The following is a 137,698-nucleotide window of genomic DNA, read 5'->3' on the forward strand; positions in this document are numbered from 1 at the left end:
CTCTAATGAATATTGAAACCAGCCCATGAAAGTAATTAAAAAGCTAGTTTCTTCCTGCACCTCCATGACTTCTTCACCCACCCCTATAAATTTAAAATTCCAAAAGTACCCTTTAATGAAAAGTTAAAAACAAAAGGAACAATGTTTTAAGGTTGGTTGGTGAGTAAAGAAGGTGTGTGGGTTGAAGGTGGTGGTGGCGGCAGTGGTTGCTATAATGGTGGTGTTGACGGTGGTTGGCGATTGTTGGCGGCGGTTCATGGTGGTAGTGCCATTTTTAGGTGAGTTTTTTTACGTCCTTACCATGTTTGTATTTGTGGAATTTTTGGGTTTTAGATTGGGTAATCCGACACATCAACGAATTAACTAATCCATAAGTTTCAAAATTCAGTAATTATGTTTCAGATTATGTAACACAAAACTTAGGCAATCCGTAAAACATACAGATTAGATAAGCCATAAAGTTAATCTGAATCCAAGACTAAGTTTCATGTTATACAATCCAGAACATAACTATTGAATTTTTAAACTTACGCATTAGATAATCAAAAAATTTACCGAATTTGGAAATGAAGCGAAACTAATGATGACATGTTTTTGGAATGCGCAATCCGGATGATATTTTTTTATTTATCAAATGACTTATGCATTACCCAATCCATAAGGTATTTTTGAGTTATCAAGTGACTTATGGATTACCCAATCCAGAAGCTAGTTTTGAGTTAACAAAAGACTTATGAATTATCCAATTCAGAAGCAATTTTTTAGTTATAAAATGATTTATGGATACCCAATCTCGAAGCTATTTTTGAATTATCATATGAATGCAATTTTTAGTTTGCATACTTGTGTGAATTTCAATGAAAAATATAATAAAATTGAAATTTATATTTTATTAATGAAGGTGAAAGTATGAACATGGAGGTTGAATATTTACAAAAAGATTCCATAAAGTAGAAATGATGTTCGGTATGGAAGACTTAATGAATTATGTGCATGAACATGAACTGGATGAAGGGGACTATGGTACCCATTTTGTAACAGATGAGGTGAATAACATTTCATTTCATTCATGTTTAGTGCATTATAATATGAAGAAGTAATTTTGTAATATTATTGAAATAACTTTGTAAAGGTGTTTCCTAAGCGAGAAGACTTACTTGAATGGGTCCGTAGGGTTGGTTATGTGATTGTCATTATTAGGTTTGAAAGAACAAATGGAAAACAAGGGAGCAAGATATATGTCTTGTTAGGTTGTGAAAAACTGTGGGGGCGGGGGGGGGGGGGGGGGGGGGAACAAGGTTGATGTGGAGGTTACTGTAACTAGTACTCGAAAATATCATTGTCCCTTTAAATTGTGAGGTAAACCTATTGGAAAGGGTTAATTTTGGGTACTTAAGGTAATATGTGGTACTCATAATCATGAATTGTATGATACATTAGCTGGTAATCCATATGGGAGCAAATTAAAAATGATTGAATATTTCATCCTTGTTGATATTACTAAAAGCATGGTTAAACCGGGTAACATACTATGTACTTTGAAGGAGGATAACGAGGATAATATGACAACAATAAAACAAATATACAATGCAAGATACTCGTACAAGAGATCAGTCAGAGGACCAAGAACTGAATTACAATAGTGAATGATGTTGCTAAACCGTGACAACTATCTTCATTGGAGTACGTGTCATGAGTCTACAAATGTTGTTAGTGATATTTTTTGGACTTATCCTGATGCTGTGAAACTTTTGAATGCATTTAACATTGTATTCTTGATGGATACAACTTAAAAAATGAACAAATACTGATTGCCTTTGCTTGAGATTGTTGGTGTGACTTGTGTAGGTTTGTCCTTCTCTGTTGGTTTTGCATTATTATCTAGCGAGAAATAAAAGAACTTCATATGGTTACTACAAAAATTTAGAGGGTCATTGTTGACATCACATGTGGGGCCTGAAGTCATTGTTTGTGATAGAGATCTTGCTCAGATGAATGTCATCAATATTGTGTTTCCTAAAGCAACAAATCTTCAAAATGTGTAAGCAAAATGTAAAATGTGTTAGAATGTATGGCTTTAAACTAGAGAGGGGGTGAATCGTTTAAAGAGGGTTTTCGCAAACTTTTAAGCCAAAACTGAAATTACTTCGAGAAACAATTGATAAGGACATCAGTTTGCCAAAACACAAAGCAAAAACAATAGCACCAGAAAAACAATCGGTTGTTTCCTCGAATCAATCGGTTGTTTTGGTTTTGACAGCTCAACCATTTGAAAAACAGTTTTCAACCTTTTCTAAAAACACCTAAGTATAAAACAATCGGTTGTTTCGACAAAACAACAAGTTGTTTTTCACTTAGCTTGAAAAACACTTTTCTTTTAAAAGGATTGAGAGTGCTTATGCTCTGGATTCAATCAAGAGTGGATTACATATTAAATTTACCCCAGATCCTATCTAAAAGGACAACTCAGCAACAACAAGCACAACCAACCTTCATCATCCTTCAAAGGGTTTGGATTCTTCAAAGCTTGAACACCACTTGGTTCAACAATCTCCCCCTATTTGATGAAGACAAATCCCTGGTGCTTGTGTTTGATCTGATTGAATCTGAAGCAGTACCTGCAAAAATCACATATATACAGTCCAATGCTTCTTACAGCAGGAGGTTATATTTTCGCACATTGAAAGCATATTTCCTGATAAACAATCAGTTGTTTACTCGAAACAATCGGTTGTTTCTATCAGTAGCAGCAAAAAACAGTTTTATATCATAGATTTTAACATATTTAACCAGTTTCAGATAAGGATACACAAGAACCAATTAATTCTCCCCCTATTTGTCTTCACAAATAGACTTTAACATGTATCAAAACAATTTTAAAAGAGATTATTAAGATCAAGGATACCTAACTCATTTCTTAGAAAGAAGAACCTCTCTTTTGGTAGTGGTTTAGTGAAGATATCAGCTAACTGCAGTTTGGTCTCCACAAACTTCACTTCACAGTTCCCATTGCTTACATGATCCTTGATGAAATGATGCCTTATCTCAATATGTTTGGTCCTTGAGTGCTGAATCTGATATTTGGTAAGATTGATGACACTTGTGTTATCACACATCAAATGGACTTTTCTGATTTGTAATCCAAAGTCTGCTAGTTGTTGTTTGATCCACAGAATCTGTGCACAATAGCTCCCAGCAGCTATATACTCAGCCTCAATAGTAGAGAGAGCAACACATGCTTGCTTCTTGCTATGCCATGAGATTAGGCTTGAGCCAAGAAGGTGACAAGTACCACTTGTGCTCTTCCTATCTAGCTTGCAACCTGCAAAGTCAAAATCTGAATAACCAATTAAATGAATTGGAGAGTGAGAAGGATACCATAACCCAACAGTTGATGTTCCTTTGAGATATTTCAGAATTCTTTTTGTAGCTTTGAAGTGTGACTCTTTAGGATTTGCTTGATATCTTGCACAAAGACACACCACAAACATGATGTCCGGCCTACTAGCTGTTAGATATAGAAAAGAGCCAATCAATCCTCTGTATTTGGTTTGATCTACACCTTTTCCAGCAACATCAACATCCATGTAGCAGCTTGATGGCATTGGAGTGCTTGCTTCTTTGCAATTCTCCATTTCAAATTTCTTAAGAATCTCCTTGCAATACTTTGATTGACATAGAAAGATCCCATCCTTTGTTTGCTTAACCTGCAATCCAAGAAAGAAAGACAGTTCTCCCATCATAGACATTTCAAACTCACCTTTCATTGCAGCCACAAATTCTTCACACAAACTATCTTGTGTAGCACCAAAGATGATGTCATCAACATAGATTTGCACAAGAATTATTTCTGAATTTGACTTTTTGATGAATTGAGTCTTGTTTACCATTCCCCTTTCATAACCATGAGATAACAGAAAGTTTCTAAGCCTCTCATACCACTGCCTTGGAGCTTGCTTCAGTCCATACAAAGCTTTCTTCAACTTGAAGACATGGTTGGGATATTGATGATCTTCAAAGCCCGATGGTTGATCCACATACACTTCCTCATTGATGTAGCCATTCAAGAAGGCACTCTTGACATCCATTTGGAAGAGTTTGAAACCACTCATACAAGCAAAAGCCAACAGCAGCCTCACAGCCTCCAACCTTGCAACAGGGGCAAAAGTTTCACCATAATCTATGCCCTCCTCTTGATTGTAGCCTTTGGCAACTAGCCTTGCTTTGTTCCTTGTGATCACACCATCTTCATCCAACTTGTTTCTGAACACCCACTTTGAACCTATAATGTTCATCTCAGCTGTTCTAGGGACAAGAAACCATACCTCATTCCTTTCAAACTGATTCAACTCTTCATGCATAGCTTCAACCCACTTTTCATCCTTGAGAGCTTCATCAATTGACTTCGGTTCAATTTGTGAGATGAAAGTTGTGTGCCTGCAGAAGTTTGAGATGGAGCTACGTGTGGAGACATCTTCCTTTATCTGCCCTATGATGTTTTCCACTGACAGATCTCTAGGAATCCTCCACTCTTTGGGCAGCTCACTCAGTTGTAGAATTTCAATCGGTTGTTTCTGCGAATCAACCGGTTGTTTTTCTACACAGTTTCCAGCTTCTCCAAACTGATGCTCTGTTCATCTTCTTCAGCACCGGTCTTCGGGATTTGGATGTTTCTGCGATCTACCTCATCAAAGACAATGTGAACTAACTCTTCTACAGTCATCAACATCTTGTTGTAGATTCTGTATGCATGACTTGTGAGAGAATACCCTATGAAGATGCCAAGATCAGCTTTCTCATCAAACTTCCCCAAGCTTTCCTTTCCATTGTTGAGAACGAAACAGCTGCAGCCAAAGACTCTGAGATGATTGATGTTAGGCTTCCTTCCATTGAAGAGTTCATACCGAGTCTTCTTCAGAATAGGCCTAATAAGCACTCTATTCATCACATAACAAGAAGTGCTCACTACATCAGCCCAAAAGTACTTAGGAAGAGATGATTCACTAAGCATTGTCCTTGCTAGCTCTTCAAGAGACCTGTTCTTCCTCTCTACCACACCATTCTGTTGTGGAGTTCTTGGAGCAGAGAAATTGTGCAGAGTCCCCATCTTTTCACAGAACTTGTTGAACTTCTCATTTTGGAATTCTCCTCCATGATCACTTCTAATATAGCCTATGTTGCTGTTATTTGTATTTTGCAACCTTCTTGCTAACTTCTTGAATGCAGAAAAAGCATCACTCTTTGATTCCAAGAAGAGAGTCCAAGTGAACCTAGAAAAGTCATTAACAATAACAAGAGCATAGTAATTTCCACCAAGACTCATAGTTCTTGAGGGTCCAAAGAGGTCCATGTGAAGTAGCTCAAGAGGTTTTAAAGAAGAAACAACATTTTTTTATTTTAAAAGAGCTTTTCACTTGTTTCCCTTTTTGGCAAGCTTCACAAATGTGATCCCTCTCAAAATTGAGCTTTGGTAGCCCAATCACAAGATCCCTTGAAATTAACTTGTTCAAGTGATTCATGTGAATATGAGCAATTCTTCTATGCCAAAGTCAAGATTCATCTTGCTTGGATAAAAGACAACCAATTGGGCATGGTGAAGAGATATCTAGAAGATAAACATTATTGATTCTCTTACCTACCAACATTACCTCTTCGGTGTTGGGTAGACAGATTTCACATGTGTTTGTCTTGAATATCACTTGATATCCCTTGTCACACAGTTGTCTAATGCTCAGCAGATTGTGCTTTAGCCCTTCTACATAGAGCATATCGTGGATGACCAAGATGTCTTTATCTCCTATGGATCCTCTCCCAAGAATCCTTCCCTTGTTGTTGTCCCCATAGGTGACATGCCCTTCTTGCTTAAAGGAGATACTCAGGAACGTTGATTTGTCCCCTATCATATGCTTGGCACATCCACTGTCCAAGTACCATTGTTGCTTGCTCTCCTCCAAGTTTTCCTACAAAGAAGATTTTCAAGTACAAAGATTTGGTCCCCTTATGAAGGTGGGTCCATTTGGTTTACATTCATCAATTGAACCTAATTGAACCTTTACTGCACTTAGGAATCCACTTCATAAAGCCCCTAGGAACAACATATTTTCTGATTTTACAGAACCTCACAGAATGGCCTCTTTTCATGCAGTAGAAGCATGTAACAATCGGTTGTTTCGATGGTCCAATCGGTTGTTTTTCTGGCATTTTCGAAAATGATTTTGAAAATCTATCTTGTTTGTTTTGTGGGTTAAAACCCAATCCAGCTTTTCCAAAAACACAGTTTTGAGATGGCAATACATTCTCAAAGTTGGATTGACCTTTAGAAAGCGTATCCACAATTTTAACAAGATAGTGGACATTCTTTTCAAGATTTTCGCAATTTTCACAAACAAGAGTATCACACTTGCAAGAGGACTTTTTGTAAACAATTTCAAGGTTTTCAAAATCTGTTTTTGAATTTTCTAATTCCTCTTCCAGTGTTTTGACTCTGTTTTCAATCCAGCTATTCATCCCCTTTAACCAATTGTTCAAGAGAGCCAATCGGTTGGCTTCTTCATGCGTTTCTTGAAAGGCTTGAAGCAATTGACCATAATTTTCAGAATTTGAGGAGTTAGATGAACTTACACTACTTGTGCCATCTTCCTTTCTGGCCATGAAGCAGAGGTTAAGGCTTTTCTTGTTTTGCCTTCTTTTCCTTCTTGCTTGACTCTTTGACCTTGCCTCCTTTGGTTCATTGTTTCCATGAGCAGCCTTGAGTGTGTCCCACATCTCTTTAGCAGTTTTGCATTTTGATACCCTGAAAAACTCATTAGTATCTAGTGCAGAAGCTATTATGTTTTGAGCAGTACAATCAAGCCTGGCCATTTTACATTCATCATTGGTCCATTGAGACCAAGGTTTTGCAATTAAAGAACCATTCTTCTTAAACTTTGGAATGTAAGGACCATTCTCAATTGAATCCCAAATTCCTTGATCAATAGATTCCACAAAGATTTTCATTCTGGCCTCCCAATACTTGTAATTCAATCCACACAATAAAGGTGGTTTGTAGATTGAAGCACCTTCCTCAAAAGATTGTTTTCCAGCCATAGAAAAAAGATTTTTGGATCAACTTGAATAATTTTCAAGAACCAAGCTCTTGATGCCAATTGTTAGAATGTATGGCTTTAAACTAGAGAGGGGGTGAATGGTTTAAAGAGGGTTTTCCCAAACTTTTAAGCCAAGAATGAAATTACTTCGAGAAACAATTGATAAGGAAATCAGTTTGCCAAAACACAAAGCAAAAACAATAGCACCAGAAAAACAATCGGTTGTTTCCTCGAATCAATCGGTTGTTTTGGTTTTGACAGCTCAACCATTTGAAAAACAGTTTTCAACCTTTTCTAAAAACACCTAAGTAGACAATTGGTTGTTTCGACAAAACAATAGGTTGTTTTTCACTTAGCTTGAAAAACACTTTTCTTTTAAAAGGATTGAGAGTACTTATGCTTTGGATTCAATCAAGAGTGGATTACATATTAAATCTACCCCAGATCTTATCTAAAAGGACAGCTCAGCAACAACAAGCACAACCAACCTTCATCATCCTTCAAAGGGTTTGGATTCTTCAAAGCTTGAACACCACTTGCTTCAACAAAATGTTGGTAGATTCTGTCGAGGCTTGGCAAGTTGTGATGAATTCGGGGAGGACTATCATTGATTGAACAAAGTTTGCTAAATTTGATGGGTTTGTTAAACATTTTGAAACTATTTGTTCACCGTGGCCATTATTTATTGAATAAATGAAGAACACATGGATTATTCGTACAAAGAAAAGTTTGTGAAGTATTGGACAAAATCGTTAATGCATTTGGGAAATAAAACATCAAACAGACATGTTTGTAAATATTGGGATGCAGTTTATATCAAAAGATGTTTTTACTTTGTTTAGAACGTGTAGAACGTCTAATTGTTTTATGTTTTATACTTATATAGGGTTGAATTAGCTCATTGGTCTTTGGAACGAGGAATACAAAATAGCTTGGGAGACTTGTGCTCGTTTTGGGATGCTATATAGTGCGTTATTCTACTTCAACATAACGAAATCAAGGTATCCTTTTAGACGAGTCTCCATGTTATAGGACACACATTTAATGTGAACTTGTATAAAAGGTTGATTAGCTTTGTATGTAAACATACTTTGACTAACATTATTGAAGAGTTTGATTAGGTCAATCTTGTGGGTTTTGATACTAAACATTGTGGATGTGTGCTTAGATGGACTCATTGGTTACCATGTCTTTGTCATTCTATCCCGGTTAAATCAGGTTGATATTTGTGACAAAGTGACAATTAAGAATAAGTTACATGAAATTTCCTACCCGAGCATTACAAAAATATGTGCACTACTAAATGCAGACAAAAGAATCCCAAAAAAGTCAAGCAAACAAATTTCAGAGATCCATAATGTTGGGTCTATTAGTGTCTAAGTTCAAGAGGGGGTGGGGGGAGGGGTGGAGAATGAATTGAGCTTATCAAAATTTTCGCAAACAAAACTGTTTTTCCAGTAATCCTGACAAAAAAAAATGATTTAAAAAAAAAGATTTATTTTCTTATTACTCTATCAAAACTAGAGACTTAACCATATTAGTTTTAAATCCAGTTAGTGATTTTTCCAGAATAGTGCAGACACGTTAACAACAACAAGATTAAGAAAGATATTACAACAAGAAATCCAACTTTGAATCTTTAACAACCAATCTCGAAAAGAATATGAATCTTAAACAAATTTATTTTAAAGATTTTATTACTCTCTATAAACAGCCAACACACAGATTCAGGTATCCACAAGAAATCAAGAACTTTTTCAAATACTTGAATAATAGTAGATGACAGCCTAGAAAGAACAAATTCAATTTCAATCAACAAATTTATTTTATTATCAAATATGCATAATTGAGTGCAGGGATTGAGAAGAATAAGGCAGACACAGTTTATACTGGTTCACTCATTAAGAGCTAGATTTAGTCTCAAGGTGGATTCCACTAAATCAACAAACAACACACTTACAAAATCTTGTGGTTCTTGAACCCTTCAAGAACAAGACTCACAATGTTGAAAACCCCTATTTCAGCAGCACAAACACTTTAAGAAACCTTATCAAGAAGTGCTAATACAATCCCATTTACACAAGAAAGAATAAGGAAAGAAAGCACCTGAAAAGAAGATGCAAGAAACCTAAAACAACAACACTTTTCTGCAACACAGTGATAAGTGCCAATGTGTAGTATTTATAGTTGAGAAAATTGAACACTTTGGAACTTAATAGTTGCTTAATGCCAGAAAATTACCCTAATCTGAGAATTATTGAATCCGATTATATATTTTGAACCAAGAAACAAATGAAGAACTTTAATCTTAGTGTAAATTGAAGATGAATATGAAGCATTGAAAGAAAGAAAGCAAAAAATTATTTGGATCATAAGAAGATTTAGCTCAAGCTAGAAGATTTAGATCAAGCTAAAATTATCCAGATTTGATTAATGGTGCAGTACTAATCTAGCTCAGGCTAGAATTGCTAGCTCAAGCTAAAAAAGCACCGAAAGATCTAACTTAAGCTAAATTGGCTTGCTTGACCTAAATTTCATTATATAATTTTTGAAACACAACTAAAACAGAAGCGGTGGAAAAAAGAAGTGATTTTTAGAGAGAAGTTAGTGAGAGAAAGAGAAGAAAACCTCTGTTCTTAGGAGAAAAACTTGCTCAGATCAACCCTTCTTATGCAATCCAGATCAAGAATGAAGATAGGAAGAGTTGTCATGAATGGTTAAGTGCTTTCTAACTTGGGATTGAATATAATCTACTTTGATCAAATGTATTCTTGGTGTTATATATATATATAATATTTTCTTTTCTACTTGTTCTTGCCATGCTTATTGCTTGATTCTATGAAGTCTTGATTTTGATCCTTAAATTTAACTGAAAAGTACTTTTAAGGGTCTGAAATAGACGAAAATACTTGATAACTTATAATGCTAGGAATAGATTTCAAGTTATTAATTACATTATAATTATGTTCATAAAGCTGGATTATTTGTGAAATATACGAGGAATCTGTATTTAAGAAATTATCTCATGAATTTTATCTATGAGGAATCAAGGTGAATGACTTTAAATTAAGCATAAAGAATAAGTAGTTTTGAGTATTATATATTGTATTATTCCAAAATACAGATGATTGAGATAGACGCAATTCAATCCCAAGTATCTTTATTTATATTTGATAAGTTAGTTTTGTTACGTCTTGAATCAAATCTTAAACCTTTGAGTTACTTATTGTGAAATCTTTAATTTGGTTATGAAAAAGTTCTCAACATTATTTTGTATACTTAATGAGTTTTATAACAAAACATCTTAATTAGAATTGTTCCTTGTGGGTTCGACATTCATACTTTAAAGAGTACTATATTACAGTTGATTCGGTACACTTGCCGAGATAAGTCAACAAGTTTTTGGCGCCGTTGCCGGGGATCGAACCAGGGTCGTCCGCGTGACAGGCGAAAATACTTACCACAACAGTGACAGAACCTCAAACTCTGACCAAGGCACAAAATGAACAAGCACACTTGAAATTCTTAAGAGAACCTTTCAAGAAAACATTCAAAGATTTTATCTCTCATTGAAAACTCTTTGATCTATGTTCAAAAACGTGATAGCTTAGTTACTTTTCATGTGAGACGTGCCTCTCTTTATATAAAAAATAGTTTATAACAGTTTTTCAAAAAATAATTAAAAGTTGTTATAAAAAGAACAAGTTGAAATTAAAATAAATGGATTAGTTTTTTGAAAAAGAAAAAAGATGATTTCCAATCCAGTTCCAACTCAACTTAACAGTAATAAAAAGGCTGAAACAAACTTTTTGGTGCCAAAATAGAATTTCGAAAAAAGCTTCAATAAAAGAGCACCATACAGAAAGAATTTATTGTTTTATAAAACAACAAATTTATATTTGTGCAGAAAACTGATTTTGCAAAAACTTTAGCTAGATTCTTGAGAAACCTTCTAAAGAACTTCTTGTGCTTGAGCTCACTACCTTGGTTAGGGATATGTGGTAGATCATAATGCAAAAGGCTACCTTAACCAATATCTAACCTATATGACCACTAATTACAATATTATAAACATTCAAAGCTATTTTCTACATCAAACACTCACTAGGACATGTTGTGAAGAAACTTATTCTATCTTCAACAATCTCCCCCTGTTTGATGGAGACAAATCCTCATAGCTTCATTGCTTTGAAGGAAGGCCATGGTCAAAGAAAACAAACACCTGCACTTTGATTCCAAAATGTACCAAAATCTTTTAAGAGAGAAACTTGAGCTTTCCCCCCCCCCCCCCCCCCCCCCCCCCCCCCCCCCCCCCCCCCTTTGTATTCAGCAAAAAGGATTGGAGAATAGAATAAGAGAAAAACAAACAGCCATACATAACAGTACAAAATAGATCCTTAAAGTGCTATTACAGTCCAGAAATTTAAAGACAACCATTGCAGGAAATTTAAAAACAAATTGTTCAACTGGACATATAATATGAAGGTTTTGGAGAAGGATCACTTGTGCTTGTAGTAAAGTTCTCCTAGTTGTTCCCGAACTCCTTCAATTTGATAATCTAGGTGTTGAAACCTAGCTTGAGTCATTTCAAAATAGGTATTTTGATATGCAACTAGAGCATAGTAGGTTGTAGCAGCAACATCTTCTTGCACAAATGGTTGTGTTGGTGAATCCACCTTGTGGGATGACGAGTTATACATCTCATAGCAAGATGCTTCAGCAGCTTGAACATTTTCATCTTCCATGTGATGGACAACCTCATCCTTATCTACGTGATCATGGATGCTCCATGTTCCATTTGTGGAATAACATTTTTCCTGAACACCCAAGTGTTGTCCTCCTTGTGAAACCATCTTGATGAGAATGGATTTATCTATCTCACTTGCTGCCTTGATAATTTCATTCCTCTCATTTGTGGTGTCAACCTCAAAATAATCAATCAATTTTGAGACAAAAATAGCATATGGAAATTTATAGTCAATGAGCCTTTTATATTTTAGCATGTGCTCCACCAATACTCACCCAATTAACTTTGATTCGGTTCATTATGCAATAAAGCAAAATAAGATCTTCTTCATAGAGACAACATGGTTACTACCTCGTGGGGTGAGTTGCCATGAAATGACATATGCCAGGATTCTTGGAGCAAGATTCAGATTACCTGCATGGAATCTATTGATTGGTTGGGCTGGATCTCTCACACAACTTCTATAAAACTGTATTTTGTTAAATTCTTGGATCCCAGTAGTGTTGCTTTTGCCTACTTTTAGTCTAGAATACTTGATCCCAGCAACATTATTCCGAACTTCATATGTGATTTTCAACTGTACTCCTTTAACATATGAGACAAGGCTTTTTCGCTCTAGGGTAAGGTTGGTGTAGAAAACCTTTACCAAGTCTGGATACACATTTTTAGTCATCTCCAAGAAGATCTTCCGTCTTTGGTGTTTGAGAACCGATCTTGGTTATGCTAAGTTCTCATTTTTCGGCAAGGAAAATTCCAACACCTTAGGCACATTGATTTGGTTCCTGCTCATCTTGTGTATGTAGGAAGTCATAGCCTCAACATCTCCAGCAAACCAGTTTTCCAGAATTCCTTGGCTGCTGCTATGTTGCTCTCGGGATTTCTTTCTCTGGTGAGAGGAAAATGCCATTTCTGAACTTGTTTGCACCTATTAATAAGAAGGAATTCCAGCTAGAGGAAGTGTTAGTGCAAAAATGATAATGACAGAAGGCAAAGCTAATAGAGAAGAAATGTTAACCTGGACAGCTTGAGACAAAGAGTGAAAATGTGAAAAACAACAATTCCAAACACAAGCTTATATAAAAAGAAAAGGTTCAGAATAAAATCATGCAACATATGTGTGTGTACATATTTGATTCCTAATCAATAGCAGTATCCATTTTTGGGTATAGCAGGAATATTTTGGGAATTAAATTTTCAGTTTTGTTTTGATTCAGAACCCAATCAATACATTTTATGACCCAACGATTGCACCAATTCAGTTAGGATTTCCTAGACAAAATGGTCAGAAAATTGCTGGTCAATAACCACCATAATGAACCAATCAATGATCAAAGGAAAATAATTTATTTCTCTTTCCTAGTCATAATCGTGATCCTGAATAAAAAAAAACATGTTAAAAGGAATAACAACAAATTGAAATCTTTACTGCAGAGAACAATTTATGCTAATAATTCCCAATTCATTTAGCAGAAAATTAAATCTTTCTTTAGCAATGGATTTAGTAAACAAATAAGCCAATTGTAATTTAGTACCAATAAATTTGATTTCACAAGATCCATTAGCTATATGTTCTCTTAGAAAGTGATGTCTAATTTCAATATGTTTGGTTCTTGAATGAATAATAAGATTCTTGGTCAGATTAATGGCACTGATGTTATCACTGGGGATAGGTATTTATTCAGAATGATACCAAAATCATTAGCTTTTGTCTTAGCCATAAGGTTTGAGCACAACAACTTCCAACTGCTATATACTCCGCTTTTGCAATAGAAAGGGCAACACTTGCTCGTTTCTTGCAATGCCAAGAGATTAAGCTTGATCCAAGCATATGGCAAGTTTCACTTGTGCTTTTCCTATCAATTTCTCAACCTGCAAAGTCAGAATTTGAAAAACTAGTTAAGTTTAGAGATACATTACATGGATACCATAGGCCAACTTCTTTGGTTCCTTGTAAGTATTTCTTAATCCTTTTAGCAACATTAAGGTGTGATTCCTTTGAAGCAGATTTGAACCTAACACACATACATACAACAAACATTATATAAGGTCTACTAGCTATTAAGTACAATAAAGAACCTATTAGACCTCTATATCTGGTTTGATTAACTGGTTTTCCAACAGGGTCTTGGTCAAGGTGACAACTTGTAGAAATTGGTGTGTTGATTGCCTTGCATTGGTCCATCTCAAACTTTCTCAGCAAGTCCTTGCATTACTTAGCTTGATTTATGAAAATTCCATCCTTAAGTTGTTTAACTTGCAATCCAAGAAAGTAGTTCAATTCTCCTATCAAGGACATTCGAATTCACTTTTCATGATATCCACAAATGTTTCACATAGATTCTCATTTGTGACCCAAAGATAATGTCATCCATATAAACCTGAACAAGTATTATGTCTCCCCTTTTCTTCTTTATGAACAAGGTTTTATCAGAAGTACCTCGATCATAACCCTGTGATAGCAAAAAGTCACTTAGCCTTTCATACCATTGTTTAGGGGCCTGTTTGAGTCCATAGAGCGCTTTCTTGAGCTTGAACAAGCATTCAGGATATTTGCAATCCTCAAATTTTGGAGGCTTTGAAACAAACACTTCTTCATTGATATATGCATTTAAGAATGCACTTTTCACATTCCTTTGGAATAACTTGAACCCTTTTATGCAAGAAAATACTAAGAGAAGTATGTCTGCTTCAAGTCGTGCTACTGGTGCATATGTTTCATCGTATTCAATTCCCTCTTCTTCGTTGTATCCCTTGGCTACCAGTCTTTTCTTGTTTCTTGTAATAACTCCATGTTCATCCATTTTATTTATGTACACCCATTTTGTTCCTATGATGTTCATATAAGATGTTCTTGGAATTAGAGACCATACTTCATTGCGTGCAGACTGATTTAGCTCTTCCTGCATAGCTACTATACAATTGCTGTCATGTAGAGCTTCCTCCAGATTTTTAGGCTCCACTTGTGAAACGAAGGCCATTTTTTCACAGAGATTATTCAAAGACTTCCTAGTTGAGACCCTTTTTTTTCAATATTGCCAATTACATTCTCAAGTGTTAGGTCTTTAGTGTTGAAGATGAGAAGCTTTAATGTGCCAAATCCAAGTGAAGCCTGAAGCTGTGTGATGTGTACAAGAAGGGTGAGTAGGCTTTGTGGGATTCAAAGTTACCTTGTGTGTGGTGTTTGTATAATCTGTGATTGGTTGCATAGTGAAAACTCAGTGGTTTGACTGAGGACTGGATGTAGCTTTGTGATAGGGTGAATGAGTATAATCTTTGTGTGTAATTCTCTCTATCCCTTCTCTTAATATATGTTTGTATTTTCTGTTGTCATAAACAACCGGTTAAACTGCTATTTTAACCGATTATAATTCTACTTCAGTTTATGTTTGGTAGTTTGATTAGTTTTTTGAATTGCTTTTCTGGGTTGATTGAAAAAGTTTTATTCTAAGCCAAGTATTTACGAAAACAGTTTGAAAACAATTCACCCCCCTCTTGTTGTAGCCATCAAATCTAACATTTAGGAGTTTTCCACTTGGTAAATCTGCATTCATAACAGGTTCTTTGACAGCACATGTACCAGTTGTATCAAGATCAATAAATTGATTCTTTAGAAGTATGATTCCTAAATCATCTACTCCAAGTTCATCCATAACGGGTTTAGGAAGATAGTTATCAGATTTATCAAACACCACATGCATAGATTCTTCTATAGTAAGAAATCTTTTGTTATACACCCTGTAAGCATGTCCATTAATAGTATAACCAATATGTATTCCATCATCAGATTTAGGATCAACCTTGCCTAGATTATCTTTCCCATTATTCAGAATAAAACATTTTCAACCAAAGACCCTAGCTAATACTAGGCTTTCTACCTCTATAGAGTTCATAGGGAGTTTTATTAAGAATAGATCTAATTAAAGTCCTGTTAAGCACATAAGAAGTTGTATATACTGCATCAGCCCATAAGTACTTAGGTAGGCTAGATTCATTTAACATGGTCCTAGCTAGCTCCTCAAGTGATATATTTTTCCTTTCAACCACACCATTATGTTAGGTAGTCTTAAGGATTGAATAACTATGTATGATACCATGTTTTTCACAAAACCTATCAAACTTAGCATTTTGAAATTCTCCCCCATGACCACTGCGAATTTCTTTTATGCTATTTCCATTTTCATTGTGCAAAACCTTAACCAGTTTCTTAAAAGCTTTGTATGCATCATTTTTAGAAACAAGAAAGAGATTCCATGTATATCTTGAGAAATCATCAACAATTACCAAGGCATAAAAATTTCCAGCTAAACCAGTAGTCCTAAAGAGTCCAAACAGATCCATATGCAAAACATCCAAAGGCTTATTTGTAGAAATCATATCTTTTGTTTTAAAAGAGGTTCTTGTTTGTTTATCCTTTACACATGTATCACACAATCTGTTATCTTGAAATTTTATATTTGGTAAACTAGAAACAAGATCCTTAGATTTCAATTTGTTCAAATGATTTGGGTGGATATGAGGTAACCTTTTGTGCCACAGCCAAGACTCATCACTTTTTGATAAGAGACATTCATTTTCAGAGTAATTGCTCATGATATCTAAGAGATAGATGTTATTTACCCTTTTACCTGTGAACAACACCTTACCAGAGGTTTCATTTGAAATTGTACATGTGTTGGCTTCAAAATTAACCTTGTAGCCCTTGTCACATAGTTGGCTAATACTTAGAAGACTATGCTTTAGTCCTTCCACATATAAGACATTATCAATTGTGGTTGAATTTTCAGTTCCAACATTTCCCCTTCCAAGAATCCTTCCACGGTTATTGTGTCCATATGTGACATGTCCCCCTGCTTTAAGTTTCAGACTTGTGAACTGATTCAAATTACCAGTCATATGCTTTGAACACATATGGTACCTCTTTTAGTCTAGGCTCCAACAGGATTAATACCTTTCCTTAGGAAGCCATTTTTCCAAACCTTTAAGAACAAGGTATTTTCTAACTTTACATGTTCTGGTGGTGTGTCCAGATTTCATACAATAAAAACAAGAGAAGCAAGACATTGTTTTGAAACTGTTAACAGAATAAAAAAATTGTTTTTAAAGGAACAAAAAAACTTGACGGCTTTTTAACATTGTTCTTTCTTACTGGATTATATCCTAGCCCATTTTTGTTAAAAGCAACATTCTGAGATCCTAAAACAGTCTCAAGATTTTCTCTTCCTTTAGTGAAAATTGATAATGTTTTCAGCAAGTATTTAACCTTGTTTTCCAGTTTTTTACATTTATCATAGTTTTTTATAGCTGCATGCAAACAAGTCAATTCAAGACTTACCAATTATGTTTTTGCTTGATGCAATTCTTTCTCAAAAGCCTTAACCTTAGGTTCAAGTATATTATTTGCACTTCTCAATTTATTGCAAATAACAACAATTTGTTTGCTTCATCATGTGTTTCTTTAAAAGCAATTAGTAACTGGTCATAGCTTTTAGAATCAGTAGAGTAATCACTTACCGAATCATAGCTTGATCCTTCGTTATTCACCATGAAGCACAACTTTGATGCCTCACTTAGTTGATGAATCACTTCATGAGGATACTTCATTACCCTCCCAGGAGATGTATGCTCTTCTTCCTTTACCTCTTTCACCATTTTTGTTGGCTGATTTTTCTTTACTTTGATTGTTTTAACAATCAACTTTTATGTGACCTAGTTTACCACAATCAAAGCAAGTAAAATTAGAAGAATTTGATTCATTGGGTTTAGGGTACCTCTTTCTTTGTTGAGTTTTGTGTCGGTTTTTCCTTTTTAGGAATCTACTGAATTTCCTGATGAGCAGACTCAAGGTCTCATCATGTTCAGGGTTCTCCTCTTCCTCACTTGTAGCATGTTGTATACTGGTCTTCAAAGCAATTCCATTGGTTCTTTTCTCCATTGTTTCATGTTCTTTTAATCTTTTGAGTTCTAGCTCATGCTCCATCAATTTCCCAAACAATGCAACAGTGGATATCTTGGATAAATCTCTGGTTTCAGAGATTGTTGTTACCTTAGGTTGCCAGCTTCTGTCAAGACATTTCAACACCTTTTGTGTTGAGATCTTCCTTGTCAAAAATATTACCAAGTCCAGTGAGGTGATTTACAATATGTGTAAACCGTTTTTGCACATTTGCAATGCTTTCTTTTGTTTGCATCTTGAAAAGTTCATATTCTTGAATGAGTGAGTGCTTTCTTGCTCTTTTCACATAATTAGTGCCCTCATGTGTTACTTCAAGTATTTCCCACATTTCTTTAACTGAATTGCATAAGGGCAGAGGTTATTATATTCTTGGCTAGAGAGTCATATTGAGCCTTCTTCCTTTCACTTTCACTCAATTCAGACCAAGACTTTTTCACTATTTCCTCTTTAACAACCTGAATAGGCACAAAAGGTCCATTCACCACTGCATCCCAAATTTCCATGTCAATAGATTCCATAAAAAAATTCATCCTAATTTTTTAGAATGCATAATTCAATCCACCAAACATAAGAGGTCTATTGATAGACGCATGCACCCTCAGCAAAAGACATTTTAAACTCAGACATAATGCAAAAAACTTGAGTAAAATACAAGTTCTAGCTCTTGATACCAATTGTTGAGTCTATTAGTGTCTAAGTTCAAGAGGGGAGCGGGTGAATTGAGCTTATAAAAATTTTCGCAAAAAGAATTGTTTTTCCAGTAATCTTGAGAAAAAAAAAGATTGACTTTAAAAAGAACATATTTCTTTTTTGATTACTTTATCAAAACCAGAGACTTCACCAGATTAGTTTTAAATTCAGTGAGTGATTTTCCAGAATAGTGCAGACCTTAACAACAACAAGATTAAGAAAGATATTACAACAAGTAATCCAACTTTGAATCTTTAACAACCAATCTTGAAAAGAATATGAATCTTAAACAAAGTTATTTTAAATATTTTATTACTCTCTTTAAACAGCCAACACACAGATTCAGGTATCCATAAGCAATCAAGAACTTTTTCAGAATCTTGAAAAACAATATATGACAGCCCAGAAAGAACAAATTCAATTTCAAATCAACAAATTATTTTATTGTTGATTATCAAATATACAGAATTGAGTCCAGGGATTAAGAAGAATAAGACACACACAATTTATACTGGTTCACTCATCAAGAGCTACATCTAGTCTCACCTCACACCAAGGTGGATTCAACTAAATCAACAAATAACACACTTACAAAATCTTGTGGTTCTTGAATCCTTCAAGAACAAGACTCACAATGTTGAAAAACAATATTTCAGCAGCACAAACACTTAAAGAAACCCTATCAAGAAGTGCTTATACAATCACGTTTACACAAGAAAGAATAAGGAAATAAAGCACCTGAAAAGAAGATGCAAGAAACCTAAAATAGCAACACTTTTCTGCAGCACAGTAGTGTCAGAACCTCAAACCTTTACCAAGGCACACAATGAACAAGTGCACTTGAAATTCTTAAGAGAACCTTTCAAGAAAATATTCAAATCTTCTATCTCTCACTGAAAACTCATTTATTTGTGTTCAAAAACGTGACAGCTCAGTTGCTTTTCATGTGAGATGTGCCTTTCTTTATATAGAAAACAGTTTATAACAGTTTTTCAAAAAATAGTTAAAAGTTGTTATAAAAACAACAGGTTGAATCAATTTCATCTGAAATGTCACCCTTATATTTTGGATGTAATAGATGTGAAAGTCGATGGACTTTGTGGGTTTTATGCTACTACTTTATTACACCACTCATCAAAATGGATTTATTAAAAGAAATATCTTAGTGGTGTGAAGATTACACGATATTGTTAGGTGGTCATGAACATGTAAAATATATCAAAGGGTTCCTACTGGTGGATGGGTTGTAAGTCGTAAGTGAATAGTCATAACCGTCATGTGCATTGAATAATTCAATGTGTATGCTATATAATTAACATTATTGTATTTTGTAGACTAGTGTCGAGAAATGGATGACAATACTGGATATGTGGTACTTAATAACAAGTAGGTACAATGTTATCTTAGTCTGCTTGTCGTTGAAACAAAACATTATCATTTTCCAATTGCGTACTGAACCTCCTACCGATGTTAGTTTACATCGATTAATATGTAGTCATGTGTATGATTCACACTTTGTGCATGTATGATAATTACTCAACACATAACAGATTTCGTTGTTTGCTAATTTCCATTTGTGGTGAAGGTAAATATGCATGATGATTGTCCCATACTTACAACTCACATTTTGTGGTGTACACCTTTTTACTCAGAGGCAAGGTTATGGTCATCATATTACATTAGTCAAATGCAATCTTTTACCTAGGTAATCAGTATTAATACGACATAAGTGCATCTTGGAGACAATTGATGTAAACATATTTTATTACTTAATTTGTGATTCATAATTTCTTCCTGTCTCTATGAGATAAAAACAAAATATCAAATACTATAACATTAATTAATTAAACCAAATCGTACAAATACAAAGTTATCATTACTACAATCATGTAATAAAAAAAACATCAATGACGTCCACGGACTAAACGTGATCGTCTAGTGTACATCACCCTGCCATTTGGGACGCTCTAGGCTAACTACAACGTTGCCTCCATACTCTTGTATGCCTTTAGTGACTAGAAAAAATCTATCATGTGTTGGAGGATAGTGATAATGCGCCTAAATATACACTACACCAATTTCAAATAAATTAAAGTTATCAAAAATTAAAATTAATATATTATTTAATCACATATAACAATAAAAAATCTTATCGGATGTGCACGCTCCTTATGAGACGAGGGACTTGATTGATCAACATCTGGACAACAAAGGCGACAATGTTGTACAACATTGCACCGATCTCCAAGCTCACGTCTACCAATGTATGAGTGTGACACCGTCCTAAACCAAGACATGTACTAAGTAACACATGCATATGGACTAGAAGCAATTGTTAAACTTGTCACCAAGTGGTTAGCAAACTGTAACAACCTTTGGTTAATGACATGTACACCAGGACCCTCACTTGGCATCAGTAGTGGTGGAATGCTCTGCTCGTAGCAAAATTGGCATAACACACGCTCAAACATATGTCTCTAGGATAAGTTGCCCAATCGCAGGTGGTCCGATAATAAATAGATGGTCTCAAATAGCCTGTTCAATCTATAGTCCTCATACGAAGTCCAAGTGACGTCATCATGTGCTAGTCATCTAACTGCACCTGCAAATCACCAACATCATAAATTTAATAGGCAAAGATGTATCTTGTTACTCATTGGTGTAACTCGTCATATGAGGGATTAATATCACTCCTTCCCCTGCCTGAAAAGTTCTCATAAATCCATGCTTGGGTAATTCGATCATATTAATTATAAAATATTTAATATGACGTTATGGAATGTAATATGTAATTGCTAATTATTTGTATGGTTTCATACTTGAACGAATGTTGCATAATTGTCTAACTGCTTCAAGTTGAAGTAACATGCATCCTCCAACTACTTATATAGATGTGTTAGTGATGATGCCCTCACCCCTCACGCGTATCCACCGCATATACGTAGATTCTTGAACAACAGTAAATACAAAACAGATACAAAAGAGACACTTTTATATGCAAATATGGTGCATCTAACCAGATACAAAAGTAAGCCCTAGAAGCACACTCCCAAGCCTCATGAGTGCAACACTCCTCATATATATCTCGGAGTCAGCTCAATCGTACGTGGGCACCTCGACACTTCCTCATCTCAGCCTTCCCACGACCCTCCTCCACCCTTAGTAACTTAGCTAAAACTGTCGCAACTCCATTGTACTCTAAGGGCACATATGTAGGGAATTGACCCAAAATGGGAAGGTGTAAAAGAGATGACACATCATCAAGTGTCTTTGTCATCTCACCTATGGGAAGGTGGAAGGAGTTCGTCTCCCCATGCCACCACTCAACAAATTCTGAAATCAGCCCCTTGTCCCTTACCTCATAACATATGTTGCACAAACTACACAATCCAAAATTATGTACAAGAAGCTCAATATCAACATGAGGCATCCCAAATTTACGTAATTTTATACCGTGGAATACCAATTTAAGTTATCCCCAATCCTAATACATATATTTGTATATATTCAATATAACTAAATAAATTTAAACAGCAATTAACCAAGACAGTTTAATTGAAGACTTTTTTGTTCTTACCTCACCCTCCAACAGCCTAACAACAATATGGTCAACAAAATTTATCAGCAACGATAGGTCAGAAGGTCCTCCAAGAAACCCTCCCGCATGCTCCACTGGTTTATCCTGAGCATCAAGAATCCTTGTTGTAACTCATCATGAACATGAGCACCAACACCAATCCTTTCCTCAACATCACCCTGATCTCTTCTATAGACTGATATCCTCATTCTTGTGTGATCATGTCCCTGAGATCCAAAGCCTCTTGTTTTACATATTTGTCCACAACAGCATGCAAATTTCAATTATTTACAAAAGCAAGTATAACATAAATATTAAAAAAAATACTACCGGATTACGTAAACCAAATTAAATTTTAAAATAACATTATCGGATTACATAATCCAGAACATTGCACCGGATCCGGGCCTACTTACTGAATTACATAATGCACAACATTGCAATCTAAAAAATCATATTCTGGATTACGTAATTTAGAAGATTTTTCCATATCAAAAATATTTTTGGATTAGGTAATCCCGTACATTTTTTCCAAATATCATTTGTTCTGGATTACATAATCCCAAACATTGCATCAAAAAAAGGTATTTTGGATTACATAATCTAGAAGATAATTTTAGATAAAAACTAGCTTCTAGATTAGATAATCCGCTCCATTTTTTTCAAATACATATATTTTGGATTACGTAATCCAGTTCCAATATGCTCCTATTTTATACTTACAGTTTACATAATCTGGGAATTTTGAATGGCAAACGAAAACTAACTATATACCAAACGTTGTAATAAAACACTCCAAAAAATGCAAATACTCACCTTTACAACCAGAAAACGGTATGAGTGTATAACATAGAGAGAGAGTTGTTGATCAAGGATGATCTTAAAGCTCTGATGTCTCCAAATCCATGGTGTTTGATGGAAGGTTGGAGTTGCTGTGTGTGTGGGTTGGTGTTGGGTAGAATATTATGTAATCCACTCTTTGTTTGAATCTAAAATAGTTTGGAATCAAAACCTTTTAGAAAAAGATTGTTTTATAAAGAAGTGGAAAAACAACCTGTTGTTTTGTCGTTTCAATCGGTTGTTTATCACTTTGAGGTTTATGAAAAGGGTTTGAAAATGTTTGACTTGGTTGACTTTGCTATCAAGCCAATTCAATTGGTTGTTTCGAGGATTCAACCGATTGTTTGTTGAAAATCCATAACAAAATTTCTGTTATGTTTGCAAATCAGCTTTAAATGTTTTCTAACTGAATAGGCTCATGCTTTAAATGTTTTAACAAACTTTTGAAGTATTTAAAGAGGTTGATATACTCTCTTAATTTTTTAGATAATAGTTTTGAGACATTTGTGAAAGTGTGAAAACAGATTTGAGTTTTCAAGATTTGCATTCAAACTTTTACGTTTTCTCAAAGAAGTGGAATAGGATTGTTGTAATCTTTTGATTTGATCTTCATCAAGTGTAATCCTTTCTGAATCTATTGTATTTTTGAATACTGGTGTGTACGTGCAGAATCAGAGGTTGTTCTTATTTCTGTAGTGATTGTATGCTAAAGGAAGTGCGTGTCTTGAGGTGTTCAAGATCATTTCTTTGGTGGTGTGTTTGTAATCTGGATTTTGATTGCATAGTAGATACCTAGTGGTTTCTGGGGACTGGATGTAGCTCTTGGGATAAAAGTGAACCAGTATAAATTGCTTGTGTGTTTTTCTCTTACCCTTAACTCATTTAATTTTTTTTTTAAGTTGTTTTCAATTCAGCTGATATAAACAATCGGTTGAATTGCAAAAACAATCGGTTGATTTTCTGTTAATCAACTTAAACAGTTATAATTGATTGGTTTCTGGATTTCTATATCTGTGATTCTGCTTTGAACTTCATTATACCTTCAACGTTTGCAAAAATCTTTCATAAACAATTCACCTCCCTCTTGTTTAAGGCCATATATTCTAACAATTGGCATCAAGAGCTTGGTACTTGAAAAATATTCAAGTTTGATCCTAAAAATCTTTTTCTTATGGCCAAAAAATTACCCTTTGGGGAGGGTGCATCAATAAACAGACCACCTTTGTTCTGTGGTTTGAATTACCAATTTTGGAAGGCACGTATGAAGATCTTTGTTGAATCTCTTGATAAAGGAATATGGGATGCAATTGAAAATGGACCTTTTTTTCCTAAGCTTAAAATGGATGGTGTTTCTATTCAAAAGCCTTGGTCCCAATGGACTGATGCAAAAAACAAAAGAGCAAAGTTTGATTGCATTGGAAAAAATATTATCACCTCTGCCTTAAATTCTAATGAGTTTTTCAGGGTCTCGAAATGTGGATTTGCTAAGGAGATGTGGGATACACTTGAAGTAATTCATGAGGGAACCAATGAAATAAAGAGAGCAATGAGAAGAAGTCAAGCAAAAAAGAAAAGAAAGCAAAATAAAAAAGAAGTCAATATGTGTTTGATGGCCAAGGAAGAAGATGATGCAAGTAGTGTAAGTTCTTGTACTTCTTTAAATGCTGAAAATTATAGTCAACTTCTTCAAGCTTTTAAAGAAACACATGAGGAAGTTAATCGTTTGGCACTCTTAAACAACCGATTGAAATGGTTCAATAACTAGCTTGAAAACAGAGTCAAGGCACTAGAAGAAGAGTTGGAGAATTCAAAAACTGATTTTGAAAATCTTGAAATGCTTTACAAGAACTCTTCTTGCAAGTGTGACTCACTTGTTTGTGAAAATTGTGTATCTCTTGAAAAGAAAGTTCATTATCTTGTGAAAATTGTGGATAGGCTTTCAAAGGGTAAATCCAACTTTGAGACTGTCTTGGCATCTCAAAATTGTGTTTTTGGAAAAGCAGGTTTAGGTTTTAATCCACAAAGTAAGAAAAATGACTTTCCAATGCCTTTTTCAAAATTGCCAGAAAAACAACCGATTAAAAAATCGAAACAACCGGTTGTTACATGTTTTTACTGCATGAAAAGAGGCCACTCTGTTAGATTCTGCAATATTAAGAAATATTATGTTCCTAAAGGTGTTATGAGATGGATTCCCAAAAATTTTGAGGTTCCTCATGGTAAAGTTAATGTCAAAGGACCCACATTCATAAGGGGACCAAATCTTGTTTCTTGAATTTCTCTTTTGTAGGTGAGCTTGATGGAAAACATGAAGATGTGGTACCTGGACAGTGGTTGTTCCAAACACATGACTGGAGATAAATCTAAGTTTATGAACATCAATTTCAAGGAAGAGGGACATGTGACTTATGGAGACAACAATAAAGGAAAGATTCTTGGAAGAGACACCATTGGAGACAAGAACAACTTCTTGGTTCATGATGTTCTTTATGTGGAAGGTCTCAAGCACAGTCTTCTTAGCATTAGCCAGCTATGTGACAAGGGTTATCAAGTAACCTTCAAGCCAAACTCTTGTGAGATATGCCTACCCAATTCAAAGGAAGTAGTGTTGATTGGTAAAAGGATCAACAATGTTTACCTTTTAGATATCTCTTCTCCTACATCTATTGGTTGTCTTCTTTCCAAACATGATGAGTCATGGCTGTGACATAGAAGAATAGCTCATATTCACATGCATCATTTGAATAAATTGATATCTAAAAATCTTGTAATAGGATTACCCAAACTCAAGTTTGAGAAAGATCACTTATGTGAAGCATGCCAAAAGGGGAAACAAAGCAAGCATTCTTTCAAATTGAAAAATATTGTTTCCACTTCAAAACCCCTTGAGTTGCTGCACATGGATCTATTTGGTCATTCAAGAACCATGAGTCTTGGTGGAAACTACTACGCACTTTTTGTTGTTGATGACTTTTCTAGGTATACATGGACGTTGTCCTTGGAGACAAAGAGTGAGGCATTCTCTGCATTCAAGAAGCTTGCCAAAAGATTGCAAAACTCTTGCTGCAGCAACATCATTGCAATTAGAAGTGATCATGAAGAGGAGTTCCAAAATGAAAAATTCAGCACCTATTGTGAAAAGCTGGAAATTTTTCACAACTTTTTTGCACCAAGAACTCCTCAACAGAATGGAGTAGTGGAGAGGAAGAACAGGTCTCTTGAAGAACTAGCAAGAATCATGCTAAGTGAATCTTCCTTACCAAGTATTTTTGGGCTGATGCTGTGAGCACTTCTTGCTATGTGATGAATAGAGTGCTTAAAAGGCCAATCTTGAAGAAAACTCCATATCAACTTTTCAATGGAAGGAAGCCAAACATTAGTCACCAAAAAGTGTTTGGAAGTAGATGTTTTATTCTGAATAATGGGAAAGAAAATCTGGGGAAGTTTGATGAAAAAGCTGACAATGGCATCTTCATTGGTTATTCTTCAACTAGTCATGCCTATAGAGTCTACAACAAGAGACTCATGACTGTGGAGGAGTTTTTCCATGTGGTGTTCAATGAAATCATTCATAGTGATCAGGGTTCTACAAAGGATTATGGAGAAGAAGATGAGCAGAACATCATCTTGCAGAAGTTGGAATCCTGCCCAGAAAAACAACCGATTGATTATGTGAAACAACCAATTGAAATTCTGCAACAAGAAGAGTTGCCAAAGGAATGGAGAATTCCAAGGGATCTTTCAGTGGAGAACATCATTGGCCAAATCCAGAAGGGTGTTTCTACACGTAGTGTTGTCTCTAACTACTGCAAGCATATGGCTTTTGTCTCACAAGTTGAACCTAAGTCAATTGAGGAAGCTCTCAAGGATGATAAATGGGTTGTTGCCATGCATGAGGAATTGCATCAATTGGATGAACATCATTGGATGCAAATAGGTTTTCAGAAATAAGCTGGATGAATATGGGGTAATTACAAGGAGCAAGGCAAGGCTTGTGGCTAAAGGTTATAATAAAGAAGAAAGTATAGATTATGGTGAAACCTTTGCTTCAGTTGCAAGATTAGAAGTTGTAAGGTTGTTGTTGGCCTTTTCTTGTATGAGTGGATTCAAATTGTTTCAAATGGATGTTAAAAGTGTTTTCCTCAATGGAATCATCAATGAGGAAGTCTATGTTGAACAACCACCAGGCTTTGAAGATCATCAACATCCTAACCATGTATACAAGCTGAAAAAGGCCTTGTATGGGCTTAAGCAAGCTCCAAGGCAGTGGTATGAGAGAATTAGTAACTTTCTTTTATCCAATAGCTATGAGAGAGAGATGATTGACAAGACTCTCTTTATCAAGAAGTCAAATTCTGAAATTATCTTGGTCCAAATCAATGTTGATGACATCATTTTTTGTGCTACCAAAGATAGTTTATGTGAAGAATTTGTGGTTGTCATGCAAGGTGAGTTTGAAATGTTTATGATGGAGGAGCTTTCATTCTTTCTTGGACTGCAGGTCAAGAAATCCAAAGATGGAATTTTCCTATGTCAATCAAAGTATTGCAAATAAAATTTTTAAGAAGTTTGAAATGGAAAGTTGCAAAGAAGCTAACACACCTATGCCATCAAGTTGTTATATGGATGCTGATGTGGCTGGAAAAGAGGTAGATCAAACCAAATATAGAGGATTGATTGGTTCCTTACTATATCTCACAGCAAGTAGACCGGATATCATGTTTGCTGTGTGTCTTTGTGCAAGATTCCAAGCAAATCCAAAGCAATCTCATCTCTAGGCTGCAAAACAAATTCTCAAATATCTCAAAGGAACAACCAATGTTGGTTTATGGTATCCTTCTCACTCTCCTATACATTTAATTGGATATTATGATTCTGATTTTGCAGGGTGTAAACTGGACCGGAAAAGCACAAGTGACACTTGTCATCTTCTTGGATCAAGTCTTATTTCTTGGCATAGCAAGAAACAAGCTTGTGTGGCTCTTTCCACTACAGAGGCTGAATACATTGTTGTTGGAAGTTGTTGTGCACAATATTTGTGGCTCAAAGAACAACTAGAAGATTTTGGTTTAAAGATTAACAAGGTGCCTTTGCTTTGTGACAACACAAGTGCTATAAATCTCACCAAAAATCAAATTCAGCACTAAAGAACAAAGCACATTGAGATCCGTCATCACTTTATAAGGGATCATGTGAACAATGGAGATTGTGAGATGAAATTCATTGCGACAAGATTGCAGCTTGCTGATATATTTACAAAGCCTTTGCCAAAGGACAGGTTTTTCTTTTTAAGAAATGAGTTAGGTATTCTTGATTCACAAACTCTTTCTTAATTATATTTTTATCCCTTTCTTCATTCTATTTGTGAAGACAAATAGGGGGAGAAAGTGTTGGTTTATGTGTTGTGTATGCTGCTACTACAAACTTTGATTTGAAGTTGATAATTTTGCTGCACTGTTGCTGCTACACTCACTATTTTTGGCACTTTTTGGACTGGTTTTTTTGTTGTTTTGATTGTTCATAAAACTAGTGTGTGTGCCTTCATAACCTGCTACTATATATGGTATGTGTTTGCATAGTTTCTGTTTTGCAGGTGCAGGTTCAGAATCAAACAAATCAACACAAGAAACCAGGGATTTGTCTTCATCAAATATGGGGAGATTGTTGATCAAGGATGATTTTGAAGTTTTGATGTCTCCAAATCCATGGTGTTTGATGGAAAGCTGGAGTTGTTGTGTGGGTGGGTGGGTTTTGGGTAGAATATTGTGTAATTCACTCTTTGTTTGAATCTAAAACAGTTTGGAATCAAAACCTTTTTTGAAAAAGATTGTTTTATAAAGAAGTGGAAAAACAACCTGTTGTTTTGTTGTTTTAATCGGTTGTTTATCACTTTGAGGTTTTTGAAAAGGGTTTGAAACTGTTTGACTTGGTTGACTTTGTTGTCAATCCAATTCAATCAGTTGTTTCGAGGATTCAACCGATTGTTTGTTGAAAATCCATAACAAAATTTCTGTTATGTTTGCAAATCAACTTTAAATGTTTTCTAACTGAATAGGCTCCTGTTTTAAATGTTTTAACAAACTTTTGGAGTATTTAAAGAGGTTGATATACTCTCTAAATTTTTTAGATAACAGTTTTGAGACATTTGTGAAAGTGTGAAAACAGATTTGAGTTTTCAAGATTTGCATTCAAGCTTTTAGGTTTTCTGAAAGAAGTGGAATATGATTGTTGTAATCTTTTGATTTGATCTTTATCAGGTGTAATCCTTTCTGAATCTATTTTATTTCTGAATACTGGTGTATAAGTGCAGAATTAGAGGTTGTTCTTATTTCTGTAGTGATTGTGTGCCAAAGGAAGTGTGTGTTTTGAGGTGTTCAAGGTCACTTCTTTGGTGGTGTGTTTGTATTCTGGATTTTGATTGCATAGTAAACACCTAGTGGTTTCTGGGGACTGGATGTAGCTTTTGGGATAAGAGTGAACCAGTATAAATTTCTTGTGTGCTTTTCTCTTACCCTTAACTCATTTAATTTCTGTTTTTAAGTTGTTTTCAATTCAGCTGATATAAACAATCGGTTGAATCTTATAAACAATCGGTTGAATCTTAAAAACAATCGGTTGATTTCTTGTTAATAACTTAAACAGTTTTAATTTATTACTTTCTGGATTTCTATATCTGTGATTCTGCTTTGAAATTCATTATACCTTCAAAGTTTGAAATTCATTAAAACAGTTTTTTAAATTATTTACTGAAGGGCATAAAAATAAAATTTGTCTTTAGTATGGAGGTGCCTGAAGAAGTCATGAGAGTGCAAGAAGAAGCTGCCTTAAAAAATAAAATGGGCGATGAAAGCCTATGTTGGACTTTATATTGTCATTGGGACTGCCTCTTCTTGCACCTCCATATGTTCTTTTGTCACCCTCATACAAAAAGTGGAAATATCTTCTTATCCTTCTTGTGTCACCCCATAGATTTATAAAATCTATAAACAATTTAAAAAAAATTATTTATATTCTGGATTACATAATCTGGAAGCTAATATCGGATTCGAAGATAACTTACGAATTACATAATCTGAAATATATTTTTAAAAAATGGTATTCCGGATTACATAATTTGGAAATAGCTTCTAAATTATGTAATCCAGAATATATTTTAGAAAAATGGTATTCCATATTATATAATCTGGAAGTCTTTTGGATTTTATTGTAGCTTCCGGATTATGTAATCCAAAATATATCCAGATTACATAATCTAGAAGCTACTCTCAAATCCAAAAAACACTTCAGGATTATATAATCCATAAACTAATCACGCATCTGAAAAAAGTTTTTGGATTACATAATTTGGAAGCTAATCCAATATTAGAAAAGACTTTCAGATTATCTAATTCAGAAACTAATTACGCATATGAAAAAAGGCTTCCATATTACATAATCTAGAAGCTAATTACGAAATTGAAAAAAGACTTCTAGATTACGTAATTTAGAATATTACAGAAGGACATTTTTGGAATTAAAAAAAATTATGGATATGAGAAAAGAATATATGGAGGTGCAGGAAGAAGCATTTTGTCATTGGTGCAATCATCATTGGGCTATCTTATTGTTAGGTTTATTAGAAGCTCTCACTAAAGGGAGTTTCTTCTTGCACCCGCACAATTTCTAAAATTCCAAAACTAGCCTTGATCTTTTATTTGAAAAAGGCACCGGATGAGTTGGTTTGACATTATTCTTCTTCACTCATTTGAGATGTTGTTGGAGGATCATTTTAGTTGTGCAGAGTGAGTTGCGTTGTTGAAGTATTGTTTGGTTTTTAGAAGTAAGAATTAAGTCTTTTTTTAAGAGCATGGGTGGTTATGGAGTTTTTGTGGTTACTGGAAATCGAGATTTGGGATTGTGCTATGGATTAATCAATCTGGAAGTGAAAATATGATTTCAGATTCGTTATTCCTTAAGTAAAACATTTTGTTTTTCGGGTGAGGGGTGTTCCGAAAGCAAATTTGTAATGAATTGTTGATTTGATAATTGCTGAATTCAGAAGCCCAATTTCTGTTATGGATTTTTGAATCCAAAATTTTCTCTTTTTTGTGTGTGAATCGGGCCACTACTAGAAGTTCTACACATTATTAGTTTTTTTCTGACTTAAAAGATAAATGTATACCATTTTTGGTACTAGAATGATTTTATTTCGTTGTAGATTTTTGTTTGTGGGCATGCCCATGGATTCATTGAAATTCTTCTTGAATGCTTCCTACTAGCTGCTACATATTTTTGTTGTAATGTTGTTTCTTTCATTGCTTTCTTCTTTAGATTAAAGAGAAAAAAGGTTGCTCTGAGCATATAGAACTTTACCTACAGGTGATTTTGTTAGGGTCACTCTGCCCTTTTTCAAAAGGTCCATCTGTGTATTCTTTCACACTTTTTTCTAAATGTGGTAGGCCAAGTATATATATATATATATATATATATATATATATATATATATATATATATATATATATATATATATATATTCTGAAATTTGGATGAATATTATGTATCCGTCGATCGAAAATCTTACCGTACTTTCTAATTCAAAAGATTTATGGATATTCCAATCCAGGATTCAGTATTCTAGAATGCTGAGAAGAAAGTGTGGATTCTCTATTTAGTAAACTAATTGAACTGCATTATCTGGAACCACCGATCAAGTTTTCGTGATACCACCACCAACAAAAACAAATTTTTGTGCCCAAAAGATGGGGCAGCACTGCCGAATGGAATTTGTCTACGTACAGTGTGGATGTTACGTGTATTTTAGGATTTTTAGAAAATCTTAAAGATAAATTAGTGTTTTGCATTAACATTGTGAGAATGTAAGATGAAAAACGTAGCAAGAGACTGCCATCACTAAATTACTTACTTAATGAGACCTAATATACAATTTCATTTAATAATATTTTAAAAAACAACATTAAAACAAATGTATGACTGTTACTTTCGTGTAAGTTATATTTTTTAAAACTAATTAATTCTATATTAATTTAAATTACCTTTAATTATTTTAATCCATAGCTAATAAATGTTACTTTCACTGCAGTAGACTTTCAGGTCAACTCTACTCACACGACCAAATCAAGTCAAGTGTCTGCGTTTTCTACGCTCTGGAACGCATTTAACGTAGCTAAGCGTAATAAGCGAGCTAACTTTCCAGGAAATAATGTGTCACTTTCACTGTCACTCATTGCGCTCATCAACTTTCCAAGTCATATCAGCAGCAGATAGAGTTATAAAAAATGCAAATTTCGTGGTGCTTTCCTCACCCTTGAAATGGTCAACTTCTCTCTCCTCAAGTATCATCACTGCCTAATGCCAATGAAAAGAAATCAGTAACAATCAAATTTGCTTCTCACTTCTGAGTTCTATCTAACGGTAGTTTGGAACTTCAGTGAGTATAAGAGGTATGCATTTCACCACTCTCCTTTTTTCTTATTGTTGCTGCTACTAATCAATATTGTGTTTTTAGCCATATATGGTTATAACTCCTTCCTTTCAAACATGTGTCTTTTATTCCTTGAAACGTTGCATAAATATAACTTCCTGTCAATAGAAAGAGTTCAGTTTATACAGTTTGAGTAAAGAATTCAGTATATATAGACTTTTCAGCATGGCTGGGCTGGAGCTCGTTCCCATAGGTACAATTTTGACAGTGGTAACTACACAAGTCTTGAGAACTGCTCAAGCAGCATCTGATGTTCTTATTGGTAAAGAAAGTTTCAAGGCCCTTTCAAAACATCTATTTGATATTGAGCCAGTGCTAAAGGAATTGCAGCTTCAAGAATTGAATGACTCTCAAGCCGCAAGGGTTGCTCTGGAGTCTCTTGAGAAAGATGTTAAGAAGGCAAATAGTTTGGTGGAAAAGTATGGGAACCGTGGCCGTTTTTACTTACTGATTAAGTGTCGAACCATTGTTGAGGAGGTTGAACAAGTCACAAGGGATATTGGGAAGTCTCTGGATGCATTGTCCATTGCAAATACTGAAGTCCTATCAAGAATTGCTGATCAGGTCAATAGATTGCAAAATGAGATGCAAAGGGTGGAGTTTGAGGCTTCCCAGTCCCAGATTCAAATTGTTGACAAGTTGAACCAGGGGCTTAGAGAACAGAAACTAGATCAGGCTTTTGCAAATGACATGTTAGAGGAGATAGCAAGGGCAGTTGGTGTGCCAGTGGAACCCTCGGAGATAAGCAAAGAGTTGGCTAGCATTAGGAAGGAAAAAGAAGAAGCTTCTTTAAGGAAAGAAAGAGCTGAATGTGTTCTTTTGGATCAGATCATTCAGTTACTCTCTCGAGCTGATGCAGCAAGAGTTTATGAAGAAGTAGAGAGGCAATACTTTGAAAGGGTTAAGGTGATAGAGAGATATGATTCAAGGGAAAAATATATCCCCCCACTCAATTCTTTCCATTGTTCTATAACTGGAGCTGTTATGGAAGATCCTGTCAGCCTTTGCACTGGTACTACATGTGAGAGACATGCTATTGAAGCTTGGCTTTACGATGGCAACAAGAAAGACCCAGAAACTAAAGAGGTTCTTGAAGATACTACCTTGAGGTCTAACATTCCTCTAAGACTATCTATCGAAGAGTGGAGAGAACTTAATTATTGTCTGATAATAAGGTCTATCAGGGAAAATTTATTATCATGTTCTGACCTGCAAGAATCCCTGACCCAAATGCAGACTCTTGTAAGAAAGAATTCTATTAACAAGGATTGGATTTCTATAGGAGACCTTACTGATATTGTTATATCTATCCTTGGGAGCTCTGATGACAAAGAAGTGAAGAGGAAGATTTTGATAACTTTGAAGGATGCTGTAGAGGGGAATACAAGAAACAAGGTAAGCAAACTGTTTCTTTCTCTTGCTTCAGTCAAGCCACACACTTCCTTGAGGATTTGCAATTTATGATTTAGAGGGACGAATGGGAGAAGCATAGGTACGACAAATGTGAGAAAATATTTTCTTGATTGTATTTTTTTGAACATGATGTTCTTAAAAGGTAATATGCTGCTCATGTTCATTTCATATCATGTTTTATGTTGAAGTTTCTCTGAATTCTTTTCTGAGTAGAAAGTGGACCAATTTTACCATTGAGATAGTCTGAATTCCTTTTAATTGCTACACACACATCGCGCATACAATCTAAAAATCAATTTAAATTTAACACTTTCATTACATTTTATAGGAGAAAGTGGTTGAATCTGAAGGATGGGATCACGTTCTTTCCTGCTTAGGGAATGACTCTAACATTTCCAAGGCAGCAATTGATCTGCTATATGAATTGCTTCAAGAACAGTCTGATTGGAATCAATATCTCTGTAAAAAGCTTTCTAAAAATCACACTGCGGTTTGGTCCCTTGTTGCCCTTCTAAAGAATCCTGCCAGCCATTCTTCCGAAGTAGCAGAAAAGATTTTGAGGAAGCTTTTTGAACTAAACGAGGAAACAATTACTATTGCTGCTAATTTTGGCTGGTATAAACCACTTGTTGACCGCATGATTGAAGGTAAGAAAATTGAATTTTCAATTGCGCGTAGAATTAGCCCTTCCATCTGTTGTGGAAGTAGAGAAAGATGTCATGTCATCTAGCTAGCTAAGGAAATACAGAATTATCCTACGTTGTTAACTAGTATGCTTTAAGTTCTTTTGTTGAAAAAATGAAATGGATGATTATAATAACTTCCATGAAATAGTTTGTATATATCATTGATTTTTAGGAAACGGTTTTAGAATCTCTTCCTATTCCATGTTCTCTCTGGATGACACTTCTCAAATTTTGTGAAAAACTCTCAGTAAAAGCATACCTTCTTGTCCTTTTCATGCCTATGAAAATTTTGAAGTACTGCATGTATCCTCCATGACAAAATTGACTTGCTCAACACATGGTAAATGTAATATACTTTCTTAAATTTAAGGTGCGTAATAACTCCACTATTTTGTTGTGGACACAGTTAAATCAGGATAATCTTTTTTCTTTATTTTGTATCCTATATATATTTGTTGCTGGTACCTTTAAAGCAGTTAGTCCTCCTGACTGATTTACAATCCTTTTGACAGAAAGAGCACTTGTATAGTAACTAGTAAGTTGATCATAATGAGTTATTTGTTCTTTTTTATCTTCTCAGAACCAGATTCAAGAATATCAATGACAAAAGCCATTGTTAATTTGGAGTTGAATCATTCAAACTTGAAACTCCTTGGCAACGAAGGAGTTATACCTCCTTTGCTAGAAATGCTGTCGGGAAAAACTGAATCAAAAGACTTGTCATTGTTAGCCCTGATTAAATTAGCAGGATCTCATGCTAATAAAGGAATTATTGCTGCATCTGGAGGAGTTCCTCTTATTCTAGATTTAATGTTCTCTCCTCGGACACGGGCATTCATTATCATTAAATGCTCTGAAATCATTGAGAAGCTTTCTTCAGATGGTGATGGAATTGATTTCTTTGTTGATGGAGAGGGGAAACAACTTGAGTTAGATTCCATAATCACCAATGTGCTAGCTTTGCAGCAGAGTTCCAGCTTAGGTCCCAACATCCGAAAGCCTGCATTGCGTGCACTTCTTGGCATTTGCAAGTTTGAGACAGGTTTGGTTAAGAAAGCAATTCTTGCAGCCAATGGTGTATCTCTAATTCTTCCACTTCTTGATGATCCCGACTCAGAAATCAGAGAGACTTCCATAATTCTACTCTTTCTTTTCTCTCAACACGAGCCAGAAGGAGTAGTTGAATACCTCTTCAGGCCTAGAAGGCTTGAAGCCTTGATTGGATTTCTTGAGAATGAGGAGAATGATAATGTGCAGATGGCTGCTGCTGGTTTACTTGCTAACCTGCCAAAATCAGAACGAGAACTAACTATGAAGTTGATTGAGCTGGGTGGACTTGATGCAATCATAAGCATTTTGAAAACTGGCAAAATGGAAGCAAAAGAAAATGCTCTCAGTGCACTCTTCAGGTTCACAGACCCTACAAATATTGAGTCACAGCGAGATTTGGTTAAACGCGGAATATATCCTTTGCTTGTAGATTTTCTCAACACTGGTTCAGTCACAGCAAAGGCAAGAGCAGCAGCTTTCATTGGTGATCTTTCCATGAGCACTCCAAAGCTCACAGTTATTCCCAAGCCAACTGGGTGCTGGCTTTGCAGATCATCACGTGTCCCTTTGTGTCCAGCACATGGGAGTGTATGCAGTGTGAACAACACATTTTGTGTTTTGGAAGCTAAGGCTTTACCTGGCTTGATAAAGCTGTTACATGGGGAGGTTCATGCAACTGCTTATGAAGCAATACAGACACTTTCCACATTGGTTTTGGAAGACTTTCCTCAAAGGGGAGCTCGTGTCTTGCATGAGAATAATGCAATAAGATCCTTATTGGACATTTTGAACTGGGGAACTGAATCTCTCAAGGCAGAAGCTCTAGGACTGTTAGAGAAGTTGTTTGTGTCAAAGGAAATGGTAGAATACTATGGAACAACAGCAAGATCACGTCTAATTGGTTTGACTGGCATGAATATATATGGAGATAATCACCTCAGGAGAAAGGCTGCCAAAGTGCTATCATTGCTTGAACGCTATTCAAAGTCATCATCTTCTGCGATCTCCGGAATTCTGGACTGAAATTCTAGTCCTTTAGTAGTAATCTGTGCTTCAACTCTCTTCTAATTATTTTTCTTAATCTATTGGGTACTTGTAAATTATCCTACTTGGATCCATGTGCCCACTTTTTCTTGGATATTGCCCTTGACCCAATGGCTAATTCTTCAATACGAAGCTCCTCTTTCAACTTCAAATAAATTCCCACCATTTTCATCTACCTCTTTGTCTTCTCACTGTAGTGTTTTATTTTTTTAGTAAACAGAGTAAAGTTCGCATTTTCATGGATTTGGATATCAGCTAATCCTTTGTTTCTTTTTGTAAGCAATGATTGTGTTGTAAGCTCTTAAGCTATCCTCTAATATAAATGTTATATAATCAATAACTTTATCGAATTTTATAGTGATAATAAAATTCACGTAGATTAATAATGTATTATTACAAGGTTTTTGCATAAGAATTGCTTAAAAATGCAATGTACATGCATGTCAAAGTGATCATTGACCAGGTTGAAGCTCTTAACAACGTGAAGTCCAGATCCATGACCAGATGGAAGTCCTAACCCCCTGCCTCAAGCTTAACTAAGTCTCACTTGACCACTAAGGCATAATAGTTATGTTTGTAATGTTAGGATTATATTTTTCCTTTATATACTTCCAAGTGCAAGAAAACTAAATTAAATAATTTGGATATTAATGGAATAGAAAGAATGTTTAACTATCATGTGAGGTGAAAAAACTTTTGTGCTAGGTTCTTCTTTTAACTTAAGATTTTATATTTCAGCATACTTTATTTCTTTTGCTTTTCTAAGTTTTTCTCATTTTTTTCCTTTTTCTTTCTTTCCTTTTTTTTTAATCCATGGTTTATGCACATGAGAAGTTTAAGATAAAATGAAGTACACTACACACTTAAGACTTGTAATGATAGTTAAAAACAAGAAAAATGTTATAGGCTCAAAGAGACTAACGAATGGATTATCAAGAAAGTAAAATAATATGACTAAATGGTTTAATTTTATCAAAGAATATTTCAATCATATAAATTTATGCATGTAAATGAAGTTGCAAAACAAAGAATCAAACTAAGTTATGGATTATAAGAAAATATGAGCGAAAACACACTAAAAAGAATATAAAACAATATGCTAGAAGGTCAATCATTAAGACTCAAAATCTCACCAGGGATAGTTTTATCAGAAAATATTCACCCAAAATTTTTCAAAACTAGCTTACTCAACAATTTACTAAGAGATATAAACTCCTACCTTTTGACAATGCTCACATGTTGAAGAGATCTTCCAAGCATCTTTGAAAATTGTGGACCAATAAAAACCATAATCTAGTACCTTCCTTCCTGTTCTTCATTCTCCAAGATGTCTTTCAGTAGGTGAGGCATGACAAAAGTGAAGGACAGATTGCATCATACTCTAAAAATACACCTGCAAATAATTTGGTCACTATAAAATGCCATAGATAAGGGTCATCCCAAACATAGTACATGACATCACTTTTAAGCTTGTTTCTTTGAGCTTTAATATCTAATTTTGGAAAAACATAAGTAACAAAATAGTTAATAATATCAACAAACCAAGGGATGATGAAAGAAGAACTAGACGGTCCATCAGACTATCCATTAGACGGATTACCTAAATCGTCTATTGGGTCATCAGACTCAGCTAAAGTGAAAAGATGCTCATTTGGGAAATCATACTGAATAGGAAATGCATCTTTCTACTTCTCAATGTTGTTTAGATGTTTACTACAATATTACATGCATCTTGGAATAACAACATCCATCGAATCAATCTAGGTTTTGAATTTGAATACTTTAGAGTAGCATGGTCACTAAAAACACTACCTTAAAACCTAAAAGATATTATCTGAACTTTCTAAGGAAAAGACAATGGCTAACAGTTCTTTCTTAGTGGTAGTATAATTAACCTAAGTTGCATCTAAATTTCTAAAAGCACAATGGATCACATGAAATTGACCATTAACCCTCTACAATAACACAACCCCCAAAGCATAATTTGATGCATCATATATTAGCTCAAATGGGAACTTCCAATAAAGTGGTTGAATGATATGAGTAATTGTGATAACTTTCTTGACATGGTCAAATGCTTCTCTACACTATTCTCCAAATTCAAATGGAACATCCTTCCATAACAGGTTAGACACTGGAAGAGAAATCCTATTGAAATTTTGAATGAACCTTCTATAGAACCCTTCATGGTCAAGAAAAGATTTGATCTCTTTCATACAAACAAGGGATAAAGTAATTGTGATATAAAATCTAACCTAGCAAGATCTACCTCTATACCCCTTCTACATATGATATGGCCTAAGATGGTTCCTCGTTCTACCATAAAATGAAACTTTTCAAAATTTAGAACAAGATTAGTTTCAACACATCTTTCCAAATTAGCTAAGCATATCTCAAAAGAGGAACCGTAAACACTAAAATCATCTATAAAGATCTCTAGGCAATGTTCAAGTACATATGAAAAATACTCATCACACATCTCTGGTAGGTGTTAGGTGCATTGCATAGAAAGACATCCACTTGTAGGCAAAAAGTTCCAAAAAGGAAAGTAAATGTGCTTTTATGCTGGTCTTCAGGTGCAATACAAATTTGGAAATAAAAATAAAAATAATCCAAAACAATAGTGAGACTTATCAGCTAGACGCTCAAATATCTTATCGATAAAAAATAGAGGGAAGTGACATTTCTCGTTGCTTGATTTAGTCTTTTATAGTCAATGTAGACTCTTCAGTTGTTCTACACTTTATAAGATGAGTTCATCCCTCTCATTCTTCATGACAATAATCCCAGATTTCTACGCTACCACATGAATATGACTTAGCGAAGTATTGTGTGATATAGGATAGATGATACCATCCTATAATATGTTGATGACTTCCTTTTTCACCATATTCATAATCTGAGGATTAAGTCTCCTTTGTGGCTACCTTACTGGTTTTGTTCCCTTTTCCAACAAAATCCTATGCATACACATGGATGGACTAATACTTGGAATATCTACAAACGTGCAGCAAATTGCCTTCTTGTGTTCTTTGATGACTTGTAGTACCTATTATTCATGATCAGTAGGGAGAACAATAGAGATTATTAGTGGACATTTCTACTCTTCCTCTAAATAAATACTTAATGTGAGAAGGAAGTGACTTCAACTTTAAGGATGGTGGGTAAGCTATAGACGGTAAAAGTCTAGTGGTGAGAGACACATTAACAACTTGTTCAGTCATTGGTTTAGATTTATGGTTACTATTTGAGCTTGTGCATTCTAACTCAATCTGACTCCGCTAAGACATTGGTAACAGAGTTTGTACAACAAATATCTTTAGACAATAGAAAATCATCTATGTCAGTGTACCAGTAACATCAAAATAAGGAAACCACACATAAAACTTAAGTAAGCCTCACTTAAGCACTGGGACATAACAATTATGCTTGTAATGCTAGAAATATATTTTTCTTTTATATACTTCCAATTGTAAAAAAGTAAATTGTATAAATAATTTGTGAATGAATGAAATAAACATATATAATATTTAACTAGCTTTTGAGGTGAAAAAACTTCTCTACTATTATTCTTTTCTGGACCAATATTTGATCTTCACTACAAGAAAATAATGAAATAGAAACCAAATTTAGAGACAAAAAATAGTTAGTTGTTATAGTGACTAAATTAGAGACCATTTAAGAAACTAAAAAAAAATTAGTTTCTAAATTAGTTTTTATTATTGTTAAATAGTTTTTAAATTGGTATCTAATTAGCTACCAAGGTTTTTGTTACCAAATTTATAATCTAAATAATTGGTAGTTAAAACATTAGTAGTTAATTAGATACCAATTTAGAAATTATTTAACAATAATAGAAACTAATTTAGAAAACAAAAAAATTTCTACTCTAAAATTTTCTCTAATTTAGTCACTATAACAATTAATTATTTTTTGTCTCTAAAATTGGTTTCTATTTCATGATTTTCTTGTAATATTTGGTAATATTTATATGGAAATCATCAAAACTTATTAAACCTAATTGTTTGGGTCACCTACTTTTGTTTTGTCGTTTTTCTGTATATTGCGGTTCTACAATTTTTCAATTCTGCACATTAAGGTTTATCACTGTTATCATCATTGTACAAAATTCATATTTGGTACATGACTTACATTCACACGTTAGTTAGACCGAAATGAATTGAGGTTAAGAAGAGTGTGATGAGAAAGTGAATAAGGAAAGCTTTGAAAGAGTAATATTAAATCTCCAAACTTGAAAAGTGTAGCTCATTAATGTTGCATCATGTGTTGAAATTGTCAGTCCCTATAAAATCATGCTAGATGCCAGTTATGAATACGTGTATGACAACTAGCTTGTTTATCCCGTTATTATCATTTTTATTAGCATGGGACCATGCCCCTACTTACTTGCATACATAGCCCGTGGGAAAAGGGAGGGTGCTATTACACTTCATTATCCAAATCTCACGAAAGGCTAGAGAAGCAAGAGGCACTCATAGAACTCAAAATTTATTAAATTTCTCATTTTCATTTGATGTGCGTAGACTCAAAGGCACAAAAGTAGTGAAAATTGAAAAATGTCTGAAAGTACTTTGACTTGGTAAAGCTAACATGAAACAGTAACTTGGACTTGGTACAAAACACCAACAAACACTTTTCTGGATGCAATATGAAAGATCAAAGTGACAGACCAAAAATAAATTTTGTGAGCAAGACAGCTATCACTTGATAGACTGTGATGGACTCATTATACATTTCACATTGATAATGGGGTGGCCGGGTCTCTACCAACACCAACGCGTTGAGCTTTACATTGCAAATTTAATGAACTTAGGTAAGACATAAATTTTTCACTTTCAATTTATTAATGGAGATATCCTTTTGGAGCCTTTTGTCTTTTAGTTTCTGGTAAGTAGTATTAGTAGTTTATATATGCAGCCCATATAGCTCTACATTAAACTTCCCAATTTGACGTGTTTAAATGGAGATGAAATCATTAATGTATGTAAAAAATAAAGCTCGGAATTGTTTACTTTCACTACAATAAATCACTTTTTCTCTAAAATTAATTTTTGTACGTGCTATCTGAGGTAAGACGCCCAGAGAAAAATAATATAACAACATGTGATCTTGTAAGAATCCATGTATTCTTGTTTTACTTTAAATGAGTATTAGTAGTCATGTGCTTTTTAAACAATTTATTTTTATAAATTTTATCTTAATGAATAAATCTTATAAAAAATCTATATTTTATATAAAAAATATTTTAACTTTTACAACAAGAAAATCATTAAATAGAAACTAATTTTAAAGACAAAAAAATAATTAGTTACTATATCTACTAAAGTAGATACCATTTTAGAAACTAAAAAAAATTGATTTCTAAATTAGTTTCTATAATTGTTAAATAGTTTCTAAATTAGTATCTAATTAGCGACCAAATTTATAATCTAAATAATTGGTATTAAAATCTTGGTAGGTAATATTAGTCTCTAAAATGGTCTCTAATTTTGTTAATATTGCAACTAATTATTTTCTTGTAGTGTTTTTACAACTTATAAGATATTAAAAACAATATCATTCAAATGAAAATTGGTGGTATTGATGTTATTGTATGGGTCGGGAAGTGTTATTCTCGTCCTCATTGGTACTCTAAGTCAATAACATATTTAGACTTCGGTCAAGGAGGTTGTATACCTGTAAAAGATATTATTATGTCTAAGTTTGATCTCGATATATGGTAGGTGAGAGTAACAAATAATGTTCAATACGTAGCTTTGTCTTGGTTGATGTGTATATTTATAGGATCGTAGTGAGTCTCCAATGTTGGGCCTGAGTTAGGATGAGTTATCGGGTTAACATCAAAACTAAGGTAACATTCCTTACTATAATTATGCTAATCATTTGTAAAGGATTGTTCATTGGATTTTTGAGAACTATGTTGACCACGTCATTCGAGAAATATCCGGTTAATTGTCTTACTAAGAGGTATCGGTATAGGTACAATTAAAATACATTTTTTATTAATAAAACTTAAAGATATAATATTCAATTCTAAATTTTAAGAGTTACATTTGATTTTTTGAATAAAATATTCTTACCTATTTAAATATTAAATTGACCTTTCTTAATGTATATTAATTAAATTTAAAGATGCTTTATCGTCTTGAGTGAAATTTAACAGTAGTATGTGAAGAATAAAATACGAAAAGAAATTTATTAAATAAAAATTGAAATAAAAAATAATTAGATATATAGTGATTAAATTAGATACTATTTTATATACTAAAAAATTTTAGTATTTAAAGTAATTTCTATTATTAATAAAAATTTTAAATTAATTTTTAAATTGATATCTAATTAGCTACTAAAATTTTAGTTACCAATTAATTAATTTAGATTCTAAAGTTGGTAGCTATAATTAGATACTAATTTAGAAATTAGTTTATAATTTTTTTATTAATAATAAAAACTACATCAATAATTTTTTAGTTTATAAAATAATATATAATTTAATTAATATAGTAATTATTATTTTTTCTAAAATTAATTTTTATTAATTGATTTTTTTTTAGTAAAAATATAGAAAGAGAATTAATATTTTTTTGCATAGGCTATATGTAAGTTGGTGTGGAATTTGTTGTGTTGGTAATAATATTAAGTGTAGTATAGTTAAAATTAGGTGTCAATATTTAGGCAAAAGTAATTTGGATACTTGAAGGATAGCATAATCCCTAAAATAGTTGCCTCCAAATAAAACAACGTTGTCAATATTTAGAAGCCTAAAAACCAGGAAAGCCTTCCGGAACAATGGTGCCTCAATCAGTATTATTTAGAAGAAATAACAACAGCTTAAGCACGCGATCGACTTATTGTAGCAAAACCCTAAATTGAATTTAGATGAACGATTTACTTTCAACAGTTATAAGAAATTATGAAAATTACATGCCAGACACTAGAACAGGATAACCAAATCCATAAATAAACAAAAGAACAATAAATCAAAGCATAATTGCACATAACCATGAATTAATTGAGATAAAGTTGTAATAAATATTTATAAAGAAATTTTTGTTATTGAATATATTTTTTTTCGCTGAATAGAGAAAATCTAGGTAGTATTCTAGACAGATTGTAAATTCTTTGAAACTAAAAATTTGTTATAAAGTAAGATTTGTTTTCTTTTACATTATTCATCTTTTGTGTGGATTGTATTACCTAACAGAGTTAATTTCGTGACATGTGTCAGTTGCTAGCATGTTCTTAAACTGACATGTAGTAACATATGGGTAGGTAGAGACTCTTTTGAAAAGTAAATTTGGAATTTGAATTACTATTTAGTAAATTGATTTCCTTTTTTTAAAGTAGGTTTTCTCTATTATTCATTCATCGTGAAGACCTTTTTCTCCTTCATACTCTTATATTTTTCCTTCATTGTTGTTGTTGGTGTTCTTCATTGTTATTTGCTTTATTGTTGGATTTGGAGATGATGGGAGGTAGTGACTCGCGTATTGCAAGGCTAAGTGGTCATTTTGTTATTGTGATAAAAAACTACCTTGTTGATGTCAAAGACAAACCCAAGGTGTTCGTGCTTTCTTTTATAAAAAAAATCATTATTGTACCAAACAAAGGGATACAAAGTGCATATCTATTAGTTTTCTTTAGTTTGATTATTGTAACAACACACATAAATAACACGTGTATTTTAATTTTGGTTGTTGGATGATGAGAGGAATTGTGAATACTTTGCTTGAAAAGCAAATTAAATGCATACAAGACATGATTATGGAGGGGATTGTGGAAACTTATGTGTTTGTAAACTTAGATAATGTGAAATTAGGATGTGTTAAGGTGTTTATGATGTATATGTTGTTGTTGGTGAATAGTTCTTTTTTTACTTTCAATGGATTAAAGTTGTGGATTAAAGTTGTTAGGTTTAAGTGAAGGTTGTATCAATTTTTTATTTTTATTGTTAATGGATTAAATATATGTTTAAATTTTAATTTTTTATTGTCAATAGATTAAAGATATGTTTAAATTTTATTTTCTTATTGAGTTTGATTAAACATATTAAAGATTTCATTTGACAAATCCAAAAAATTAAATAAGTGAAGTTTCATCTGAAAAACAAACACAAGTCCTTTTTATCATTCGTACACGACACATGAATTCAAGGATTCATATGAAGACATATTATAACAAATTTCACAAAAAAGAACGAACTTAGAATTTCATCTAATAGACTCTAGAGAAATTGCAGCGTAAGACAAACAAAATTGAAGAAAATATTATTGTATAACGAAGACATACGATCTGCATTATAAGGATACTAGCATAAAAGACAGGTAAAAGTCATTGCCTGAACTTAAGTTTTTCTATCTAATTATCATAATATAATAAAATATGTAATGTTTTAACTCATTATCTAAGAAAGAATTTAGTATCATCAGAAAAATCGATGAATGATTAGTAATTCAAAATCTTCTTATGAGATTCATTTACTAGGATAAGAACAAAATTTATTATTCATGATATGACGAATTTAATGCAAGGATAATCTTAATTTCTTCTACTTATTAAAAACATTTTATGTATAATTTACTAAATTATCTTTTTACTGTTCATATGGAACATTTATCTTTTATGAACTAAGCATTGAAGTTTTAGTTCAATTGGGACCAAAATACAACAATTAGAATTCAAATTGAGAGAAGTGTTGATATAAACCAAGACAACAACAAGATGACCAAGGATGCACACTTTGAAAGGTCATCCCAACATTCAAGTGAAGACCTCACCAGAGGGTGAAATGGACAAAGACCAGAGCATCTCAAGTTCTTCATGTTGGTCTTCTTAAGAATAAAACAAGTTGTAAATAATTTGGGCTCACTTTAGGGGTCCAAATAGAAAATATAGGCTAGAATAAAGTACCTTTAGCATAATAGGGGGTGTGAGTAGCATTTTAACTTGTTCCTAGCCCTTTTGGGAGGCATTTTGACCTAGTTTCTAGAAGGACAAGCCTAGGATGCGGGTTTGACTTAGTCAAACCCTAAGGCTGCCCATTTTTTCCCTTTTCCCATCCTACCCCTTTAGCTTGTTCTCCTAGGCTCCTTCACCTATAAATAGGAGGCCTACCTAGTGTATTTTTCAAGTTGAAATTAATAGAAGAAGAGTTACTTTGTATAAATTGTGTGAGGTGTTAGTGAGGTTTGAATTCCTCTTAGCATTTAGGTCTTATCTTATGAGTATTGAGAGCTCTTTAGTGGCGGCTATCTTCACTTATCTTGGAGGCCAATCACACTCCAAGTGTGTGTTCCACTTCTCAAATCCATCACTTAAGCTTTCTCCTTCCTTCATCTATTCTTCCATTGTCATTTGATTTTTACTCTTTGTATCATGTTCTTGCTTGGTTTTCCTTGTTTCCATTCGACAATTCTATTTTGATTTCTTTTTCTTGTTCTTTAATTCCGCACCTTCTAGCATCATTTTCACCTTATAATTGTCTTTTCCTTTTGCCTTTGTGAAATGAACCTTCACATCTACTTAACCACTTGGTTAAGTTAATGTCCAGTGGGGATTTTCCTAAGGTCTTCACTCTTAAATTCCTAAAATTTCAATCTAAGTAAAGTGTCACACCAAAAAATAAAAAATCCTAAAATCAACTCACATCAAGTGTAATCATTACAAGTTAAATTATAAATAAGAGCATTATCATAAGATGGGTACACACATTATTACAAGAGAAACAATGAGACCAGAAGAGAGAAAAACAACATTAGATCAATACATCAATATTTAAAAGCAATAGTAAGAGTATGTGACAATTATTATATGTAAACTATTATATTATTCTTGTCAAAAGAGGTGTCTCTAACCTCATTGTTCTATTTGTCCTTATCTCCATTGCTCTTTGATTGGTGTATAAATTGACTCGGGTAAGGAACTTTATGTTTTTCCTTACGTCTGGTATCAAGTCAGGAGTTCCTAATTTTATTATTTTGTTTGACTGATATTCCCTTGGCTTAAAAAGGGTATTCTCAGTTTACCTTACATATGAAGTCTCACTATTTAGAGGGAGTGAGAATTTAAATTATATGTAGTTAAATATTGGACATTGAGGATTTAAATGAATGGAATTTGACAAGCTCATTTATGCTAACTAGTCATTACATGGATGATTTAAATTGTTTCACGTGAATCAAATAACGAGTTAGATTGTATGTTTTACTTCATCGTTGACTCTATTTTGAGAAAAAGTGAAAATTAAATTATATCTAGCTGAAAGTTGGGCCTTAGGGATTTAAATAAGTGGGATTTGATAAGTTCATTTATCTTGACTAGTCATTACAAAAATAATTTTAATTAATACATGTGAATCAAATAGTGAGTCTGAACAATTATATCATATGTACTTATATTAGTAAGTCTGATCAATTGTATAATTTGTACCTTTACCAATAAGTCTGACTACTTGCATCAGTGAGTGTGAGTAATCACATCATTTGTGCTTAAGTCTGATTAATCACATCATTTGTGCTTGAGTTTGAGTAATGCATCATATGTGCTTGAGTCTAACTAAACGCAGCATATTTACTTGTACCAGTGAATCTGACTAATCACATCATTTGTGCTTGATTTAGTGAGTCTAACTAATTGTATTGATTGTACGATATACATATTTGCATAATTTGTTATAAAATTTATTATCTGATAATTGTTCTCACTTTTTATGTTTTTCATGTGTATTTTTTTTCTTTTACAAAATGATAAAGGATTTAAACATACACATATAGTACCTCCATATGTTGCACAATTCTCTATGACAATAAATACTACATTCCCATGACTATAGTGAAATGTGGACGTAAAAGGATCATCTTTATTAATTTTACTAGATGGAACGATGAACATCCATATTACTGAACCTATTAAAATTATTTTTACTATTCCAACAACTATGACGCATGTGAATCCATTTTACACCATGGCACTGGATTAAGTTTTATATAAAAAAAAAAGGTGATAAGTGTCATAATTCAGTAATATATCATACAAAAGGATAGACACTTATGGACTTTAATTGATAAAATAATTATAATTCAACCTCTAATTTAGAAATTTTAACCTTTTTACATATTTTTGGATTATGAGATGAATAAGAAGGATTTATTCCCAATTTTGTGTTATTTTCATAAATTTAAGGAGAGATGAAGCATATAAATATATTACGAATAAAAATGTCACTTAGCTTAAGCCCAGTTAGGTTAAATAGAAGGCATGAGGCATAATCCTAGACATCATTGTGATCATTGAGAGAATAAAAAGAGATAAAAAAAAACCTTAAAGGAGGCACTTGTCAAGGAGAAACATTCTAGATCTTCTTTTCTTGCTTTCCATGCTTGTAATGGCCAACATGAGTGACTAATTCTTCCCTTTGGGATTAGGAGTAATATGTGTTCAAATTCTTATATATTGAGGTGATATTTATCTATAATATTTCAGTTCTTGATTGATGATTGGTATTATCAGTTTATTCTCAAAGCTTGACTTATTCATGATTTTGATCCTTAGATCTGACTGAAAAGTATTTATAAGAATCTGACCTAAATGATAATGCTTAATGTATTTGAATGCTAGGAATAGATTTGAAATGTTAATTTTTTTATAACATTTGATCGTGATGAAGAATTTTTATAAATATGCGAAAAATCAATATTTAGGAGACTCTCTTAATAATTGTGTATGTGAGTAATCGATATGAATGATTTTCATATGTGCATCAATATCAACCAAGACTGAATATTATTTTGTAAAAATACAGATGGGTGAGAATGATGAATCTCAATCCCAATTTTTCCTATTGAATCACACATATCTTTTACTTTGCTTTATTTACATTCTTGCAATTCATCATTTACAACAATCTTTCCAACAAACTTTTATATATAGTTTTATATTTAGTGAATATTATACTTAAGAATTTAACTATTTCTTGTGGGTTCGATATCCGTCCTTAGGAACAAATTATTACTTCTGACATGATACACTTATCACAAAATAGTCACCAATATGACATTTTTAAGACGAGGAATTTTGAAGATGAATATATATATATATATATGTGTGTGTGTGTGTGTGTGTGCGTGTGTGCGTGTGTGTGTTTGTGTGTGTGCGTGTATGTGTGTGTGTTGTGTGTATGAATGTTGTATGTGAAATTATAAATTTGCAGCTATTGTTAAATGATAGAAGAAAGGGATGATGTGTAATCAGTGACCAATTTTTATCATCTAATGAATGAAGTTTATCTATTAGGAAATGTGAATTATTGAATCATGAAATTATATCTTGGATATATATGTGAAAGGACCAGAAAGAACTGTTAGTGTGACATGCCTATAGGTAACAGTATAGATTAAATTCATATCCATATCCTTATTTTCAAAATTATAATTAGTGTGAAGTTGGATATATGAATGATGACTTTTCAATTAATGTCTGAGATGAGAAGATTAAGAAAATATGATGTAACATAAATGATTAAAGAAATTGTTTCAGGAAGAATTTTTCAACAAATTTATATCTATCATCTAATAAACAAAACTAAAACAAAGTCATCTATGAGATTATTAAGCTCATAATTACTTTACATATGAGGAGAGAACCTTATGTTTGACGTGAACAAGTTTGATGAATAAATTTAACTTTCATTTTAATGTTCTACCCTTATTTCCTGATGAGAATATAATCGTGATATATTTTTTTGTAGACAATAATATCCCTAAGACGAATAAGCTTTCAAGTGTTTCAATAAAATGAAAAATTTGTGTCTGATGATTAATTGACAAATCTGAATATTTAATATACGAGCTACAATACGAAACAAATTATGTGGGTCGACCTGTCAGCCTGCTAAAAAAGGCACGGGCGAACTAAGTAGTTTAACCTACTAGTCCACTTAGAGTCGCCCTATATAACCTGCATCCCATGTGAGCCAATGTCAAAGTAGGGCATGTTAACTCACATAACCCGCAACAAAAAAATTCACTATATTTCAATGTTATATATAGATTTTTAATAGTTTGGACAATAAGTTTTTTTTTGTTTTCTTGTTCATAACATAGTTATTTCATATAAATGTTAATCTTATGTTTATTTAGCTTGTTTTAATTTTATTGTCAATGTTAGACTCATGGGGTGCAACAATGATGTGAAACATTAAAACAAAATTATTGTTGCAACATTTACGTGTATTTTTTTTTTTTAAGATTTTGATTGTGCAAGCTAGCCCACTTCCACATGGACCAAAAAAACTAACCCGCAATTCTTATGCAAGTCGACCTTTTTTGCAGGTCAAAATGGGTTGGGACAACCTGCATACATACATACATATATATATATATGGGATGGTGACACTTGTTATTTTTTCTTAGGGATGGTAATGCAAACTAGCCCATGTAGGTCGACCCACCAACCCACCATAAAAAGCATGGGGTGGACTAAGTATTGTAATCTGTTGGTCAGCTTAGGCCCACTCTGCATCGTCTGCATCCCACACGACCAATGCTAAGGCGGGGTAGATTAGCCCGCATAACCAGTAACAAAAAATCCACTATATTTCAATGTTGTTGAAATAAAACAACAACAACAACAATGATACTTTTGAAGTCAAGACAATATGATAAATAATCACTATATATTTTTAGTAGCTTAGAAAATAATTTCCTTTTATGCTTCCTTGTTTATGAACGATTTAACTTTGACATATTTATTTGATGTAGATGTTAATCTTATGTTTGTTTAACTTGTTTAAATTTTATTGTCAATGTTAAATCAATGTTGTGCAATTGTAAAGACCTGGAAAATTGTTTAAGAATATAAGTGGTATAATTGAAATGGAGCATGAGTATTTTAATATTAAAGTGAAAAACTTATAAATAGAAAAGTTTAGTTATTCAATGTTCATTTCAAAAAGAACCACCATCTCTCTAAAACTGTTTTCCCTTTTCTTTCTATGACTTTTCTCTAAGTTTCTGAACAAACCATTAATTTTTTTAAAGATCAGAACTTGTCATAAGATTCCTAATAAAGCATAAAGTAAAGTTACCTAATAAGAATTTCCATTAGAGTAAGTTCCTTTTCACCCATTTTTCTATTGAGTCAGTTTTGATAATTTTTGCATGATTAAGGAGGAGGTTGTTTGCATGTGTAGTTTCTGGACCTAGGACGAGTCTTTGTTAGTCTAGGAGCGTAGGGGTATACTCAAATTGTTAATCAAGACTTTATGTGTATAGGCTTAGCTTGGGAGCTTTGTGAACTTGGAGCTTTTGTCTTATGTTTAGCAACTTAAATAGGTAATGGGAGCTAGTTTAATTTTAATTAGTACCTTAGGTTAGATGATTTAGATGTGAATGTGATGTGGTTACACTGTTTTTGAAATTTCTGCATGAATTGATGTATTGGTTGATTTTAATTGAAACGAGATTACATTGAGTTGATGTAGTAGTTAATTTATGATTTAAATGAATTCACCTTGAATTGATGTATTGGTTTATTTGCAATGAAAATCCTAGTTTATTTTTTAAGGTTTTACAATGGGTGTGCATGTATTAGTCTAGTTGTTTGAATACTATATTTAGGACAAATTGTAGTTAGTTTGAGTTAAAGTATTTAATGTTATGAAGAAAAGTGAAGGGAAAACTCATCTTGAACCAATATAAAACTATGTATAAATTTTGTAACTTTTTATGAATTATGCAAACTCATTGGGTGAGCTTAGTGAAATTCAATTTATTAAAATCCCAAGAGCTTTGGTCGTTGGATGAGCCAAGTGTGTGTGACGATTGGAGGCCACCTTTAGACTCCTAATAGTGAGTAGAGAAAAACCGCCCGATCAAAATTTTGATTAGAGTAAGTTCATTTTTACTCCTATTTTCTTGAAGTCAATTTTGAGTTTTGTGGTTTTCCTATATATACGTGTTTGCATGTGGTAGTTATAACTTCAAAATTAGTCTCTCTTAGTTTATTGTCCTAGTGATATGCTTGGATCATTCATAAGAACTATGTGATGCATGTTAAGTTATCCCTGTGTTTTCTTTAGGAGTTGAAGCTTTTTGTGAGTATAACTATTTATAATTAGTTAAGAAAAGCTAATTTTACTTTTCAATACAACTCTAGGTTACAAGATTTGAATGTGTAGGTGACGTGATCACAAGTTTCAAATTTTCTTGTAGGGTTTATTTGTTGGGTTGGGCTCACTTTCTATATGGAGGCCCAGTCCAATATTAACCTTTAGGGTTTTTTCAAACAGAGGATAGCCATCAGCAGAAACAGACAATGAGAGAAAAGAGAGAGAAAAGATCAAAGAGAGAGAAAGTTTCGCTTAGCAACTTCCGGCAGCCATCGACGCTTTGTTCACTGTTGAATCGGGCTGAAATTTTGTTAGCAGGTTCATACTTTGTGTGACTTTAATCTGACTGTTCGGATCTTGCAGAAGTTGTTTGAGCATAGAGAAATTCTTCTCACACTACAACAGCGTTTTCAGCGTTTCTTTTGAGGACGGGAATTTTCGGATTGTTGCTTCTGTTTCGTCCATCGTTGGATCAAGCAGAAATTTTGTCAACAGGTTCATACCTCGTGGTTCTTCAGTTGGACCGTTCAGATTGTTCAAAAGTCACTGGAACAGTGACATATAGGCCGCGTACGGTAACTGCAGTTTGTGAATTTGTCAGGTTCCTTGTTCTCTGTTTCATCTCTGTTGTATTGCTATTTTGCTGGTTATTGAGCACAATTTGTGCTGTGATTTGAGACTCTCTTGTAACCATAATTTTGATCATAGTGGAACCTTGATTGACCGGCTTGTGCCCGTGGTTTTTACTTCTCACATTGAGAAGGTTTTCCACGTTAAAAATTTTGTGTCTTCTTGAAGTGTGTTTTTGTGTTGCTGCCATTATTTGTTGGTGAAATTGTTATCCGCTGCTTATTGCTCTTGTTGAGATATTATTGTTATTGTGTTGAATTTCCCATAATTTTTGTTGAGTAAATTAGAGTGCTTTGATTGAAATTGAATGTGAAAGTATAGAGAATGATAGACCTTGGAGATTTGGTAAATTAAATGTTCATTGTGATGTGAAGAAATTCTTGAATGTGCTTGAATTATAATATGAATCATTGAAGTGTAAACATTGATGAATGTTGATTGTTGGAATTTGAATGAGATGAATTTGGTTTAGAAATCATGATTATATATAGACATATATGTTAACACAGGAGTTTAGTGAGAGTACAAGTCAAATTTTGAACAAATATTGAATCTTATGTTTGGTAAAAATACAGTTTTGAGTAATGAGTTTGAGTGAAACCAGGAAATTGGATAAGTTAAAAGGAAAAAATTATCTTGCTCTTAGGTTCATTTTCATTCAATCGGTGATACTCTCGCTCAAACAAAAATAGAGTAAAAAATTGATTTGCTATTGAGTCTATTTTTAAAAAAAATGAATAGTTTATATAATTTTAAGTTTTTTTTCTTCTCATGTTTTTTCTACTTATTTCTAACTAATATAAAATTTCAATTCATAATTATTTCAAATACACACATAGATAAATGTAACATCTATACTAATATAACATTTAAACTTATATAAACTCAAACTAGTATTACAGTTGTTTGTGTAACTATGCAGGAGGGGAAACATGTATTAATGTTGAAGGAGTTCTTTTAAAAGAAAAATTATCATAGTGCGTTGTAAACTGAAGTCTCATATTAAATAAAATGATTAAAATAAATAATATATAAGAAAAAAAAAACCGTGAATCTGTATAAGTTCTTTTATATGATTAATAGAGCATAACATTATTATATATTTATATCTGTGCGAGTAAACAACGATTTTGTCAAAATAGTTCTACTACATCGTATATAGAATGATAAACTTGGTCAAAAGTAGTCATGAAATACTGTACATGAACGTGAAAAAACTACCAAATTAAAATTGATGCAAGTGAAAGGATTGTTGCAGTGAAGATGAAAAGGTGAGGAGTGGAAGAAGTGAAAGGGTGGCATTGATTGGGAGGGAAAAGAGAAACATTGAAGTTTGGAAAATGTTAATAAATGGATATAGCATTAAATAGTAGTAGTTTGGAAGTTAAAAAAATGGAGCATATGATATGATATGATAGAATTAGAGAAATGGTTGGTAGGTTGTTTCGTGTGAGGCATAATTCGTGTCTACCATTGCCAACTTCCAAAATAATCTTATGCCCAAAATTACCCGTTTGCTTGTACAATTTTAAAATGAAAGGAGAATGCGGTTCTCATAGCGCAACATGGCAATGCAATTCGGAAGCAATGGTCAAAGTGGGGGGTGTTTGGTTTGGTGGGAAGTTGGACAATTTAATTTCAAAGAGGAATAGTTAGTTATGGGTTTTCTTGTTGGTTGGATGAAGAAGCTGTACAAAAGGAGTGCCGTTAACTTTGACACGTATTCCACGGATACTTCCAAACACGGTAGAGCGTAAGCGGTGACTTTTAAGTTTCGGTCAACTCGTTAAGAGGCTGAGTCGGCTTTCATTATTTCTTCTAGTTTTCAATGTAGTGTGTGCGCCGCTTCCTCACGCATTCATACTTATCACAATTTGCTCCATCATTTACTTTCTCATTGAATTACTTCAGGAAATACAAAAATAAAAACTAAAAAAAAATAGAAAAAAAAGTTAATTTGATTGATATTTCTTCTAACCTCAAATATATTGAAATAACTACTTTATAAAAATAATTATAAAGTAGTATATTTATAAAATGATTAAATTATACTTACTATTATAAATTAATTTTTATTAAATACCAAATTTTAATTTATTTAAATAGTTACTAATAATATTATAATTAATAATATAATATATTATTATTAAAATATACTATTATTTTTATTTTTATTAATATTATTATAACTTTTTAGCATTTTCTATTTTAATTAATATTTTATAATTATTTTTATGGTACATGGCACAATCATAATCGATAATGTTATATTATGTTTTATAAAGTAAATATGTATTTTGTTCTCCATAAATTGTATTCCAAATTCAAAATTAAAATCACAATAATTCAAAAAATAAGAAGGTTTTGTTTGCATATTTTCTTGCAATGTTTAGAGAAATTCATCTTGATATCAAACACATTCTTAGCACAACCAAAGATATATTGAGAAGGAGTTCATTGATTAACCAAAGTTAAGTGGAAATAATTGAACAAGCTAGTTGCCAATAGAAGGAAAAAATGTATGTCTTGTGATAGTATTGTGATGGTTGTTGCTATTAAACCTGCTGGAGGCACACAAGTGGCTATGTTGCATCTCTTGTGAAAGCAAAGTAAGGATATAAGAGTAGACACAAGATTTTAGTGAGTTTTTCTCTCATGTTATCTCACAAATGTGATTGTGGATGGACAAGAAGATGAGTGCCTCCTAATTCGTGGTCACAAAAGAGTTGGCGACCGAACCACGTTAAATCCTGTGTTATTTATTTTCTACAGTTGATTCGTGATTATGTGTCTTGCTTCCGCGTGCGTTTTTTCCATCAAGTGGTATCAGAGCTTGGTTCGTTTACACACTAGAGATCCGATCAGCAGAAATTAATCAACGAGACGTGAAAATTGTGGCTGCAGCGGCGTCCCAATGCTAGGGTTTCACAGGGGTTGTAGTAGCGTCCCAAATCTAGGGTTTCATAGAGGTGGAAACAACGTCTCAAAGCTAGGGTTTCGCAGGAGCGACAGCGGCATCCAAAAGCTAGGGTTTCGCAGGGGCTGCAGTAGCGTCCCAAAGCTAGGGTTTCGTAGGTGCTGCAACGACATCCCAAAGTTAGGGTTTCACGGTGGCCCAGGATTCGCGACAGCCCAGACCTGCGACTCGTGGCAAGTACGCACAGTAGGGGGTGCAACGTGCAATGGTGTGGGTCGCGACAGGAGTGATGGCGGCTCGCGACGTTGTGCAAGTGGCTTGCTCGTAGTAGGGTTGTGTCTAGGCAGTGCGAAGGAGTGCGCCAGTGTGGCGGCGGATCACGTTTCGCGGCGAACAGTGCAAGTGTTTGCGGTGAGCGAGACGACACAAAGGTGCAGTGTGATGGTAGTGACGGAAGATGCAGGGTGGCACGTGCATTTTTCTGCTAATGCAACAGTGAAGGTGCGGTGCTAGGCGCGCGGTGTGGCTGTTTTTCGCTACGGCACGAAGTTAAGACAGCTCATTTACTGAGCACATCAATAAAATGAATTCGATCTTAGCAAGACTTATGTCAATGGGCATTATGTTCGATGATGAAGTTCAAGCTTTACTACTGCTATTGTATTTGCCTGACAGTTGGTCTGGAACGGTTACAACAGTTACTAGTTCAGCGGGATCAAATGGATTCACTTTTGAGAAGATTCGTGATCTTGTTCTTGGCGAGGATGTCCGAAAAAGGAGTTCTGGGGAATTATCTAGTGAATCGCTATATGTCATCAGAGATAATGGGAGCAAGAACAAAAGAATGAGTCAGTCAAAGACTCAGGATTGCTCAAGTATAACATGTTGGAACTGCAAGGATGTGGGGCATTTCAGGAATCAATGTCCAAATGATAAATAAGTCAACATTGCAGAAGACTTCGCGGACGAGGACCTTTTAGTCTGTTGCGCGGATAGCAGTGTGGATTCCTGGGTCATGGATTCTGAATCATTGCAGAATCTAGTTATTAGAGACTTTGGAGAGATAAGACTAGCAGACAACAGAATTCTTGATGTTACAGGCATGGGTGACATAGTGTTGAAGACGCCAATTGGTTTTTGGACTTTGAAGGATATCAGAGTTGTTCCAAGCTTGAGGAAAAGTTTGATTTCTGTTAGGCAGTTAGACGAATAGGGACATGAAGTGAAGTTCGGAAATCAGCAGTGGAAGGTCATAAAGGGAAATCTTGTCATGGCCTGCGGAAGAAAGAGAGGTTCGTTGTATATGGTCGAATTACCGTCTGAGGGAGTGACCATCCCAGTTCAGAAGATAAAAAAAAGTCTGGTTCACAGAATCTTGTGGGCAAAATAGGGTTGTCTTTACAAGAGAGAAACTCAGAGTCACAGGTCAGATTCAGGATGAACGAGCGAGCATGGAAAGGTTCAGGTAGACTAGTCAGAGGTACTTGTGGCAGTGGGAGCACGGGTTGTGCTTCAGCTGAGGTTCCTAGACGACAGTGGGTTAGGAGAACCAGTATTCCAGCAGTTGAAACTTCTCTAGAAAATTTCTTGTTGAATATAGAGAGTGTTTGTTCTTAGGTTGTTCCAGGATCCAGCAGTTCCTGTAAGTGGGAGTTGGTAGGAACAGAGAACGGGTCAGTGACTGACATGTTGAAACTCAGGGGAGTTTTAACGAAGTCTTCAAAATGATTAAGAAGGCTGGTGGTAACTAGAGGTGGAACATTGAGTTTCATCGACAAATTACAGAAGTACATGTACACAGTTGAAGCGCATGTGAACATTTTTCCGTGACTTCAAGTGGGAGATTGTTGGGTATGAAGTCAAGACCAATTGGGTTGGGCTGACTAGACACCATGTTTAGTGAGTGGGCTTAATCATTGTACACAGTTGAAGCGCAGGTGAACATTGTTCCGTGGCTTCAAGTGGGAGATTGGGTATGAAGTCAAGATCAATTGGGTTGGGCTGACTATGCACCATGTTTAGTGAGTGGGCTTAATTATTGTGTCCCTTTTATAATCTCTATTTAAAGAGATCATTGTACTTGTAATTGGTGTGCAACAGGACAGAATGAAAACCTAATAGTTGTCTGTGTGGATGTAGGTTGCAGTTGGCGACCGAACCACATTAAATCTTGTGTTGTTTATTTTCTATAGTTAATTCATGATTATGTGTGTTGTTTCCGCGTGCGTTTTTTCTATCAAGAGTGGTATCCATGTCTTTCATTTTTTCTCTTACTCAACCAGAAACAAAATATTAGGATGATAAAGTAAGTTGAACTAAATCCAATTGTCAACCCACCAAAATTTGACAGATTGGGTTGATATTTTTAACCCACTAATTCATAGGCTTTTCTCAATTTCTCATGTTAGGTCATTCTTATTTTTAAATTTCTAAATCATTAAAACATCCTATTCTAAATAATTTTATTCAGGTATTGTCCATAACTAAATAATTTCTCTCTGTTTCTAAATTTACTCTCAGTAATGGTGTGTATTTTGAATTCTATCCACACTATTATAATGTTAAAATACATGATACCGAGGAAATAATATTTTAAGTGTTAGGAATCCAAGTGTAAGTATAAGTTCCACATCAAATATAAATTAAAAAATTGAACAACATATAAGGAAGAAGACCTAGAAACTCATTGCTTTAAGGTTTTGAATTAGAGGTGTTGTCAATCCTTTATACAGGTTTGATTCACATTTAGAAGGGACTCACACTTGAGGGGAAGATGGTTAGTGAATTCACCTTGAAAGACCCAACAAAGTTTCTACAAAAACTTTATTGTTTCTTCTACAATTTTTCGTTGATGTCTTTTCTAAATACTCTTGTATATTTCTCCAACATAATAAATGTCAAGCCTTTGATGATTTCATAATCAAAAGAACACTTACATTTTACCAAATATTTCATTGACCATGGTATACAACATAGGTTGTTTTCTCCTCACATATAAACACAATGGAAGACCTCAAAGAAAGCATAAACATATAACTAAATTTGATCTCACATATAACTTTTGTTGAATTTGACTTATTTTACGAAATGAAGGAATATGTTATTCCTTTCATTTCTCCTTTTAATTTGCATTGTAAGAAAATAATTAAATATCAACTAATTTATAGACAAAAATAATTAGTTAGAATCTTGGTAGTTAATGTCAATTTAGAAACTACTTTATAAATTTTTATTAATAATAGAAATTATTTTAATACTAATTGTGTTTTAGTTTATAAAATAGTATCTACTTTGTCTTGATTCTTATATTCGTAAACTTCAAGCGATGAATCTTCCTGAACGTATATCCTTTTGGACACAAAGGTAGCGTATTCTTTTCCACTTCCAAGTCAATCAATTTATAATTTATTTTGCAAAATGTGTTTGTTTTCCATGTTGTTTGTCATCAATTTTTTAGTGCGTTATGAATTTGATTCATCATGGGATATGCTTTTGCAATCTTCTTCTTCTCCAACACTTCTTGAGTTAATCAAAATCATTCCAACCTCCTAAACCTTACATCATTACACTAATGAGAGTGACATGCACTACAAAAAAAAAAACTAATTTTAGAGACCAAGATAATTAGTTACTATTTGACTAAATTAATGACAACTTTATAAATTATAAAAATAATTGGTATCTAAAGTAGTTTTTATTACTTATAAAAATCTATAAAATAGTTTCTAAATTAGTATTTAACCATTAGTTACCAAGATTTTAGCTACTTATTATTTAATATTCTAAATTAGTCTCTATTAATCTTTTAGAGACTAATTTAGAATCTAAAATATTAGTTGCTAAAACCTAAGTAACTAATTTAGATACCAATTTAGAAATCATTTTATAATATTTTATTGATAATAGAAACCACGTTAGATACAAATAATTTTTTAGTCTCTAAAACAATATCTAATTTAGTCAATATATTGGCTAATTATTTTTGTCTCTAAATTTAATTATTATTTAATAATTTTTTCTTATGTTGGTTAAAAATTCTTGTGACTTCTAATTTCGTTCACATACATCTTTTGATGATTTTTGGATTATAAAATATTTAAAAAAAAATCAAAAGAATATCCTATGATTTAAGAGTTCACAAAATTTAAAAGTTTCCATGTATCTTACCTTACTTTCCATGCTTTCTTTTTCTTTTCATTGTTGGGTTATTAATTGTGGTCATATTAATAATTTTTTTTTTTGGATATAACTAATAATTTCTCGTTTAATATAGATTAGTTTAATTTTTTTACTGTAAGTGATGTAAAATTATTAGGCTGATACGACATTTAAAATTTAATGTGATAAATATAAGATTGATAGGGAATGAATGATTTTAAAAGGAAAATTTCAAAATGAACTTTAAGATATTTTTAAAAGCTAAAAATAAGTTTAATTAAGATTTTTTTATCATTCGTTGATTAACATATTTATTTTAGGGCGAAACTTCCATACAGATTTATCGGTATCATTTTAAATTAGAATTAGAGTTTTATGATGATGAAGTGTACGATAAATTATTCTATTAAATTAGATTATCCCGTAAAAATCTAGTTCTAGCAAAAAATAATTAAAAACATCAATAATACATGTTTTGCTTATATTTAAATGGTCACCAGTCACTTCTTAATCATAACTGATTTGGTATCTTTAAATTGGTCTCACATGTTACTGTTTTTGTTTATAAGGATTATAGCTAATTAATTACTGTTTTCAATCAATACACTTTCACTGTATTAATTTGACTGCGCCTAATATTATATCCTTAAGAAAAACTTGTTAATACGTTTATAACAAATATTATATATAATTATTAATATCAAATATGTAATATTTAATATATTAGAAGGCAAGTATTAGTAAAAACAATTAGAATTATTTTTTTATATACATGTTTATAACAACTCATCATTTTGAAATGGTTATACAGAGAAATGGTTATACATGTCTTTGCTATTTTAATATTTCAAAAAATACTTTTAGTCATATAATACTATTAAAAAAAATTATTAAATGAAAATCAATTTTAAAGACTAAATTAGAAACTATTTTAAAAACTAAAGAAATTATTAATTTTTATTATTAAAAAATAATTTTTAAATTATATCTATTATTGGTTACTAAAATTTTAACTACTAATTATTTAAATTCTAAATTTAATAAAAAAATCTTACGTAACTAATTATATATTAATTTAAAAATTATTTATTAATAATAAAAATTAATTTAAAAACCAATAATATTTTTAGTCTTTAAAATAATATCTAATTTAGTAAATATAACAACTAATTATTTATTATATTTAAAATTGTTTATATTTAATCGAGATCTTAATTTATTTGTATGAGATTTATTATCTTACAACTTTTAAAAGATATACTTATAATTTTTGTTTTAAAGCAAAAACAAATATAAAATCCAAGTTTTAATAGTTTTTATTTACATTTTTTAACTTGTTGAGAAAAAATAGTTTTAGAAAAAAAATACTTTTTTTTCATTCACATGATACATTTATCTTATATAAAATTCAAAATTTAAATTTTAGGCCAATAGAAACTTGTATCAAAATTAGCTGTCCAGTATACATATTACCCCGAATTCATATTTGCTAATTCTCAACCATATCATCTTATAAAACCAAACAAAAGTTTATATGATAAAACGTGAAAGTAGTAGACCAACCTAAAGACAGAATACTATTACTTCTCATACAAAATGAATATATGCAAGTTTATATTTATGACATTATAATAATTTTTTTAGTAATATAAAATTAAATATGATATAACTAAAATTTACATATAACTATCAATAAACCATCTTCGCATAAATTAGGCGACCTTGAATTATATTTAATTTATGGATTAAATTTTTTTTTTACTATAACTTAAAATTGATTTTCATTTTTTATTCAAAATTTAGACTATTCAAGTGTTTGAAGTATAAAAATGATAAATGAGTCCTTCTATATATAAAATTGATTTAATTTAATTTTTTTTATTAACTTCTAATTAATCCCTTAATTTGGTATGATACAGCTTAATGTTATCTTTCATTATTATTACATATTAGCACTTTCAGTTTCCATCATAGAGTTGAAATAATAGCATTAGTACCGAGACATAATATGAATGTTTTCAACTATATACATTGCCAAATTGCCAAATTATGCCAGTATTCCATTAAAGCATGAGGTTGTGTTATGCTAAGATTAATGTTTTGAACCTAAACATAATTGAAGAGGAAATTGAGTTTCAAAATACAGTTAGTCGATCTGATTGATTATGAGACCTAAGAGAAGAAAACAGACACATGTTAGTTAGCCTATCACTTAATATATGTGTAAAAAAGTATAGCCATTGCCATTATAGTAGTTTCATATCACAATGAAGGCTTGAAAATAACAATGAAGCTCACACTGCATCCAGAAGCTAAGATATGTGAGATTATTAATGGTACAGATAAGAGATGATATTGCCATACCTCTTCAATGATTTTATAGCATTTTAATGACAAACACAAACCACACTTATGATTATACTAGTAAGAAGCAATTCTCCTGGAGTTGAATAATCAAATAAATTAAATACACTGCTTGGTAGGGATTCAACTAGTTTCTCTCCAAAATGTGCATTTCCAAATTTAGTTGCCTTTAAATATAGATTAATAAAATTAATTTAGTATCACCTAATCTCCTTTTGTTTTGTTTTTTCAATAATACTTTTTTGTGTAATGATTATTATTGAATCTTGATGTGTTTTAGTTCAGATGTCAATTTCCTTAATCATATTTAATATGAAATTTTATATAAAAATAAATAAATAAAACAAAGTCATATTTAAATGAAGTTCTATATAAAAAAAAGATAAATAAAAACAACTTTTTGGCACTATTTTATACTATAATCTTCAAGTTTTTTTTCTCACTACATTACATATATTAGTTTTTTCATTGTAAATATAAAAACTGTAGTTTATATATTCAACTATATTTGTTTATTTTAAAATTTGCTATAATTTAATTTACATATTAAATTTTATATATATATAATAACCCCCGGCTAATATATATATATATATATATATATATATATAATAATAATAATAATAATAATAATAATAATAATAAACAGCTAAAAAACGTGAAACTCCTACTTTTCTCAACCTTTTAAATTTATTGTATTTTGTATCTCCTCTTCTTTAAGAATGATTTTCGTTTTAAATTAATCATAATAGGCATATTAGTAACATCCACATTTAATATTAGGAACATGCTCCTTTGAAATTTATAACTAAAATTTACTAGAAACACACAAAATGTCTTATATGATAATGAGTTTCATTAATGATTTTATAGTTTCTTGTCACTTTTAACTAAAAGAAAAGTGTTAGAAACATACTATCTAACACACTTGCCTAACCGTTCAAATTTATTAAAAACTATAAAATTCAGAGAGAATCATAAAATAAAAAGGAAATTAACTCACAGCTAATATTTTATTACTAATAATATATTTTGAAAATTTTATGTCTAACCTTTCTCTTTGAATTAATACTTTTTTTATCGGCTCTTTCAATGAATACTCTTCCTAAATTTAACAATAAATAAATAATTTCACATTAATTAGTTAATATATAATTTAAATTTACAAATTTCAGATAAAAGAAATATTTTTTTTGTTCTAAAATACTATTGATTGCAACTAGATATCGTGAATGGAAAATACTATTAAAGGAAGGGTATTTTAATAATAAAATTATTAAATAAGATGAAATTAATAAAACTTTCTTGTTATGATACGACACAAACACGGACCACTACAAGAAAATCATGAAATAGAAACTAATTTTTAGTGAAAAATAATAATTAGTTGCTATAGTGACTAAATTAGAGACCATTACCAATTATTTAGTTTCTAAACTTTGGTTGCTAATTAGATACCAATTTAGAAATCATTTAACAATAATAGAAACTGATTTAGAAACCACTTTTTTTTTAGTTTCTAAAATGGTCTCTAATTTAGTTACTATAACAACTAATTTTTTTTTGTTTCTAAAATTGGTCTATTTCATGTTTTTCTTGTAGTGGACACGGAGATGCGTAAAATCTCTAAAATGTAGTACACGAAAACACGGATCTATATTATATAATTATAAATTATATAAATTGACAATAAATATTTATGTGCACAAGTATGTTTCAAATTATTTTTTGGAGCAAAAAGATGTTTTTCATGACTGGTTCACAAAGATTTTTTTTTCTTATTTTTATAATCATAATAACAATTTATACAATAAAGTTTGAATTTTTAGAAAAATAATGTATTTTTTCTTTTTAAAATTGTGTTAGAACTGTATTAGAATTGTCAGAAATCTAACAAATACTTTTTGAATTGGATAAACTCTAAACCCTAAATCCTAAACCCTAAACCCTAAACTCTAAACCCTAAACCATAAACTTCACGAATACGTGTCCTACATGTGTCATACGAGTGTCAGTGTCCGATACTCGTATCGGACATCGACACACCATTTAAAAGGAGTGTCCGAGCTTCATAGCTTTCTCGTGTAACTCCTATCAATTTCTTTCACCAATATTTGAGTACAAATATAATAATAGATTAGTGTATTTGAAAATATTTTACTAACTTTCTTCGTATTGTTTTCTCTTCGAATAAAAATTACTAATATATACATAATTTTTTTTGCAACCATCTTCATTTGTTGAACAGATTCATGAAGTTCATTCCCTGATATATATGAAGATTGGACGTTGTTAAATGTGTTCATGTGCAGAAGTTATCCAGCGGTATACATGTGTATTATATTATTTTTGTTTAGCTAGGAGTTAATTATTTTTATTACATATATTTTTGTGGTATAAGAGTGTTGATTGTAGTTCGCTAAGACAAATCTTATACATTTGTATACGTTGATCGCAACTTTCCATAATAATTTATTTCGACTCATTCATTATAGAGAACTTATTTTCTTTTCTATTTTTGCATTTTTTTCATTTTTCATATTTGTGGTCATCAATAAATTCATAGAAAAGTTTCACTTATAATATATGCAAAAAAAAAATCATTAAATAATAAATTGTTATATTGATTAAATTTTTTATCGGTAAAAAAATAATAAATTAAAATAAACATTGAACACTTAAGAAGTGTTTCAACTCTTATAAAAAAAGTAGTTAGACTATCTAGACCCAAGTCATAATTCTCTGATAAAACCAAAACAATAATATATTACGTTTAACCAAAAACTGAACCTCATAGATGGTATACACCCTCCACACACAAAACACATCCTCTACCCTTTGTACATCTTGATGTTGAAACCATTCCAAACATAAATAAAAGCAAAACGTTCATTGAAATGCCTCATGGCAGCCCCATTATACAAGTGAAGGACATGTTTTGCACTAGTGATTCTAAGACATGTTATGTTCCAAGGTTGTTCAATTCCTTAGTAGCAACCTCTAAGAAAGCTTTTCTATAGTGGCAACCTTGTCTCTATGTAGTCTCTCAGCTGCATAATCCACTCCCATTAACCTTCATGCAACTATGATGTAGTTATTGTTGGGAAAAAATGTGGCTTCCTTCACTGCATAAACCAAATACTTTGGTTATCCCGATGTACCTTAAGCCTCCTTTCTTGTTTGTAGGTCATGCATCTATCAATCATAACTTGCATAATCAAAACAGATACACCACCTTCCCCACCCATCATGATAGAACATATAATTATAGCAATAGCAAGATAAAAACAAGAACCTAATTGAGAGTTTTTAAACACAAGATTAAGTTAAGAGACCAATCAGAGAAAGAAAAAGAGAATGCTAGATACTATTTTTTATAACCTAAGAAACTATTGGTATCTAAAATAGTTTCTATTATTAATAAAAAATTATAAATTAGTTTCTAAATTGATATCTAACATTAGTTATCAAGATTTTACCTACTAATTATTTTAGATTCTAAATTAGTTTTTATAGTAACTTTAATTTTGCATGAATGCATTTGTTGTGCATGTGAAAATTGAATAGGAGAATGCATTGTTATGGCCAATGTTAAGCAAAATTCACATAAGGTGGTGGTTATTGTTTGTATGAAAATTATTAGCTTTGTGAAATAAGTTGGTGAATCGAAGTTTAGTTTAACATGACAAAAGTGATTTAGGGTTGCATTTTTTTAGGAAGACATAATGAATTATGGTTAAAGGAGAAAATTTATTATGTGTTGAGGCATAATCAATTATACTCTCAGCTATAATTCATTATGTCTTTCTTGAAAAATTATATATTGAAACACTTTTGATTTTATGAAGATCGAAAACTATAATGTTTTCTTTCTTGCAATTTTATTTGTAATATGCATGTGTGTAGAATAAATTAAAATTTGAGTAAAATTATCACAACTTTTACACAATGTTTATAGGAAAGGAACACTTAACACATAGGAAAGGAACACTTAACACATTGAGTAAAATTATCACAATTCTTATGAGTTGCATCAAACAACATGTTACATGTGAAATGAAGATAAAATTATCATGACAACAACATGAACTAATGAGAAAACCCCAAAAGTGAAGATGAAGATTTTGGAATTCAAGGTCATCAACTTCATCTCCCCAATATTTAAACCAAATATGAAGTGATGTACAAGGACTACAACAAGGTAAGCAAATAATCCAATTAAGTTTGAATATCATATCCCATAATCTTAATGGTGATCTCGAATATGTCTTTTTGAGAATTGATACAATCCAATTATTTATGAATAATATTGGAGTAGTCTACCTTCTTTTATTTATGTGTGTTATTGTTTTTTTTTATAATTTTATGTACTTTGTTTTTATGCTTGTAATAAACATTAGTTATTTTCATCATTAATTAAATTTCACTGATATATTAAATTTCATTTATAAAACGAATTATGCGTATGAACAAAACATTTGTAATATTGGTTTGATAAAAAATTTAGGACTTTTTTCCAATTCATTATATAACACATATTTAATTCCATAATTGAAGCCCATCTTTTAACAATTTTGTTCATTTGCGTAACGGATTCCTTCATAACTATCAACTACTTATTCAAATATAACTTCTACTCATTTTTTTTAATCAAATAAACCCAAGAACATTTTAATAAATGGTGAAATAACACAATTAATTTTTATAATTTTTTCATTTACATCAACAAGAAAAGCTATAATTTCTATCGGAAGAAACAGAGATAAAAGTAAGAAAGTATTTTATATTGTGGCGTATGGGATGGAGAGTTTGTTTTGTGAAAGAGAGGAAGTTAAAAGGAAGAAGAAGAATTACTAAAGTGAGAGAAAGGAGACGTATAAAGATAATTAATTTGTTTATTTATAGTTCACCAATCAATAACGTGTGATTTTGACCAAAACTGAAGACTGTTTACCAATCTAGAGTAGGAGTCCATTAACACGCATGCATGTGGGTGGTATGGCAGTGCCCTACCCGTTTCTGAATCAATCGGAAAGTGGCAAAGCAGCAATAACAAGAAAACAACAAGGCTAAAAAACACCTACATGAGTGAACCCAGTTGGCTCATTCAATGCCCCCTTATGTAACCATTAAAAGTTCGTTGGGGTAGTTGTATCCACTATCCTCCCCCTCCACCTCTTCTCTCTCTCTCCCCTCACACTCTTTAAAACCATCCCAACTTTCATTATTTTCCAAACCATTCATCTTCCTCAACTTTTGTTCTCATTCACATTCTTAGCCTAACAATTACTCTTCCAAACAAAACCTAAACCAACACTCTCTTTTTTATTTTCTCTGCTTCCATTTTGCCTGCTATTCAACTCTCCCCTCCCAACCTCATGGCGGATCAAACCCGAGATTCTGGAAACGTATCCGTTGAAGCTTCGGAAGAAAGAAGAAAACTTCCAAACTTTCTGCTATCTGTGAGACTTAAGTATGTCAAGCTTGGCTACCACTATTTAATTTCCAATGCTATGTACCTTTTGCTCATACCCCTTATTGGGGTAGCTTCTGCTCATCTCTCAACTCTCTCCTACCAAGATGTTGCTCAACTATGGGAAAACCTAAAGTTCAATCTTGTCTCGGTCACTGTATGTTCGAGTCTTATAGTGTTCCTTGTCACCTTTTACTTCATGAGCCGTCCAAGAGGTGTTTACTTGGTGGACTTTGCATGTTATAAGCCAGAGCAAGACTGCAATTGCACAAGGGAGACTTTCATGGACAGGTCGATCAAAACCGGGGTGTTTTCAGAGGAGAACTTGTCCTTTCAGAAGAAGATAATTGAGAGGTCTGGTTTGGGGCAGAAGACATGCTTGCCTACATCAATCTTGAGTGTCCCACCAAACCCGTGTATGGCTGAAGCAAGGAAAGAAGCGGAGCAAGTAATGTTTGGAGCTATTGACCAGCTTCTGGCAAAAACTGGGGTGAAGGCAAATGATATTGGGATTTTGGTGGTGAATTGCAGCTTGTTCAACCCCACACCATCTCTCTCTGCAATGATCGTCAACCACTACAAGTTGAGAGGGAATATCCAGAGTTATAATCTTGGTGGCATGGGTTGCAGTGCTGGCCTTATCTCCATAGACCTTGCCAAACAGCTCCTCCAGGTTTGTCTGCACTTTAAATAAAATTCTTCCCTTCTATTTATGCTCATGAGTATTAAGCTATCACTTCCTATCTATTTAAGTTGTACCTGTCTACCATGCATGTCTCTATATGGTCTATATCTTCATGTAGCCAAATTAAAAATCAAAAGGACCGAATTATTTATGTAACAGGACGTGTGGGACCACAAGTAGACCTTCGTGCTTTAATGTTTCTTGTGGCAATTGCTGCCCCAGTTGTCCACATGTCCAGTTGATCTTCTTCATTGTCAATTTTGGTGGCAGTTGTTAGGTCATCCATTTTGCCACCCTATGTAATTAATGTTGTCCCAGCCAAGAGTATCCTATAGATTTAGACCCTTTTGGATGTGTTTACATCCCTTAACAGTTAACAGTTCTTCACTGGCACAATTGGCGGAAATGAAACTTAATTTCAAATTAACACTCAGTTGCCCTTAATTGAAGTTATACCATGATCTTACTATATATACCAATGGATCCTGCTGTCTATGTATAATTACAAATGATCAGTTGATCAGATTATTTTTTATTGGTAGTTTGGTACATGTGTGATTCCATTTTCTTTACTTAGGATTGCTCTATTGCAAAATTTGAATGGCTAATATTCACTTCTTTATGATAATAGGTTCATCCAAACTCTTATGCCTTAGTGGTAAGCATGGAGAATATCACTCTCAACTGGTATTTTGGCAACAACCGGTCAATGCTAGTCTCAAATTGTCTCTTCAGAATGGGTGGAGCTGCGGTCCTCCTATCCAACAGGTCTTCTGATCGCAGAAGAGCCAAATATCAATTGATCCATACAGTGCGTACTCATAAGGGTGCAGATGATAAAAGCTATGGTTGCGTTTTCCAAGAAGAGGATGAGAGTAAAAATATTGGTGTGTCACTCTCGAAGGATTTAATGGCTGTTGCTGGAGAAGCCCTGAAGACCAATATCACAACACTTGGGCCATTGGTCCTTCCCATGTCAGAGCAGCTCTTGTTTTTTGCAACTTTGGTGGCTAGAAAAGTGTTGAAGACCAAAATAAAGCCTTACATCCCTGACTTTAAGCTAGCTTTTGAGCACTTTTGTATCCATGCTGGAGGAAGAGCAGTGTTGGATGAATTGGAGAAGAATCTGGAGCTCAGTGATTGGCACATGGAGCCTTCAAGAATGACTCTGAACAGGTTTGGTAATACTTCTAGCAGTTCCTTGTGGTATGAACTGGCCTACACTGAAGCTAAAGGGAGGATCAGAAAAGGTGACAGGACTTGGCAGATTGCATTTGGCTCTGGTTTCAAGTGCAACAGTGCTGTGTGGCGTGCATTGAGGACCATTAATCCTGCGAAGGAGAAAAATCCTTGGATGGATGAGATTCACGAGTTTCCTGTTCATGTGCCTAAAGTGGCAACCATTGGTTCCTAACTTAAACCTCTTACTTTTTTTGGGAGGAGGCTATCTAAAAGGAGAAAATTTAATTACTTAAGATTTTCATAGTTTTAATCTTAGGAGGTGTGCAAATTAGAAGAGAACATTACTCCACCAGAATTGCTGGTTTGGCAGTTTGTTTGATCTTGTGCCAGTGTGCTGAAGTTATAAGAGTGTGCATACAATTATATTGTCCAATGAAACATTTATTACACAAATTTTCATAAAATGTACAAGAGTACTTGAGAAAGAAAAATATGGAAACTTGTCAAGGTTTAAGGTTTGACTAATGCTAAACATCTACACATTTTTCGGTTTTGATATTCTTCTCCCTCTGTTTTTTTTTTTTTAATTTTTTTTTTATTTTCAGGATAAGTGTTTTTATGATTATCCTATTTCTCTCATAGTTATCGTAGAGATTTAATAAGAAAATAACATATTGAACAACAAGAAATAAAATTGAGATGTGATTTTACATTGTTTTAAAATCATCTGGTGATACTTGTAGTAAAATGAGTGACAAAGACAAGTAAAAAAATATTTCTAATGATGTAATTCGACAATGTTTGTTAGGAGATATTGTGAAAAACGGACATGTAACATTAATTAATGTTAAATATACAATTGCATTTTAATTACGGTTACATGTACCATACGATTATAGTTATTTTTTTCTAACTGTTGTTGTTGTGATATGAATTTTATATTGTAGTAACATTTCATCTTTTTATTTCTTTTGTTTTTTCTCTATTCTCTTCCCCTTCTCCTCTTTGGTCAATTTTTGTGGCCGTTACTCATTGAATCCCAATTGGTTGTATCACCTTCAAAAACTTTGTTCATTGTACCAATGTATTTTAATTTGTTTTGTTTTGCCACCATCAATGTTATGTAGAATTAAATTCATGTTGGTACGTCCTCTTATGCTTTGATATTTTTTAAATTTTTGTTTAGCTTAAAAAATATGTTGTACTTCATATGATTTTGAAATTATTTTGTTAAATGTCTTCAAATTAGTTTAAGAGGTTTGTATTTTCGTTGTTATATGTCTTTGCAATAACATAAAGTCAAATGGAATTTAAACGATAATTTTCTTCACACCTATCATCATATCTAGCACTAGCACATATGACAATAGTTGAATAAACAACCACCATAATATGTCTAGTATAGAACGATAGGTTAAATTTTTTAATGACAACAACAATTCTAAAATAGTTGCTAAAACAAGTTTTTAATCATAGTTAAAATCTCCATTATTATTTTTTTTTAGTGGAACAACAATATGTACTATTAAATAAATAACATGTAAATACAATTTTTTTTCTTTGATGAACATTGTATTGATTCCTTTAATCAATAATAATTTTGTGTCAATTTAATTCCTTTAAAAATATAAATTATATTATCTGATTAATTAGTATTAATCAGTTTACTCTTTTATTTTAAAATATGCTAAACTAAAATATACGATTTCATTTTTTAAAGAAATTAAATTCAAATAACTTTCTATATGTTGTACCACTAAAAAAAAATTGCTAAATACAAATTAATTTTAGAGACAAAATATAATTTCTTACTATATTGACTAAATTATATATTATTTTAAATACTAAAAAAATATTGATATATAAAGTAGTTTGTATTATTAATAAATAGTTTTTTAAATTGATATCTAATTAGCTACCAAGATTTTAATTACCAACTTTATTTTTTAAAATAGTATCTAATTTAATCAATAATAATTAATTTTTATTTTTTTTAAAATTTTATTTAATTACTTTATTGTAGTGTACCTTTTAGCTGATAATTTGTTGTTGAATTATTCGATAAAATACTTTAAAATTGGAACAAATTATAGTGAGAAATTTTTGGTGAGTAATCACACATGACCAAAAGAATAAAATAAAGTTCATTTTAATCAACCATCACCTTAATTTCTAATTGTTGTTGACTTTGAGTACATTAAGTGTGTTTTGAATTTCACATGGAAACATCACACTAGCTTTTGATTTTAGTCGACATTGTCTCAATATATTTCACACTTTTTTTTTAATGTAGTTGAAAGTAAATTTAAATTCTACATAATTCAAAAGATATATTTTATCTTTTAAATTAAATAATGCATACGTATATATCAGTAAAATTACAAAATAACAATTTTATACGAACAAAAGTTTTAGGTGAACTGTTGTCAAATCTTGATTGGTAATACTTTTGTAATTTTTTCTTACTAAGGATAGTTGCTTTCAAATCCTCACCATATCTCCAAATATGTGTAGGTTTTAAGTTCATTTCTTCTTCATGCCATAACTATTAATCTTCTTCCTCAGTTTTTAAATTTTTTTTCATCTTGTCATTTGCTCCACATTTTCCATCGATCATCATCAATTGACTGTTCCCTATGAAGAAATTTGTAACATGATACAAATTATATCGACAAATAGATGACTAAGGACACAACTGACACTTCACAATTAAGTCAGTCATCTCAGCATCCAAGACAAGACCCCACCAAACTTCAGAAGGACTTCAAAAAAAGAAGAATTGGACATAGGCTAGAGCATCAGATGTTCTTTCTTCTAGTCTTTATAAAAGACAAGTTTATATAAATAAATTGGGCTCACTTTGGGGGGTCCAAATAGAAGAATAAGGTAGAGTAGGGTATGCTTTGTAAATTGGGCTTGTGCCAAGCCCACCTTTCATGACATGTGCACCTAGGTTTAGGGTTTCTTTGACCTACCTTCTAGAAGGTTTCTCACAAATGACACTCCTACCCCTCTTACTATTGCTCCCCAAGTCACTCTCTCCTATATAAAGGGTGTCTTGCCTTGTGTACTTTTACAATTGAAATTGAATAGAAAATGAACTCTGCTTGAGTGATTAGTGAGTTTTGTCTCCTAAAGTTCTAGGGTAATCTTAAGTGTAGTGCATCTCAAGTGGCGGCTCCTCATCACTCATCTTGGAACCATCCACCATTCAAAGTGGCGTGATTCTTTGCTCCATTTTCCATAAGCTTTCTTCATCTCTTCATCTTTTTCCTTCATTATTTGTGCCATTTCCATTCCTTGTTATGTCCTTGGATTCTTCCATCTTGTTTCTTTCCATTATATGTTTTTATTTCCGAACCTCATCATCATCACCATATAATTGTGTTTTTCTTTTTGCCCTCTAGAAGTGAACCTTCACACTTACTTAACCACTTGGTTAAGTTCATGATCAGTGGGAATCTTCTTTGGGGTTTCTCACCATAATTGCTAATTCAAAATATCCTAAACAAAGGGCAACCCATAAAATGTGCAATCTTAAAATCAACTGACCATGTGGTATTAGAGCATGGTTATTTTGTGCTTAATTGCTTTTGAGTTGATTTGTGCCTTTAATTTTCAGTACATTCCAATTATTGATTTTATCTTCAAGCAATTTCAATTCCGCCTTTAAATTATTGTCATTTACAATTTCATCTTTTTATTCATTAAGCACTTTAAATTTTTCTTTTGAATTATTTTGCATCAATTTTTTTCCTTACCTCTTTTGCTTGAGTCTCATGTTCTTAGTGTTTTACGAGTCTTAAATCCATTCTACTTATTTTGATTTTAATTGTGAAGAACTAAAAACAAATTAGAAGTTATTTGAGTAGTGGTTGATTTAATTCCAAACATAGAAGGCAAGTGTTCATATGAAGTAAATCTCAACCCAATATCTTTTTCAAAACTTGGAAAGTGAATTAAAAATGTGCATGAAAGAAAGGGTATGGAAACTTTGAATCCATAAAAACAATGACAAAGAAAAATTGAGTGCAATCACATTTAAAATTTCAAATTACTAAAGAGGATTCTAATTATATGGCAAATTGTTTTCATACTTGGAATTTAATCCTTCTTGCTTTTACAATTTCTAAGGATATTAAACCTTCATAGTTAAAGTTTAAATAAGTGCATTTGAGTCTTCATAAGTGGTTTTTTTGTTTTCCTTGTTAAAAAATTTGTCATCCTCTAATTTATAAATTGGTTTAACTTTCTTTTATTTAGAAAAACATCATTTTACCTGGGATCTCAAGTCCCTTTTATAGTTTACCTCTTGTAACAACTTTCTATCACGAGAATATAATCTTAACTGAAAGCATACTCAACAGGAAAATATTTTGTTCAAAGGTACACTCTCTTGGCGTTGCAACATAACAGAATCTTTCCTCCAGGGAGTGCATAAAATAATAACAGAATAACCACCAGGGTACCAACTCATGTACTAGCATCAGGGGTCCAGCAATGTAGTCAAACTCGTAACTCGTACGAGGATCGGGAAGGAGCTAAAAGATCGTAACTCGACTCGTAAGAATTACTAACATATGAAAAATAATATTTAATACATAACACAACTGGAAACAGTTTCATAAATCATAAATTGTTCATACAGAAAACAACTAAGTTCACAAATATCTAATACAATTAAACTATCCAAGGAAATCCTTCATATACATATTGATTGAAGGATAATCATCATTCTCTTCTACAAGATCTTCATTTTCATTAATGTTATCTATGCCATGACCTTCATCATCCGCAGCAATTGGAGGAACCTCCAAATCATCCATAGGTTCAACTTCTCCAACTTCATCCAAATCATCCATAAGTTCAACATCATTTGCTTCATTATCTTCCACTGTCCATTCTTCATCAGAGGCAAGCTCATCAATGTTGTAGTTTTTTGTGTTCCTAACATCCTTCTTCTTCATCAATCTTGAATTAGTCATCACAAAGACTACATCATTCATGGTCTTTTGGTGTAAACGGTTTCTTTTTTTCGTGTGGACCTAAATAATTATAACATCATAAATTTATCCCTTTATAAATTCTAATTATAAAATGAACTCATAAATTTAAATGCTTACCCTTTCAAATGCACTCCAATTGCGCTCACACTCGGATGAACTACAAGTCAAACCCAAAACTCTAACTGCAAATCTTTGTAGTTCCGGAAGTGCATCACCATATTGTTCCCACCACTGTGCTGGAGTTTTTGTTTTGAGTGCACGTTGAGCTATTTCACTACCCAAAAATTCAGATTTCCTCTTGAATGTCCACTACAAGAAATTCGCTCATTACCCGCGGATAATTACATACGGATAGAAATCCGTATGTAATATATGAGATACATACGAATTTTACATACGGATATAATTCCGTATGTAAAGTTGTGTTACATACGGATTTTTCCGTATGTAACAATATGTAATGGTGGCGCGCAAAATGGGATATTTTTTTAGATGGATCCGTATGTAAGCAGAAGTGTATCCGTATGTAAATAACAATGTGTATTACATACGGAACTAATATACAGATGTTTTAAGTTTAAAAAAAAAATCAAAATGGTAATGTATGTGTGGTTTTGTATATGCACGAGAGTTCTCATTGCTATCAGACTTGTGTGAACCCGAATGCATGCTTTCGTAAGGTGAAAGGTAACCCAACCTAACTTTCAATTTTCAAGCTTGAATTTGAGCTTGAATCTCCAATTTCGTAAGACCCCCAATTTTCGCAAACCACCCGTTTCAAAAACCCTAGGTTGCTTAATATGAGGCTCGTTGCGGTTTGAATGTTTTGAATTTGGTAACATTTTGCTTCATTTGTATTTTCCCTTTCTTAAAATTTGGCAGCTCTTGTTTATAATGGTGTGTTCATATGCTTTGAAATTCGTAGGTTGTTGTTCCTCCTTTTTTTCTCGTGGGTTCAATTTCTTCATTCGTGGTTGGTATATTATTGTATTTCTTGTTTCCTCCTACCATTTAAGGTTGAATTTCTCCTTTCACCGATTTGTTGTTGTGCACAGAGTTTGAACCTTGGAAGGGCTTGGTCGTGACATGAGGTAGTGAAGGGGAGAAAAGCTTCGAATCTTGTAAGGGCTTGGAAGCTCGAACCTGGTTTTCTTTTTATTTTGAGGTTCTATTCTACACTAGAACCTAGTTTATATTTTAGGGTTTATTCTGCACCTGCATTCTTTCTTTTAATTGATGTGGATGTTTGATTTTGCTTGTTTTAATTGATGTGGATGTTTGATTTTGCTTGTTTGAATTTATGTACTTTTTACAGTCAGTGCTTTGTGGTCTTATAATATAAAACAATGATGAATATCCATTGGAATTTGGAGGATGTTGCCTAAATATAAAACTGAATAGGCAAATGACTTAGAATGCCATGTGCCGATCTTGATAACCTATCACTGCACCGGTTCATGGATACCTGAAATATGAGGCTCTCCACTTCCCGGATATAGAGATCAATTGTCATCCATCTAGATAGAAGTGAAACATCTTTTGTAACCTGAGTATCAAAAAGAAAAACAGTTAGAGAGAAACTATTAAATCTGTCAACATTTACAGGATTAAAGCAAATTGGTAAGATAATTAAGTTCTTGATCTTATTCTACAAATTACATGTTATGATAAAGCATAACAGAGATTGGTGTAAGGGTCAACCATTCCTGCATTTGGATTGAACAGCACGTAGTTCAAAGAAATCCCATTAGGACTATCCTTGTAAGCAAAGTAGGGGTAGGCACAATTATTTCAATGTTTGAGTTTGCAAAGGAACTCAAAATCTGAGGATTAGTATCATAGATTCTTGTGTTTTGTGAGGTTAAGGGTGCTCAACAATTCAAGGACTTTGTCTGCTGGTGGCAAATTGTTAGCCACTTGAGCATAGCTGTTTCCAAAAGACTCAACACCTTGAAAAAGTCCAATACTTGTGATGGTACAAGTCATTAGCTAAGTATGATAATCAGAAATACATAAAGGGTAGGAGGCAAAAACAAAAAGTTGTATAGAAAAACAGAAGAAACAGGTTATTTGTATAAATAGGCTATGACTAAAATATAGGTCCAACACTTTTAATTACTCCTTTGCAGATTGGATTCTTAACCTGGTGATTTGTATAAATAGCATCAAGTAAGAAGGAGTGAGCAGTAGAGGGACAGGTGAGGTTCATAGGGTCTGTAGTGAACCAATATAAGGGTAAGAGGGGCTCAGAGTGCAGGACTGAGATGCAGAGGTCACAAAGCTGGAGTTGATTGGGTCTGCCTAAGTCTGGTAGGTTTAAAAAAGGTGCAGGCTGTTTTAGTAGTTTGCAATATATATGGAAGTAAAACAGGTGCAGGTGCAGGAACAACAAAAGTTGTGCCAGAGCTGAGGAAGAGTCCAAAGGAGAGCAAGGAGTAAATGCTGGTGGGAAGGGTAACAACAGGTTTAGTACGGTGAAGGCAGGTTTGTCTTAGTTCACATACACTGGTAGTTTGGTTGGTGCTGTTGCAAGATCTGATAAGGATGATTTGGTTGGTGCTTGGTTGGTAGAATCAGATAGATTATTGAGTGCTTAGATGAGCAGGTTGCTGGAATTAAATCGGAAGAAGGGTGCAGGCTTGGGGGTGTTTTAGGGGCCTCTAATCAAAGCAGATATGGTTATTGTGATAAAGAGAGATGATGCTTCTAGTAAGAGGCAATCTAGAGCAACAACTTGGCTTAAATGTGGTAGGAAACCAGTTTGGTGTGCTGTAGCTTTAATCATGGAGCTGCTGGTTTTTTGTTGCCCTGTATGGGCTAGGGGTTTGAAGGATAATGGAGTTGTTGGAGTCATAGGTAGCTAGGCAGCTACTACTTTCCTATGCTTCATAATCTGAGTTTTATGCATTTTACTCCTATTCTGCTCAGTATACAATCACCTATCCGTGTAAATCTATCATTTTCATAACAAAAGCATACATGGTGTACCTTATTTCATTGTATATTGATACAACTCCAACAGTACCAAGCATACACATTCATCAGGAAAGCCAAGAGTAATTGGTCCACATGTTTCAGTCAAACCTGGATTAACCATTATGTCAATTTGTACTTTGTACATGCTGTGTCATGTCATCTTAACAAAAATATTTTTAAATTGTCACTAGGTTTGTTACTTTCATTGAATTGAGTTTGTATAAACTCTTACTGCCCATGTGTCTACAACTTTACCACCATAGGTCAGACCTATAAACATAACCACATGTAAGAGTACTGAGAACCTGTACTTCAACTAAAGCTTGCAACCTTGAAAAGTAAAAGCAACCTAAAATACACTCTGGTGCAGTGAAAACAGGACTGCCAAGTGATTCACGAAGGTCATCCTTATTATCCTGCAAAATGAAACTCTACATTAACTTCCAATATTTCCTTATCTTCTCTTCCAAATCATATTCTGATCGCTGGTATCAATAAAGAGAGAAACTTCTCAGTTTTATATAATTACAAAGAATACACCATTCAATAAAATTATGAAACAGAACTAGTTTTTAAAACTTTTAACAACTTCCACCACAACCAAAGTAGGAAAAAGGACATCCCAACACTTGCTTTATATAAAAATTATGCTTTCTAATAGAAAGATAATGTAGGCATGACTTTTTATCGGTTTATGGTGAACCTGTTTTAGGATTTATACTGATCATGTGATAGTATAAAACTGTTATAGTTTATACATGAAACTCTTAAAACTGTCTTTTTATCACTATGTATAGTTGCTAAATTTGATGATATTGTTGTTTATTCTTTTAATTTTTCAGGGTGGTGACTGAATTGTGGGAGCAGCAGCACAAGGGGCAGTGAATGCAACAGAGGCAGTGGAGGTTCTAGGATAACTCTTATGTGGAAGTAAAAGGCTGTTTTTGTAGTCATTAAAAGGTTAGATTTCGGTCACTTCAAATTTGTTTTGTTGCATTGATTTGTAATACTAGAAATTTACTATATTTCCGTTAAGGACAAATAAATCAAAGAAATTTCTACTACCTATTGACACTTAGTTTGTATCCTTTTCATATGGCAGAGCAATTTTGCCAAAGTAGGAGTTAAGTTAGTTAGGTGTGTGTTACGCAAAATAGTACTCAACTTAGAAGAGTACGCTTGACAACAATGTTTTTGTCAAGTCTTGGCTACAATGTAACAAATGCATAGTCTCTTGTGGATGACTTATCAAAATTTGGATGAATAAATAAATAAGCATAAATATTAGCCAAATTTGGATGACTTATGAAAATCCATATATTAGCCAATAAGTAATCTGCAAATACAATTTATAACAATATTTTCAGTCTTCCAAGGCTTGTCTTAAAAATTGGTTGACTTTTCGTGAATTGCTTCATCAACAGAACATGGATCAATTTCCATCAAATCGTGGATGGATGTATGATAGGTGTCATAGAGGAAGATGTGCTTTGAAAGAGTCTTTTATATTGGGAGTTGAAGAGTTTATAACCAAAGCTTGCCAACAAGAATGTTATCAGAATGATGGGGGAATACGATGTCCGTGTAGTAAGTGTGATTTTACAAGAATTTTGGAGGAAAGAGTTGTGAAGGTTCACCTCTACAAACATGGTTTCAAATCTAATTATTGGATTTGGACTGATCATGGTGAAGACATGGTACAAGGTGACTTGTATAATAACGATAATTGTATAACTTTGGGAATGGATGGTGCACAGAACCAGGCAGAAGATGACCAATTTATGTGGATGGAAGAAATGGTGTATGATGCTCTTAGGCAACAAGAGTCAGTCCAGGCACCAAATGTAGATAACATGGAAGAGCCTCCAAACGAAGAAAGTCAAAGATTTTATAAGCTTTTGTTGGATGCGAATACGCCATTGTATGAAGGGGCATCAGAGTCCAAATTATCAATGTGTGTCAGACTATTAGCTTGCAAATCCAATTGGAATATTCCTGACCAATGCTTAGAGTTTATTTCAAAAATGCTTTTGGATGCAACACCCACCAAAACAAGTTTTCCTAAAAGTTATTATAGTGCAAAAAGGCTAGTGTCGAAGTTGGGATTACAGGCTAAGAGGATTGATTGTTGTGTGGATGGTTGCATGCTCTTCTATGATAACGAATACGATAAAAATGATGGAGCGTTGCTTGAATGCAAATTTTGTCATAAGCCAAGGTACCATCATCAGAACACCGGATCAAGTAACAAAAAACCAGTTCCTGTAAAGGCAATGTTCTATTTGCCAATAATTCCAAGGTTGCAAAGAATGTATGCTTCAACACAAACTGCGGGAGAAATGACATGGCACTATCATAACAAAAGCACTAATGGTATATTGCGTCATCCATGTGATGGCGAGGCTTGGAAACACTTTGATAGAGTATATCCCGATTTTTCTATGGAGGCACGCAATGTGCGACTAGGTTTATGCTCTGATGGTTTTAATCCATATGTGCAAGCATCAAATGCACCCTATTCATGTTGGCCAATAATTGTGACTCCGTATAATCTACCTCCCGAAATGTGCATGTCTAAACCTTATATGTTTTTGAGTTGTCTCATACCGGGCCCATTCAATCCAAAGGCTGGTATTGATGTATTTTTACAGCCCTTGATAGACGACTTGAAGAAATTGTGGAGTGGTGTCCCAACATACGATATTTCGAGGAAAGAAAACTTCATGATGAGGGCAACGTTAATGTGGACGATTAATGATTTTCCTGCTTACGGTATGTTGTCTGGCTGGGGAACTCATGGTAAATTGGCATGCCCGCATTGCATGGAGCATTCAAAGGCATTTAGATTACATCATGGGGGCAAAAATTCTTGGTTTGACTCGCATCGTAGATTTTTACCAAATGATCACGCATTTAGGAGGAACAAGAATGCATTCAAGAAGGGGGAAGTTGACATGGATCCTCTACCACCTATGTTGACACCTACACAAGTTTGGAATAGAGTCAAGACTTATCCTAAAGTAACTGAAGGTGGTGGTGTGCAAAGAATACATGGTTACGGGGAGTGGCATAACTGGACAAAAAGAAGCATCTTTTGGGATCTTCCATACTGGAAAGACAATATATTAAGACATAATCTTGATGTTATGCATATTGAAATTTTTTTTTTGGATAACATCTTTAACACTGTCATGAATGTGAGTGGGAAGACAAAGGACAATGACAAAGCACGAATGGACTTAAGTTTGTATTGTAGGCGAAGAGACTTGGAACTGAAGTCACATCCTAATGGAAAAATGTTCAAGCCAAAAGCAAATTACACACTTGCAACCAAGGAAATTAAACATGTGTGTCAATGGTTAAAAGATCTTAGGATGCCTGATGGATATTCTTCGAACTTGGCTAGATGTGCTGATGTGAACAAGGGAAGGGTGTTTGGGATGAAAAGCCATGATTGTCATGTATTCATGGAATGCCTACTTCCCATAGCATTTAGTTCGTTACCAACTCATGTTCTAAATCCCATTATTGAAGTAAGTCATTTTTTCAAAGATTTGTGTTCTACAACACTAAAAGAGAATGACCTTACTAGGATGGAACAAAACATTCCAATAATTCTTTGTAAATTGGAAAGAATATTTCCCCCGACATTTTTTGATTCTATGGAACATCTCCCTGTCCATCTAGCATATGAAGCCAAACATGGTGGCCCTGTCCATTATAGGTGGATGTACCCATTTGAAAGGTAATAATAACAGTTATTACTCTTTATTTAATGTCAAGTATAATTATCAATCATAACATATTTCTTTGATTATAGATTCATGGGATATGCTAAACGATCTGTGAAGAATAAGGCTAGGGTAGAAGGATCTATTTGCGCATCTTATTTGCATCGTGAGACAACTCATTTTTGTTCAGCTTGTATAGATTCTGATGATGTAGAAGTTGAAGGGCCATATCAAGTTGATGAAATGTCACATGTTAATGAAGTAATTGAAGTTGAACAAGTTTCAGGATTAAGAGATTTAGAGGTTGAGCTTGAAGAAGTGGACATAAACAATCTATCATCATTTGAACATGAGATAGATGAAAAAACAAATGAATGGGAAGAGGACAATGAGGACGGAGAAAGTGAAGACGAATATGGAGATGACTTTGACATCTCTACCTCTGAATAGACTTAGGCAACCAGTGTTAACAAATAATATGTATTGTAGGAACTACTGTGTACTGTTGTTGTTAACATACTGTTTATTGCTCTAGTTAATCTGATGTCATACTCTTGGGTTATGTTTGATGATTAAATTTTTGCATGTTTATTTCAATTTTTTTATTAAACTATATTCAATATATTTTTTCTCAATTCATAAACTTATATTACCTTCATTATCATTTCATGCCATATATATAGATGTCATCAGGAGGTTCTGATCAACCATCACCGAGTAACAACAAAAGGGGAAAAAACCTTATGTGATAAAATTGTTATCACGATTTAACAATCAAAATCCATCATCCAGTCAACCCAATACACCTATTCCTTCTGCAGCTCATGGATCGACCCCACCAGTAGCAAATGCTACCCAATCCACCCCACCAGTAGCAGAGGCTATTGCATCAACACCATCTCCACGTGTTGGTTCTAATGCATCAACCCTAAACCCAGATATTACACCATCTCCACATACAAATCTAGGAGGGACGCATTCAAATTTTGCAGGCAATAACTTAGAGGACGAGGTCCTCTCAGCTGGTGATCGCCCTCTGATTCAGCCTATTGGGGGAGGGTAAGAATATAATAAATTTCAATTTATATAATTTACTATTATTCTTATACTTTGTTTTGGTATTTAGGTTTTATCCATAAAAAATTGCATCCAAGGCCATCACTGCCACCATTAAGCAACAATTTAGTGAGCCATGGCTAACATGGGGGGTAATCCCAAAGGCTGACCGAGATATATTTTTTCAACGTTTTAAGGTACTTGTTTTTTATTCCTTTAAAAAATGCTTATAATTTACAATTTGGATTGATGATTGTTGTTTTGCAGAGGAAGGTCACATGGAGGGTTGAAGATGAGGACAAAGTTAACAAAAATTTCCATACGAAGGCTTCTCACAGTCTTTCACAAATGTTTAAAGTGTCTCGCCAAGAAGGAAAACGACCAGAATGGATTGGGAATAATGTTTGGAACAGCCTCTTGGAACAGTGGAACATGCCTCTGTATCGATCCAAATGCAATACAGCTAAAAAAATCGTTTGTTTGAAAAAGGTGGATGTCTGCACACCGGAGGATCCATTAGCGTGCATGAACACGCTATTCGTTTGGTATGACTTCCATATAAAATTTTGTACTAATTTATGATTAATTATTACCTCATTAATTTATAAAATGTTTTCTTTATAGACACAGGAGCTTGGCCGCACGGTCCATGTTGATGAAGTGTTTCAACAAACACATATACGGAAGAGCACTGAAGATTTTGTAGATGATAGATCGAGACGGACACATGTTAGTTTTTTTATCAAAACTTTTTTAATTTTTTTCATGTACATTAATTACTATGATAACAAATATTTTTCATTTTAATAGGAAGATTTTCAAAGTAGATTTTCTCGAGCAGTCTCTGAGTCACAATCTACGGCTGCCTCAATAACTACTCCATTAGATGCTGCCGAGAAGGAAAGATTAAGAAACAGTTGTTGGTTACAATCTATAGGTGGAAGGTACAAGGGACGAGTATATGGGGTTGGACATGTCGATGATGACAAAGACTGTATTGATCGCTACCTACAAGAAACACAAGCATCTTCTAGTAATAACAAAGCTGATGCAGGAGAAATGTTGAACTTAAGCAGCAGATTCAAGACATGAAAGCTCAATTTCAATCCTTCCAAAATTTTATGCTGCAATATCTACCACCTGAAGCAGTAGCAGTGACACAAAATATTTTTCAACAGCCAAATATCTCGCAACCAACTCAACAAAATCAGATACAAGACAATGATGAAGTACAACATCATAGTAATCATAATGAACATGATAGTAATCATGAAGAACAACAAAATTCACCTGGTCAAGATTATAATAATTATTAGCTTCTTTAAAACTTTTGTAATGATTTGAATTTTCTTTTATTAGATGCTTTTTTATGTTTTAATGAATACATTTGGATATTTTGAACATTTAGAAATAGGATTGTATTTATGAACAGGTCTGAATGTTGATGGATATTGGATATTTTAAACATTCGGAAATATTTATGGGCAGTTCTGAATGTTTGATTGATATTGCTTTTGAATGAATTCTGAAAACTAGAATTGCTTCTGATAATGCAGGTTCTGAACAGATTTCCAGTGCTTTCAATTACACGAAATACTGACCCCTGTTACATACGGATTTATCCGTATGTAATCTCCTCCCCTGTTACATACGGATTTATCCGTATGTAATCTCCTCCCCTATTACATACGGATAAATCCGTATGTAATTACATATGGATTTTACATACAGATTTATCCGTATGTAATTAGATACAGATTTGAAATCTGTATGTAACAGTTACCTACGACGGTTTTACATACGGATTTTCGTCCGTATGTAATCATGTTTTACATACGGATTTCTTGCATTACATACGGATTTTGACCGTATGTAAATGCAGTTTTTCTTGTAGTGGTCTCCTCCCATCCTTTCTAAACATTCATACATTCCCCGTTTCACCTCATAATCAACTTTAAAATCCGGATGATAATGCAATATGGGATTTAGATAATAGCCTGCACCGTGTAAATGACCTATGCAATTGGTTGTCCCATCTTTGATCAATGATTTCCCAAAGTGGAGTGTAACTAAGTAAGATAAAAGTAAATAAATAAATATAGAAACAAAGTTTATATTTCTAAGAAAGATTAGGAATGAAATAAAATTGAAAGGTAATTAGTTATTTACCTTTTACTAACTCCATTGAAGAGACTTTGTATCTTCTCTTTAGCAAGGTCCATCTCTTCATAAATAGAACCCATGGCTGGTTTTTCATCAGAATCCACCATGCGCAACACCTTAATTAGGGGAAGAGCACCCCTCAAACAATTCAAAATATTTGACCAGAATCCCTTATTCAATACCAAATTTTCAACAAGCCTTCCATCTCTAGTCTTTACGCACTGACTAGATTACCACTCCTTAGATGTAAACATCCTAATAAGTGATTTCTTATTCTCATTTAAACATCCCAAAGTTAAACAAGAAGTGCCAAAACGAGTATTAGCCGGTCTTATTAAATCTATCCCTTCAGTATGTTTGAGCAACAAGCAAATAAGACTAGTTCTTGAATAGATGTAGGTTGTGATTTTCTTACCATTGGATATGGTCTCCCGATGGAGTGGTATTTTCTTCTCAAAATCTTCCAACATTAAGTCAATGCAATGTGCTGCGCATGATGTCTAATACAATTTTTTTCTCTTTTGCATTAAGAGATCCCCAACTGCTTTTGTAATTTGCTGCATTATCAATTACAGTCTGCATTACATTACCTTCCCCAACCTCTTCAACAACATCATCCATCATCTTGAAAATTTTGTCAGTTGTCTTAGATATGTCAGAAGCATCAATTGACTTCAAAAAAACAGTCCCCTTTGGACAATTTACAAGAAAATTAAGTATGGTTTTTCTCTTCCTATCAGTCCACCCATCTGTCATTATTGTGGAACCATGTTTTTTCCAACATAATCTATGTTCTTCCAATATTTGATTGGTTTTTTCAATCTGTAGCTTCAAATATTTCACCCAGATTTCATGGTATGATGGTGGCTTAATTCCATGACCATGTTTGGCAATCATTTCAACCATTTTAGTGAACTCTTCACTCTTTGCTACATTAAATGGAATAGCATTGTTGTAGAAAAATAAAGCAATTTATTGACATGTATCTTCCCTCTCACTTTTCTTGAAGATGGAATTGATAGTACTTTGACTTCCTCTTCTCTTGAAAATACTTGATGAATCACCCCACACTCTCTTCTTGAGAAGCTCTTTTTCTAAAATTTTCAGAATCACTCACATTGCTTTCCAAGTCTACTCCGAACATAGATTTTTTGATTAAATTTTGCTGCAACATAGAAACAGTACCCAACAATAATTTTTTAACTTCTTCTGGGACAGCAAGAAATGCTCCAACATCTTTTGAAGTGCATGCAAGATGATGCTTTAGTCTATAGATACCCCTAGTTAAAATCTTCTCACAATATTTACACTTCACGTTTCTTGATTTCCCATCAATAGAAATACAGTAATTCCATGCAGGGTCTTTTTTTATACTTCCTTTTTTCTGTATTGTCCCCACCTGAATCCATAATAGAAGGCACTGTCTTGGAAAATAAAAAATAGCACGGGACTGTTATGGAGAATGAGAGAAAAGAGACTAGGAGAACATTCGCAGAGGCGGCGTCACGAGCAGAGGCGGCGACATTCACAACTAGTGGCGGCGGCGTCGCGATTGACGACAATGAAGTTCTAGGGTGCAGTAGGTACTGTGTTGTTAAGGGTTTGTTATTTTTTTTAGGTTTTCTTAATTCTTTAGGGTTTCACTCTAAAAAACACACATTGGGTTGCATTTGGCCGCACTGGCCACATTGGGCCGCACCAGGCTGCATCAGATTAAAACAAATTAGGGTTTTTTAGGGTTTAGGGTGTGCCGCACCACAGTGCGAGGCGACTCGGAGACGGCCTCCGAGGCAACGAGCTCCGCGGCGACGCGATGCGATCTGCTTCGGCACCGATCCGTCGTGCGAGTCAACTCGTTTTTTGCTCCAAGATCGTTGAATTGTGCATTTTTGCGAGTTTACTCGCAATTTTAACTACATTGGTCCAGTCTGTTTACGTAGGCGCCCTCAGCGTGGCCTTACACTCCTCTTCTGCATACATGCAACCTAACCTTTACGTGCCCTAGCACACATGGGCTTAGATTTAAAAGAATTTTTTTTACTTGAACTACCTATGCGCACTAAGCGCACCCTTAGGTCCATAACTACCCCTCTCTAACCGTTTAGGCCTTATGTATGAAGGGTTATACAAAAAAGGGACTAACATAATCATATGGCCCGCCAACTTGGCCCAAGAGCCGAGCTGACCTGTCTATGGCAAGTGTTGAGGTCTGACCATCGAGTGCTGAGCTCTGAGGGCTATGGTCCAGTACAGTAGGAATCGTTGTTTTATTTGTGTATTAAGTATTGAATCTTATGTTGTAACATAAATTCACTAATTTCACTAATAGTCTAGGTCACATAGACTAAGACATCAAATGGTGAGCAGCTAATGAGGGAGCTCATTACATATCGTGATCTGCTATAGACACACGATATTTGATGTATTGAACTTACCTTCATCCTTTCTCTAGGTTCTCTTGTAAATCTAAATCTTGAGTATTGAATCAAATGTTAGTCTCTGGTAGGGGCTACTTAGTACGAGTATTCCAGAAGACATTAATTGATATTTCCCTTGTTGAATATCCTTGATGTATAGATTCATGTGTAGTTTATATGGTTGTTGTATATTGCGTTTGAATGAAATTAGATTATTGTGGTTGGTACATGGATATTTGTATGTTTATATTTGATTGAGAAAGAAATTGGATTATTTATGAATTACTAATTGTTTCTTTATATATTTTATGTTATAAATTTATTTCAATAGTTTATCCTTGTATGTTTTGTTTATATTATGAATTACGATGACTATAATATGTACACGAACATGTATATGTACAAGTGTAGGAGTGATATCGGAAAAGAATAAATATTTTTAACCTCTGTTTTTAAATATTTGTATTTTTACATATAATATGTGAATGAATAAGTGTATTTTAAATTACTATAAGTTTTGTACATATCCTTTAATAGATTTATAGTATAATGTGAATGATATTTTTGGAGTGTTGCATGTCTTTACTCTTTAAGACCTCCTTAATGTTACTTCTTGTGGTTCATTTACACTGGGTTCATTTTGAATCACGGGCTCGTCATTATGTTGTTTTTCTTCATTTTCATTTCTCACAACAATTAGAGGAACATTCACTTTATTTCCAAATCCATAAGTTAAAGAAACATGTACTCTACTTTAATTTCCACATGTCGTGGAATTGGACTCAATGAACCTTGCATTTTCCGTTTCAACAATTCTCATACTATGATTAGGACAATAAAACATATACCTATTTGAATTTTTTAGATAACCAATGAAATATCCACTGATTATTTCCGCCTAGCAACCCCAAACATGCAGGTAATTTATACTAGGTGTCTTTCCAATCCACAATTTACAAGGTGTCTTAGGAACTACCTTACTAGAAACATTGTTACAAATCAATGGCAGTGTTTTAGGTATATATCTATAAAAACATTGATAAAGAAGAATTAACTAACGTACTCATAGCCATAACCATTAATGTTCTATTACACCTTTTTTATACACCCATTTTGTTGTGGTGTTCCTAAAATTGTGCATTACTCATCAGCTCTAAAATTGTGCAATTTTTGAGATGTCGGAGGTATCTAATGAATAGAAAAACATAGTTCATTTAGGGCTATTCATAAAAAATTACAAATTGAACGTTTTTTCTTATTTGTCCATCCATCAGACATAATGGTACAACCTGTCCTCTTCTGATTTGAGTTGATTTTAGGATTGTTCATTTAGCTGTCACTTTAGATTTATGATTGAGATTGTTAGACAATTAAGAGTGAAAACCTAAGGAAAATCCCCACAGGACATTAACTTAACCAAGTGGTTAAGTAGATGTGAAGGTTCATTTCACAAAGGCAAAAGGAAAATACAATTATATGGTGAAGATGATGACAAGATATGGTGCGAAATTACAAAAGGAAAACAAGAGCAACATGTAAAAACTGAATAGACATAAGGAAGCAAAATAAGGACATAGTTTATGAATAGAATAGAAATGATAATGGAATAGAAAAGATGAAGGAAGAGGAAGCTTATGAGAAAATGGAATTGAGAATGGTTGCACACCACTTGGATGGTGAGATGACTCCAAGATAAGTGAATGATGCTGCCACTTGAGAGCTCTCAAAACTCATAAGATAAGACTAATACTAAGAGGACAAGCCTCACTAATTATCTCACACAAAATGTGCAGAGTAACTTTTCTCTATTTCATTCAACTTGTAAAATACACTAGGTAGGCCTCCTATTTATAGGTGAAGGAGCCTTGGAGAACAAGCTAAAGGAGTAGGATAGGCAAAGGGAAAAAATGGGTAGTCTTAGGGTTTGACTAAGTCAATCCCGCATCCCGAGCTTGTCCTTCTAGAAACTAGGTCAAAATGTCTTCAAATGGGCTAGGAACAAGCTAAAATGCTACCCACACCCCTATTATCCTAAAGGTACCTTATTCCAGCCTATATTTTCTATTTTGACCCCCAAAGTGAGCCCAAATATTTACAACATTTTTGTAATCATTTAAAAAGACTAGCAGGAAGAACTTTAGGTGCTCTAGTTTATAGCTTCTTCTTCTGTTGATGCTTTCTCGAGGTTTGGTGGAGCTCGACTTTGTATATTGAGATGACTGACCCTTTTGGAAAGTTTTTGTTGTGTCCTTAGTCATCTATCGGTTTGCATCATCTTCCATTCATCCTTGTACTCTTAAAGTTGTAGATCAGTTTTGTCCATTCCTTGTCTCAAAAGTTTCTCTCTAATACCATGATATGATGGAGGTTTATAGCCAACTCCATATCTATCAATCATGTCACACATTTTTGCAAAAACTGGATTTCTTATAACATTGAACAAAATGACATTGGTGTAGAAAAATTTTCAACTTGAGCATTAACTTTTTCTCTATTGTACATTTGATTTAGAGCAGTTTGAACACCATCGATAGATTTATTTTTAAACATCTTACTACTGCAAGCACTTTGTTCACTCTCTTCTCCACCATATTTTTTCAAGACTATTCAACCTTATTTTCTTCATTGAGGCATCTTTAGCTTCTAACATAACTTTCAACATTAAAACTTTGATTTCTTCTGGTACTAATACACAAGATTCAAAGTCATATCTAGTACCAACAAGATATTGTTTGAATATGAAAATGCCTCCATAAAATGTCGTTAATAATAATTCCATTTCACATTTTTTTTTTGTTCCCTGAAACATCATTTCCATGCTTCCATCCAATATTTTTTCTATTTCTCGCAACTTCTAAATGGAAGTGCTGAAACATGAAAAAAATAAATAAATAAAATTAATCTAAACCCAATTTTAATTATGCCACCCTCTAAATAAAAAAAAATATATGCAATATGCCACACTAAAAAGAACCAAAACCCAACTTAAAAATATTTTTTATAATATAATACATAATAAACCCCAACTTAATCTGCACTCTCGTAACCCTAATCAAACATTTCCCCCAATCACCTGAAACCCACATGCACAGTTTCAACATCGTGAACTAGAGCGTCTACCTGAAAATGAAGAAGAATGAGACCATGACAATGAGGCACGATGTGGCGAGACAAGGTGTGGTGCAACAAGACAAGGTGCAATGAGATTTCGATGCAATCCAAGGAGAAGCGAGACAACAACACAATCTGAGGAAAAGCGAGACCATGAGGCAATGACAGCGAGCACATCGACGACGAGGTACTACGACGACGATGAACCTATCGAAAAACAAATGCAAGACAACTCTAGGTGTCAAACAAACCCTAAATCCTAATATTAAGTGAAACGAACATCTCTGGGTCGTTTTTGACTTTTTTTTCAGAACTTATTGAATCGACCTCCAATTCCCGAGTTTACACTGAGTTCACAGAGTCTGTCCGAGTCCAATCTGAGTCTGCCAAGAAAAGGGTTTACTCACAAGTTCACTCGTCACCCACTAGTGAACTCTTAGACTCGAACGAGTTTACGAGTGAACTCGCGGGTTTTGATAACATAGTAACATCAAACATAAAAAACAAAATTAAATTCCAAGATAAACTAGGTACGTTTTCAATAAATCTAAATGAAATCTAGTGTCAAGGATTAAATGAAAAGTCTTGATTGCTTTTGTAAGATCATGGGCCTAACCTGATGGTTGGTCATTTATGGGTCGTTTCTCGACCTGTGTAACTAACGTTATGAGGGAGCACAAGTCAAGGGATCTCAATCAATTAACCTTAATCACTCAATTAAGACACAATCATGACTAAAGACCGAGAGGTTATAACTCGGTCTATATATACCAGATTACGCTCTACATAAAGGATCATTTAATAAACAACACAGAGGGTAATTTTAACTCGTATTTACACTATACTCATTATATTCTTACTGACTTGAGCATCGGAGTATCTTTTGCAGGTGGAGCCCCCTCGGAGTTTAACCGATCTCAACTACATGCTCTAGGTTTAAGATTGCCAATACTTTTATCTAGAACAACTTCCATTGAAGCTTTCACTTTATTCTCCATGAAGATAAATTTTTTATTTGACTTTATAATTTTGATCGTAAAAACTCTCAGCATTGTATTAGAAATATAAATCATACATCCACAATTAATTAAAGATATATATTATAACAATTTTCAATGTTGTTTATATCTCTTACCTATTTTGTTTTATAAAATTATGAATCTAAATTCAAAATTGGAAATAAATGGAAAAAAAAAGCCAAGAACTCCAATTGATGAGTAAAATAGTTTAAAAACAATACTTTCAACAATAAAATCAAATAGTAAAAATAGAATTAATAACATTAATAATTACTAATTTCATAAGTTTTGTTACTTTTCCTAAGGATCATTATTCTAACATAATTTATTTATCAATAAATTCTATATAAAAGCATGCAAATTATAAATAAATATAATTTACAAGACTAGCATAGGAAGCAAAGATGACTTGTACCTTTTGAATTTACAATTTTTTTAATGAGTAGTGCAAGCTCTCAAAATTTGCCTTTCCAATCTCTCAAAGAAAAATGTGAGAGATATAAAAAATGGAAAGTGTGTTTTACAATTTCCTAAAAGATAAAAATTATTTTGCAGTTACATCTAATTAAAATATTATTTATAAAATTTAAAATCAAAGATATTACAATTATTAACTTTTAAGTAGACTTAATAGTTATCAAATAAAGAAAGATAAAGATGCCCAAAGAGCTTTTATAAAAAATAAATAAAGATAAAAATGTTTTGAAAAATGGATGCCAGAGAATATATCGTTTTATATATTTTTATAAATAAAATAATAAATAAATTTTTTATTTGAACTGTACACTAAAAAATAATCTAATTATTTTAATTTAAAATGTGTAAGAGAGAGAGAGAGAGAGAAAACAGAAGACTCTATAAGTGGCAGGAGAAAATAAGTAGCGATTTGTTGATCATTTAATATGTGTATTAGTATTAATAGAGTTATTTTGAAAGTGAAGATAAATAGTAGCCACAAAGTTTGAATGAATATTTTGAGAAGATGAATGGTGTTGTTTGTAATTGTGCAGGGAATGGGACAAGTGATTAGCTGTGGACAACAAATTTTGCAATAAAAGTGGGCCTCACTTGGCTAACACTTTTCCACTCCCACTTCCCTTTTTCCTACCCCTCTCTCATCATTCACCTCATCCATCAACACTATTTCTTCTTCTTTCTTCTACCCATTCATCCATTCCAATCATGCCAAAAACCTACAATCAAGGAACACAAATAAACATAATTAGTGCCATCATTGCCCTCTGCTCTTTTCCCTACTCTTTTTGCATTACTAATTCACTTCACGTTTGCATGTGCAATTTTCAGTACTACCTCAAAATCCTTTCATTTGGGTAGGTAGAAACTACACTCTACCAAATCTATATCCAATGGCTAACAAGATACTGTTCCAAAACTATGGATCTTACTGGAATGGAAGCTGAAATTAAACATATTAATAAATTACTCTTTATTCTTTCAACTACTAACCAAGTATTATTGTGACGAGTTATTTTCAGAAATAGTAAATTGGAGGTTGCCTTTTTATTTTCTCTTTTAAAGAAATTGATATTGCAACTAACATTTTAAAAAGGTAACGAGTTTACATTAAAGTTTTATAATCAAAATGTGGAAAGGTTGGCACCACGAATGTAATTAAAACTATACATTATTACATAATGAAAATCATTAAACTATAGCCTAATCATGCTTACTTTCAGTAAGTTTTAATTCCTTTAGCAATGCATAAAACTTTTATTCAACGAATTTAGTGAGCATATGATATCTGAGACAGTGATATTCGCAGCATATCCCTTTTTCATATATATAAATAATTCGAAAAAGTGTCTATATTTTATTATCAGCATTAAATGATCATAAAAGTGTACAGTGTTGTAGATAGTTTCTTGGCTTTAGATTTTTTTGATGATTAAAAATGAAAATTTTATTTATCGAGAGAAGAAAATGAGTCCTTTCAGTTGTGCAGCAGCGGCAGCAGCATAGTAGAATCCATGAAGCATTGTTTAATAAGGTGAGGGAGTGGAATAAAATGGTGGAAAAAAATAATATAAATGAATTTGGTATGTCAAGTAGGAAAGCGAAAAAAAGAAAAGAAAAAAAATGATAGAGCATGATGATATATGATACATAGTGAGTAAGGAAAAAAAAAGGAGGAAAGGCAGTAAGTATGCAATGTATGAAGTGAATTCAATCCAAAGCATTGGGGCCAGCACAAGCCTTCAAGATGGGGCTCCAAATCCACTGCACCAGAAACTTTCTTCCGTTTCTACCGTTTAGATTGAACGTTCTCCCTTCTCCGTCTTTCATAACGGACCCGATGTAACCACCTCCACCACCCGTTCCGTACAACCCCTCGCAGAGATCTCCGATCTCGGTGGGTGCGGTGGGATCCTCTCCGGCGTACCAGGCGTTCACCAGGGGGTTGGAGGAGAGTTCTGCCAGCTCGTGCCCGATGATGCTGATCATGCCGTCCACGCCGACGTCGCCATTGGGCGGAGTCAGTTGGCCGGGGCCGCCTCCGCCCATGTAGCCGGGGACGGCAAAGGGGTAGGCGCAGAGCTCCGGGCACTGCTTGCCGGAGTTCCCAACCCAGGCGTAGGGTAGCGTGTAGCCGACTTTGGAGGGGAAGGTGAAGTAGTGGAAGCCGCAGACGGCGCGGCAGAAGTCCTCCATGGTGACGTCCTCCGCCGTGAGGATCAGGTAGATCCCGTTGCGGTGGTCGACGGGGAAGGGCTTTGCGTGGACGGCGGTGGCGATGACGTCCTGCACGGATAGGCGCGTGAGGTGCGTGCCGTGGGAGTAGTGGAGGTCGGCGTACTCGCCGGCGATGGAGACGGAACGGGAGATGTTGGCGCCGGTCTGGTCAGTGTAGAGGGAGACGGTTTGCCACCAGTCGGAGACGGAGGGAGAGGGGGAGACGCGGCGGTCGGAGGCGGAGATGGAGAGGAGGAAGTCCTTGATGAGAAGCTTCTGCGATTGGGGCCACTTGCCGTACCAAATGAGGTAGATGTTGATCGGGGAAGACAACACCGGCCCCATGTGGTATTTGAGCTTCACGAACTCCGAGGACCCCTCGAATCGCTTGGAGGAAGAGAGGGTTCGGAGGGGTGGGACCTGCGGGTTGAAGTGAGTTGGGTTTGTGTTTAGGGTTTGTGTTTGCATTTGCACATGCCCCTCTTCAATTTTTTTTGTTCTGCCATTGCACACACCAATTAGCAGGAAGAGGGAGAGGAGCAAGTTGGGGAATAATGACATGGTGATAAGTGAGAAAAAAGAGTGAAGGTGTGGTGTGTGATGGGGTGAGAGTGAATATGGTAACAAGGATATTTAAGTGGTTTTCAAGAGAGGGAGGGAACATGGGCTGGAGACAGCTGCCATGTGTGGGCGCACTTTTCTCACCAAAATCAATCATAAATATCTCTTTCAACACTCTCTCACTATTTTTATTTTTTCCACCTTTTACTAATTTACTCTCTCCTTCATAACAGTAGGGCATGTTATGTTGCTTTACTTTACTCACTAGTGTCACTTTTGTTTTGTTTCGTTTTGACTGGTTACTTTTATTTACTGCTTTACTGGCTAAGCTTGGAGTTGGGGGTGGATGGAGGATGGGGTCGCTCTGCAGAACAAAGTACGTCCTTCAAGTTGAAACTTGAAACCCTGGCCGTGATCGATGGAAAAGATTGGGAATTGGTTGGTGGGTGTGGAAAATTATGAGGTGATGGGAGTGGTGTTGGGGAAGAGGTGGGCATGTTGGGATCCTGGCAGTTGCGGACTTGCATGGTACAGGGAGACAAAGGAGTGAGTCGCCTTGAAATGCCTCAAGTGGGGTTACAACTTACAAGGTTTGTGTTTTCTTCCTGTGTTTTCACATTTTCCCCTGCCTCAGATTTACTTGTGGGAGTCTATGTTGGTGCTTAGAGTCAGGGAACTGTGTAAAGCCCAAGAACGCTTTCTGCATTTTACCCTTAACTGAAGAAGCTTTTTTGGGCTCCATCTTTAGCAGAGAACTGAGAAGCATTCCCTTTAATAACGTTAAAGCTCTTCTCGACTTCACATTCATCAGCATTGCTCAATGCTTTTGTTTTTTAAAACAAAAGTTTCAGTTCCTATGTGAAGCTATCTGCAAAACTGCTTCAACAAACCGAGCTTACCACAACTAACAAATGTTGTTTACAGTAAGTTATTTCATAATAAAATTTTAAATTAAATTCCTTAATTATGCAATAAGATTGTTCTAAATGTTTGGATGAAAAAATTGTAGGCGAAATTAACCCAATGGTTATTTAGGCTATGTTTTCACCTGTTTGTTTTCTCTTCTACCCTGAAATACTTGGACTCAGAAATATATCCGAAATTAATCTGACGTGTTAGTTTCTGATCAAGAGAAAGTAACAGGAATGACTGTGAAGTTGGTGTGAAGCTGGGCTAAGTTTTAAAGAGAAACCAAAATTTGTTTGTTTTGGTCTTTCCATGACAAGTGATGCATCCAAGGTTGCCAACTGATCCCATACATGTGTAATTTTTGCTTGTCCCTCATCTGCTGAAAGTTGTCCCTTCAGTCACGGCGTGATGCTAGTCTAAAAGAAATCATTAACTTATCTGAAGTCAGTTAGTGCAGCCCGGTGCCCACCACCATGGTGGTTCCACTTAAAATAATTAACTTCCTTCACACAGTGCATTCAGAACACACTTCTGGCCCATTTTTCTGATTTGACATGGTGATCATAATTAATGAACAAAATCCTAGTTCATCCTTTTAAACCCAAGAAAGAAGTGTCATCACTTTGTTTCTATAAATAATTTTGACATCAATTAAGTTCTCTAATCATGGAAAGTGACATCAATATCTTTCTTCGGTATAGTAGCAGCAAGATTAAGGGTATTTTTGGAAGAGTGGGACCATAGGATCCAGGGTTACAGAATTGATTTTCAATGTCTGATAAAGAAACATCAAAGATTAAATAATTTGTGAGATCTATTATATTATTTCTCACATACTTTTATTTTTATCCTTATTTATCTTTTTTTATTCAACTTATTTCTTTTATATTTTCATTTCTTATATTTCTTTCCTTAAAATCCATCACCAAATAATCTCAAAACCAAAGGGCTACATTGATGGTTAATAGTGATCAAGAAAAATAAATCGATATTAACTTTACATGATAGAGCAACTGATTGATGTAAAATTCTCTGAATAACTAAAATAGTGACACTTTGCATTTTGGGGGGGACTGAAATGGGGGTTTACACTAATTTATTTTGGCCTTTTTGAGGGGAAGCTAATAAGTTTAAGTTGCCTTGCTGGCTGTCGAGGTAAAACAACAGAAAATTATTGATTCATATTAAATGTGGTCTGAAATTATAGATCGATCTTTCTCAATCGCATCAATAGTTCCAAGCTACTTTTGGTATTGCCCAGCTATATTACAGGTCGTTGTGCTATATGGTAACTGTGCTAATAATAGCAGGGTGATTCTCTTAAAAGAAAAGTTATAAGGTAGAAATATTGCAATATTGTATACACAACTACGTAGTGGCACGGTTATATGAATTTGTAGGTCATCTTTTGATGTCTAAGGAGTGAGCATGGTAATTTTCGAAGGACAAATGTTTGCTACAGGTCTCTGTATAGACCTTGAAATGATGAAGCTTTTGGTGTGTACGTATCAAAACTTGACTCGGTGGGTTGAGGTACTATTGCCTAAGTGTCCACTCTAATATTACACCATGGGACCTTATGGTTGTGGATGGCATTTCTGGAGTTTCTGCTGCACGCTAACTTAACTACTTACGCGTTTTTCTCTGCTGCACTTATATCCGTCATTACTACGCATTGTGTAGTAAAAGCCTAAAAAAACATTTATTTGGTGAATCACTAACTTAAATCGATGTTAGGATTAATAATACTCAGATAGAAAAAATCTTAGTAGGCAAAAGTATCAAAGTAATCTATGTTAGGATTTTGACTAAAACCTTTCACTACTAATTGTCTTGTATTTCTCTATTGATTCACTAGTATGCTACATTTTTTTAAAGATCACTTATAACCAATGGATTTTGCTTCTTTAGCAAGATCTACTAAGGTCCAAGTATTATTTTTCTTAATTGAATCAATCTCAGTCCTAATAGCTTTATTCCAATGTATAGTATCTGAAGCACTAGCAGCTTCTAAAAGTTTGATCATTTTCAACTAGATAAGTGTAACAATCATCTCCAAAAGTGGTTTCCTTTCTCGGTCTTTTCCTTCTCACATTCTCACACATTGCATCACTATCAATTTCTACAAGTTGTTTAGATGTACCACTACTCTTTAAAGAAAATATATGTTCAAATAACTCAATATTTTTCATCTCTACTTATAATGTTACACTCAATTATATCACTATTAAAAACAAGAACCCTATAGGCAACACTATATTCCGCATAACCTAAGAACATACAATCATGAGTTTTAGAACCTATTTTCCTTTTCTTAGGATCAGGTAACATCACGTTAGCTAAGCACCCCCCACACTCTTAGGTATTTAAGATTAGGTTGATAACTTTTCAACAACTCATAGCGTGTGTTTTACCAGTTTTCTTATGTGGTATCCTATTTTGTAAAAAACATGTTGTAAGTAGAGATTCACCCCAAAGATTATCAGAAGCATTAGAACTAATGAGCATAATATTCATTATTTCTTTAAGAGTCTTGTTTTTCCTTTTAGCTACTCCATTAAATTCAGGTCAATATGGTGGGGTTACTTCATGAATAATATCTTCTTTAACACAATAATTATTAAACAAAACATATTCTCCACCCCTATCTGACCTAATCATTTTGATTTTCCTATTTAGTTGTTTTCTACTTCCTTCTTATAGGCTAAAAACATATCAAAAGTTGGATCCTTATGTTTAATCAAGTACACTTTGGTGTATCTAGAAAAATCATCTATAAAAGTTACAAAATATTTTTTACCACCTCTAGACATAGTTTGTTTTAAATAAGTAAGATCGATATGAATTAAACTAAGAAATTCAATTTGATGTTCTACAAAATGACATGTTTTCTTTGTTATTTTAAATTATGCACATATATCACATTTACTACATTGTTTTTCATGCATGTTAATTAATCCTATTCGTTGCAATTTCATAATATACGAGGAATTCACATGTCCTAATCTAGCATGCCATACATCATAAGAAAAAAAATATAAGCTAGAGACCCAAATTCATTAATAACTTCATAAGTGTTCAATACAAAAAAGACCTTGATCACGATATCCCTTCTCCACAAAAACATTATTTTTGTCATAACAATCTTGACAGATTCGAACGATACTTTAACACCAACTTTTTCGAGCAATGCTGCAAAGATCATAATAACTTTAATCGATGAAACATGTAGCACATCACTTAAAGCCAATGTCTTACCAAATGTGAGCTTTAGAAGAACCTTTCATTTTTCTAGGACATGAGTTGTCCTGGAATCACTGAGATAAACTTGTTTTTTATCCATCCCCCACACTTGTGTAAGAGGTAAACACATTTTTGGTTGTACAAATGTGTCTGGTAACCCTAGAGTCTACCACCCATTTACTCACATTGGTCACAAGGTTCACTCAAGAAACGACTGCAAAAATGGTATCTTCCCCTTCGGCTATACTTGCCTTAAGAGGATTGTTGCTTTTGGCCCTATGTCTACACTAAGGTGCATGATGATTTGGCCTTCCACATACAAAGTAATTTCCCTTCCTCTTGAAGGTGGTTATTTTCATTGGGACGAGAAAATTTATTATTTTTCTTATTTTGATCAGGTTCTTCCTCATATGTTTTTGTAGTTAATTTGTCTTCTACCATGTTTGCCTTGGCAGACAAGACTTTAGCCCTTACATTTCTATTGGTGTCTTCAATGATGATGTGAGTGATAAGATCTGACAGTGATATTTGTTGTTTATAGTCAGTCCAAGATTGTGGAAGCTTTTCGATCAGCAGTTCGGACACGAATTCATCAGGCAAGGTTATGCTCTCTACTTTGATATCTTCAAGCAACTTGTGGTATTCATTTAGCAAAAAATTTATGTACTTGTCTTCAATTTTTGACGAACCTTTGTCTAATGATGTCTTCAACAGTGTATTTGAGAATAAGGAAATCTCAAATATCTTTTGCTTCCTTGTAAGAACAGTAGGCATTAAACAAATCTTTAGATAATGCAATGAGTAAGTGATAAGTGTCATTATTTAGTGAAATTTCATGCAAAATGTTAAACATTTATTTATTTTAATTGTTGATTAAGCTATGACTCAACCCTAGTTTGAAAAATTAGAATTTAATAATATATTATGGAGTTATGAGATTAATAGAATTATTTATTCCCAATTTTGTGTTATTATGAATAGAGATGTCACTTAGCCCAAACCCAATTAGGTTAAATAAAGGCGTAAAGGTAGAGAGAATGAGATGAAAGGGAGGAAACCTCAGTCGTCAAAGAGAAACATTTTGGATCTCTTTGTTTTGCTTTGGTTCATGTAATGGCCACCATGAGTGGCTAATTTCTTTCTTTTGGGATTGAATGTAATTGTTTCAAACTCCTATGTATCGAGGTTATATTTACCTATAACATCCTACTCTTCTTTGATATTTTTATTTTCATTTTATGCTTAAAGGTTCAAATTTTATTCTTGATTTAAATATTTGGAATTGACTGGGAAGTATTTATGATAATCTGACTTAAATGAAAATACTTGATGGGTTTTAATTCTAGGAATAGATTATTGTATATCAAATGCTTTATAACATCTTTTCTTAATGATAAGAACTTTTGCTAAATATTTGAGGAATCCATTGTTGAACAAGGTGCTTTGATGCTTCCAAATCTGCTTTGAAGACTTGAAGAACCTGTTGTAATGTTTCTTAATTCCAAGGAGTGTTGTGTGTTCTTGAGGGTTCAAGATCAACATTCTTGGTGTGGTTTTGGCTAAGAAGTATTGTGTGTTCTTCAAGGGTTCAAGATCAACATTCTTAGTATGTTTTGTAATCTAGTTTTGATTGCATAGTGAATTCTCAGTGGTTAGCTGGAGACTGGATGTAGCTTTTGCTTGAAAGTGAACGAGTATAAATATCTTTGTTTGTGAATCTTGTTATCCCTACTCTTATGCACTACTTTGTAAATTGTCCTTTGTTTTCTGGTATAAATAATCAGTTGTTTCGAGAAAACAACTGGTTGATTTTTTTATAAAGAACTATAAAACTGAAATTTTATCCACTTGAATAGAAAATCAATTGGTTGATTTTTCATAACTTTTCACTCTACTTCCAAACTTTGCAAAAATCTTGTGAAAACAATTCACTCCCCTCTTGTTTTGGCCACTCATTCTAACATCCATGTTCAGGAGATGATTTTAATAATTTCATATGTGAGGAATCAATATAAATGACTTTTCTTCTTACATCAATATCAATTAAGTAAGAATGTTGTATGTTTTTATTTACCAAAATACAAACGAGTGAGAAAGATTAACTTCAATTCAAATTCTATCAATTAACTTTTCATAATCATTTACTCTGTTTTTATTTAAATTACAATAAAACTTTATTTAAATTTTATTGATTTGGTACACTGGTCAAATTAGGTCAACAATAAGGTGTTCTTATTTGCATGGGTCCAATCATTAATTTGTTTCGTAAGTGTGCTAGAGTCGATTTTAGAAGTCGTAAGTGCAAAAGCGACTTCGTACATGTCCAACAGTGTAGACATGTGTTCTTGCCAGCGTCAGAAAATCTAACCGGTAAAGACTTCAATTTTCGAGATGTTCAAAAACGGTTTTGCAAATATGGTAAGTGTTCTAGAAACATCGTTTGACATCTCCTATGTAGAGTTGTTGTTGTTGTTCATATTTTCAGCCATAAGTCCTTACAATTTTAGTAAATAAAAGCTAACTACACGAACAAAGGTAATTTCTTGAGGTGTGAATGATTATTATCTGTAAGGACTTATCCACAGTATATTGTGCAAGTTCCCTTGGATACAATGAGAAATTCTCGGATAATACTGAGGATCATAATTAGCAAGTAAACTCCTCTAATCCAAAACACCGAAAATATTAGAAAGTAAAAGAAAATAATAAAGCAGTTAAAAATAAGAGAGGAAGCGTGAGAGAGATGATATTAAAGAGGCGTAGGAAACCCTTTTTTTTATAGAGGGAGAAGAAAGCAACTTAGCAACCAAAAGCGGAATCGTTCCGTGGGACTGGTCGTCAAAACCGAAGGAGACATGTTCCTGCTGGTTGACTCAATTGCCTTCGTACTTCATCGACGATCACACGCCCAATTCTCTCTGCCTAGGTTTGTGCTTTCCTTCGATCAAACACCCTGTACCTGCAAAAACAAAGGGGCGCCCTAGAGGCCGTTTGCACTCCGACACTCGAGTCAATACTAGGGCTAAGAAACACCAAAACTCTTAGCCGTAAAAGCTCTGTGTAAAACATGCGTACCTTGTGAGGTTTCTTACTACCCTTTATATAGTCTAGGGTTTCCGCTATTTTCGCTACCCACATTTAGGGTTTCTGAGGGTATGCCTTAGCGCCGCTATCACCCAATCTTAGGGCAATCTAGCACGTAAGACTCCCTTACTGGAGTGCAACCTCTGATGGGATTACCACCTGGGTACCAACTTGTGCACCTAATCTCTAGGGTCATTCATCCTGAGAGTGCCCTAGTTGTTCATGTGCCATGCATGCACTCTACCGCTGGAACGTAACCCTAATGGGCCTTAGCGCTTCCAGTGGTTCTTTACTTGTGTCGCGCCTGAATGTGTTATTCATACCACACGCATGGCCCAACTCTGCTGTTTGAGTCACCGATGTCTGATGTCATATCGCACTCACTCTGTTGCCGAGGACACATCAGCACATCCTGGTGATCGATGCCTGACCACTCCTCGGCACCCTGGCTCACTTCGCTTGCGAGACACTGACCCATGTCGATCGTGGGACACATTACTAGCAGTCAACGAAGTCCGAGGACTGGTCGGTGCACAAGCCCCCCAGTCTCGAGTTGTTAACTTGTTCAGCAAAGAGACTAAGTCCTCGCCTGTGGCGACCTACGTGGCACTGTGTGACGGGACGTGAACAGTGCACCGAAGTGACACTTCTCCGTACCTGTTTTAATCTTCGCACACGTGGCTAGATCAACGACCAAGACTTAACGTCGCTTGCGCTCCCTCGTTTACGTTAAGCTTTCAAAACGCGTGTTTCGTCACTGTTCCATCACTTCTCTGAAACTTCTTTCGATCGTTTCATCTTCTCTTCGAACGCTCTCGCTTTCCTTATTCAAAGCTCAGAACTTCCAACCCACTTCGATTAAAATGTATGAGCTTTATGCATCGATTGCCCTTATCTTGCTATTTCGCTTCTCATACACGCAATAAACTGCTCTGGGACTGTTTAAATTTCTGCATTTTAGGTTTTCTATGTTTTTCTTCTGAGTCTCTATTTTTTCTGGGTTTCTTCGACTCGCGCCATCATTTTCCTCTAAACCTTTGTTTCTTCCTTCTTTTTTCTCTTTTTCGCTTTCCCTTTGAGATGGTCCGAACAAAAACTACATCCAACCCTCCTCCCAACATCGATTACAAAGCCCTCTACGCATGGGCATCCGCTGAACTCCTCGTCTAGACCTCCACTCTCACCTCCAGCGAAGATGTAAGGAAGCACCGGGACGAAAAGTATGACTACAAGAGACAGGTGTTTGGGAGAGACTGTGATGCCTATGTTTCGGTTCGTCCCTGCGCAAAGGGTGAACTCGTATGCGCTGACGATCGTGTCAACGTTAGAGTGCCCTTGTTCTAACTCTACTCTACCATTTTCAAACGGATTAAACTCCACCTACCACTCACGGGCTTCGAGAGGGCGCTCTTGACAGAGATTAACGTGGACCCTGCCTAGCTGCATCCCAACAGCTGGGCCTTCAGGAGGGCATTCGTTATTTTGTGTAATCATTTTGGGCACCCTCCCTCCGTCTATGTCTTCCTCCATTTCTTCGAGTCTAAGAGTCCCAGGAAGAACCTCTGGGTGAGTTTCAGCGGAGTGGTGGGGAGAGTCCTCCTCACACTCTTCCAGAAATCTTATAGAGGCTCTTCTGGTGGCGCCTTGTGTCAGTCAGCGTGTTGCTAACATTGCTTGCACTGTTGTGCGTACCTCGTGCAGTCTTCCCTTATTGTTGGCCAATAGTATCCCGCACGAATGGCCTTCGATGCTAGAGATCAACCACCGATATGACTTCCGTATATCCCTTCGTGGAGCTCTACCATTATTCGTGCACATTGGTCGCCGCTTACACATACCAAGATTGGGTGGGTGAACCCGTGTCTGAACAACTCTCCGTCGATGAGAGTGTACTTGGCCGAATTTTTCTGGCCTCTGTGGGTTCCAATGAGAGTATCCCATCAGCCAGGTAGCGCTTGTAAAGCGTCATCCAGGTTTCTTCTCCTTCGACCAGTCAAACCTGCAATGATTCCTCCCTAAGAATTGGATATGTGCTTATCATGAGCGTTTTCAGTGTCTCCTGAGTCAGTGACCGATGACTCCTCTTCCCCCCTCTCGACGTGCTGACCTGATGGACCCCCACCAAATTATCTACGATGAAGGTTCGAGGTGTCTTCAGGGTTTCCTGTATGAGGGTCCTTTGTCTGCCCCCCTTGCCTGAACTGGCGAGCTTAGCTAGCAAGTCAACTCGGGCATTCTGTTCTCTAGGGACATGTACAAGCTCTAACATCGCAAACGACCCCTTCAGAACTTGGACGTACCCTAGGTTGCGGCCATCTGAGGGTCTTTGGCCTAGTATTCTCCTATTACCTGACCTGTGATCAGTAGGGAGTCACTCTTGGCCAACAAACTCTACGAACCCATCTCCTTGGCTAATAGCATGCCAACGATCAGGACTTCATACTCCGTTTGATTGTTGTTGGCCTTGAACGCGAATCGTAGGGCCTGCTCGATCAATAGCCCATTCGGTCCCTCCAAGATTACGCCAACTTCACTGCCTTGCTGGTTAGAGGAACCATCTACAGAGAGCAGCCATCGGAAGTTGGCTTCCTCTTGGTGTGCATCTGCCGAGGAGAGCTCTACCACAAAATTTGCGTAGACTTGGTTTTGGATGGAGCCTCTGGGGTCATATTGGACATCGAACTCTGATAATTCTACTGTCCATTGTACCATTCTTCTCATGACGCCCGACTTTTGCAAGACCTTGCGAATAGGTAGATCTATCATCACTACTCCAGTAAAGCTCTGGAAGTAGTGGCGAAGTCTCCTTGTTGAGAACACCACTGCCAGGACCGCCTTCTCTAGGGCCTGGTATCTTACCTCAGGCCCCTACAATACTTTGCTCACAAAGTATATTAGCTTCTGCACTTGGCCTTGTTCCTGCACAAGGACCGAACTGATCACCCGTTCTGTTACTGCGAAGTACAGGCGAAGCGGAGTACCCAGTTGTGGCTTGCACAACACTGGGGGACTGGCCAAGTACTCCTTTATCTTAAGGAACACCTCCTCACACTCCCTGGTCCAAATGAACATGTTGTTCCTTCTTAAGCACTGGAAATAAGGGTGACCTTTGTCCCCTCCAACTGATACGAATCTGGACAGAGCGGCCATCCTAAACCCTAAACTGTTGCACCTCCTTGACCGAGATTGGGCTCCTCATTGCGAGGATTGCAGCGCACTTCTCGGGGTTCGCCTCTATCCCACGCTCGCTGAGTAGGAAACCCAAGAACTTACCCGCTTTCACCCCGAACACACACTTCTCAGGGTTCAGCTTCATTCTATACTTAGTTATTATGGTAAATAGCTCTTCTAGATCAGTGACATGCTGATCCTTCACCTGTGAGGTCACCACCATATCATCCACATAGGCCTGTACATTTCGCCCTATCATGGGCGTAAGCACTCTGTCCATCAGCCTCTGGTAGGTGGCACCTGCATTCTTCAGCCCAAAGGGCATCACTATATAACAATAGCAAGACAACTCTATCATGAACGCCATCTTGCATTCATCCCAGGGAAGCATCTTAATCTGGTTATGCCCAGAAAAAACATCCAGGAAGCTGAGCAATCTGCAACCCGAGGCGCTATCCACCAAAGTGTCAATGCTTGGCAGAGGGTAAGAGTCCTTCGGGCAGGCCTTGTTGAGGTTCGTGAAGTCCACACACATCCTTCACTTCCTATTGATCTTCTTCACCAAGACCACGTTTACCAGCCACTCGGGGTACTAAATCTCCCTTATGTGGCCGACACTCAGCAACTTCTTTGTCTCTTCTTTAATGACCTGCCGCCTCTCCTCGTTGAACTTTCTCCTTCTTTGGCGAACAGGTCGGACCTGGAGGTCCATTGTGAGGCGATGACATAGGAAGTCGGGGTCTATGCCAAGCATGTCCGAGGCGGACCACGCGAAGGCATCCAAGTGTCGTGTTATGACCTCGGCAATTTGGTCTTGTGCCGCTTGGCCTAGAGACTTGCCAAGTTTGAAAATTCTGCCACCGATCTCCCTCTCCAGGACGTCGCCAGCAGGTTCGGGTCGCCTCTCCCAAGCGATCTCTGCACGGGCGACCCCTTCTTCACTTGGGGCCCGGGTGGTGACTATGAACACCCCTCTCTTTAGTTTTAGGCTATTCACATAGCATCTCTTAGTCTCCTTTTGGTCTGACTTGATGGTGATCACCGTTTAAGTCATTTTCTGGTCTCTTAGCAGTTTCATTTTCATGTGCCTTGTTGAACCACCGCCCTCAACCTGTTCAGTGCAGGCCTGCCCAACAATATGTTATAAGCTGAGGAGGTGTTAACAACAAGGTACCTGATGTTCTCTGTGCGGGAAGCGACACCATCTGTGAAGGTGGTTCTCATCTCTAGGTGCCCACGCACTTCCACTTGGTCTCCTGCAAACCCATACAAACAACCGGTGTAAGGCCTCAGTTGATCAGGAGACAACTGCAACTTGTTGAAAGTCGACCAGAACATCACGTCTGCCGAGCTTCCCTGGTTCACCAGGACACGGTGCACCTTCCTCCCTACGGTCACTACTGAGATCACCATTGGGTCATTGTCGTGGGGGATAACATCTCGGAGGTCGGCCTTGGTGAAGACAAGGTCGACGTCAAGGGTCTGATCTGCCTCTAGTGCCCTATCGTCATCATCGCTCGTGCATACTTTTTCCGTTGAGAAACGGTGCATCCTCCACCTAAGAAAACCCCGAAATAGTGTGAATCTCGCCATGAACGGGCATCTCGTGCCCCTGATCTCCTCCTGGCGCTGTCAAGGTATGGGCTCCCTGTGACTCCATTAAGTAGTCCTTCAAGGAACCATTCTTCACCAATTCATCCAACTGATGTCCAAGCGCCAAACAGTTACGTATGGGGTGGCCATACGCTTGGTGGAACTCGCACCAGTCGTTCTTGTTAAGCCTCAACCTCTTGTCAGTCTTTGCGGGCATTTTCAATCTCTCCGCTATGTTGGGGACAACGATCAACTCCTTCAACTCCACCAAGAAGTTGTGCCTCGGTGGCACATCCTCCCTCATGCGTCCCCTGGTTTGGGGCTTCCTGGGCTCGTAGGGCTGCTGCTTCATTGGGGCCTTCTTCTCCGTCGTTGCCTCATGTACCCTCATGGGCTGAGGTCGACTTGGCCCTCGCGGGCGGGTGGGGACTATGTAGTTGCGCTTCTCTGAATTCCCCTTTCGCGACGATATGGGCTATCGCTCGATGCCTAAGCTCACCGAAAGTCTTGGGGTGGCTCTTGATGAGTGACTCACTGAAAGGTCCCGGCACGATCCCCTTCCTGAACGCGTGCACCATCATGTTTTCATCCTTGGTGTTGAGCCTCACCACCTGTGCCCCAAAACGATTGATGAAATCCTTCAGGGACTCTCCCTAATACTTTTTTATGTCGAAAAGATCGTAAGAGATTGGCGGGGGAGCCCAATTGGCCATGTATTGCTCCCTGAACAGCACAAGAAAATTGCGTGAACGATGTCACATGCCCGTCAGGGAGACTGACGAACCAATCCAACGTTGTGCCTGTCAGTGTACTCATGAACATCTTGCAATGCTGCATCGGAACCTCCAGTCAGCATCATCTGGGTGTGGAAGGCTGTTAGATGAGTCTCTGGGTCCTCTATACCCGTGAAGGTGGCTTTAGGACCCACGAACGTGGCCAATATCACGGCGTCCATGATCGCCTGCGAAAACGGCATTGGGAAAGCCCTAGGTTGTGTCGAAGGTGCTTGCTCCTCCACTGCACGTTCCCCAGACTGTTGATGTAAACTCCTGCGCAATTCTTCGTTTCTGGCTTGCAACGCAGCCAGATCAACCTGTATACGTTCTTGATCCATTCTTGATGTTGCCACCATTTTTTGAAGGGTGCGCATCGTCTCCATGATTTGTTGCATGGTGATGCTCTTGCATCCGCTCAGTGTGACGGATCCTTGCCTCGTGTTTCTCATCTTGATGGATCTTCGCTCTGTGCTTGTGAATGGGACAAAGTTTTTAATCGTGCCCCACAGTGGGCACCAAATGTTCCTGTCGGTTGACTCGATTGCCTTCGTACTTCAACGACAATCACACGCCCAATTCTCTCTGCCTAGGTTTGTGCTTTCCTTCGATCAAACACCTTGTACCTGCAAAGACAAAGGGGCGCCCTAAAGGCCATTTGCACTCCGACACTCGAGTCAATACTAGGGCTAAGAAACACCAAAACTCTTAGCCGTAAAAGCTCTGTGTAAAACTTGTGTACCTTGTGAGGTTTCTTAGTACCCTTTATATAGTCTAGGGTTTCCGTTGTTTCCGCTACCCACATTTAGGGTTTCTGAGGGTATGCCTTAGCGTCGCTATCACCCAATCTTAGGACAATCTAACGCGTAAGACTCCCTTACTGGAGTACAACCTCTAACCAGATGAACTTACACTACTTGAGTTATCTTCCTTTCTGGCCATGAAGCAGAGGTTGAGGCTTTTCTTGTTTTGCCTTCTTTTCCTTCTTGCTTGACTTCTTGGCCTTGCCTCCTTTGGTTCATTGATGTTTCCATGAGTAGCCTTGAATGTGTCCCACATCTCTTTAGCAGTTTTGCATTTTGATACCCTGAAAAATTCATTAGTATCTAGTGCAGAAGCTATTATGTTTTGAGCAGTACAATCAAGCTTGGCCATTTTACATTCTTCATTGGTCCATTGGGACCAAGGTTTTACAATCAAAGATCCATTCTTTTTAAACTTTGGAATGAAAGGACCATTCTCAATTGAATCCCAAATTCCTTGATCAATAGATTCCACAAAGATTTTTATTCTGACCTCCCAATACTTGTAATTCAATCCACATAATAAAGGTGGTTTGTAGATTGAAGCACCTTCCTCAAAAGATAGTTTTCCAGCCATAGAAAAAGATTTTCGGATCAAACTTGAATAACTTTCAAGAACCAAGCTCTGATACCAATTGTTAGAATGTATGGCTTTAAACTAGAGGGGGGGTGAATGGTTTAAAGAGGTTTTTCGAAAACTTTTAAGCCTAGAATGAAATTACTTCGAGAATAACTTGATTAAGAAATCAGTTTGTCAAAACACAAAGCAAACAACACAACACCAGAAAAATAATTGGTTGTTTCGCAGAAAAACAATCGGTTGTTTCGCAGAAAAACAATCGATTGTTAACAATCGGTTGTTTATACCAGTTTACAAATATAAAAACTAAATTTAAAGAGTTAAGGGATAGAGAAAATGCACACAAAGATTTATATTGGTTCACTCTAAACCTAGAGCTACATCCAGTCTTCTCAGAAACCACTGAGGAAATCCACTAAGCAATCAACCCTAGATGACTTACAACACAACCAAAGAAGTGACCTTGATCCCCTCAAGACACACACTTCCTTTGGTCAGCACAACAACACTAAGAATGTTGATCTTGATCCCCTCAAGAACACACAACACTTCTCAGCAACACACAGAAAGTTTCTTTCAAAGTACAAAGGATTACACTTGTTATAGAACAAATCTGAAATCAATACAAGTAGAAAATCTCTTAGCAATTCTCAACTTTTTCTCTTAAGCAAAATCAGTGAAAAACTCAAATCTGTTTTTCTGTATATAATCAAAGATGTTGTTTGTTACCAAATCTTAACAAATTATTCATTGCATTTAAAGATTGGTCAAAGCATTAAAAACTGGAGCGTAAACAGTTTGAAAATCATTTAATGCTCAGTCAAAGCACAAAACAGTTTTTTGTTATGGTACCAAAACAAACAATCGATTGTTTTCACAAATCAATTAGTTGTTTTGGTTTTGACAGCAAGTCAACCATAAAAACAATTTTCAACCTTTCTAAGAACATCTAAGTATAAAACAATCGGTTGTTTCGACAAAACAACAGGTTATTTTTCACTTAGTTTGAAAAACACTTTTCTTTTAAAAGGATTGAGAGTGTTTATGCTTTGGATTCAATCAAGAGTGGATTATACATAAAATCTACCCCAGATCCTATCTAAAAGACAACTCAGCAACAACAAGCACAGCCAACCTTTCATCATCCTTCAAAGGATTTGGATTCTTCAAAACTTGAACACACTTGGTTCAACAAAACAAGGTTGGGAGTTGAAGGAAAAGTAGATCTATAAGACAAACTTGGAGAAGACTCTAGATAAAGCAAAAAATGAACTCACTCGGGGTTTCGTTGAAGGTTTCAATGGGATTTTGAATAAGCTTGATTTGTGTATCCCGTTTCTGATTTTTGCTTTTAATCCCTTTAAGATTTGTATCAACGGTTAAATAGTTTATGATCATTCACTCGTTTATTATTTCTTTTGAAATTCATGCTTGATAATGTTGATTTTCGTGTCAATCGTGATGTTTTTGCAAGGAAATGTCATTTATTACATTAAGTTGTCTTTTGTAATGAATGTCTCAATACCAATTATGCATAAAAGGTTTAGTAGTCATAGAAGAAGGTAAGTTTCCTTTAAGAATGACATGTGAGCCTTATAAAGAGGACAAAAAAACCTATAAGAAAAGTGTGTTGGCCATATAAAAATGACAAATCCTATAAGAATGGTGCATTGGTGGTATAGAAAGTACAAAAGTTCTATAAAAATGGTGTGTTGATCATATAAAAATGACACCAATCTTATAAGAATGGGGTGCATAGATCATATAGAAAGGACAAAAGTCCTATAAAAGTGACAAGTCGATCATATAGAAAGGATGACAAGTAAGTCATATAGAAAGGACGAAGGTCCATTACTAGAAAATCATTAAGTAGAAACCAATTTTAGAGGCAAAAAATAATTAATCACTATATTGACTAAATTAGATACTATTTTAGAGACTAAAAATTTATGGTATCCAAAGTAGTTTCTAAATTTATAAACTAGTTTCTAAATTGGTATCTAATTAACTAATTGATATTTAATTAGCTATCAAAGTTTTACCTACCAATTTTAGAATCTAAAGCAATTGGTAGTTAAAACCTTAGTAGCTAATTAGATATCAATTTCGAAACTAGTTTATAAATTTAGAAAGTACTTTAGATACTAATAATTTTTTTAATTTCTAAAGTAATATCTAATTTAATCAATATATTGATTAATTATTTTTTTCTCAAAAATTAATTTCTATTTAGTGATTTTCTTACAATTTACCGTAAGAAAGACATACTTAGTCATATATAAATAAAAAAAGTGTTATAGAAATGGTGTATCAACCATATAGAAAAAGATGAATGACATCTAAAAGTGGTTAAGAGACCTTATAAGAAATAAGAGGTCTTATTGAAATGATTCAATGGTTAAATGAGAATAACATTGTATAGAAGTCACCATGCTATTAGTTGAGTGACTTTAATCTTTGAAGTTGATTAAGAATAACAATCATAAATATTGTTACAAAGCGAAAATTAGAAAGCCACCAAAATTTATGCACATAACACCAGCTTTCTAAAAAAAATTAGTTGTATCCCTTTTCTATTGATTGTATACATTTGTTTTCAAAATAAACTTCATAGCTTTTTTTATTAATAATAGAATAATTGAAATATTTTGATTTTATACTTTAATTAATATATATATATATATATATATATAAACAAATCAAATATTAGACGAAGGGACGAATATAGATGAGAATATAGTGTTGTTTTGAACTTTGAGAAAAAACATATAACTCCTCCAATAAATTATTTTTATTAAAATATTAATATTTATAAATAATAATGGAGATATAAAGTTATATAAAGAAATAATATTTGATGAATCATACGTTCAATTTGTTTTATTTTAGAGGAAAAAACCTAATGCTCAAAACACTCAATAATAGCAAAGAAAATAGAAGCTGAATCACATGGTTTTTGCCACAACTGGTATCGCCACAAATGAATCAGTTCTTGGCTTTGTGAAGGGTTTTACCAAGGTTCAGACTGAGCATTAAATTGTTCTATGTAAAAGTTTGGAAGACTCTTTAATCTAAAACATTCAGTATTTTTTCTTCGTTTTATCTTTCTTCATATCTCATTACACTCATAATTAGAATTAAATCTAAATGGGGAGTATATAATTCCTAATCTCTAACAATTAATTTATTGATTGATTGTAGTGATTATTTAAGTTAATTTGGTTATTTGAAAAGAACTAACTTGAATAAGTTAATACTCCATATTCATTATGTAATAAGTATTTAATGGTGATTAAAATTTTTCTTAAAAATTAGGATTGCGTGAGGGTCTTCTTACTCCACTTAAATGTTCTTAAGAAGAATCTTTTGTTTTCTTTCGACTAATTTCTAATGCATTTGCCAGAGTTCAAGTTTTGAATATTTAGAGTTGCAACTTTGTCCAAAAAGTTATGAGACTGTGGCAGGATCCAAACAAGACTCGTTCTTCCTACACCTTCATACCTTCTTGTGCCACCCCCATACTAAATGTGAAAATATCATTCTATCCTTTTTTTTCCACACCCTTGGATTTGAAATAATAAGCCTATGGATTATGTAATCTGGATATATTCTGGATTACATAATCCGAAAGTCAATTTCATATTTAGAAAAGACTTCCGGATTATGTAATCCAGAAGCTAATAACACATCTGAAAAAAAAGCTTCCGGATTACATAATCCGGAAGCTAATCTTATGTATAGAAAAGACTTTCAGATTATGTAATCCAGAAGCTAATCACAAAAAGACTTCCGGATTACATAATCCGGAAGCTAATTCTAGAGACTTCCGGATTATGTAATCCAGAATATTGAGAAGGGTATTTTTGGAATATGAAAAACTTATGGGGGTGGCACAAGAAGGTATGGAGGTGCAGGAAAAAGCAGCCTCCAAACAATAATGGATCTTTCGGTCTCTTTTGGCAGTTTCTTCCTGCACCCCACAATGTTATGCAAAGACCAAATTATCTCTATTGTTTTTTAAAAACCCTAAAATGCATTTGAAATGTATTTATTTTTTTGCATTATGGATTATGGAATCTGGAAAAATTTTGGATTGGTATTTTCAGTAAAATTTCGGATCCACCAATCCGTAATTGAAAATATGCATTTCACATTCAAAGATCCATCATTCAAAAAAAATAAATTCCGGATCCATCAATCCATAACAGAAATATGCATTCTGGATTTAGAAATCTGTAATTTTAGAAAAAGCATTCCAGATCCATGAATCCGTAACAGAATTAGACTTCCGGATTCAGTAATCTGGAATTCAATAATTTATGGAAAAATTGCTTCCGAAACACCCCCTCATCTGGAAAAAAAATATTCAGTTCCGGATTGATGAATCCGTAGCACACTCCCAGATCCCTATTTCCGGTAACTACGGTGTCCTTTTTCAAATAAAAGATTAAGGTCAGTTTCGAGATTTAGAAAATTGTGCGGGTGCAGGAAGAAATATGTAGGGGTGCAGGAAGAAGAAGCCTTTCTGTGATTTCTAGGATCCAAACAATATTAAGCCCAAAATGAAATATAGTGAAAGCTTCTTCTTCCTGCACCTTCTACGTTTTTCTTTCTACACCCTCACAATTTTCTAAATCCTGAAACTGGCCTTGACCTTTTATTTGAAAAAGGGCACCGTGATTAATGGAAATCGGGATCTGGGAGTGTGCTACGCATTCATCAATCCAGATCTGAATCATTTTTTTTTTGGATGAGGGGGTGTTCTGAAAGCAAAATTTGTAAAAATTATTGATTTCTGGATTGCTGAATCCGGAAACCTAATTCTGTTACGGATTGGTGGATCTGGAATGTTTTTTTTTTTAATATGGATTTCTGAATCCAAAATGCATATTTTTGTTACGAATTGGTAGATTCTAGAATGCTTTTTTTGAATGATGGATTTTTTTAATGTGAAATGAATATTTTGAATTACGGATTGGAGGATCCGAAATTTTATCAGAAGTGTCAATCCGAAATTTTTCCACATTCCATAATCCAGAATGCAAAAAAATAAATATAGTTCAAGTGCGTCTTAGGGTTTTAAAAAAATAATAGGGACAGTTTGGTCTTTGCATAACATTGTATGGGTGCAGAAAGAAAAATGTAGGGGTGCAGGAAGAAACTGCCTCTAATGAACTGTGGGTCAGGCTAATGGGCTTTGGGCTTCTTTAGTTGCGCAATCGTAGGCAACTTCTTCTTGCACCCCATATTTTCCTCCTACATCACCACATTTCTGAAAATCCCAAAACTACCCTTCTGAAAATGGATTTAGGTATTGGGGTTTATTGTTTGAAGTTTAACGAAGTTTTTTGTGAAGTTTGTGGTGCATCCTGCTTTGGTGGTTGGTGGTAGTTCATTAGTGAGAGGTTGTCAGGGATGGTCGATGGCTGTTTGGTTTCTAGTTAGTTTTTCATGGTATTTTCTTAAATTTCAGAAACTGAAATCTAAAGACTTTCTACATTATAAAATCTGAAAGGTAATAATTTTGATTTGTTGCTATACAATCTATAAGATAATTTTAAATTCAAAAATACATTTTGAATTATTCTATTTCACATTATGTTGTACAATCAAAAAAATTAAATAAAAAACGGATTACGCAATTTGGACCTTTCTAAATTATCTAATCCAAAATACAACACTAAATCAAAAACATGAAAAAATACATTTTACTAACTCTAATAATGGGCAACAACTCTCTAATATGGATGCGATCTCAGATGAAGAGGTGCAAAATTGCTCTACAACACAAAAGAAAATCGAAATAGGAGAGGAGATGCTTGAGAGTGCTGCAACTGATGATAAAAATGAAAAAGATAAGGGAATATGGAGATAGAGTTATTTATTTTTTTAATTAAGGATAAAATGATTTTTTCACCCTCCCATGGAAGTGCACGGAAAAACCATGGGGTACAGAAAGAAGTTGCCAATGCAAATCTCCTGCTTGATAAAGAGGGGGGGAACAGGGTAAATGAAAATTAAAATGACTAGTGAAAATAGATGAAAAAATAATTAAAAGCTAAACACATTTTATTGAAGAGAAACAAAATAAATAAAAAAAGCAAGGAGAGAAAGATGGTAAGCATACATTCATAACACCTTTTTTTTAAATGCTTTTATAATCTTAACCTATACTCTAAAATTTATTAATATTAAAAATATATTCGGATAAAAGTGCAACTTGGATAACCTTTCCATTTATAATATATTATTTTCTTTCTATGTAAGTACAAATTTTTTTTTTTTATAGAGTGTAGGTACACAATGTACACATTTCATAACTTAAACTATTCAAATTGTCAGCAGGTAGACTACTGAGTACTGACTACCATTAATTTTGTTTAGAACTAGTTTTATTATTAAGATGCTGCTTTTTCCTGGTTAATAAATTTATTCATGCCATTGTTGGTTTGAAAGATAGATAAAGTAAGTGCCCATTATTTCCTAATATACATTTTTTTATTTTAAATTAGTACCCTCTTGAAAATGTTGAAACTTAAGAGACAGTACTTTAAATACTATAATGTAAGACAGTAATTAACTCTGGTGAGCCATTTTTATTTGGTTTGGTTTGTGTTAAGATTCAACTTCAAAGGAACCAACAAATGTCAAGGTCTCAACTGCAGCATTACAAAGGAATCCAAAGGGTATAACCTCTTCTTTTAACTTCTTAAATATTGTGGTTCTGAATAATAGTGTTAAAATATTAAATTTACTGCCCAATACATTCTTTGCCTTTGTCACTATTGGGTTCCTTTACTATTATATTCTGACAAATTTTGTGTTTGTGGGGTTATTTACTACAGATGTACCCAGTTTTTATGCGTTTCTTATATTTACTCTGAAGTGACATAGTTGTTGCACAGTGTCAGCTTGGTTGCAGAGTGTAAGTAATGATTTTATGATTCCTGTAGAGCATAATAAATTAGCCGAGTCTCTAAATTGGTGCTCAATTAGGATCAAACTTTTCGTATTATACTATTAAACTGGGTCTTTAACATGGAAGGTTGTGTCAGTAAGTTATAATCTTGTTTTCCAAATGTGCTTTTAATTGCCTACTAAAAGTATATAAAACTGTATGCATAATAGTTGAATAGAGTTTCCAGCTTTTCACATCATTTTCTTGAGCAGGGCCCAGCCAGTTACAAACTAAGGAGTGAATGAGAAAAACAAAAGAAGGGTAATCTTATCTGGACCACTTATCTGTTTGTTAATCATGAAACAGCAAAATGTATTGTCATGCTTTATTCTTATCTTCTGCAATATTAATTATGCAAACCTTGTTTTCCCCTATCAGCTGGTTGATGGGTCGATTCTGCATCATAACTAATGCTTTAAGACCATTACTGCTGATTAATGCTTCTGCAGTAGGTGCTTTCCTTCACCCTGCAAAACCTTGTAGCATTAGCTATTCCAGTATGCTAATGTCATAACAGTAATGCAATTTTTTATAGCATTTCATTTTCATATTTATCATTAAACAATTTTTTAATAGAACTGTTGTGTAGTTTGTGTTTTTACTACCTCAAATATATATATATTTTTGCAGTTAGTAAAGCACAGTCATACACTTTAAGATCACATCAATTTTCAAGGGGAAATCCACATCTTTCTTGTCCTTATCTATATCTGTTTATGTATGATGGGTGGGGTACCATTGGTAATTAGCTTTAATAATACAACTTTTTAAGTTAAAGAACTTAAAGGTAAAGTGGTCATCAAATCAGAGGCATTGGTAGAAGTATTATTTTACTCCTGTAGGATCACAAATTTTATTGCGGAGATTCCAAACTCATCCATGGGGAATTTAAGATGCTTTGGACAACGTACTCAATGTTTACTTTGTAGTGTTTCAGTCCATGGCAACCACTGCTTAACACTCATTTTCTAAAATCAATCATCATGATTTCTGCTAAAGACCCACCTCCTCATTTGTGTAAACACTTTCCTGACAAATAACACATTGAAATTAATCTGAATTTGTGTTCACCAAAACCTCGAAACATGGTTGGAGGTTAAGTTTAATGGTGAATAGTTGGCTTAAACACCTCATACGGTAGAGTACTAATCAGATGGAGATAAGTGAAGCAGTGCCTCAAAAGAATAGTTTCCTAAATAAAAAAGAATAGCCACTAGTGAGTAGACGATGATGCCCACATCATGACAAATTAGAAGCTGAAGCAATTATGTAGTAGGTAATTGGTTTAATTGTGTGTGTTGAATACTCCAAACCTTGTTATCTTACAAAATCTTGGTGGCACTACGAGTACCCGAAAAGGCAATCACATAGTATAGTATAACACAGTTGTTGCTACAAAACAATTCTGGTCTGTGTCAATGTGACATGACTGCTTCTTTGGCACGTTCCCACCAACTGAATATAGATCCTTATGCACCGCGAGGAATTGGAAAATAAAGTAGCTAGTGATAAGCCTTAATTAGGAAATTAATGATAAGAAAATGGTCATTTCATTTTGACAAGCATGTCTCTGCCACAGTGCAAACAAACAACCATAGTGGAAGCATTAGTACTATGCCACAAGCACAAGCTTTCTTGAAACTCAGTTTTATAAATATCTGTTATCATTATAATTATGAAGAAAGAGAGTGGTAAACGAATAAGAGATAAAAGACATGTCAGGAAAATGTTAGAAAATTAATATTATAAATAAAAGCATTGATGATATATATTTTTAATTTAAAGTATAATTTGAAATAACAATAAAACGAAAGGAAGGTGTATGAAGTGAAAAATCTTTATTATCTTCAATTCTGCTAAGACCCTTTTGAATTTCTTACTTGCCATCTGCAACTATCATTTATTGTATTGAGATCACACCACTAGTTTCTAGGATTCCTTTAGCTAAAGAAGCCAAAACTTAAAAGTAAGCATTATATGCTGAAGCTCATGATCCAAGTGAGCCAAGGCTAATATCATTACTTCTTTCTGGTTTTCTCTGATTTCTGTGATAGTCTTTCCTAAAGCTCTGATGCAAGCTGTCTTCTACTCAACAATTTAATGAATATTTTGCCATTTCCTTCTTGATGTTCATAATTATTGCTTCATCACACCATCTACACACAAGAATGGCTGTTTCAGTTTCAATTATGTTAACACAGATCCAAGGAGAGAAAGTAAAAAGAAACAAAATTACAGTATATTATAAATAGGATGCAGTGGCACAAAGATGATAAACAAATAAGCATTTAATTTCCTCAGAAAGCAGCACTAGGCATTATATCTGATAACTCAGAAGTAAAAGAACCATTTTCTACTGACAAAATAAAATACATGTAGAAAAGCTTTTACTATCTCTCTCTCTCTCTCACTTATTGCATGCATTTAGAAAGCAATGTTTTGCCAAATGCAACTAATTGGTTAGAGTTTGTGAATGAGGGATAAAACGCCTTTCTCTTTTGCCATTTGCAAGGTGATTTAGGTTGAGAAATGTTTGAAGAAGTTGTAAATACAGTTGCTGTAAAGAAGATTAAAGAGATACTACAAATTGGGAGGGGTAATATTAACTTTGATTGTCCTTCTTCTTTCTCCAATTTGTTATCAATTTTGTCACATTTGATTAGATGAGTCAGTGGTGGATTCCCATTCTCCAATAACATTAATTAGTCAAAGTCTTGAACACCGAATGGGCTGTGGCCCAACTAGCACCAAAGTGGACCAATAAATGTTTATTGACCTCCATATCACAAATGCTTAATATATTCATTATATGAAGGTAATCATGCAAATAAGTAAAAAGAAGTATAAAAAGTAATACTTAATGGTTACTTATTTAATGTTAATAATATATCTTAATAATCATTTTAAGAAAAAAAAATTATTGATTGATTGTTTCAACATTATTGTTAATGAAACTGACAAAGTGATGTTTATTAAAAATTATAGTATTTAATATTATCAACATATTGTTGTGATGTTTTTTAATAATAGAAATCATTTATTGATTCACGGTTTTATTGAATGTTTTATACTGATAAAAAATACGAAGTGCTTTTCTTTTTTATAAAAAATGACTTTTAACTTTTTATCACGTAGGTGATAGAAATTCTCTGTTTAAACAAATATTTGGACAATTTTTCTCTATAAAAAAATTTAAGAGAAAATTTTTAAAAAAATAAAATTAAATAATTTGTGCAATCAGGCTCTTAAATGTCAACCTCTGATAACATACTTTTGACAAATACAATCTTGTATTAATAAAATGTTCTTTTGACACATTTTCATAACATGGTTTTTATTTATTAACTAAGTTTTATTATGATTACATATAATTTTTTTAAAAAAATATGTCGGATCTAACTCAATTATTAATTACTTGTATAAAAAAAATGTGTACCATATCACTAGGGAATATAATATATCTGCTAATAAGTCACATTCTCTGTTTATTGAGGGTGTGATTCGTAAATTTACAAAATATACTATAGTTTATCTAAAGGAGAAAACTTACAAGATTTTTTATTTTAGGCTAGCATCATTTAATCCACCCACCCGTCTGTTATTATTAGGATTGAACATACTTTTGGGTTTTGTAAAATTTTTTATCTTTATAAACTGTTCTTGCTTTACGTTTTTATTAAATTCCTTCATTATCATATATATAATTAAATTTAGTTGGTTGAATCTTTTAATTTTTTTTCACCTCAATAGTTAGATTTCTTTAATTTGATCGTCATATCATCGAGGTAAACATTTGATGAACTTAACATCGCAATGGTTATTTAAATCAGATAGAACTTTAAACTTAAGAAAACTAAAGTCAGACTCTAAACTTGATCTACCAAGTAAAAAGTCAAAGGTGATGAATTCAATTTTTCTAAGTGATACAATGAAAAAGATACTATTAGCTTTATTTTTTTAAGAAAATAAAAATGATATATTTTGTCTATAATGTAAAAGTAGTTGTTCTTGAGATAGGCTTCAATTAATTACTTTGATATATAATAACTTTGATATATAATAAAGATGGGAATAGGTGTCACAAAAGACATGAGAGTAGAGGGGACCCCACATTTTTTCTTATAATATCTCTGACAACTTTGTGATTAGCTTTACCCGTTTTAAAGAAAAAATAAATAACCTATTATAAACTTTTTCAAATTCTAGAATATTACCCTTGTAGGGTATGTATATTATATCTTTGCATATTCATTGCACAGGCCCACTACAATCATTGAGACCAATTTTTTTCGTATTTCTATTGTATTTGTACATGTACAAACAAAGTAAAATGTTAACCCAAAATGGATATAGTCTAGTTTTAAATTCCATTTCAAATTCGGTAGTTTAAAGCTTGAATTTACCTTTTATTAATGATTTAATTTGTTTATGTGAGACTAACTGTTTAGTTTTTTTTAAGAATAAACTCACATTGGATAGAATCTTACCTTCAATTCCATATTCAATAATTTAAAGCTGGATTATGACTTAAACAACAATAAGACTAAATATGTTAGGATATAGATAATCTAAATTTAGTACTTAAACCATCCCAAATTGGTTTGGATATAGATTTGGATTGGTTAAAGCTAAGTTGCCTCCACTCTCAAATTTGTAAAGACCATTAAAAGGAGTTTATTCCAAATAATAAACACTAATTATGATCATGGTCAGGATTTAGACCAAAAGACAAGAAATAGCTAAGTGAAAATGGGTTGATTTTCTCTTTGAATGAATCATGTCTTAATTATAAAGACGACAAAGGTAACTAAGGAAAGATTTTAAAGCTCCTAGTTTAACTGAAATAAAATATAGTAAAATATGCTTGAAATATATAAAAGTGTGATATACAAGTTTCTTTTTTGTGGAAGTAAAAAAAAAAACGTATTAAATTAATCCCTGTCATTAAAAATATTCTTATATATTAAATTATAAATTAAAATATAATTTAGAGTTTTTAACGGTTGGATTTAAAACTATGAGAGCGTGCACTTCTATTTAGCCGCAGGTGATCCTAATCCAAAATGTAGAAAGAGGCCAGATTTGGCAGGGAGCATGAGTTAGCAGGGGTTTTGTTTGGTTTTGTTCAATGCTACAAAGAAAATTTATTTATATTATTACTAGTTATAAATAATATTTTAAAAGTTAATGAATTTTAACAATACAAAAAAATTATGAAAATATTTAAATCGAGCATTTTCAACCTTCCGAAGAAGAGCGAAAGGAATGTGATGGTTGACACGTGTCATGCATTTGAAAGGCAGCTTCACTGTGTTTCCTCAGACTGAGAAAGTGGAATAGTATGGCATTACTAGTCAGTCTCAGTCAAATTAATTTAATTTACCTCCTCACACATTCTCGCCTTTCTTTTTTACTGTGGGCCCTTCATCCATTATTCTTAACTTTTTTTCACTTTTTTTTTTTTTTTCTGTAAACATTTCTAATAATATGTGACACTTTTATAATGGTATAAAGACAATATGAGCCGTTAGATCTTTTAATTTTTAATCAATGGACGAGATTAAATTCACCTTTTTCTTTTCTTTCCTCCATCATTTCCCTTTTTCTCCCTGCTCTCTCTTTTTCTCTTCCCATCCACCACAACGGCATCACCTGCAACCCTTCTGTTTATGCGCATTTCAGAATAGGTAGCATACGGCGAGGCCATAGGAGGCGATGGATGAGACCGGCGCCAGCGATTTCCCCTTCGACATCTCGCAAGGTCGTGGTCGTGAGTTTAATAATTAATATTAATAATAATAAATAATAATATTTTTTTAACAGCGGCAGAAATCACCTCCAACTGTGGTGACATATACACATATATGATGTTCACGGGCCGTCAAGCACGACAAAGGAAACTGTTGTCGGCAACAAGAAGAAGGAAGGATAAGAGGTAGGAAACATTGAGGGCAGTATGGGAAGCAAAGATAAAAAAGGAAAAAAAAAAGAAGAAAAACAAACCAAAAAGCTCGAACCTTCATGCTTATGCTTCCTCTTCTGTCACCAACATCACTGCACTTCTTACCTTACCTGCTTTTCTACCAGTGCAATGAAAACATAAACTGTGATCTTATTAATTAAAGCGTCAAAACATGCATAAGAATTTTAATACTATTTATAAAATTTAATGAAAAGATGCTTAAATTTTAAGAAAGAAAAGTTTTACCCCCTGTTCCCTTTATAGGGACCGAAACCTTGTGACTCCTCCTTTCCCAGAAATCAACCACCCAACCACAAAGACAGTGGTAATGGAATATCCATGTATGAAATTTCAAAATTGAGCTGTTAAGAAATCCTTTTACTAGAAACGCTTCCAAAATACCTTAATCAAACAAGAATTTGTTGATGGAACTATCTTTGTTTGAAGAAATCATTAAAAACATGTCACCTACACACATAATAACTCAAACACAGATATAATTAAACAACCATTCTCCACATAGTAATATAGAGAAATGCCTTAATGCACTTTTTGGAACTTCAAATAAGCAATGTATGTTCTTGTAAAGTTAGATTCTGCAAATATTTACTCATGTTTATTACATGGAGTACTCATGTTGATGCTTCTTACAGAGTCCCCTTGCAACAGTAAAAAAAAAAAGGTAAAACTGAAAGGGAAAAAGAAAAAGGGCTTGCTCTTATCCAAATATTTTGGTTATACTTTTAATTTTTTATTAACTTTTTTTTTCAAAAAACTAAGTGCAAAATTTTTTATGGCTTGTCCTTGAGAAGAGAGGCTAATCCGGTGACCACTTTTGTTCCTCTCTCAACACTCCTCACTTTCAATGCAGGTGGCTGCCACGTCGGCGTCGCAACCGGTGGCAGGTTCCTCTCGCCACTGCAACATGTCTCCAACTCCGGCGACGATATTTTTTCGCCGAAGATCAGTTCTAATTCACCACAATCAGTCTCGGCCGCAGCACTGTCGCCGACGCTCAAGTTCTCCGTGGAGCCATTGTCGTTGGAGGAAGACGAAGGATTCGTCCTGGTCCAGGAGTTGGAGAGCCACTTGGCTAACATGTAGTCCGCCTTCCTCCAAGGGGGGACATGCATCCCTTTCTTCTTCAAGCTCTGCTTCGCTGCCTCCGACACAGAGGCGACGATCTGGCAGAGACGATCCGATTTCCCAACAAAAATGAACGGCAGGGATTGAAGAATCGCCTTGTAGGTTCCTGTGGATCGAGCTATGTCGAACTCCGATCGGAAATCGATATCAATTATCAGCCTCTCACCTTCAACAATCACATCGATGTATTCATATTCACCTGAATCAACATCCCAACAATCACTTCTCCACAATTATTTAAAAAAACCCAGGGTATTTTTTTTCAGAAAATTTGGGGAAAAATAAGTAAAATAGATTACCAGCAGGGAAGGTTGGGGTTTTGTCCCATTTAGATATGCATATGGAAGAATCGTAACCGAGAGACGAGAGGCTTTCGGTAACGATCTTCTTTAAATCGTCTTTTCGCTTGTAGACCTTGCTGTTCTTGTCAACAATCTTGGATGTGTCAGCTAAGAGGTTTCTCTCCACAGCACTCGCACAAGGAATCAAGCTCTGTGAAAAAGGAAAGTACATAATTCAAATTAAAGTGTTTGGATGAAGAGAAAATCCTGAACTAGCCACTTAGGTTTTGGCAATTTGAGGAGCTAGCTAGTTAGTTACCTTGAGTAAGTCACTGGCATCGCCGACCGAGCCAGAGGAAATAGATTCACCGAAGATGTCGAGTTCCTCGTCGGAGCTGTCGTTGTTGTTGCCGTTGAAGCAGTTGCAGCGGTTGCGACCACATTTTGCAGTGGCCGGTTTCTCGTTGCTCTCTTCTATGAAACTCTGCACCATTTTGTCCAAGCAGACGGAACTCGGCTCAAACTCCGCAGCCGTGTCTCTTCCGTTGGACTGAGGAGGCTCGCCGGAGGTGGGTTTATCCGAGGAGGAGGAAATCTTCAGCACATTTGAAAACTGACGGTCAAACACAAACAGCCTTTTGAAGCGCGACTTCAGCACCGGCTTAACAGGGTCGTTCCGAACCACCGGTAGCTTCTGTGGATCATCCAGATCATCAACATGGATGGGTTGGATCTTCATTGGAGGCATGAATGAGACAACAGAGAGGGAAAAAAATCTCAAGAGAGTAGAAATCTTCTGAAAACTTGTATCTATCTTTAAAACCACTCTATCATGTATGTTCCATTTTAAGGGAAGAAGTATCTAATAAGTTCTAGACTAGGAGAGTAGAGGAGAAGTTGGGAGACATTTGGAAATGAAGGTTTTCGTGAAAAACATGACTGCGATTATAAGAGAGACGTGCATTGTTCATAGAGAGAGAAGATAGTTTTGCCGGAATGTTCATTTCACCGGCGAGATCCCTGTCGCCGGAGGTGGATGAGGGTTTTGGAAGAGGAAGAGTGAAGAAGGTGGAAGAGTTAAAAGAAAAATCACCTGTGTATTGTTTGTTTGGGTTGTGGATTATTAGGTGTGAGTGAGGAAGGCATTGGTATTTATAGGAAAGAGGCTAAATTGGTGACATGGCATTATTTGCCACGTAGGATGTATGTGGAATGGATGATTTGGATAGCGAAGGAAATCACGGAGCACTTAGGTTGGTGACGCTTGTTGGGGAAGATTATCGTGCGCTGTACGCATTGGGGTTTTGTTAGGATTAATTACGGTGGTACCCTTTCCACTATGTCGAATATTGGGTAGATGCCCCTCGTGTTCTGGGGTTATTGAAAACCGCCCCACTGTAGCACCATCGTGGGATTATGCATTAGTACATTATGTCTACCCAATTATTTCTTATTCTTCATTTTTAAATTTTAAATTCCAAAGGTAAAGACAAAGGAGAAAATTTGAAACCTGTGATGTGAACTGTGAGAAGGAGAATTTTTTCTCGTGAACTGTGTACCATCACCATACTATAATGCTCCATCAATAGAATAAGGCCTTCCCAAACATATTTTAAGAAATCGAAAGATTTTCCTGGGTTTATTTATTATTATTTATTTTCTCTTCATTGTAAATTATTCTCAAACTACAATTTTCAAATGTAAAAGGGAATGTGTTTTATTTTTCTATTTTCAATATTATAATATTTTTGCTCCAGAGTATTTTCAAGGTCATATTATTTTAAAGTTTCCTCATTTTTTTTTCATATTTTGTTTCAATATAAATATCACATCTTTATAATTTTTATTGATTTTAGTAAAAAAATTGTATGAAATACTCAAATTTTAAGCTTAAAAATGTGGATGCATTAGATGATGAAGAGATCATGTTAATGTCATGATGTTGAAGAAAGAAACACACTTTCACTAGATAATATTTTATTACTTTGTAATACACTGAAAATAAAATTAAAATAAGAGATGGTGTTATTATTTTGTTAAGCTTGGGACAAAGAGTAATGTCTTCTTATAAAAGCTATAGTGCCCAATAGAGTAACAACTAATTCATGGGAATTGAACTAGAACTGTCAATAATTGTGAGCTATTAGTAAATTCTTTTAACAAAAAGCGAAAAATAATTGAAGTAATTTTAAAAATAAAATTATTTGTGTATAAGTTATATACCAATTTTAATCATTTTTATTAGAAAAGTTAATATATAAGATCTAATCTCTCCAAATATTACCAACTCAAATACATAGAAACTAACTTACACATGAACTAATCTTCTAGTTTTTATTATCTAAATAAATTACTACCTACAAAAATTGCAAATTATTTTATTATTATAATGATGAATTTTTAAATAAAAATTAATATATCATATAACTATTCTTTATAAACATTTTATTATAAATTTATTTTTTATTTTGATAGAAATTTACAAAATGTACTTATTATATAATTACAACATTATAAAATTATTAGAAAATATTTTTGTATATTTTTTTATAATTTTTAAAAAATTTAATAATAATTTTTTTAATTAAATTTTTATTTTTATTTTTGTTATCATAAAGAAAAGTTAACATACATATGTCTGTGCACGTATTTCTACTGTCATATTTTTTATTTTATAAATTATGACACATAATGTGTGGAAAATTTGAAATGTTAATTTACATTTTCGTTTTTATAATTATAATTGTTGAATTATTTTATATAATAATTACTCTTGAATGGAAAAATGCATATTTTATTTCAGTTTATAGATTATATGCGTCATCAATTTATCAAAGGCTCTTTGTTGTAAAAAAAATCTTTTAAAATAAAACTAAATTAATAGTATTTTACTTGAAATTATTTTTTAACGAAATATTTATATGTTTTAATATTAAACATGTGACATAAATAAATAATAACAATAATTTAATATATTATTAAATTTTAATTTATTTAATTATGTAATTCAGATGTGTATGTGTAATGTTTGTGGAGAGTTTTAAATTTAAATGGATGGTGGCAGTTGTGTTTAAGTTGTAGGCTAGGAATATTATTTATGGGTGGTGCATATAATAAGAAGTATTGGTCTTTACAGGTGAGTTTAGTAAAGAAACACATATTAATTAAAAAAAATCTTTTTGTTCTTGCCGGTTGACTCAGCTACCGTTGACTTCAAAGGCAGATGGTGGCTCCTCCTATTTCTTGGTGGTTTCCGCTCTCTCTTTAGGTAGCTAAGAGTGACTCCATTGAAACAAAGGGGTCATACCTGTTGATTGCACTCCGACAATCAAGTCAATACTGGTTAAGAAATAGTAAAGTATGTAAAGCAGTTTCAGTCTTAGAAACGACGTACCTTCTCTAGGATTCTTACCACCCTTTATATAGGTTGTATCTAGGTCAACTCTCTGTCCCATGAGGATATTTCCTTAAGTGGAATTAGGGTTACTGGTGAGGCATCCTGTGATGCGTTGCACAAGCTTAGCGCAACCGCGACACAAGACTTGCCTCTTCTAGAGTGCAAAGTCTGGAACAGTATGGCCACTAGGGTACCAACTCATGTACCAGCGCTGCGTGGTCATCTCTGTTCTATGGGTGCCCTAAGTATTCATGTGTCATGCATGTAGTCTATCCTTGGAAACCCTAACCCTAATGGGCCTTAGTGCCTCCAAGGATTGTTTACTTGTGCTAGACCTGAACGTGCTATACACACCACATGCATGAATCCTCTCGTGACTTAGGTCCTTTTGATATCTTGGTGTTAACTCGTATTATTTCTGGGACCCTGCTCACGTGTCCCATTAATGCGTTCGAGCCACCAAGGTCCGATGTGCCCAGCTGATATCGACCTCTCCGATGTCGATGTCCGAGGTCTGGCAGTACACCTTCTAATTAAAAAAAAAAACACTTATTCTTCTTCGTTATTTTTTAATTCTCCCTTTGAAATTTTAAAATTTCAAAACTCTTTCTTCCTTCCTTTGTGAAAGTAAAGGCTAGCAAAAACAAATATAGAATATCAATTTTGAATTTTGAAATTTATCTCATCTTCTATACTTGCATGGCTTGGAGGTTTGTGGATTGGATGGAATTGAGTTTGAGGTTGATTTTGAAGTGTTTGAACAAAGAGTTTCTTTAGTATTTTTAAGTTTTTTTTTTAAATTTTTATTGTTCAGTATAAAGTGAGAAAAAATACATTTGTTCTAATTTGTAATTTAAGTTATAAGTGATAATTTAAGTGTATGTTTAGTTACACTTATTGTGTGAAAGTTTTAAGAATCAAATTTTGAAATTTTTATTGTGTTATATATATACTTAATAAAGTAGGATTCAATGGTGATTATTGAGTGTTTTGTTTATCTTAACAATTGATGAATTAAAAGTTTAGAATGTTATGAGATTTAATATAAATGAATATATGATTAGAGTTGAGTGATATGTTAGGTATCCTTTGTGAAAGTAGAGGCTACCAAAAACAAATATAGAATATCAATTTTGAATTTTGTCATAGATAATCACCTTTCTAATTTTTTTAAAAAATTTATCTCATCTTTTATATTTGCATGGCTTGGAGGTTTGTGGATTGGATGGAATTGAGTTTGAGGTTGATTTTGAAGTGTTTGAACAAAGAGTCTCTTTGATATTTTCAAGTTCTTTTTTTTTTAATTTTTATTGTTCAGTATAAAGTGAGAGAAACTACATTTATTCTAATTTGTAATTTAAGTTATAAGTGATAATTTGAGTGTATGTTTAGTTACACTTATTGTGCGAAAAGTTTTAAGAATCAAATTTTAAATTTTTTATTGTGTTACATTATTAATAAATTAGGATTCAACGGTGATTATTGAGTTTTCTTTTTATCTTAATAATTGATGATTTAAAAGTTTAGAATGTTATGAGATTTAATATAAATGAATACACGATTAGAGGTGAGTGATATGTTAGGTATTCTTTATAGTTCTATGATGACTTTTTACGGCAAGTGCACCACGTTTGTCAGAAGTAATAATCGTCCCTAAGGATGGATATCAATCCCACAAGGAACAGTGAGTTATCGAGTACAATATTAGCTAAATATAACAATAAAACAATAAAAAAAGTTTTAAAGTGATTGTGTTGGCACTGATCAATATAAGAAAACAAACAAAAAATTAGTTGCTTCAATTGGAAAAATAGGGATTAGGTTTCATCTCTCACACTCTCATGTATTTTGATTAGCATGTTAGTATTGAGTTCTTTGATTGAAATTGATGCCCGTAGAAAATTCATTTATATTGATCCCTCGCATATAAAATCCTTAAGAATGTTTCCTAAATATCGATCCCTCGCATATTTATAAAAACAACTTAGAATCACACCCAGACGTTAATGACAATTAACATTTCAAGTCTATCCCTAACACTCAAATATGTTAAGTATTGTTGTTTAGGTCCGAACCCAAAAAATACCTCCCAGACAGATTTAAGATTCTCAATTTGTCATGGAAAGTTAAAAGTAAAACAACAATACCAATAATCAATCAAGAACTGAATATTAATATATAAGATATCACCTCAATACATAAGAGTTTAAACAGATTACTCTCAATCCCAAATGGTAGAATTAGTCACGCATACTTCTAGCACCTTCCATTCACCCAAATGGGTTATAATTCACTCTATGATGTTTTCCTCTCAATTTGGCACACTAGGGTTGAGCCTCTAGCCCCCTATTTATCCTAGTTTTCTAAGGTCAGGTCACTTCCTGTGTCGCGCTAATGGTTTAAGTGATAAAACATAAAAAAAGAAAAAAACAATCTTTCTTTGCATCTTTTTTCATTCTGGGACCTTGCAGCTTTCTCTTTTTAGATCAAATTATTCTCCTTTACTCCAAATCTTCAATCCTCCCTAAAAATTGCAATTAACATCAAATTTGGGAATAAAATGCTCTTATTCAAATAAAGCTCATAAAAAATGTAAAAAGGTATAAATTCATAAATCAAGGATTATTTTATATGTAAATTAGCAATAAATCCTCATAAGTGCCTATATTTTAATATGAAATATTACTGAAATTAGACACTTATCATTATACCAAAGATTAAAGCATACAGAGGGAACTAGAGAATTAAACTAGGGCAAAAACTTTCTCGTTGTATTATTCTAAAACCATATCACCTAAATATTTCTGGAATTACACAGTCTTGGGCCTAAATGAGAGCCCATTTGCTAACAAAGGTAAGTGTGAGTTACATTACACAATCTTTCATCCACTGAGGTTGCTCCTTCTGTCTAATGGGCATGTCTGTGTTGTGTGGATGACAAGAGTATGTTGGCACAATAGATAAGAGATTTTGGTTTCGATTCAAGGTGTATGAAGGATGTCTAGGGTGGTAGGGGGTGGTTGACTATAAAATGCGCGGAAGGGGGATGTGCCAATGGCAGAGTGGTACGAAATGTTGTACCAAAGTTCAGCTAGATGGAGGTATTGATACCATGAGTGGGGGTGGTCACTGGTGAAACATCGTAGGTAAGCTTCTCATCATATGTTGAGGACTTCTATTTGACCATCTGTTTGAGGATGGTAAGATGAACTAAACTCCAATGTTGATTCCTCAGGCTTTGAACAGGTTGCACCAAAAGGTGTTAATGAAAAGGGGATCACGTTCATAGATAATGGATTTGGGTGAAGGTGACACATGTCGCTGGAGAATCTGCGAGCAAGGCTCTAAGCCGTGTAGTGAGTGGGTAATGCAAGGAAGTGAGTATATTTGGTGAGATGATCACAAATTACCCAAATTACCGTTTGGCCAATCGATGATGGTAAGTGAGTGAAGTCCATAGATCATTCCATACTTTATTTAAGAATGGGAAGGTTTGAATTAATCCAGTTAGCTTTTATGGCAGGTATTTGTTATGCTGACATGTGGAGCAGTGTTGAAGGAAGTGTTTGACATCTTGGGTCCATCCTGACCAGCAAAAGGAAGTCGATATCCTTGGTATTGTGGGTTTCAGGCTGGAATATCCCATTGTTTGTGGAATTCGTTAATGATGCGGTGGAGGAAGTAGTTAGTTGTTGGGAGGAAAATTTGATTGTGAAAGAATAGCAAGCCCTGATGAGTGGAGAATTGATTTCGCAGTGGCTGATTATGAATATAAGTCTGAATGATTTGATGACCTTCGCTTATGGAGAAGAGCTGTTGCAATTCTTTGAAAATGGCTAGAAGGGGTGATGAATTGACAAGCATCCGGGTGGGTAGTGATGATTCCTAGCCTAAGAGGAAGTATGCAACTACGTTTTTTTTGTTAGGTTTGTATATGATCTGAAAATCGTACCCCTATAGTTTAGCTATCCATTTATGTTGTTTTGGAGTTTGAATTGTTTGAGTGAGGAGTGTGTTTAGACTTTTTTTCTTTGTAGAACTTTTAAAGTGATATCCCAACAAGTACTGACATAATTTCTTGATGGCTTATGTGATTGCATACATTTCACGCATATACACGAATGTTGCTTGGAGGCAGGGACACACTTTTTTGTTGAAGAAGGAAAGGAGGTGATTGGCCTGGCTAAGCATGACACCTATAGTGACTACGAAGGCATTTGTTTCTACAATGAAGGGTTGAGGGAAGTTTGGAAGACGTAGAGTAGGAACCTGTACCAATTGTAATTTTAATGTTGTTAAAGCTTGATGTGTTGTAAGGGTCCCTGCAAACTTTTGATAGTTAATAAATTGGTGAGAGGAGAGGCGAGAGTGGCACAGTGTGATAAGTGCTAGATTTCAGTAATATTTCATATTAAAATACAGGCACTTATGGATATTAATTCATAAAATAACCATAATATAACCCCTAATTTATGAATTTAAACCTTTTTACATATTTTGTTTTTATAATTTGAATTAGAATGATTTATTTCCAAATTTGTCTTAATTTCAGGATTCTAGGGAAGAATGGAGATGAAAGAGCAAAAGGAAATTAGACAAAGCTAAAAAGAGAAAACTGAAACGCACCAGCACTCGCCCAAGCCAGAAGCTTCCAGAGGATCTCACCCAAGCGAGATCACTCCAGTGATGTTGGGCCTTTTTTCGTGCAACTCGCCCAGGCGAGTCCAATCACGTCTAGATGAGAAGTCACTTAGCTCAAGCCCAACTAGGTTAAATATGAGGTGTGAGACACAATCCTAGACATTCATTGGGAGAATATGAGGTGGTAGAAAATCCTAGAGGAGACAACCGTCAAGGAGAAACACTGTGGATCTTCTTTTCTTACTCTCCATGCTTGTAATAGTCAACATGAGTGACTAATTCTACCATTTGGGGATTGGAAGCAATATGTTCAAACTCTTATATATTGAAGTGATATTTAAATATAATATTCTATTCTTGATTGATGATTGGTATTGTCATTTTATTTGTAATTCTTGTTTCTATGATCTAGATCCTTAGATTTTACTGGAAAGTACTTCTAAGTTTTTGACACAAATGATAATTCTTAACATATTTGAATGCTAGGAATAGATTTGAAATGTTAATTGCTTTCAATGTCTAATCGTAATGATAAGAAGTTTTATAAATATGTGAGGAATTGATATTTAAGAGACTCTCTTAATAATTTTATATGCGAGACATCAATATAAATGATTTTTATATGACCATCAATATCAATCAAAGGATAGAATATTACCATACTATTCAAAATACAAAAGAGTAAGAAGGATGAACCACAATCCCAATTTTCTCAATTGAATCAACTATTTACTTTATTTTTATTTAAGTTTCATGCAAACTATTGTCAATATCAAATCAAATCAAATTATTGTAAATATTCTTATTCTTAGTGAATGTTACTATAAGGATTTTAAACAATTGTTCCTTGTGGGTTCGATTTTCGTCCTTAGGGACAAATTATTACTTCTGACTAGGTACACTTACTGTAAAAAGAGTCATCACAGTGGCGAACAAATTTCCTACAAAAACCAGTGAGTGAACATGGTTGAGGCCAATCAGTGATAGCTTTTACTTTGTCTGGATTAGAGGCAACTTCTGTAGAGGAAATTATATGGCCCAAATAGCTAACTTTTATGATAGAGAAATTGCATTTAGACAACTTAGCGAAAAATTGTTTTGTTTCTTAAAAATCTAGAACAAGTTCTAAATTAATTAGATGATCCTCAAATGTAGGACTCTAAACCAGTATGTCGTAAAAAAAAGACTAAAACAAATAGTATGAGATAGGTTGTAGAAGGTCATTCATAATTGTCTGAAATATGGAAGACGTATTGGTCAAGCCAACAGAGGTTCTGAAACCTATTTTGTGAGTATCCTCTAGGTTTAGTCTAATTTGGTGATACCCTGAGTATAAGTCAATCTTAGTGAAAACTGTAACTGGACCTAATTCATTTAGCAATTCATCAATGGTGGGTATGGAGAATGGTCACAAATGGTGAATGCATTTAGGGTTCTATAGTCCACTCAAAATCGCCATATGCCATCTTTTTTTTATGTGTAGAACTGGGGAGGAGAAAGGGTTGAAACTAGGTTTGATGAAACCTTCCTAAAGCATCTTTCCAATAATGCGTGATATGATATTTTTTTAGAATGGTGGTATGGATATGGTTTGACATTAACACGGTAGTGTTGGGGAGGAAATAGGTGTGGTGGTCATGGGGACGTTATGGTGATAAGCCATGGGGTGTCTTAAATATAGATTGGTATTGGCATGAGATGCATTGTATGTGAAAAGGTAAATGATAAAGTGGGGAAAAGGGTGTTTGTAAGCTAGATTCGAGTGGAAGAGAAGATGGAGAAATGGACTCAAGAGAGAGTAAATGTAGGGAACTGGTGTTGATGGTAATATTTGGCAAAATTGATGATAAATAGCTTAAGTTGGTGTAGGTGTTGGTGTGGCTTTAAGGGTGATTTTTTTGTCAATGTGATTGAAGACAATACTCGAGATGGAAAAATATGCTTGAATAGGACCCAAGGTTCACAACCATTCGATTCCTAAAAGTAAGTATGCTCCTTCTATAAGTAAAAGGTAAAATGAGATGGTGAAAAGAGAGATTTGGAACAAATTCCCTAACAAGTGATGAAAGTTCCATTGCCAACCATTATTTTGAAAGATGGGTTGGTTTGGATGGGTAGATGTAAATGGTGTGCAATTCGGGGTTGCAATATATTGTGAGAGCTTCCTAAATCAATAAGAAAAGTGAGTGGTAAGTTGTGGGTGACACTTGTGAATTTTAAGGTTTGAGAAATTTAGTGAGGGCGTGTGGTGATAAGTGAAAATGGATTATGTCTTTTGTGTGGGTAGAGTAGGTGGGGTCTTTGTTAAGCTCGAGAGAGGTCTTTGTGACCTCTAGAAGTAGTAAGAACCTTGAAGAGAAACATATGTGAATGGGAATGACTTTCTCGTCATAATTATAGCACAATCCCAAGGCATGATGTTCCTTAAGTTGGGTGGGGTTAAGGCGTTTAATGGGAAGAGTAAGAGTTGGTCTAGGGGTAGGGTGAGGACATGGAGTGGTGATGGTAATGTGGTTAAATGTAGGGGATTGTAGGTGGGGGTAAGAGTTCTTGGTTTTTGAGTCATGAATTTTTCTTCTGAGTTTAGCAAGGCCAATAGCTTGAGAAATAAAATATGGGTTGAGTACGGTGAGTTCTCTACGAATCTCAGGGTTACAACCTGATATGAAGCAATTTAGGATGGTTTAAGGGGATAAACCGTGGATACAGTTGTGTATTACTGAAGTTTAAAGAGCTTTGTTTGGTGTAGGAAGATGGGTCAAAACGTAGTTCTAAGACACGGGTAAAAAGGGTCAGTCTGTTTGTGGTGCAGCCATTTGAACCAACTAAGAGCCTCTCCTTTCATGTGAAATGGAACCATAGATAATCGTTTTTCATGAGATATGTTTAAAAATCAAAATATTGTTTTGCTTGAAATAACCAGGCAAGTGGGTCTATTCCTTCAAAAAATGTGAGGTGCAGTTTAGGGGGTCTTATAATGGGTAGAGGTGGTGATTGAGTGGTGGTTTACTCTTGTGTAAGGATAAATGATGAGGAAACAAGAGGGGGGATAGAGGAAACCTGGTCCATTAACGACGTAAGAAAGGATTAGAAGAGCTCATTTTGTGCTTCAATATTGGTCTGTCGAGTCACATTGGCCTCTTATTGGGTTTGGATGGTTGCGAGGTGGTCTTGGATAGCTTGAAGGATGTCTTCCCGGTCTTTGGATTGGGATTTAGGAGGAATGAAGTAGGTAATGAAAGCACTAATGCTAGGTATTCACTACAGTTCCACCAATGATTAACGCATACGGAGGGAACCAACGAATTGAACTAAGGTAAAAACTTTCTCATTGTATTATTCCAAAACCATATGATCTAAATAGGTGATATTTATGGGGTTACATAGTCTTGGGTCTAAACGATAGCCCATTTGCTAACAGAGATAAGCCTGGGTTACATTATATAGTATTTCATCCACTAAGGTTGCTCCTTCTGTCTATTGAGTTTGTTTGTGTTTTTGGGTCGTGTCCTAACACGATGTATTGTTATTTATCGTTGGTATATGCGTAGTTTTTCCTTAAGCACATGTTAAATCAAATTTATGTTTTGAAATTGATCTTAGTAAGTCCATGTTTTGTTAACTTGGTGCTTCAATATCATATTTTAAGCAAATGACTTTTTGGACATGGCTTGGGAGTTGTTTTATTTCTTTTATCTTGTTAGATGGAATGATAATAGAGTTGACGATATTTGATGTAAGTTTTATCTTTTTCAAATGAGAGTTCGTTGTTATGTTCTTTACTTGATTAATGGTAATTAAAGTTAAGTGAAGTAGGGAAATGTAGTACCTTTATCAAATTTTGAGATTTTTGAGTTGTTGATATTTGCATACATGGTTCAAGTGAGGAAATTATAGCTAAAGTAATATTTAGATCGAGATAAATTAATCTTAAATTTGGTGATTCCTACTCAAATAGGAGATTATTAATCAAGTAATAGTCCACCTAAGAGAATTGTTGGTTAAGTTCTTAAACTCTTACTCAAACTAGTGTAAGGATCTCGTTAAAATGATACTCATTAATAGGTTATAGGGTGATGCATAGGCTCACCCCAAGTTTGGCTCACAAAATGCGGGTCATTTTTTTGGCTCTTCCCACATAGAAAATGAAGGTTGATTTTATTAGCCCGCCCCACATATGGGCTAGCTCGCGGGCCATAAGAAATACTTTTATAAATTAATAAAAAAATTCAATATAAATTTTGAATAAATTTATTTTTTGTTTATTAAGTTGTTTTTTTCTTATTTAGATGGATTAAGTAAATAGTCTCACAGTATTATTCTCACGATACATGAGTAATATTCTAATTTGAAAAATAATATAAAATAACATATATATAATACTATATTTAAATTTTATTATAAAAAAAGACTAAGGTTTGACTATTGAATTCAACATTTGATGAGCATTGAAACCTAAACAATCTATGCATTTTAGAAAGACAAAAAAATACTATTAAATAATTAAAAACCACTATCAAAATTTGGAAGGTGTTATGTAGCAAAGACTATAGGACTGCCCCAACAGAATTTCTAATAGAGTAAGTTCACTTTTGCTCTTCTCTTTTGAGTCAAATTTTGAACTTTTTAGGTTTGTCTCACTCTAGGCTTTGCATGTGACTCTTTTAGCTTCATGATTAGTCTCTGTTAACTTAGGGTCCTAGTGATATAGTTAGAGTTTTTATCAGGACTTTGTGATGCAGGTTAAGCTAACCTTGAACAATTTTAGGATTTGGAGCTCGTAGTGAGCATTTGCTCAAGTTCAGGTGAGAGAAGCTAGTTTTAATTTATAATATAACCCTAGGTTAGAAGATCTAGATGTGAGGGTGACGTGGTCACCAGTTCCAAATTTTGTTTGCAAGATTGATTGTTTATGAGTTATGTAGGGTATTGTTTGAAATAAAATGTGAATATGTTGATTTTGATATGGATGATTTATGGTAGATGTTTTTGTTTGAATCTGAAAACTTTGTTTATTTGTATAATTGATATAGTGTATGTTACAAAGTGGACTTTAAGCCTAACTCAACCCCATAAAACCGGCTCATAGGGTTGAGGTTTGCACCCACTTATATACTATGAAAGACTCTCATCTCTAGTCGATGTGGGATCTCCAACACCCCCCCCCCCCCCACGTCGAGAGTGATAGATAGAAGCTCGTGCATGGGACTATATATTATGGGTGGTCCGATAGCGGGTGGCACGATAAGCCCAACAAATACTCGCTAGGATAAGCTCGAAATGGCTCTGATACCATGTTACAAAGTGGACTTTAAGCCTAACTCAACCCCATAAAACCGACTCATAGGGTTGAGGTTTGCACCCACTTATATAATATGAAAGGCTCTCATCTCTAGTCGATGTGGGATCTCCAACAGTGTAAGTTACTTTTTAAGTGAATGAGTTATTGAAATTGTTTTTATTTGGCTATGAATGATGAAATTAGGAAGAATTATGCAGATTTTTCTACGTATCTCGCTCAAACGAGATAATTCTCGGTCAAGCGAGAATGAAATGAAAAGATGAGGTACTCTCGGGTCCATTTTCGTCCAAGTGAGAAGGAATTTCGCTCGAGTGAAAATGGGATAAATTATGGGAGTGCTCTCGGGTTTACTTTGCTCAAGCAAGAGGATTTTCGCTCAGACCAGTAAAAAAAACTTAAATTTTGTATTTTTTTCTTTTGAAATCCTAGTTTATTATTGCTTATTGTTTTTAAGTGAAAATTCTAAATTTTATTTAAAAATATGATTAAAGGAACTTAGTTATGTGTTTAAGTGAATTTTGAGATATATTTGGATTGTTTAGAAAGTTTAAAATAAGATGTGATTGAATGATGTCTTGATGTGTTAAATGAAGTATACAATGAGGTGAAAGTGTGATCAAGACATAATATTTTCAAGAAAGGAAATACCATGTTGAGATTGTTATTAAGGTGTATTGATTTGCGAGTATCATGTGAATGAGATGTTCCTTACTCTACTGATATAATATAATCACATAGATGAACTTATTTAGTTGATGAGAGTCAAAGGAGGTTCATATGACTTTGTCTGTGGTTTGAATATAATTTGATCTTTCAGAACATATGAATTTACCCTGTCATATGAGATGATGAGATATTGAGATGATTATGTGCATGGATGTGTGAATTCACATCGAGTAGTATGACATGTGCAGGTCTTCTTAGATGCTAATTTCAATACATGAGTCTTTTGGAAGTAGAGTCAAGTGTTTATGTTTTGTGAGTCAGTAGAAGTCTGGCATGAGAATGATGAATTATGAATTATGAACTATGATAGACACTTGATGGTTTGTGAAAATGTATGAGAATTGATGACTTTATGTTGATATTTAAAGTTATATTTATATTAGAAGTTTTAAAAATAGTTAAATTACCTTGTTGTTTGTATTGTGTTTTATTTTTATTTTCTTTAATATGTGATGATCGTATATTTACACAGGAGCAGATGATATCACAGGTGATAGAATTCCTCAATGAGAGGTTGGAGGATGAAAATATTTATTTTATTTTGAATATTTTTTTTTAATCTTATGCAAATATTTAAATTCCCTATGAAGAAAGATATTTTAAAAAAAAAAGAGTTATATATGTTTATATATTTATTTTGATATTTTATACAGATTATGATTATTAGATGTAATAAAATAAGGAGATTACAAATCATCCTTTAACATTTTTTATTGGATTTTTTTCTTAAATTTCTCAGATTATAAAAACCTGAAAATTAAAAGAATCTATCGCAAATAAACAAGGTAACATGTTAATATATAGTTAACTTCATTTTGTAGATTTTATTTATAACTACATTTAATTAATGTTTAATATACTGTTTTTGTTAAGAACAAAACTTCTCCTTTCCATCATATCTTATTTTTATATAAAAAAATTTGTTTAACTCTTCTTTTAATAACAAATGACTTCGCTCAATTACTTTGGCTCACCTACTTTTCCAATATGACAAATTTAGAAAAAAAAGTTCTCAACAATATACATATCATCAATATATAATAACACGATGATGAAACCATTGTAAACAATTTTTGTAGAAAAAATACGATGAAATAGACAAGTTCATCTACATGTATCACAAAATTGTTAACTAAAGTTTTGGGTAAATGAGGAGTTAAGTTTTTGTTTTGTTTTATATATTCAACTCATCAATTTCTACATAATATAACACTCCTACTCCCACTTCAACTCCAAAAAATAAGGATATGTTATAAATTTGAATGATATTTTTTTTTAACATAAGGATGCCTCCTA

At 34.0% G+C, this 137,698-nt stretch overlaps 5 protein-coding genes and 1 pseudogene across 9 annotated transcripts; 4 read left to right on the forward strand and 2 right to left on the reverse strand.

Moving 5' to 3' along the window:
• The first annotated feature begins 32,075 nt into the window (after positions 1 to 32,075).
• On the forward strand, positions 32,076 to 36,741 carry LOC137807299 (U-box domain-containing protein 44). Of its 5 annotated transcripts, none has more exons than XM_090305253.1 (4): positions 32,076 to 32,332; positions 32,482 to 33,768; positions 34,115 to 34,433; positions 35,053 to 36,741. In XM_090305253.1, exons 2-4 carry the CDS (start codon positions 32,539 to 32,541, stop codon positions 36,543 to 36,545), a joined length of 3,042 nt encoding a protein of 1,013 aa, XP_090161379.1. In that variant the 5' UTR covers positions 32,076 to 32,332; positions 32,482 to 32,538; the 3' UTR covers positions 36,546 to 36,741. The 5 variants fall into 5 exon arrangements, with proteins under 5 accessions (XP_090161379.1, XP_068463987.2, XP_068463988.2 ...); XM_068607886.2 differs by having other exon boundaries at positions 32,529 to 33,768; XM_068607887.2 differs by having other exon boundaries at positions 32,170 to 32,332; positions 32,538 to 33,768.
• A 30,126-nt stretch (positions 36,742 to 66,867) lies between these two features.
• On the forward strand, positions 66,868 to 69,658 carry LOC137807298 (3-ketoacyl-CoA synthase 11). Its single transcript, XM_068607885.2, has 2 exons — positions 66,868 to 67,908; positions 68,552 to 69,658. The coding sequence occupies exons 1-2, from the start codon at positions 67,141 to 67,143 to the stop codon at positions 69,332 to 69,334; spliced, it is 1,551 nt and encodes a 516-aa protein (XP_068463986.1). The 5' UTR covers positions 66,868 to 67,140; the 3' UTR covers positions 69,335 to 69,658.
• Positions 69,659 to 78,511: 8,853 nt separating this feature from the next.
• Positions 78,512 to 80,833, forward strand: LOC150025800 (uncharacterized). Its single transcript, XM_090305177.1, has one exon. It carries the CDS (start codon positions 78,512 to 78,514, stop codon positions 80,831 to 80,833), a length of 2,322 nt encoding a protein of 773 aa, XP_090161303.1.
• A 665-nt stretch (positions 80,834 to 81,498) lies between these two features.
• LOC150025801 (uncharacterized) lies at positions 81,499 to 82,963 on the forward strand (annotated as a pseudogene).
• Positions 82,964 to 92,598: 9,635 nt separating this feature from the next.
• EXL5 (EXORDIUM like 5) lies at positions 92,599 to 95,583 on the reverse strand. The gene has a single exon (XM_068634945.2). The coding sequence runs from the start codon at positions 93,831 to 93,833 to the stop codon at positions 92,766 to 92,768; it is 1,068 nt and encodes a 355-aa protein (XP_068491046.1). The 5' UTR covers positions 93,834 to 95,583; the 3' UTR covers positions 92,599 to 92,765.
• A 25,891-nt stretch (positions 95,584 to 121,474) lies between these two features.
• On the reverse strand, positions 121,475 to 123,461 carry LOC137828480 (uncharacterized). The gene is made up of 3 exons (XM_068635088.2): positions 122,656 to 123,461; positions 122,355 to 122,547; positions 121,475 to 122,254 (listed from the first exon to the last, which is right to left on the reverse strand). Exons 1-3 carry the CDS (start codon positions 123,082 to 123,084, stop codon positions 121,701 to 121,703), a joined length of 1,176 nt encoding a protein of 391 aa, XP_068491189.1. The 5' UTR covers positions 123,085 to 123,461; the 3' UTR covers positions 121,475 to 121,700.
• Between the last annotated feature and the right edge of the window lie 14,237 nt (positions 123,462 to 137,698).

Source organism: Phaseolus vulgaris, chromosome 7 (assembly GCF_051622355.1).
Source record: "Phaseolus vulgaris cultivar YP4 chromosome 7, ASM5162235v1, whole genome shotgun sequence".
Classification (NCBI taxonomy): Eukaryota; Viridiplantae; Streptophyta; class Magnoliopsida; order Fabales; family Fabaceae; genus Phaseolus; species Phaseolus vulgaris.

Bases quoted from the DNA above. Each gene is read 5' to 3' on its own strand.
- LOC137807298 (XM_068607885.2), top strand. From the start codon at position 67,141: ATGGCGGATCAAACCCGAGATTCTGGAAACGTATCCGTTGAAGCTTCG. The intron at 67,909-68,551 runs GTTTGTCTGCAC...TTATGATAATAG, and splicing joins TTGCCAAACAGCTCCTCCAG to GTTCATCCAAACTCTTATGC.
- EXL5 (XM_068634945.2), bottom strand. From the start codon at position 93,833: ATGTCATTATTCCCCAACTTGCTCCTCTCCCTCTTCCTGCTAATTGGT.
- LOC137828480 (XM_068635088.2), bottom strand. From the start codon at position 123,084: ATGCCTCCAATGAAGATCCAACCCATCCATGTTGATGATCTGGATGAT. The intron at 122,548-122,655 runs GTAACTAACTAG...CCTTTTTCACAG, and splicing joins ATGCCAGTGACTTACTCAAG to AGCTTGATTCCTTGTGCGAG. The intron at 122,255-122,354 runs GTAATCTATTTT...ATGTTGATTCAG, and splicing joins AACCCCAACCTTCCCTGCTG to GTGAATATGAATACATCGAT.
- LOC137807299 (XM_090305253.1), top strand. From the start codon at position 32,539: ATGGCTGGGCTGGAGCTCGTTCCCATAGGTACAATTTTGACAGTGGTA. The intron at 33,769-34,114 runs GTAAGCAAACTG...TACATTTTATAG, and splicing joins AGGGGAATACAAGAAACAAG to GAGAAAGTGGTTGAATCTGA. The intron at 34,434-35,052 runs GTAAGAAAATTG...TTATCTTCTCAG, and splicing joins TGTTGACCGCATGATTGAAG to AACCAGATTCAAGAATATCA.
- LOC150025800 (XM_090305177.1), top strand. From the start codon at position 78,512: ATGGATCAATTTCCATCAAATCGTGGATGGATGTATGATAGGTGTCAT.